Genomic DNA, 144,179 nt, shown 5'->3' with positions numbered 1-144,179 from the left:
ATCCCATCATTCTAAGTTACTACAATCATTATCTCCACTCTTCAGAGTTGACTTTACCAATCCCTTAAGACTAGTAAGAGGGAGCTGAGACTCTAATGCCTGTGTTCTCAAACCATCCATTCACAGCATCAATAAGGCAATTTACTTCCTGATCATAACATCTATCATAGGTTAGAGGTGGTTTTATTTTTTTAAAAAAATTGGTATTGACTGATCAACACTTATATGTACATATAGTAGAAACATTAATAGCATGTCTGGCAGGTGGGAGGGGAGAGGATAGGATGGGTATATTCACACCTAATGGGTGGGTGCACACCTTAGGGGGATGTACACTCTTAAAGGTCTGACTCAGGTGGAGCAAAGGCAATATATGTAACCTAACCATTTTTACCACTCTAATATGGTGAAATTAAAAAGTAAAAATAAAATTATATAAAATTTTGCTGTGGCTATTTGTATCATATTTTTATCCTAAAACAGATATATAGCTCTATGAGGGCATTGGGCATTGTGTTATTTTATTTATTTATTTATTTTACTATTTTAATCTCAGTGACAAGAATAATACTTCCAATGTCCTAGATGCCTTAACAATTATTAAAATATTTTGAATAATTTTTACATCTTTGTAATTAATTTTGTTGATTTTCACAAATATCTATGATTCTGAGATGAAGGAGACATTTGTTTTAATTGGCTTTTTGGGTAAGCAGAGTAAAAGTCTTTGTGAGTTGCACAATTTCTCTGATATCTGATCTCTAAATATCCCTGATCTCTAAACATTGTTCTGTGAGTCATTTCACTCATTTATCTCAGGCTTGGTGCTGGAGCTATATACCCTATGGTTAGGTGAAAACAAGTGGATTGCTTAACTATTTGCTTGTGCTACAAATCTTTGAAAAGACAGGTTCCCAGTGCCTAAGACTTTTCTTTATATTTTCCCCCCTTTTTTGCCCTTTAGCCTAGGCAGCTTTGAGCTGGACAGCTTCATATTGAAAATACTCATAACACGGGAGTCAGTTGTACAGCCATGAGGAGACATGCCCATTTCAAGAAATGAGTTTCATTATAAGACATCAATCAGCAAATCCCATTGTTTCCCGATAGTCACTCATAGGTTACGACGATCTCTAAAATTTCCTACAACACACTGCCAAGATAGAAGGTGCTATTGTATTCCCAAGAATATAAATTCAGTTTGTTTTGCCAAGAACACAGAAGGCAAATAGGTGGACTGCAGGTCCCGGGTAACCCACACACATCTTTGCTAAATATGCTCAGTATTTTAAAACAATGGTGAACTCGTTGAAGATAGCTTTAAATGAAAGAAATACTACACACAAAATGAAAGAGAAAACTGGATCTTCGCTCTCTTTGGCAAAAACTGCTGGATTTGAGGATCCTTGCTCCTTTAGAGAGAACTACTGCTACTAGGTAGGTACAGACATCTCCACCCCAGCTTCCCTTGGTCTCTATGTATTCCTAAGTTCATGAGAACTTGAACTGTGGCATCTGTCCCAGATTTTAAATATATCTCAAATTATATCATCAGGGGAGGCAGTTTACCTTACCTTAGATTCTTGGTGTGCTCTTGGCCGCAGACTGACCGGACACACCAAAATATCAAGTCCAAACTGGTATCCTGGTCTTTTGGCAGTTCCTTGAAAAAATCACCAGAGGGGACAATGCAAAGGTCTTACCTTAGGCAGAAAGCAGTTTCACACAAGCAGCTCTTTGTTGTAGAACAAAACTGGTCTGTCTCCATGGGCAGAGAAATACACACACTATCTGACTCTGATTCTCTCTCTCTCTCTCTGATACTTTCTCTGTCTCTCTCTTCTCAGATTGTTCCCTTTTATTTGCCCATTGTGGAGGTGGCTCTCAGGAGGTGTGGGATGTTATTAAATGATCAACAGGTGTCTTCAAAATTCCATCTGCCTATATATGAACTCCCCTTAAGAAAGCCCTCCTGAAACAGTGACCCACAATATGCTGATTCAAGCTAATGGCATAATAATTACTCTCAGATTATTCTAGGTCCCTTCCTAAATGCTATATGCCTGGGCAGGGGATTTTCCAGATAGATAAGCTTTCCCTCCTTCACCAGGTGTAGGAGTTGTTCAGGATAGGATTCAGGGTGGGGCAACACCAAAATGGAGTGTCTGCCCTTATCTTTCTATCCAGATGGAGCAATTGGTCAAGACAGCAACAAAGCAGAGAACCCTTGTTTTAAAAAGAGCCATAGATCCTAACTATCTACCTAATATTATCACATGCATCAGCTAATACAAGGATATTAGTGACAAACATAATTTCTCAAATCTGAGAATATTTTTTAACTGCTAAAGAATTCTTAATATAAGCTATTTTTTATGTGTTTAATGAGTATAGGTATCTCTTCCACGATAATACAAGTCCTAATAGAACAGGAAATTTTGTCTGTTTTCTCATTTCTATATCCCTATCATCTAGAGTAGCATCTGTCACAGACAGTTGATCCTCAGTAAATAACTCTCTTAAGTGTTTATATTGAATAAATTGATGAGATGAATTAGGGTTGTTACATGGAAACATGTAATAATAGTTACTGAGGTTAACTTCCTTTGTTAACAACTTGTATGATTCATTAATTACTAACAATAACACTATAAGGTAGAAATGATCAGCAACCCTATTTGGCAGATGGCGAAACTGAAGCACAGTTAAGTTCCTTGCATGAGACCAGCAGTTAAAATGTTAACCATCCTGACCTCAGAATCTATGCCCTTAATCTCTGTAATACAGTGTTTCTTAAAATGAAGCCATGTAAAGAGAAAGAGACTTAGGTAAAAAACATTTTCATTCCAAAATCCAAAAGTGCTTCATAGGAATACATACATTTCCTGTGTTTGAAGACATTTCGGAGTTTGGGTGAAGCGAAGTGGAAAAGAGCTAAGCAGCCTTAGTTAGTCTCATACCCATTACAACGGCCACTATCAAAAGAATAAAAAATAACAAGTATTGGTGAGGATGCGAGGAAATTGGAACTCTTGTGCATTGTATATGATAATGTCAAATGGTGCAGCTGCTATGGAAAACAATATAGTGCTTCCATGCGAAATTAAAAATAAAATTACCCTACTACCTGGCAATTCAATTTCTGGGTATATATCTAAAATAATGGAAAGCACAGTCTCAAAGCCATATTTGTACACCCACATTCATAGTAGCATTATTCACAAGCCAAAAGGTGGGAGCAACCTGTGTTCAATGTTAGATGAATGGGTAAACAAAATGTTGTATATACATAAAATAGAATATTATTAAGCCTTAAAAACAAAGGAATTGTGATCCATGCTACAACATAGATGAGCCTCGTGGACATTATACTAAGTGAAATACTTCAGTCACTGAAGAGCAAACACTGTGTGATTCAACTTATATGAGTTATCTAGAGTAGTCAAATTCATGGAGACAGAAATTTGAATGCTGGTTTCCACGACGTACTAGAAGGCAAAAATGAGAAACTATTTTATAACGGATATGTAATTTTAGTCTTTCAAAATGAAGGATTTTGTAGAGACGAATGGTGGTGACTAATATTTCTTAATTATAAAATGTGTAGGTGCAATCATTATTTCTCAATCTGTAAACTCATCCTGCTTAAAAACATAGGGCCGCCTTGCCTGCTGTTTCACTTGTACACCCAACACCAGCGTGAGAAGCCATGGCCGGTGAGTCTTTTTCCACTCTAAAGGAAGAGGTCTTGAGAGGAATTAGTTTGGGAAAGGATTGCCTTTCTCATTAGGCTTGGTGAAGATTTATGTGAACAGCTTTGAGGTAGAGGGGAGAAGGATGAAGGGAAGAAGCTCAGCCAGGCTTTCACTGCATTTTTGAAGGAAAAATAAGGCCAGAAATACCCTGGGACTCTATTGGTTTCTGCTATGGTTTTCCTAGTCTCATTTGAATTTGAAGAGGTATGAGTCAGGTGAGGGTGAGAATGGGTACAAGATGGGTTCTGGCAGCTATTACTCTCAAATGGAACAGGCTGTCAACCCTGGTTCAGACTTCAAGAAGTTAGGGTGTGTTACAAGAGAATGAATTCTGATTTTCAGGAGGTTCACAGAAAAATCATGAAATCAAATGTGCTATGTCACTCAGTGACCACATGTAGGCAATGCTAGGATCAGAAAGAATTATGTCAAGTAGATACCTCAAGATCCAAAGGTATGATATCATTTCTTGAGACTAATGTACCCTGTGAAGAAGAAAGTTTGGCTGGGAAAAATTAAAATGATTACTTCTCTGCTGGGGAATTGCTCTGTTCATTACTTGAGGAATCTTTGTGTTTCCAATAGAAAACATCCTATGGAACAAGAGGAATTTGTTTATCCATTCAGTGGGCGAGGGTACAATAAATGCCTTGTTGGATGACTATTAGAGGATGGAGTCATTAGCCAGGAGGAGATGTACAAAGTGAGATATGAAAACTCCACAGTCATGGACAAGGCTCAAGTCTTGATTGACTGCATTATTGGGAAAGGACTCGGAGCTTCCCACAAATTCATCAAGCATCTCTGTGAAGAAGACCCTGAACTTGCATGCAAGTTGACTTTGCACTTAGGTAAGATTGGATCTTTCAATCTAATATCCAGGTAGTCCCTGAATCTTGAGCTCAGTTACTATTGACTTCATTTATCTTGTGAGTTCAGAAGAGGCTTCCTATCACCTCAGCCTCAGACCTCATTCCTCCAATATGTGTGATCTTAGTGTATGTCTCTTTTCTCTGCTATCCTTTGTCCCTGGTTACTTTTCTCTTGGTACCCTCCGGTGACCACAGGTCATCTCCAGTTCTATGCTGATAGAAGCTCATTATTGTGGTTTATCTGAAGAGTCTAGATGTCTTCATTGTGAATCCTCTGATATCTCTAGAGAGCAGTGTACAACATCACTCTTCCTGGAGCCTGAGAAGCCCATGTATTTTTTGAAAGAGAAGACATAAGCTCCTTTCTTGCCCACCTCTCTGCTCTTACCCTGTCTCCCTATTAAGTCCTTTTCCAAATATATAGTGATGGTGGAATTGTCAGAGTACAAATTGAATAAGTACATAAAATTAAATGGGCACTAAATAATTATATTAGCTTTAAATTATACATGGATTTTATATGCTAGTCAACTCCTTTGCTTTTTCTTTTGTGTAATATGCTCAATTAATAACTGCATGGTGCCAGTCTGCAGGCCATTCTCTGCCATTCATCCAACTTTATTTCCAGTGTTCTCAAGAGTCAGATTCAAATAATGATAATGGAGCTGACCCATTCCTCTAACCCTTTGCTCCCACCACAGAGTGAAGATGAGCTCTCTGGTGGACTAAGAACATATCCCAAGGGTGCTTCAGAAGAGAGAAAAAAATTAAAACATTGATTCCATCAAATCTGATTAATGTCATCAAATGTCTCTCACTTTGTTACATTTCTTGTTTTTTGTCCTTCCCCTCCTCATCCAAATAAGACTAATCAAATACCACTGAAGGCCATGATGATGGTAATATAATTGAGAAAGTCCTTCCCCTTTTCCTTTGCTTTTGGTTTATTTCCCTTGCAATCTTATAGACACACATAGAGCCCAGATTTTTCCTTTATGCACCTGGAGTTTTCTACGATAGAAACAAAATAAAGTCCTCCTACAGAGATTTAAACACCACTGCTTCATTGTAGTCCTTTAATGTAGTTTTTTGAAATCAGGTGTATGACAATTCCCAATATAGTGAACAAATCTTCCTTGCTGAGAAAGCAATAGAGAAAACCCATTGACAGATAGACAAATACTCCATTGCCAGAAATCAATTGACACACCTTTGGCTAGACTAACGAAAAGCAGAAAAGAAAAATCTCTAATAAGTTATATCAGGAACAAAAAAAGGAGATATCACAACTGATCCCAAGGAGATACATGATATAATTTACGAATACTACAAAAAACCTTTATGCACACAAACTAGAAAATGTGGAAGAAATGGACAAATTTCTAGAAGGCTCAACCAGGAAGAAATAGAATTCCTGAACAGACCAATATCAAGAGCAGAAATAGAAACAGCAATTAAAATCTTCCTAAAAAGAAAAGTCCTGTCCCATATGGTTTCACAACAGAACTTTACCACACTTACAAAGAAGAACTGGTGCCTATCTTGCAGAAATTATTCCACAACATCGAGAATGATGGAATCCTCCCCAATATATTTTATGAAGCCAACATAACCCTGACACCTAAACCAGGAAAGGATGCAACAAAAAAGAAAACTACAGACCAATATCCATTATGGATATAAATGCAAAAATTCTCAACAAAATCCTAGCCAATCGAATGCAGGTGCTTGTCAAGAAAATAATCCATCACAACCAAGTGGGCTTCATCTCAGGGATGCAGGGATGGTTTAACATATGCAAATCTATAAATGTAATTCACCATATAAACAGAAGCAAACACAAAGACCATATGATCTTCTCAATAGATGCAGAAAAAGCATTTGACAAAATTCAACACTGTTTTATGCTAAGAACACTCAACAAAATAGGCATAGATGGGGCTTACCTAAAAATGATACAAGCCATATATGACAAACCCACAGCCAACATCATACTGAGTGGGGAAAAATTGAAAGCATTCCCACTTAGAACTGGAACAAGGCAAGGTTGCCCACTATCTCCACTTCTATTAATCATACTGCTGAAAGTCCTTACTATAGCAATCATACAAGAGAGCAGAATTAAGGGTGTCCAAATGGGAGCAGAAGGGATCAAACTCTCACAATTTGCTGAGGACATGATATTATACCTAGAAAACCCAGAAGACTCAGCCAAGAGATTCCTTGAATTATAAATGAATGCAGTAAAGTCTCAGGATACAAAATCAATACACAGAAATCAGAGGCATTCATATATGCCAACAAAAGTCAAAATGAGAACCAAATCAAAGACTGAATTCCCTTCAAAACAGCAACAAGGAACATAAAGTACCTAGGAATATATTTAACCAAGGAGATAAAAGACCTCTACAGGGAGAACTATGAAACACTGAAGAAGAAATAGCAGAGGATGTAAACAGGTGGAACACCACACTATACTCATGGGTTGACAGAATCAACATTGTTAAAATGTCTATACTACCCAAAGTGATCTACAGAGTCAATGCAATACCTATCAAAATACCATCATCATTTCTCACAGATACATAAAAAATAATTTTCCGCTTCGTATAGAACCAGAGAAGACCCTGTATAGCAAAAGCAATCCTAGGCAATAAAAACAAAATGGGAGGTATCAATTTATCAGACTTCAAACTATACTACAAGGCTACAGTAATTAACATAGCTTTGGATTGGCACAAGAACAGGGACATTGACCAGTGGAACAGAACAGAGAACCCAGATATAAAACAATCTTTGTATAGTCATCTAATCTTTGACAAAGCAGACAAAAACATACACTAGGGAAAAGAATCCTTATTCAATAAATGGTGCTTGGAAAACTGGATAGCCACATATAGAAGAGTGAAACAAGACCCACACCTTTCACCTCTCACAAAAATCAACTCACGCTGGGTAACAGAGTTAAATCTAAGGTTTGAAACCATTAGAATTCTAGAGGAAATCATTGGAAACACTCTCCTAGACATTGGCCTAGGCAAAGAATTTATGAAGAAGACCCCAAAGGCAATCACAGCAGTAATGAAAATAAATAAATGTGACCTGATCAAATTAAAAAGCTTCTGCACAGCCAAAGAAACTGTCACTAGAGTAATCAGACAACCCACAGAATGGGAGAAAATTTTTGCAAGCTACATATCCAATAAAAGGCTGATAACTAGAATCTATTTAGAACTCAGGAAAATCAGCAAGGAAAAAAATCAAACAACCCTATCAAAAAGTGGGCATGGACATGAACAGAAACTTGGCAAAAGAAGACAGAACAATGGCCAACAAACATATGAATAAATGCTCAACATCTCTAATCATCAGGAAAATGCAAATCAAAACCACAATGAAATATCACTTATCTCCAGTGAGAATGGCCCTTATTAAAAAAATCCCCAAACAATGAATGTTGGCCTGGATGTGGAGAGATAGGAACACTCCTACATTGCTGGTAGGACTGCAAACTAGTTCAGCCTCTGTGGAAAGAAATACGGAGATACCTTAAAGCAATACAAGTCGATCTACCATTTGATCTAGCAATCCAATTACTGGGCATCTACCCAAAAGAACAAAAGTCACTCTATGTAAAAGACACCTGCACTCGAATGTTTATAGCAGCACAATTCACAATTGCAACGATGTGGAAAAAACCAAAGTGCTCATCAATATATGAGTGGATTAATAAAATGTGGTATATGTATACCATGGAGTATTATTCAGCTATAAGAAACAATGGTGATATAGCACCTCTTGTATTTTCCTGGCTAGTGTTGGAACCCATTCTATTAAGTGAAGTATCCCAAGAATGGAAAAATAAGTTCCACATGTACTCACCAGAAAATTGGTATTAACTGATCAACACCTAAGAGGACATATAGGAATAACATTTATCAGGTGCCAGGCAGATGGGGGAGGGATGGGTATATATATACATAATGAATGTGATGCACACCAACTAGGGGATAGACACACTAGAAGCTCTGATTGAGGGGGTGGAGGGCAAGGGCAAAATACATAAACATAACATTTGTACCCACACAATATACTGGGAAAAAAGTAGAGCATGATGGCACACCCAGACTTTGTACCCTTTAGAGCAGGATAATGGTAATTATTTCTGCTTACATTATCTTTTTCTTGTGTGTGTAGTATTAAATAATGGTGTATGATCTTCTAGAAGCCTCAGGAGGATTTCTAATTTGTTAGCTTTTACCACTTTTTAAAATTTCTAGCGTATGTTGTAGCAAAGGATGGCGTGTCTGGAACTAAGACTAAAACTTTTGCTGGACTTTTCAAGATTGCTCACTTTGATGACATCTTTATAAAGCTAAAATAAAACTTAATTTGGGTCCCTTTTAAAAAATTTGTCAGTCATAAATTGTGGACAAAATTATTGTAGGTTGACACTAAATACAGTAAATGAGGATTTTCAATGTTTTTCTCCAGAGAGGAGGTATGTGCCACTGACAGGAAGTTTTCTTGGAGATACCAGACATGGGTGGTCAAGGGTCCTTTCATGTGTAATCACATGTTTTCCTTGAACAAACATGCTTTGAGGGAATCATAACTGGAGTGTAGTTTGGCTGTATGCTCACTGTTCACAGATTCAAGGTCTAGAAATGTCTGTTACAACCTCTGTAATTGTTTGGAGAATATCTTAACCCTTCTGAGGCACAATTTCCTCATATGTAATAGGGAATTAAAAACACTATCCACATAGAGGCCTTGAAAGAATTCAATCAGCTTGTAAAGGGCTAAGCCCAAAGCTTGCCAATAAGTTAGCAAGCAATAAATGTTGCCAGCAAGTATGATGATTTCATTGCTACCTTTTGTTGGCCTTTAATATGGCCAACAAAAGTTCCTCTGCATGGCCTGCTTATCTACTTAGCCTCTTCAAAGAGCTCACTAACTCTTGTGCTAAGTCCTCTATCTACACTCTTCCCTCATTTCCATTCCTGCACTTCCCCCATCACACTCTGTCTTCTCTTATCAGAATGCTCTTCTCCCCTGCTCATCCCTAACATTTACATTCCATTCAGGTATCTCTGTTCCATGGAAGCATTCAGGGACACTGATCAGCTCACATTCCTTGATAACCTGCTCTTCCAATAGCTGGTAGTTTTCAGGGGGGTCTTCACTGTGTGTCAGCATTCAGTATCCTCTCATTTCATCATCACAGCACCCTAAGTTACTACAATCATTATCTCCATGCTTCAGAGCTGACTTTGCCAATCCCTTAAGACTAATAAGAGGGAGCTGAGACTCTAATGCCTGTGTTCTCAAAACATCCATTCGCAGCATCAATAAGGCAATTTACCTCCTGATCATAATATCTATCATAGGTTGGAGGAGGTCTTAATTTAAAAAAAAATTGTTATTAACTGATCACAACTAATATGCATATATAGTAGAAACATTCATGTGGTGTTGGGCAGGTGGGAGGGGAGAGGATGGGATGATTATATTCACACCTAATGGGTGGGTGCACACTGTGGGGGGATGTACACTCTTAAAGGTCTGACTCAGGTGGAGCAAAGGCAATATATGTAACCTAAACATTTTTGCCACTCTAATATGATAAAATAAAAAAGTAAAAATAAAATTAAATTAAATTTTGCTGTGGTTATTTGTATAATATTTTTATCCTAAAACAGATATATAGCTCCATGAGGGTATTGGGCATTATGTTATTTTATTTTATTTTTTTACTATTTTAATCTCAGTGACAAGAAAAATACCTCCAATGTCCTAGACACCTTACCAATTATTTACTAAAATATTTTGAATAATTTTTACATCTTTGTAATTAATTTTGTTGATTTTCATAAATATCTATGATTCTGAGATGAAGGAGACATTTGTATTAACTGCCTTTTTGGGTAAGCAGAGTAAAAGTCCTTGTGAGTTGCACAATTTCTCTGATATCTGATGTCTAAATATCCCTGATCTCTAAACATTGTTCTGTGAGTCATTTTACTCATTTATGATCTCAGGCTCGGTGCTGGAGGTATATACCCTATGGTTAGGTGAAAACAAGTAGATTGCTTAACTATTTACTTGTGTAATAAATCTTTGAAAAGCCGGGTTCCCAGTGACTAAGCCTTTTCTTTATAATTTTCCCCCTTTTTTGCCCTTTAGCCTAGGCAGCTCTGAGTTAGACTGCTTCATATTGAAAATACTCATAACACGGGAGTCAGTTGTACAGCCACGAAGAGACATACCCATTTCAAGAAATGAGTTTCATTATAAGACATCAATCAGCAAATCCCATTGTTTCCTGATAGCTGCTCATAGGTTACGACGATCTCTAAAATTTCCTACAACACACTGCCAAGATAGAAGGTGCTATTCCCAAGAAAATGAATTCAATTTGTTTTGCCAAGAACACAGAAGGCAAACAGGTGGACTGCAGGTCCCAGGTAACCCACACACAAGCTTTGCTTAATATGCTCAGTATTTTAAAACAATGGTGAACCCACTGAAGATAGCTTTAAATGAAAGAAATACTACACACAAAATGAAAGAGTAAACTGGATCTTCACTCTCTTTGGCAAAAACTGCTGGATTTGAGGATCCTTGCTTCTTCAGAGAGAACTACTGCTACAGGGTAGGCACAGACCTCCTCACCCCAACATCTCTTGGCCTCTATGTATTCCTAAGTTCATGAGAATTTGAACTGTGGCATCTGTCCCAGATTTTAAATATATCTCAAATTACATCGTCAGGGGTGGCAGTCTACCTTAGGTTCTTGGTGTGCTCTTGGCCACAGACTGACCAGACACACCAAAGTGTCAAGTCCAGACTTTTATCCTGGTCCTCTGGTTCCTCCATGGAAAAACCACCAGAAAGGCAAATGCAAAGGATTTACCTTAGGCAGAAAGCAGTTTCACTTTGTTGTAGACAAAACTGATCTGTCTCCATGATCAGAGAAACATACACACTCACTGACTTTCCCTCTCTCTTTTCAGATTGGTTCCTTTTATTAGCTCAATCTAGAGATGGGCTCTGGAGAAGTTTAGGAGGTTATCACATGATCAACAGGTATTCTCAAAATTCCACTGGCATATATAGGAGCTCCCTTTAAGAATGCCCAGCTTGGAGGGTGTTTGGCTGGTTGAAGCTATGGCATAATAATTACTCTCGGGCTCCTCTAGGTCACTTTCTAAATCCTATCATGCCTGGGCTGGAAATTTCCAATTGATAAACATGCCCTCCTTCACCAGGTATAGGAATTGCTTGAGATAGGATTGAGAGTGGGGCAACACCAAAATGGAGTGTCCGAGTTTATCTTTCTACCCAGAGGGAGCAAGTGCTCTAGACACCACCAAAGCAGGGAACCCTTGTTCTGAAAAGAGCCAGAGATCCTAACTATCTACCTAATATTATCACATGTACAAGTTAATACAATTATATTAGTGAATAATATAATTTTTCAAATTTTCTGAGAATATGTTTAACTGCTAAAGAATTCTTAAAATTTTGTATGCATTTAATGAGTATAGGTGTCTCTCCCACGATGATCTAAATTCTAACAGGACAAGGCATTTTGTCTGTTTTGGTCATTCCCCTATCCCTAGCATCTAGAGTAGTATCTGGCCACCGGGTGGATCCTTAGTAAATAACTCTGTTGAATGTTTATGTTGAATGAATTGATGAGATGAATTAGGGCTGTTACATAGAAACATGCAACAATAGTTATTGAGGTACTTTCTTTGTGCCAGATATGATTAATATGTTAAACACTAGTATGATTCATTAATTACTAACAATAACACTATAAGGTAGAAATCACCATCAACCCTATTTGGCAGATGGCAAAACTGAGGCATAGTTAAGTTCCTTGCATGAGATCAGCAGTTAAAATGTTAACTATTCTGATCTCAGAGTCTATGCCCTTAAACTATGACACACTTTTCTTAAAAATCAAGCCATCTAAAGAGAAAGAGACTTAGATAAAAACCATTTTCATTCCAAAATGCAAAAGTACTTCACAGGAGTACATACCTTCCCTGTGTTTCGAGACGGCCCGAGTTTGGGTGAAGCACAGTGGAAAAGAGTTAAACAGTCTTAGTTTGTCTCATATACATTAGGCTGGCCACTATCAAGAGAATAAAAAATAACCAGTACTGGTGAGGATGTGAAGAAATTGGAACTCTTGTGCATTGTATGTGATAATGTAAAATGACGCAACTGCTAGGGAAAACAATATAGTGCTTCCACACAAAATTAAAAATAAAATTATCCTATTACCCGGCAATTCAATTTCTGGGTATATATCCAAAATAATTGAGAGCACAATCTCAAAGCCCATATTGGTACACCCACATTCATAGCAGCATTATTCACAATAGCCAAAAGTTGGGAGTAACCTATGTTCATTGTTAGATGAATGTGTAAACAAAATGTTATACATACATAAAATAGAATATTATGAAACCTTCAAAAGAAAGGAATTGTGGCCCATGCTACAACATAGATGAACTTTGAGGACAGTATACTAAGTGAAATACTTCAGTCACTAAAGGACAAACATAGTATGATTCCACTCATATGAGTTACCTAGAGTAGTCAAATTCATAGAGACAGAAAGTTGAATCCGTTGGGTTTCAGGGTCTGGTAGAAGGCAAAGATGAGAAAGTATTGTCTAATGGATACATTGTTTCAACGTACCAAGACAAGGGAGTTGTAGAGATGAATGGTCGTGACTAATATTTCTTTATGATAAAATGTGTAGATAATAATCATTATTTTTCAATCTGTGCACACACCCTGTGTGTGCTGGTTTATAAACCAGCTATAAACAAAGGGCCACCTTGCCTGCAGTTTCACTTGTATACCCAGCACCAGCGTGAGGAGCCATGGCCCGTGAGTCTTTTTCAAGTCTAAGGAGAGAGGTCTTGGGGAGGAATTAGTTTGGGAAAGGATTGCCTTTCTCATTAGGCTTGGTGAAGATTTATGTGAGCAGCTTTGAGGTGGAGGGGGAAAGGGAAGGAGAGAAAAAGGAATGGAAGAAGCTCAGCCAGCCTTTTGCTGCACTTTTGAAGGAAAAATAAGGCCAGGGATACCCTGGAACTCTCTTGGTTTCTGCTATTATTTTGCTATTCTTATCTGAATTTGAAGAGGTATGAGTCAGCTGAGGGTGAGAATGGGCACAGGATGGGTCTTGGCAGCTATTGTTTCCAAAGGGAACAAACAGCCTGTCAACCCCCTTCAGAGTTCAAGAAATTGGGGTGTGTTACAGCAGAATCAATTCTGATTTTCAGGAGGTTCACAGATAAATCATGAAATCAAGTGTCCTAAGTCATTCAGTGACCCCATGTAGGTAATGCTAGGATCAGAAAGAATTATGTCAAGTAGATACCTTAAGAGCCAAAGGTATGATATCATTTCTTGAGACTAAGGTACCCTGTGAAGAAGAAAGTTTGGCTGGGAAAAATTAAAATGATTACTTCTCTGCTGGGGAATTGCTATGTTCATTACTTGAGGAATCTTTTTGTTTCCAATAGAAAACATCCTGTGGAACAAGAGGAATTTGTTTATCCATTCAGTGGGCGAGGGTACAATAAATGCCTTGCGGGACGATCTGTTACAGAATAGAGTAATTAGCCAGGAGGTGATGCACAAAGTGAGATATGAAAATTCCACAGTCATGGATAAGGCTCGAGTCTTGATTGACTTTGTTATTGGGAAAGGATGCGGAGCTTCCCAAAAATTTATCAAGCATCTCTGTGAAGAAGACCCTGAACTTGCATGCAAGTTGCCTTTGCACTTAGGTAAGATTGGATCATTCAATCTAGTGTCCAGGTGTCCCCTGTATCTTGAGTTCAGTGACTGTTATCTTCATTTATCCTGTCAGTTTAGAAGAGGCTTCCTGTCATGTCAGCCTCAGACCCCATTCCTATATGTGTGGTCCTAGTGCATGTCTCTTATCTACTCCTCTGTGTCTCTTGCTCTTTTTCTCTCAATACCCTCTCCTGACAAAAGGTCATCTCCAGTTCTGTGTCAATAGTGGCTTATTATTGTAGTTTATCTGAAGAATCTAGATGTCTTCATTGTGAATCTTCTGATGTTCTTAGGGAGTAGTGTGCAACATCCCTCTTCTTGGAGCCCGAAAAGCCCATGTATTTTTTGGAAGAGAAGACATAAGCTCCTTTGTTGCCTACCACTCTGCTCTTACCCTGTCTCCCTATTAAGTGCTTTTCCAAATATATAGTGATGGTGGAATTGTCAGAGAACAAATTGAATATGTATATAAAATTAAATGGGCACTAAATAATTACATTTGCATTAAATTATACATGGCTTCTAAGTGCTAGTCAACTCCTTTGCCTTTTCTTTTGTGTAAGATGCTCTATTAACAGTTGGGTGGCACCAGTCTGCAGGCCATTCTCTGCCACTTATCCCACTTTATTTCCAGTCCTCCTAAGAGCCAAATTCAACTGATGATATCTGAGCTGACCCATTCTTCTAACCCTTTGCTCTCTCCACAGTGTGTACATGAGCTCTTCTGTGGACTACGGACACATCCCAACAGTGCTTCAGAAAGAGAGAGAAAGAAAAAAGAACACAATAAATTGATTCCATCAAATCTGATTAATGTCATCAAGTGTCTCTCATTTTGTTACATTGCTTGTTTGTTGTCCTTCCATTTCTCATCCCAACCAAGGCTAATCACATAACAATGAAGGCCATGATGATTGTTATATAATTGAGAAAGTCCCTCCCCTTTTCCTTTGCTGTTTGTTTAATTCTCTTGCAATCCTGTAGGCACACATATAGCTCACATTTTTCCTTTACCAAATCTGTAGTTTGCTATGATGGCAACAATATAAAGTCCTCCTACAGAAGTATAAACACCACTGTTTCATTTTAATGCTGTCATGTAGTTTCTCAGAGCCAGGTCTATGACAATTACCAATATAATAAACAAATCTTCCTTGCTGAGAATGCAATAGAGAAAACCCACGGACAGATGGACAGATACTCCATTGCCAGAATGAAGCTTCTCCCTAATGGGAATTTCATGAAGTTCATGAAATAAATGTAACCCTTCAAGGCCAAATGGTCAAGGGGCAACAAGATATGGCTTGCTGCCTGAGGAATGAAAATCTGTGGGCTCAATAGAGCATGACGGCACACCCTGGCTTTGTACCCTTCAGAAGAGGGCAATGGTAATTATTTCTACTAACATTGTCTTTTTCTTGTGTATGTAGTATTAAATAATGGTGCATGATCTTCTAGAAGCCTCAGGAAGGTTTCTAATTTGTTAGCTTTTACCACTTTTTAAAATTTCTAGCATATGTTGTAGCAAAAGATGGCATATCTGGAACTAAGACTAAAACATTCACTGGACTTTTCAGGCTTGTGCACTTTTGATGACATCTTTATGAAGCTAAAATAAAACCTAATATGGTTCCCTTTGTAAAAATTTGTCAGTCATAAATTCTGGGAAAAAATCATTATAGGTTGAAACCAAATACAGAGAGTGAGGATTTTCAATGTTTTTCTCTGTAGAGGAGGTATGTGCCACTGACAGGAAGTTTTCTTGGAGATACCAGAGACTGGGGTCAGGGGTCCTTTCATATGTAATCTGATGTTTCTTTGAAGATACTTGCTTTGAGGGAATCAAACTTGGAGGGTAGTTTGGCAGTATGCTCAGCTTTCACAGGTTTAAGGTCTAGACATTTCTGTTACAAGCTCTATAATCGTTTAGAGAATATCTCAACCTTTCTGAGGCACAATTTCCTCATTATGTAAAGGGAATTAAAAACACTATCTCCACAGAGTCCTTGAAAGATCTCAATCAGCTTGTAAAGGGTTAGGCCAAAGCTTGCCAATAAGTTAGCAAGCAGTAAATTTTGCTGGCAAGTATAATGATTTTATTGCTACCTTTATTTGCAGAGACACAGAATCATGATACTAGTGAAGGATAAGAAGTCTAAGGAGTGGGAATCATAACTCATGTTACAGAGATCACAAATAATTTTTCTTTAACACCATGAAGAATACAAAATATATAAATAGTCAAATCAAGATGGTGAAAACCTGCCCAGTCCATGTAAATTATGTGAGGATTACAGTGGCACGAGAGTCTCCTTGCCTTCAGAGAAATTATTAGAGCCAATGAGCAGCTCTGGGCATTGGCAATGCCTGTTGGGCAATGCCTGTTGGGCAGCAGCAAGTTAGCAGTGATAGCTGTGAAGGTCCCTGAAAAGAAGAACATAAAGGAGTCCCTCATTCCAAGTGGCCCCTTTACTACCTAGCCTGACTTGTTCCTCGTAGCCCAGAAGGAACTCAACACAGACTGCTCTCAATCTACCCTGGCTAACATAAATATGAATCAAATAATAGAATCTAAGAAAACACAGTTCAAAATAATTCCTTTACCTCTACTGACTTTCTTCAACCAGGTGATCATCCAAGCCCCTCTTGCAAAAATATTTTGGAGCCACTATTGTTGTAGTTTGATATTTTGCAGGAAGTATTTGTCACACACCCACCTATAACATAACTATAGCTTTCATGTCTTTGCCTTTACCATAGCCAACAAAAGTTCGTCTCCATGGCCTGCTTATCTACTTACTTCCACAAAGAGCTCATTAACCCTTGTGCTAAGTCCTCTATCTACACTCTTCTCTCATTTCCATTCCTGCACTTCCACCATCACACTTTGTCTTCTCTTATCAGAGTGCTCTTCTCCTAGGCTCATCCCTAACATTTACTTTCCATTCAGGTATCTCTGCTCCATGGAAGCATTCAGCAACAGTGATCATCTTACATTCCTTGATCACCTGCTCTTCCTATAGCTGCTAGCTTTCAGGGGGTTAATTACTGTGTGCCAGCATTCAGTATCTTCTCATTTCATCATCACATCAACCTTAATTTACTACAATCATTATCTTCACTCTTCAAAGCTGACTTTCCCAATCCCTTAAGACTGGTAAGAGGGAGATGAGACTCTAATGCTTGTGTTCTCGAAACATCCATACACAGCATCAATAAGGCCATTTACTTCTGAACATAGCATCTATCATAAGTTGGAGGAGGTTTTAATTTTTTTAAAAAACTGTCATGAGCTGGTCAACACTTAAGTGCATGTACATGGGTAACATTCATCGATGTCAGGCAGGTGGGAGTGGGGAGGAGGGGATGGGTATATTCACACCTAATGGGAGGGTGCACACCCTTCAGGCGTTGGACACACTTAAAACTCTGACTCGGGTGGTGCAAAAGCCATATATGTAGCCTAAAGATTTGTACCACTGTAATATGGTGAAATAAAAAGTAAAAGTTAAATTAAAAAAATTTTGTTGTGGTTATTTGTTTAATATTTTTATCCTAAGCCAGATATACAGCTCCATGAGGGTATTGGGCATTATGTCAATTTTTTTTTTTTTTACTATTTTAATCTCAGTGAGAAGCATAGTACCTGGAATATTCTAGACACCTTAATGGATAGTTATTAAAATATTTTGAATATTTTTTTATATCTTTGTAATTAAGTATGTTGATTTTCACATATACCTATGATTCTAAAATGAAGGAGACATTTGTATTAACTACCTTTTTCAGAAAGCAGAGTAAAAGTCTTTGTGAGTTGCACAATTTCTCTGTTCTCCAAACATCCCTTATCTGTAAACATGGTACTCAGAGTCATTTCATTCATTTAGCTCAGGCATGGTGCTACAGCTATATACCCTATGGTAAGCTGAAAACAAGAGGATTGCTTAACTACTTGCTTGTCAAATAAATCATTGAAAGGATGAGTTCCCAGTGGCAAAGTCTTTTCTTTATATATTTTTTTCCCTTTTTTGCCTTAGGCAGCTGTTAGCTGGACAGCTTCATGTTGAAAATACTCATAACGTGGTAGAAAGTTGTGTAGCCATGAAGAAACATGCCCATTTCAAGAAATGAGTTTCATTTTAAGACATCAATCAGCAAATCCCATTGTTTCCGAATAGTCACACCTTAAAAAGGATGATCCACCAGGTTATGAAAAGAATTGACAGTGACAAATCCCCAGTGTATTTGGGGAAATAATCTTCAGGATTGCCAAGTGACTATTTTAATGAGTTTATCTTTCCTCAGAACCCCATTCTAGAAAGGATCATAGTACACAAAGCTTTCCAGCAATGACTCCTCCTTTACCAGTAATGATTGGTGTTTCCAGAGCAAGTACATCCTTGGAGCCCATCTTTCTTTGGTATTAACCATGGATCCATGAAGTTAATTCAATGGCAAGAGGACAATCAAGATTACTCAGAGTTTTGATTCTAAGCCTTACTCAGAGACTCTCTTTCAACTGTCTCATCTATTTCCATGGCTTTAAGTTTCATCTATAGACTACTTTTCCCTACATAAAATTCTCAAACCCAAACCACTCTTCTGAGTTCCCAACATATCTCTTTAGCTGCCTATTATTGAACATTTTTTTGTTGGTTTTTAGAGATGGGGTCTTGATATATTACCCAGGCTAGTCTCTACTCCTGGCCTCAAGGGATCCTCCCACCTCAGCCTTCTGAGTAGCTAGGACAAGTGTGAGCCACCAGACCTATCCCTATGGGACATCTGTAGTCACCTCAAACTGATCACGCTCAAAGCTAACCTCATCATCTTCCCCAAAGCTGTTCCTCTTCCAATTTACCCTCCTACAAATGGCACCACAATCTACTTAGCATTGCAAATAAGAGCTTTCAATTACTCCTAGACTTACCCTTTTCTTCCAACCCCAACATACAAGAAGTGGTAAATTTTTGTATTCTTTAATCAAATGTATCCAAGTTTTTCCATCCCCTTGGCATCATCCTCTTTTAGACTCCTTCTCCTACAGTATCAGAATTTCCTCTGCCATAGTTTCATTGCATTTTTATTTTCTAAATCCATCACTTCTTCTCAGTAGACTCTAAATTTCATTGCAAACAATGAATATGCATGTCTCATTGCAACTGTATCCCCATGTAGCAGAAGGTCTGACTCACAGTAGGCATATATTTATTAACTATGTATTAGTCTTAAACTATTTATTCATTAACTATTTATTAATAGTTATTGAACACATGATTCAATGAATTACCCTGTCAAAAGAGCAATATTTATTTATTCAATAGATAAACATTTATTGCACACCTACTATCTTCAAAGCACAGTTCCATTGGCTGAGAATACTAGGATGAGCAAGACAAATAAGGTCCTTGCTCACTTGGACCTTACATGAATAGGTTATTCAAAACTGAATGAATAACTTATGCACTGAAGATGGAAGCATCTTTAAAAATTTCTCTGTATGATGTAATAAATAAACTCAAAAATGTATAATAGCTTAAACATGATAGACACGTATTTCTTGTTCAAGGCTGTTCCAAAAAGAATGTTTCAATACACTGACTGTCTCTCCTCCAAGAGGTGATTCAAGAACCAAAGAACCTTCCATGTTTGGATTTAGAATCTTTACTATATAGCTGCCAAATTCAAAGTTATCTTTCATCCAGTTTATGCAAAAGGATATAGCATGAAGTGTCAAGTGTGAGAGGTAAAATAGCATGAATCATTTAATGACATATCTCTTAAAGCATTTCCAGGAGTCCATGGTGGACCAAAAATCTAGATATCAACACAATTCACAGAAACATTCAATTTTGGTCCTCAAGAAAAATTCCAGAAACTAAAGCAAAGAGATTACTAGACATATGGTATAATCAAAGCATGAAATTGGGGGGGATGAGAAGAAATGGACAGAGAAACTTCTCCTTAACACATGTAGTTCTGAGGCCCCAAAGCAAAACTTTTTCTAGAATTTCCATGAGATAGTATGAGGTCATGTTCATCATCCTATATTTATATCACCTTCCACCCTAGGATGAAATACAGATCTAATTTCCATCTTATTTATTCATTTATTCTTATGTTTATTTAATATTTATTTTATGACTGGATAACATGGAAGACCAAAAAATAATTGTAAGCTACAATTCATGGCTATAGTTGTCTATAGTTGTAGGTAATCTAATTGGGAATATTACCTATGTAATCATGAAATAACTAATAATCCTATGAGATTATTTATATATGGATATGTTTAAAATGTAATTTAAACAATACTGCTTTAGTTGACAAGAAAGTCTTGAGTGTGATAGGTTGAAAGTAGAAAATGTCTTTTAGTCTTATGGAATATTTTCTAGTTTTATGAAATTTCAAATAAAATGTGAATATTGGGTAAGAATTAGATAGAAGGAAAGATAAAGAAATGGAACAAATTTACTCAAGTTTTGTTTTAATATTTCAGAATAATCCCCAGATCTATTAATTTTTTACCAGGGTAAAAAAAAGCATATAATGAAATTTACTGTCTTTACCAATTTGAAGTGTATTGTACAATAGTATTAACTATATGTACATTGTTGTGCAACAGTCTCTAGAATTTTTCTTTGTACAAAAGTGAAACTCTATATCCATTGAACAACAACTTCCTTTCTCTTCCTAGTTCATCCCCTGGCAACCACCATTCTACTTTGTTTCTACAAGTTTTTCTACGTTAGAGACTTCATATATGTGAAATCACACCATATTTACCTCCTTGTGTCTGGCTTATTTCACTTATTATGATGTCCTCAAAGTTCATCCAAGTTAAAGCTTGTGACAAGATTTACTTTTTTAAAAAGCTGATTAATATACCATTATCTGTATATATCATATTTTCATTATTTATTCACACATCAATGGACATTTAGTTTATTTCAATTTCTTTGCTATTGCTAATAATGGTTCAATGAATGTGGGTGTGCAAATATCTGCTCAATATTCCAATTTTAATTATTTTGAATATATACTCAGAAGTGGTATTGCTGGATTATATGGTAAGTCTATTTAAAAAATTATTTTAAGAAACTACCATGCTGTTTTCTATAGTGACCGCACCATTTTATATTCCCAGCAACAGTGTATAAGTGTTCCAATTTCTCCTCATTCTTGCCATTACTTGTTACAGTCTGCTTTTTAATAATGGTCATCCTAATGGGTATGATGTGATATCTCATAGTGGTTTTAATTTATATTTCCATGATGATTAGTGATGTTGAGGATCTTTTATATGATTGCTGTTCATTTATATAAACTCCTTAGAAAAGTGCCTATTCGTTCCATTTTTAAATTGATTTTTTAGTTTTTTGTTGTTAAGTTGTAGAAGTTCTTTATAGGTTCTGGATATTAGCCCCTTATAATATATACTTTTTAATTTTTTCTCCAATTCAATAGGTTACCATTACACTCTGTTGATTGTGTCTTTTGCTGTACAGATGTTTTTAAGTTTAATGTAATCCTATTTTTCTATTTTTGTTTTTGTTATTGTTGCTGTTGTTGTTTTAAGCCTGTGCATTTGGTGTCATGTCCAAGAAATCATTGCCAATTTCAAAGTCATGTAGGTTTTCCCCTATGATTTCTTCCAAGATTTTTATAGTTTCAGGTCTATGCTTAAGTCTTCAATCCATTTTGAGTTAATTTCTTACACAATATAAGGTAAGGGTCCAACTTCATCCTTTATAATGTATATATCCAGTTTTCCCATCATTTGTTGAAAAATCTGCATTTTCCCAACTGTGTAGTCTTTGTATTTTCATTGAAGATCATTTGACCATAGACTTGAAGGTTTATTTCTGGGCTCTTTATTCTGTTCCATTCGTCTGTATGTTTGTCTTTATGCCAGTACCATGCTATCTTGATTACTGTAGCTTTGTAATATATTTTGAGATCATTAAGAGTCCTTCAAATTTGTTTTTTCTCAAGATTATTTTGGTATGTGTGGTTCTTTGTGCTTTCGCATAAATTTGAGGATTATAAAAATATTTCTGAAAAAATATCATTGGGGTTTTGATAGAGATTGCATTGAAACTCCAGATCACTTTGGATAGTACAGACACTTTAACAATATTTAGTCTTTCAATCTGTGAGTACAGGATGTCTTTTGATTTATGTGTCCCTTTAATTTCTTTTAGCAATGCTTTACAGTTTTCTGTCTGTAAATATTTAGTAGTCTTCTTGGTAAGTTTATCACTAAGTATTTTATCATTTTGATGCTATTATAAATATGAACATTCTCTTCATTTTCTTTTTCTTTCTTTCTTTTTTTTTTTTTTGTTGTCCAGGCTAGAGTGAGTGCCGTGGCGTCAGCCTAGCTCACAGCAAGCTCAAACTCCTGGGCTCGAGCGATCCTTCTGCCTCAGCCTCCCGAGTAGCTGGGACTACAGGCATGTGCCACCATGCCCGGCTAATTTTTTTTTTTTTTATATACATATCAGTTGACCAATTAATTTCTTTCTATTTATAGTAGAGACGGGGTCTCGCTCTTGCTCAGGCTGATTTTGAACTCCTGGCCTTGAGCAATCCGCCCGCCTCGGCCTCCCAGAGAGCTAGGATTACAGGCGTGAGCCACCACGCCTGGCCTCATTTTCTTTTTGGATTGTTTATTGTTAGCATGTAGAAATGCAAGTTATGTCTGCATTTTGACTTTGTATGTTTTGCTAAATTTATATTTTAGTTCTAATTGTTTGTGTGTGTATAATCTTTAGAGTTTTCTATGTATAAGATTATATCATGTGAATAGATCTAATTTTACTTCTTCTTTTCTAATTTGTATGTCTTTTATTTATTTTTCTTTCCTAGTTGCACTGGCTAGGATTACCACTATTGTGTTGAATAAAAGCAGTAGAGTGGACATTCTTACCTTGTTCCTGATCTTAAAGGAAAAGCTTTTAGTTTTTCACCATTGAGTATGATGTAGCTGTGAAAATATATGAGGTTTTCATATATTGCCTGTACTATTCCTTCTATTCCTAGATTTTCATGGTTTGTATGTTGTCAAATGCTTTTGTACATCAGTTGAGATGATTGTGTGTTCTTCTTCATTTTGTTAATGTGATATATTACATTGATTGATTTCATATGTCAAACTATCATTGTCTGTCAGGAATATACCCCACAAGGTAATGCTCTATAATCCTTTCAATGTGCTGTAGAATTTGGTTGTTAGTATTTTTTTTTTTTACCAAAAATGGTTTTATTTTTCTCATTAAACAAGTAATTTAGGAAACCACTGGCACATTTTTAGAACTTGATAATATTTTGGCTTCACCAAGGAAGAAATATGAATAGCAAATAAGCACATGAAAAACTCATAACTAATACATGCAATGAGCATTGTGGCAGGAGGAGGGAAGAGCTTGTCTCAAATCATGGTTGGGATATGGAAAAGTCATAACATGTAACTGAAATGTTTGTGCCCCTATAATTTCCTGGAATAAAAAAATTTTTTTAATTAAAAAAAGAACTGCTCAAAATCATTAACCATCAGAAAAATGCAAATCAAAATGATAGTAAACTACTACTGTGCATATATTAGAATGACTAAAATTCAAAAATCTAATAATATCAAGTACTAGCAAAGAAATGGAAAAATTGACACTCTTAAACATTTCCAGTGGGAATACCAAACAATACAGCCATTTTGGAAAATAGATTGGCAGCTTGTTATAAAGTCTTACAAAGTTTGTATTTACCATATGACCCAGCAATCGCACCTTTAGGCATCTATGCAAGAGTATGTTTTCACATAAACAAGTATATGAATGCTTATAGCATCTTTATTCATAATCACTAAAAATTGGAAACAATCCAATATCCATCAGCTAGTGAGAAGATAAATGCTTATACATCCCTATAATGGAATATTATTCAGCAATTACAAGGAATAAAATACTGAATACAATATGTATTCATTAAGCTAACTGAAAAATGACAGAAACAACCATATGAATAATTTCATTTACATGATATTCTTGAAAAGGCAAAACTAAAAGGACTATAATTATAACAGTGATAGGCATGGGTTGGGGAGAGTAGATTGACTACAAAAAGGAATAAGAGAATTTTATGGGATAATGGAAATGTTCAAAAGACTGATTGTGTTGGTAGTTATGTTCCTGTATATATTTATCAAAACTCATGGAACTATACAACTAAAAAAGTGAATTTTAACAGAAAGTCAAATACTACATATTTTCACCTATAAGTGGGAGATAAAAAATGTGTATACATGGAGATAGAATGTGGAATAATAGTCACTGGAGACTAAGAAGGTGAGAAGGTGGGAGGAGCTGAGGGATGAAAAATGACTTAATGGTTTCAATGTACACAATGGGAGTGATAGTTACACTAAAAGTCCACAGTTAACCACTGTGCAATATATCCACTCTTCTAGCTATTTGATAATTTTATCTTTTAAATTATATACTAGTATTAAAAATGATTTATTCACCACCAGTACATGACTTTGGATTTGGCACAGATTCTTAGATATTACATCAGAAGCAAGAGTAGAAAGGAAAAAAATACATAAACAAATTGTATTTCATCAAATCTCAAAAATTTTGTGTGTCAAAACACATTATCAAGTAATAAAAAAGAAAACCTATATAATTGAAGAAAATATTTTCAAATCATATATATGATAAGGGCTTAATATCTATATTATGTAAAGAAATCCTAGAACTTAACAACAAAATTATAAACAACCATATTTAAAAATGGCCAAAGAATTTAAATAGACTTTTCTGAAAGATGATATACGAATGCACAATCAGCACATGAAAAGATGCTCAACATCATTAGTCATAAGGCAGACACAAATGAAACCTATAATGGGATGTTATTACACATTTAATAGGATGATTATAATAATAATTTGAAAAATACAAAATAAGTTTAGGTAAAAGTGCAGAGATATTGGAACTCTTTCACAGTGCTGATGAGAATGTAAAATGTTTTGGCCACTTCCTCAAAAAGCTAAGCATAGAGTTACCTTGTCATCCAGCAATTTCACTTCTGAGTATATTCCCAAAAGAATTGAAAACCGAAACTGAAACAGATATTTATGCCAATTTTCATTGCAGCAGCATTATGCACAATAGGCAAAAGGTAGAAACTGCCCAAGTGTTCATTGATGGATGAATGGTTAAACAAAATGTAACATATACATACAATGGAATATTATTAGTCATAAAAAGGAATGACATTTATTTATTTATTTATTTATTTATTTATTTATTTATTTATTTTTGGAGACAGAATCTTGTTGTGTTAGCAGGCTAGAGTGTTGTGGCATCAGCCCCAGCAACCTCAAACTCCTGGTTCAGCTTCCCAAGTAGCTGGGACTACAGGCACATGCCACCGCGCCTGGCTAATTTTTTCTATTTTTAGTAGAGACAGGGTCTCTCTCTTGCTCAGGCTGGTCTCAAACTCCTGACATCAAGTGATTCTCTCACTTTGACCTCTCAGAGTGCTAGGATTACAGGTGTGAGCCACTGCACTCGGCCAGGATAAAGTTCTGATATATGCCACAACAGGGACAAAGCTTAAAAACATCATGCTAAGTGAAGTAAGTCATATATAAAAGGACAAGTATTGTATGATTTTATTTATATTAGATATTTAGAATGGGCAATATCATAGAAGACAGAAAGTAGATTAGAAGTCACCAGGGCTGGGGACAGAGAAAATAGGGAGTTATTGATTAAGCTTACAGAATTTCTTTTTGGCGTGATAAAAATCTTTTGAAACTGTAAAGTGGTAGTGATGGTAATAAAAATCTTTTGAAACTGTAAAGTGGTAGTGATGGTATAGCATTATGAATGCAATTAATATGACTAAATTGTGCAATTACTGGTTAAAAAAACTGGTTAAAATGGTAAATTTTTTGCCATAATATTATACAGCAATATAAACTATTAAAAAAGAGAATGAGTTGAAAGATCAGGTCTTTAATCATAAATTTAAAACATCACTGATTACTGACTAACACAAAGCAAAGATCACTTGAAAAACAAAATATTTTTTTTTTGTAAAAATTATCATTAAGTAAATATTCATAGAAAGCTTGTGATGTACAAGGATTGTGCTAGATGGTACAGATACAGTGCTAACCATGGAAGAAATAGCATTGCCTTCATAGAGCTAATATTCAGTAGGATAACTAGATGATAAAACAAACAAGTCAATCTGTCCATCCATCAGTATCTATCTATCTATCCATCCATTCACCTATCTATTATCTATCCATTTTTATAATATATGATAAGTGCTATAAAGGAAAGGACCAAGTCTCATGAAAGAAAATTAAGGAGAGGTTCTCCTTTAGATAGGGTCAGTTTAGGATATTGGATTTTGAAGGAGGATGTCATTTCCAATAATAAAGGCATGGAGAATTTCGAGTGAGAGAAACGAAGCCAAGTACCTGGTTTCACATATGGTATAGAAAATATATGCTGTTTGTTGACAAAAAAAAAAAATAGTGATTCTGGCTACCAGGATATCAAAGTTGGGCTATGGCAAGGAGACTTGAAATCAACTTAGAGATAGGTTATGAGATCAAGATCTATGGCAATGGGTACCTTAGTGGTCAAATAAATGAGAGGGCTTTAGAGGCCAAATCTTTAGAGCTTTAGATTTAAGCTTTGAGGGACTTAAATTTTGAGAGTATCAGCCATTGGTAAAGATTGAGAGTGGGGAGCTCCATGATCAAAATCTCCAATGAGTCAACTCTGAAAGATGATGCAGAGTCCTGATCTGTGATCAGAGAAAGAGATCACATGAGGTAATGAATATTGAAGGAGCTTGGGTTTGCAGGGCTTATTTCAAAGTAAAGATCAAGCTGTGGCTTAGAGGTCACAGTAAAGACATGGTGTGGCCTGGCTGTTGCTCAGAATGTCTCAGGGCTAGATCACATTTGGAGTTAGTAAAGCTCTTCTTCCCTCACAACTCCACCAACCTTCTCAATTCAGATTATCTTTGCCTTGACCCATGAGTGAAATAGGCCCTCAAATACCCATTGTATTTTCAAGCACAATAATTTGAAGAACTAGGTATATATAAAGGCCCAGATGCACAAAATCGTAATGTTATTCATAACCGGATATGTTAATCATTTCAGAGGCAACTAAACATGGCATCAATAGCTGTTTTGGCAACTTACATAAATGACCAGAGTGAGCAATGCAATTTGTGATAAATTGGGTCCTAATGGACCACCAGTGGTATGGTGATTATGGCATTTAACTGCTGTTTTTTCCTGTATTCTCCTGACATCAGTTAAAAAATGAAAGCAAGCAAGCATATTTTCTGTAATGAAAAGTGCATTACTTTCAAATATTCATCAATTTATACATACCCATGTGACAAACTTGTACACACTGTTATCTATCAGTAGCAATAATAAGAACCTGATTCAGGAGAGATGATCGAGTACAGAGAAACTAGGTGTTTAATCAACTGTATGCACAAGTATCTTTATGTGACCCTGATCTCAAATTACTGTGAGGTATCCTTGGATATATTTAACATTGGTCTGATTGTTGTCCTATTTAAATATGTTTTCACAGTGCAGACACCTAAATCCTTACTTTAAGCACCTACTCACTGTTCAGATACATCTCTAATTTCTCATGCCAACAGTCAGAACTCTCTGTGGTCCAAACCTTTTTCAAATGTGTACATTGATGTTAGTCAACAATTCATTCATACAAATCAATAGTCATCATTGTATCTAGTAAATATACATACATTTTAAGAGACTTTTTATTAGTAGTACACTTAATGTTTATGTTCTAAAATAAACTCAGTACGATAATTAAGCCATAGAATGCTGACATCTAGTATTTGTCATCAATCACCCAGTCAAGAAATTCTACCAGAACACCCATCACCACTTATGTCAAGATATGTTGAACATTTCCAGTTATTTTGGGGTAATGTTGTTGCTAGCTACTACGAACATCTCTTAGCCATTCCTTAGCATTCTTTAAAAGATAAGGGCATATTTCATGATTGAGAACTAATAGTGTACATAATGAGGCTGTTGTTATTTCAAGAATGGCTTAAGGTAGCTTTTTATCAAACTTTCTTTTCTCCTTCATTTCTGCAGTAAGTGATAATCCAGCCTATGTGGATTAGAAGCAAATTTGCTGGTCCTCCAAGTTTATGCTATTTTGTGCTGTATTCCAAGAAAATATAAAATAAATTAATGCTTTGTCTTTTGAGTTCTATAATGGGAAATACAATGGTCCATGAGGAAGTAGGTAAGTGGAACCTTGAGATTCAGGGAGAAGATTTGTTAATGTAACACTCACTGTTTCTTCAATTTGCTGTAATGAGTAAGCTATACTTCAACTGGATCCAAATTCATTATCTCTGGAATCTTTTCATGATGTGACTTCAACATTAAATCATTTGCTGTCTTCCAGAACCTTGAATTGCTATTGGTAACTTTTCTTCTGTTTATAACATATAATATCTCACAGGATATGAGTGGGAAGAAGTATTTAGATCAGTGTTCTCAAAGTTAAATGTATACATAAACCACCTGGCAATCTTGTTAAAATGCCAACTCAGAATGAGCATGTCTGGGGAAGACCTGAGATTCTGCATTTCCAGTTGCTACAGGCAGTTCCATTGCAGCTGCAGTAAAGACTAACTTTGAGTATCAGGAATCTAGTGGGTACTGCAAATTTGCTGCAACACCACTTTCCAAATATAGGACACATGGTTATCAGGACAGACTCCTGATTTTAAGGACAGGCTGAAGGGCATCATTATCCAGGAATACTATCAGGTGAGTGTTGTGTTGCTCTAGTGCAGGAGCTGTAATTGATTTGCAAGTATTTTGTTGTCATGGGGTGCTTTTCACTGGATCCAGTGGTTACTGCTGAACGATGACTTCTTTTACTTTTCTTTTGTGTCTTAAGTGCACATATAGCAATAACAATCATCGGATGTCAGACATATGGGAGGGGGAAGGAGGGGATGGGTATATATACACACATAATGACTTATTTTTATAGATTTTCGAAGTCTATTGTGTGCAATTAGCTTTTTTTTTTTTCATGAAAGACACAATATAGCCTTTGCTATTTGTGGGAAGGTGGGACAGCAGACTCTGAGTTAGTGTCTGTCTGTGTGTGTGTCTGTGTGTGTGTGTGTGTGAGAGAGAGAGAGAGTGAGAGAGACAGATAGACAGACAGAGAGGAAGAGTAGGGGATGTGATGGGGAAGAAAGGAGACTATGAGAGAAATAAGAAAAATATGAGGATAATTATACCAACATTTTTTTCTTTTCAATGACTAGTAGCAATATAAACAATCTAGTCTGTGAACAAAGAATATGGTATGTGTGAAAAACTCACTCGAGAAGCTGGTACACTTCTCAGAGAAGAAGCACACTTCTGTACTGGCCTATATCATTAATAAAGCCTGCAGGAGGAAGATTTTTTCTTTTTCTTTTTTTGCTTTCTACCCTTCAATCCCAAGGAAGCAATTTCTAGAAAGTGTTTATGATTTGAGGTTATCAGCACCCAGACATCAATAAATTCAAAAATGGAAGGAAAAGGAAGCCATGTGATATGCAGAACAAAAGAAGTTTAAACAGCTTGAGTGAGGATCTTCATGTTTACAGTGATTTTTGCACATTGTTTTATGTGTTCCCCCCTCATGCCATCTCACATTCCACTATGTAGAGAAAACAGTACTATATGAACTGTTCCTGTGACATGCAGTGTACCTATCATTTAATGTTCTCTTCAAAGAGTAGTAGGAAAATCACAGAGGATTATCTAGAGTTCCCTAAGACAAATCTAAGACACAGTGAAATCCCCAAATCAAAAATCTTATAGTGTGACCAGGCAGACAAGATGGATGTTTAGGGATCATTCGGTGTCTTGGTTGCCTCAAGGTAGTGAATGGCCATTGTGGAGGGTGCTGAGACATAAGTCTGATATGTCATCCAAGGAGCACAGTTTCAAGGCTTTAAAGGTGAAGGTAAGAGGGCTGTGCTGAGAAGCAGGAGCTATTAAATGTATAAGAATCGGCCAGGTGCTGTGGCTCACACCTGTAATCCTAGCACTCTGGGAGGTGGAGGTAGGTAGATCATTCAAGGTCAGGAGTTCGAAAGCAGTGTAAGCAAGAGCGAGACCCCATCTCAACTATAAATGGAAACAAATTAATTGGCCAACTAAAAATATGATTTAAAAAAATTAGCCAGGCATGGTGTCTCGTGCCTGTAGTCGCAGCTACTGGAGAGGCTGAGGCAGGATTCCTTGAGCCAGGAGTGTGAAGTTGTTGTGAGCTAAGCTAATGCCACAGCACTCTAGCTTGGGCAAAAGAGTGAGACTGTCGTAAAAAAAAAATGTATAAGAATCTAGTCCTCTGCTTAGACTGGATTTGGGGAGTTACACTAGTCTGGATATGTATCCAAATCCACCTCTTTCCCATACTTGTTATTAGATGTGTGATTTGCTGTGTAATTCATCTTAGCTACAGATTTTTGTCTGTGAGGAGAGCTAAGAGTAGCAAGAATCACAGACATGGGATATGTAGGAAATTAGCACAGTGCTTTCCTTGGGGAGAGTGCTCAGTAAAGATGATGAGGGTGATGATGATGATGGTGGTGATAATGATGATTATACTGTCTCGATTCGGATGCTCCTGAATGCAGAGACAGAGTCAGGAACCTGAGTGCAAGTAGCCTATTTGGACAGTGTTCCCCATACACACAAGAGAGGGAGTGAGGAAAGGAAGATAATTCCCCAAAGTGTTGCATTAAGGAATTCATTAGTGTTCCATTAATGAATTCATTAGTGTTCCAAGTAACTGGGTTTTAATCTCTCTGGGAATCCTCCGGAATCATCAAGAACCTATTTTACCAGAAGATGGGGAATTGGGGACATTCATCAACTGACTACTGCCATCCATTGGTTGAAATTTTCCGCCAGGGGGAGGCCTTCCCTTCTCCCAAATTTCTTTCCACATATATGCACAGTAAAGCAGGTCTTAATCCTTTGATGAACATCTCCAAGCAGCAAAGCAAAAAGAACCTGAGACACAATGGCTTGATGTGTGATACTGTCCACATGGGAATAACTCTCCACCATGGCAGCACTAAAATCAGGGGGACTGAAGAGGTGTGGCATGTGAGGATGACAATTTTCTCAGATTCATAGAGCAAATTAACATTACATGCTACATTGCTTGTGAAACTTATGCTATATTCTTTATCCAGTAAATTTTTTTTCTATTGTTAATCAATATAATTCTATGTCATTTTGCCCTCACCTCACCCTTGTAATGGATGCCTTTGCTCACCCTTTGAACTCCTTGTGGGAATATGCTGTTATTCTCTTCTGCAAAGTTTTCTCTCATGATATTTCTCATATTGTTCTAGCATTATAGACACTTGGAGAATTTTATTAAGTTAATAAATGACATTCCTAGATATCTGTTGTTTAACAGGTGGTAATGGTTTTTAGTCATTAAATTTAATTCAACAACTTCTTAAAGGCCAGTGGTTTACAGATAGGGAAATTGAGACTTCAAGTGGGTAATTATCATGCCAGTCATTACAACAGTGGAAATGATTGAGATTAATAATTATAACTATATTAGTAGCAATCTTAATAAGATTGCCTGAGTCCAAAGTCTGGCCTCTAGTCTCCGAAGCAGAGGCTACAATTACAACAACCCCATAGGCTTGGCAGGGAACATTTACTAAGTTAATCAAGTTGGGGGGGGGGCAGAAAAAAACAGGAGAGCAAAAGAATGCAGGAATGCAGCATCATGGACTCAGTTCCACATAATTAATTATTTCCATGTGGAAGTTCAAGCAAGAGAGGCCTGAAATCTAAAATTTTATTTGAAATCTTACAATTTTTAAACTTATGATAAATAATTCAATGTTAACAGAAATCACATCTCTGAGGGTCAAAGAAAGTATACATGTGCTCATGATGGCATCTGTGGGTCACGGATCTGTTCTAAACCATATGCTCTCTGCTCTACTATTAGATTGTATGAGGTAAGATTGCTCCTTACTCGCGTGACTAAGTAGTTAATCTCTCAGACTCTGTTTTCTCATTTGTAAAATGGAACAAGTAATGCCTGTATTCATTTTCTAGGGCTTCCATAACAAGTTACTATAAACTGGGTGGCTTAATATGGCCATTCATTCTGTCACAGTTCTGCAGACTAGAAGTCTGATATCAAGGTGTTGGTGGTACCATGTCTTCCTTGTTTCTGGTTGCCCCGGGCAATCCTTGTTTCTTGATGGCAGCTGCATTACTCTATTCTCTGCTTTTGTCATCATATTGCTGCTGTCCCACTGTATGTCTGTGTCTTCACATGTTATCCCACTGTCTCTGTTTGTCCCTGAGCCTCTTCTTTTTTAATAAGGACATTACCCATACGGGATGAAGGGCCCACCTTGATTTAATATGACCTCAGCTTAACTAATTTCATCTACAAGGACCCTATTTCCTATAAGGGCACATTCTTAGTTACTGGGGGTTAAGATTTTAATATATTTTTATGGGATGCTATTCACAGGGCTGCTATAAAGCATTTATTCTTGAAACTTATTCTATTTAAGATATATTTGCCCAGTTTTTAAAGGGGATGCTTGATTTTTTCTTGCTGGTTTGCTTGAGTTCTTTATAGATTCTGGTTTTTAGCTCTTTATCAGATGTATAGCATACAAATATTTTCTCTCATTCTGTAGGTTGTCTATTCACTATTGATTATCTTTGGCTGTGCAGAAGCTTTTTAACTTGGTCAGGTCCAATTATTTATTTTTGTTCTTGCTATGATTGCTTTTGCAATCTTCTTCATTAATTCTTTGCCTAGGCTGATATCTATAAAAGTTTTCCAACATTTTATTCTAGAATTCTCATAGTTCCATGGCTTAGATTTCAGTCTATTATCCATTGTTAATTAATTTTTGTGAGTGGTGAAAGGTGCAGATCCTGTTTCAGTCTTCTTATGCAGCTATCCAATTTTCCCAGCATCATTTATTGAATAAGAATTCTTTACCTCAGTGTAGTTTTTGCCTGTTTTGTCAAAGATAAGATGGAAATATGAGGATGGTTTTATATCTGGGTTCTCTATTCTGATCCATAGATCAATGTGCCTGTTTTTGTGCCAGTCCCATGCTGTTTTGGTTACCATAGCCCTATAGTGTAGCTTGAAGTCTGGTAAGTGATGTCTCTTGATTTGTTCTTATTACATAAAGTTGCACTGGCTATTTGGGGTCTTTTCTGGTTCCATACAAAGAAGAGAACTATTTTTCCTAGATCTGAAAAAAATGACATTGGTATTTTAATGGAGATTGTATTGAATCTGTAAATGATTTTGGATATTATAGACATTTTAACAATGTTGGTTCTGCTAATCCATGAGCATGATACATTTTTTCAATTTGTTTACATCCTCTACAATTTATTTCTTCAGTGTTTTATAGTTGTCCTTATAGAAATCTTTTACCTCCTTAGCTAAATATATTCCTAGGTATTTTATTTTCTTTGTTGCTATTGTGAAAAGTATTACATTTTTTATTAAATTCTCAGTTTGACTGTTGTTGGTGTTGAAAGTTACTGATTCGTGTACATCAATTTTTTAACCTGAGACTTTGCTGAATTTAATTATCTCATCCAGGGTCTCTAGGTTTAACCTTTAGGATTTTCTAGATATAAGATCATATTGTCAGCGAAGAGTGACAGTTTTACCTCTTCTTTCCCCATTTGGATACCCTTGATTTCCTTCTTTTCTTTGAACACTTTGGCTAGGGCTTCCAATGCTATATTGAATGGAAGTGGTGATAGTGGGCAGCTTTTTCTGGTTCCAGTTCTAAGCAGGGATGCTTTGCATTTTTCCACATTCAACCACCCACACTGGCTGTGGGTGTGTCATATATGGCTTTTATAATTTTGAGGTATGTTTATGTTTATGTTCAAATTTATAATATTTATAAATTTGAGCCATCTATGGCTATTTTGTTAAGCATTCTCATCATGAAATGGTGCTGAATTTTGTCAAATGCTTTTTCTGCATCTATTGAGAGGATCATATGGTCTTTGTTTTTGCTTCTATTTATGTGGTGAATTACATTTATAGATTAGTGTCTATTGAACCACCCTTGTATCTCTGGAATGAAGCCCATTTGTCATGGTGGATTATTATTATTTTTTTGACATGCAGCTGAATTCAGTTTGCTAAGATTTTATTGAGAATTTTTGTATTTATATTTATAAGGGATATTGGTCTGTAGTTTTCTTTTTGTTTTGTCCTTTCCTGGCTTTGGTATCAAGCTGATATTGACTTTGTAGAATGAGTTGAGAATGATTCCTTCCTTCTAGATGTTGTGGAATAATTTCTGCACCGTTGGCACCAGTTCTTTGTAGGTTTGGTAAAATTTGGGTGTGAAACAGCCTGGACCAGGCCTTTTCTATGTTGGAAGATTTTTTTATTGCTGCTTCAATCTCAGGTGCTTATATTGTTCATATTGTGCTTATACCGTCTGTTCAGGAGTTCTATTTCTTCCTGATCGAACCTAGGGAGGTGTGCATTTCAAAGAATTTATCATGAACAGAAACTTTTAAAATTACAAGAGACTAGCAAAACATGAAAAAAATGCTCAACATCTCTAATCAGGGAAATGCAAATCAAAACTACAATGAGATATCACCTAACCACAGTGCAAATGGCTCTTATCAAAAAGTCTCAGACAACAGATGCTTACATGTGTGCAGAGTGAAGAGAACACTTATACACTGTTGGTAGGACTGCAAACTATTACAACTTCTATGGAAAGTATTATGAAGATACCTTAAAGAACTAAAAGGAGACCTACCATTTAATCCAGTAATCCCACTACTAGATATTTACCCAAAGGAAAAAAGGATATATAAAAAGACACACTTTAATGTTTATAGCAGCATGATTCACAATTGTAAAGATGTGAAAACAATCTAAGTGCCCATTAATGCCGTGTTTCCCCAAAAATAAGACCTACTCATAAAATAAACAAACACTAGCAGGATTTCTAAGCATTTGCTCAATATAAGCCCTACCCCGAAAAAAAGACCTAGTGATGGGCGTGGCTATGCAGCGTATCTGCACAACCCATGCATTTCATTATGGAGCCATAAAGAAGACAAGCAGCCCTTCTCATCTGCCCCATTGTGACAGCTACGATCCCAGAGGTGACCAGAAAATGCGGGCAGCCCCACCAACAAGGTCAGCTCCCCCTGTCAGGTTCCGGCCATCCTGTGCATGCTGTAAGCGGAGCCTTTGAGGGGAAAATAACATATCCCTTGAAAATAAGCCCTAGGGTGTCTTCTTGAAAAAAAATAAATATAAGACCCTGTCTTATTTGGGGGGAAACACGGTATATGAGTGGATTAACAAAATGAAGTTTATGTATACCATGGAGTACTACTTAGGCAAAAAAGAAATAAATGGTGATCTAGTATCTTTTGTAACAACCTGGATAGAACTGGAGATCACTCGTCTGTCTAAGTGAAGTATCACAAGAATGGAAAATACCACATGTACTCAATACTAAACTGGAACTAATTGATCAATGCTTACATGCATATATGGAAGTAAAACTTAATGGAAATCAAGTAGGTGGGAGTGGGGAGAAGGGGGATGGGTAAACCTAACAGGTACAGTGCACAGTATCTGGGTTAAGGGCAACTTGTAACTTTGATTCAAACTGTACAAAAGCAAATTATGTAACCAAAATGTGTGTACCCCTGTAATACTCTGAAAAAAAAGATATATTGTGCTTCCTTATTTAGTGGAATCATACTTATCCTCAGTTATGAAAATTTTTATTTAAATTTTGTCCCTTTTCTTTTCTCTCAATTTTTTCTTTCTGGAATTTTGATCAAGTATATGTTAGAATTTCTGATTTCATCCTTCGTATCTCTGAATTGTTCTTTCAAATTATCCAGCTTCTCTTATTGGTTTGCTGCATTCTAGATAAATTACAGTTTACCCTTTAGCAACATGGATTTGAGCTGCTTGGATCCATTTATACATTATTTTTTAAAATAAATATATTGAAAACTTTTTGCAGATTAGCAATGACTTGAAAAAACTTGCAGACAAACCATGCAGCCCAGATATATCAAAAAATTAAGAAAAATGTATGTCATGAATGCATGAAATATATGTAGATACTGGAATATTTTATCATTTACTACCATAAAATATATACAAATATATTATAAAATGCAAAAATGCATCAACATTTACATGCATATTTACAAACTATAGACAGTGCCACTCTCAGTCTGGAATAAATGTAAACAAACATAAAGATGCAATATTAAATCATAATTATGGTACATGCTATATTATTGTAATAATTTCATAGCCACTTCTTGTTGCTATTGCAGTGAGTTGGAGTGTTTTGAGTATACACTTAGAATGCAATATGACATCTCTACATACACAATTCTTCTCTCCCATTAATTGTATATTGCATCAAAAAGAGATCTCTCTCAAGTCTTCTGTATTTTTCATTGTTTAGTACAATACTGTAATCCTTAAATGACACCAGGGGCCCCATACCAAGTGCTACTAGTGATGCTGGAAGTGCTCCTAAGAAGTAGAGAAAAATTATGACATTATGAGAAAAAGTTGAATTGTTTGATATATAACAGACTGAGGTATGCAGCTGTGACTGCTTACTATTTCAAGATAAATGAATTCAACATAAAGACTATTTTAAAAAGAAGAAGAAGAAGGAGGAGGAGGAGGAGGAGAAAGAGAAGGAGGAGAAAAGAAGAAGAAGAAGAAGAAGAAGAAGAAGAAGAAGAAGAAGAAGAAGAAGAAGAAGAAGAAGAAGAAAGAAGAAGAAGAAGAAGAAGAAGAAAAGAAATGATCAAAACTATCATAGCAGCTACATCAGCAGACAAGAAAACCTTGCACTTTTTTCTGAAATATCTGTTTATCTCATGTAGAAAATGCAACTTTTATGTGGTTTCAGGAGTGCTATAAGAAAGGCATACCTATAGACTGTAATAAGACATTACATGACAACTTCAAGCAAAAGGAAACCGAAGAGTCTAAAGCTGCAGAATTTCATACTGGTAAAGGATGGTTTGATAATTTTAGAAAGAGGTTTGGCATAAAATACGTCAAGATACAGGAGAAGTAGCTTCCCCCTAATAAGAGACAGCAGACAAGATTAAACTAAGAAGTTTCTGCACAACAAAGAAAGTAATCAACAGAGTAAATAGATAATCTATAGAATGGAAGAAAATATTGACAAACTATACATCTGACAAAGGCCTAATATCCAGAATCTAAGAAGAACTCAAACAAATCAGCAAGAAAAAAGTAAATGACCACATCAAAAAGTAGGCAAAAGACATAAACAGATTTTTCTCAGAAGATAGACAAATGCACCAAAAACATATGGAAAAAAAGCTCAACATCACTAATCATCAGGGAAATGCAAATTAAGACCACAATGAGATTCCACCTTACCCTGTCAGAATGACCATTATTAAAAAGTCAAAAAATAATAGATGTTGGCATGGATGCTGTGAAAAGGGAACACTTATGCTGTTATATTGTTGGTGGAAATGTAAACTTGGACAAACACTATGAAAAGGAGTATGGAGATTCCTCAAATAATTAAAAATAGACCTACCATTTGATCAGCGATCACAGTACTGAATATCTACCCAAAAGAAAAGTCATTTTATCAAAAAGATACTTGTAGTCAAATGTTTATCACAACACAATTTACAATTATAAAGATATGGAACCCATCTAAGTGCCCTTTAACTGATGAATGGATAAAGAAAATATGATATATATATCCACACACCAGGGAGTCCTACTCAGCCATAAAAATGAATGGAACTGAAGGCAATAATGCCTTTTGCAGTGACTTGGATGGAACTGAAGACCATTCTCTTATGTGAAGTATCTCAGGAATAGAAAAACAAATACCACATATTCTCACTTGTAAGTGGAAGTTTATTGCTGCTTCAATCTCACATACTTATATAAGCATATATATCTCCCACTTGAAATAGATGATTATAAAATTGTGTAATAGACACTTAAAACTAAAAATAGGGGAGGTTAGGAGAGGCTGAAGGACAAAATTCTACCTATCAAGTATAATGTACACTATTCTGGTGATGGCACATTGAAAGCCCTGACTTTAGCATGGTACAATTCATTCACGTAACAAAAATCGTTTGTACCTCCTAAATTTTTTTAAATAAAAGTAAATAAATAAAAGAATAAACAAATAAAGAAAAGAAAAAAGAAAATCATTGAGGAGAAAGGATATCTGCCTGAGTAGATTTTTAATGTAGACAAAAATGTCCCATTCTGGAAAAAAAAAATTCCATAAATGGCATTTATTAGTAAGGAAAAGAAGTTAGCACCAGGACTTAAGTAAGGTATGGAGGGATAGGCTAACTCTACTATCTTGTGCACATTTCGAAGAAATTAAAAAGATAATAGACATCACAACATAGAAATTAATAGAGGAGGTCTCAATGGAGATGAGTGATTCTGAACCAGTACAAGAGGATGAAGAAGAAGATGTAGAAGAAGCAGTGCCAGAAAACAAATTGGCATTGGACTATCTAGCAGAAGGGTTCTGATTATTCAAAATTGCTTTTGCATTCTTTTATGAAATGGGCCTTTCTATGATATGGGAACCGAAAGTAAAGCAAACAATAGAAGAGTAACTACTATCATGTGGAAACAATTTTAGAGAAATGAAAGAACAAAAAGTCAGACAGAATTTGCTATATATTTCTGAAAAGATATACAGAGTGTGCCTGCCTCTCCTGCCTTCCCTTCTACCTCCTCTACCTTTTCTACTTTTGCCAACCCTGAGACAGCAAGACCAACCTCTCCTCCTCCTCTGTCTACTCATGAAGACCATGAAGATGTAGACATTTATGATGATCCACTTTCACTGAATGAATAGTAAATACATTTTCTCTTCCTTACGATTTTCTTAATAACATTTTCTTTTCTCCAGCTTGCCTTATTGTAAGAATACAGTAGATAACACATATAACATACAAAATATGTGCTAATCAATGGTTAATGTTATTGGTAAGGCTTCAATTCCCCAGTACGCTATTAGTATTAATAGTTATGGGAGATTCAAAATACTTTTGGGGGATTCAAAAGTTGTATGCTGATTTTTGACTGTGTGTGAGGTCATGATATCTAAATGTTATGTAGTTCTAAGATTAACTGTATTTGGATATATCTTCCAGGTGTCTTATGCTTTCACAAACTTTGTGTGTCTCCCTTTTAATCTGTCTATTAATAATCAAAATGATTTTTTTCTTTATGCATGTTCCATTTTCATGAAATTACTCTGATTATTGCTTATTATAAAATAATTGATCTTTGCTTTTTAAAATTTAAACTCCTAATACACTGCCGTTCTATAATTCATACTGATTGGTCCAACAGGTGCATATTTTTTGCGGATCTAAATTTGTGGTTTTTTGCTTCTGTTTCTGCTTCTTGTTTCTTGTAGTGATTTGCTTTCTAGTGTGTCTATAGACTTCATCTGTCAGTACAGCTTATCTTTTGAGTGGAAGACCCATGGGCTGAATGTGAGGAAGCTTTGCTTCTGCTTCTGCTTCTGCTGCCAGGCAATACACCTTATTCAAGACCACGTTCATCTCTCTTCATGGATTAGATCAAATTCAATTCCAAGATCAGCCTTTCCACCTTGCAAAGGTCCCAGGGGTCAGTACTTTCTGTACTGTTGGTAGCTAAATCTGACAAAGGGGACCACTCACCCCTGCTGGCTGCCTGCCAGTCCAGGCAAGATCTTTGCTGCTCCCCTCCCCCTCAGGTCCCCTCCTTTAGTGCAGCTGCTTTTGGAAGTCAGCCCCAATTCCCAGGCACTCCTCCCTCTTCTCCTGACCTGAACACCCTGGCCACTCAGGACCCATTAATTCCAACCAAATTTCTTTTTTTTTGTTTCATCATATTATGGGGGTACAAATGTTGTTAAGGTTACATATATTGCCCTTGCCACCCCTCTCCTCTGGAGTCAGAGCTTCAAGTGGGTCCATCCTCCAGGTGGTGGGCATCGCACTCATTATATAAGTACACACCCATCCCCTCCTCCCACCTCCCACCTGCCGGACACCCAATAAATGTTTTTTTCTAATTTTTTTGACATTTTAGTTACATTTTATATCTTTGCCTCTCCCTAGGAAGGTTTAGAGGTATACCCTTCCCCTCCATAATGCTCTTTAGACCTAAACAAAATTGTTTTTATTTTTTTCTCTCCCTCTTATGACTCTTGGCCTCTTCATTGTGTCCATATTATTTTCTCTCGTTGGATGGCACTGGTCTCACATCTCTATTCTCTATAAATTAGAAAACAAAACAAACAAAAGAATTACACGTTGCACTCACAGACCCCACTATTGAGAAAGACACATTCATTCAGAGCCTCAATTTGCTGATTTTTAAAATTGGAATACTAGACATAATTTCCCAACATTGTCGAGTGGGTCAGAGGACCTGTCATCATACCTATAGTGCAGAAATAACTCAATAAATTGGTTACCTTCTCTCTCCTCCCACTACCAGAAACCCTCTGTCCTTTAGCTGCAGGAATGTGTCTTGACTGCCTGGAGCACCCCTCCCTGCTTGCTGCAGGTCATATGTAACTGACTCTCCTGTGATATTTCACAGCACTATTTTATCTAGGTTGTCTTTTAATGTCACTACAAATCTTTCATGCTTATATTCTGTTTCCCTCAAATTATCTTCAAGTCCATAAAAGCAGGTGCATAGTTCAATCCTCTGCTTATATACTCCAGATTTCCCAGTGTAGAGCCACGTTGAAGAGTAGCATATCACCTAGAACAAGTTTCAGGGAGTGAGTGGGCACATGTCTCACCCACTTCTGCAACTTGTGCTTGCCAAGACCAACTTTTTACCTCTTCTTATTATTCATAACATATAATTAATGCTTATTTGACTTGTCTAACTTACAAAGTCATTGGTAGCAGGCCATGAAATAAAGAATAAGAACAATTTAGAAGCATTTTGCAAAGCAGTATTTTTCGAGATGACATTGCTACAGGGCTCATGACTACTGGGCATGGGAGACACCGTGGCATGGTCTACACACCTGTCATTGCATCCTAGAAAGTATGATTATGAATTCCCTCATACACATGAGAAATTGGAGGCTTTAAGATGTTAAATAACTAGTCCAAGGTCTATATAGCTAATAAATGAAAGTCAATCTCAGGATTATTTGAGCTCAAATTCCATGTTGATAAGCTGTACAAAAGGGAGGAAAGTTTTGACAAAGGATAATAAAATTGCATGTTACACTTGACCAGTGCTCTTACTAAGTTATATTAATCAAAGTGTCCCAATAGTCCAAAAATATAAAGATGAATATGAGCTGAATAAACTGGAAAGGTAATTGACATCCTAAAGGTTGGAAGTGGCACAAGAAAAACTCAAGCACGGGAGTCATCTTCCTTCTGTCAGAAATTTTTATAATATCTACTCTGTTACTTAAAATGATATTATTTCACATAATTAACACAGGCAATTATGACATGAGGACTTTTAAATTATTATGCTTCATTTAAAATACTTGTATTTGAGCTGCTATATTCATTCCTTTTAGATGATTTATCTACGTAATGGTATTTTCCAGTGCATATCTTAATTGACATACTAATTCTTATAAAATATCCCCATGCTGTCTACAAATCCCCATGCAATTCAGGTGGTGGGTAATTCCATGTCAGTGATGATAAGAACCTGTTCCTCTTGCCAGAGTTTGACTACTTTGTGGAGGCTTGAATGTGACCTGAAATCGAGAGAAGAAAATATTCTCCAATTCAGTTTGTTATTACAACTATTGATCTTTTGAGTTTTTAAATTTTAATGTTTAAAATAAAGTAAAATAAAATTTAATGTTATAGTAGTGTCATTTTTATCAAATAAAATGTACCCCTTTTAAGAATATAATGTAATTATCAATGATACATGTATGTTCTGGTGTAATGCCATCCCAATCAAGATGTAGAGCATTTCTATCACCCCACAAAGTTCATTGACGCTCTTTGTACTCAATTTCCCGCCACTGCCTCCTTGGGCAATTCATTGTCTGATTTTTATTGCAATACATTAGTTGTTCTTATTCTGCAAACTTGATTAGAATTATTGGGTACGTATTCTTTTTTATATGGCTTCTTTCACTCCTAATAAAAGCATAATGTTTTCATCTATGTTATTGCATATACTAATTTTTTTTTCCTTTTTTGACTGAGTAGTATTTCAATGTACGTATATAACACATTTTTTTTTTTTTTACTCACACACCTGTATTGGATATTTAGGTTGTTTCCACTTTTTGCATCTTCATTTCTGAAGAAATAGTGGGCTCCTTCCATCTAGTAGTTCTCTGCTTACCTACCTAGGACATAAAAATCAGTGTTTATGGTTATTAACCCCCAGACATATGGCCTGGCATTCCTTTCTGTGTCTTGGATGCCCTTTTGTTGTGCTTAAACTCAGTAGTGCATGGTCTCGGCTGGTGGAGAAACCCTCATGTAAATTTCTTAATGTATTTGAGAAAATAAATGAATGAATGGAAGAGAAGCAATGCATATGAAATTACTGCTTCTTTCCTTGCCACAAGTATCCCCTGTGGTAAGATGCAAAGGAATTGGGTAAGTGGCAAAGTAAAGATGAAAACACCTTGAGAAGCCACTTAAATTAAAATCCATGTCGTTGCCTAGTACACGGTGAATTGTATTCTAACTAAAATACATTTAATTCTTAGGCTAGACCACAGGCAGAAAAACTGGTGGCCCACATGTCAAAAGGCGAGTTTGTTTTGAATTGCATAGACTTTTAAAGCAATTGTAATCCAGCCATCAATATTTAATTTAGGTATGCCCTGTGTATTCACATACATTCATGAGTGTGCATGCAACTGGAAACACACATACACACACAAACAAAATCTGAAGTTTGAATAACTCTAGGTCCTTATTACCTTAAGGTAATGACTTAATAATCTCAGAGTATTTTTGGTAAAGAAATTGATAACTGTGAAGGAATATCTGCATTTTATTATTAGGTAATCATCTATTAAATATACACATAAAATAAATTGTTCGCATTGAATTTATTTCTGGAATAATCAATTGAATACAGGCTTACAAAAAGCAGTGACCTCTTTGGGCCTTCCCTGGCTTCTCTGTCTACAGTTTTAATGAATCCTCCAATATTTCATTACCCATGTTCATAATGTTGTTCTTCTTAGCACTTATCACATGCTAACACTCTGAATATTCCAGTTAATATGGGGTTACTTGTTTTTTTCCCATCCTGAAAATGAGGTTACAGGGGAAGGTACCATGTCTCTTTTGACTGAACCTCCAATGCCTAGAACAGTGTCTGGTATGGATTAGTCTTCCTTATATATATGCTAAATGACTGACTTCATATGATGCCTGAGGATTTTCTCAAAAGATAAACTTAACTAGGTAATCTATAAATCATTTACCTTGATTACTTTTCTAGTAGGAAATATTTACATTAAAATAATTATATCATTTATTATTGTTTACAATGTTCCAGGCAATGTTCTATACAATTTCCACATTTTCACTCACTTCATGCTCAGAACTATGTAGGTATGTACTATTAATAAAATTATTTTATAGACAGAGGAATCAATGCATAGAAAAGTTTACTATCTTGCCCAGGAAGAAAAAGCTAAAATGCTAAGTTCCACATTTTGGGTGCAGCACCTCCGCTTTTTCTTTCAATGATGCGATTTCCCTCAAAAGCAAGACATCTGAAAAGCAAGAGCAGCAGATAGGAAAATATTGGATGTTAGTAAAAATTGTTTCCATTCCTAAAAGCAAAGCTGCTTCACAGGGACATACAGTTCCTGGGACTCTCCCCAGGGTTGTAGGACATAGCAGGGGGAACAGGGGCTCAATTAATACACAAAGAAGGAGTTACTTTCCCTGATTCCACGTCCTGAAAAATGGAAGACTGTTTATTGTGTGGACTTAGTTGTATATCTATTTTATCATTCCTGTCTTACTTTCAAAGTCCTAATGTCCTCCTGCCATGACCTGTTCCAAGTGAAGAAAATTTTCCAAGGATATACTCCCTGATGCAGTCTGCATTTCAGTTTAGCAATCTGGTTACTCCTCTGGGAAAAAAAAAATATATATGTATAAAGGCATGCATATGCATGTGCAGCGGGTATTTCTCAATATGTGCTCCCGCCCTGCTGAAAAGGAAGCAAGAACACTTTCAATTTCACTCCAGAGAAGGGTAGGAGAAAACAGCCATGGCCGGTGAGTGCTTTACTCTTAAAAGGACAGGTCAGTGGGAAGAAACAGTTTTGGAAGGAGCTGGTTCTTCTAGAAACCATAACTAGGTTCTGTGGAGGTTTAGGTGAGCAAAATTGAGGGAGAGGAACGAGAGGGCGGAGGAAAGAGGCTCAGAGGACTTTCGCAGGGGTGGAAATGCCAGGGCAAAAATTAACTGGGGCTGCGCTCATATCCTGCTGTCATTTTGCAATCTTAACTGAAGTCTCCAACCTTGTAAATCTGACGGAGCTTGCAGAATCAGCACAGGATGAAGACCAGCTCCTGCTGTCCGCAAAGGAAGGGGGCAAACACAGTTTCATTATTTTATTATTCAGAGTTGAATAAGCACAAGGCACAAAAGGATGATCTCTGCTTTTCAAGTACTAACTTGGGGATAGCAATTCTGTCTTCAGGCCACTCCATGAGCATACATGGGTAACTAGGGGGAAAAGTGGGACGGTGATAGAATAAGAGAAGGGATTTCCCAGCTGGCTGGAGAGGGATGTTTAATTGATGGGATCTCAAGGAGGCCATTCCCTGTTGATGACATGGGAGGAAAATGAGGCTGTTTTCATGACTTGAGATGTCCTTGTTCTCGGAACAGACAAGGTCCTGAAGGAGAAGAGGAGGCAGTTTATCCGCTCAGTGGGCACAGGTACCATAAATGGCTTGCTGGATGAACTATTAGAGAAAAGGGTGCTGAACCAAGAAGAGATGGAGAAAGTAAGAGATGAAAATGCTACAGCTATGGACAAAGCCCGAGCTTTGATTGATGCTGTCATTCGGAAAGGGCCCCAGGCAAGCAACATTTTCATCATGTACGTTTGTACCGATGACTTCCACCTTGCCCAGACGCTGGAGCTCTCCCCAGGTAAGGGTCAATGGCTCAGACTAGAGTTCACGCATTCCCTGTGTCTCTGTGCCCAACATTTTATTTCTTTATTAGTCACATTACTTTGAAGACAATTTTCTTATCTTCAGCTTAATGGGCCCCATTTCTGTCCCAGGGCCTACTGCATGTCCCATGACTCTTCTTGTTCCTCTTCCTTCTCCCTCAGTGGCCTTCCTGTGATTGAAGCTCATTTCTTGTTCTATGTGGTAGATCATTTGTTAAAGTTCATGAGAGCCACTGGAAAATCTTCATACTCCATCCATGTTCCAGTTCTCCTGGCAAGGCACATCATTATTATTTCCAATACTATTAATTTCTTTAGTTTTGTTAAATTTGGGGTGTTTCTAGGTGTGTATGTAGTTTTCTCACATGAAGATTTAAGGTATGTAATTAAAGACTTTTTAATAACTTGCATATAAATTTTTGCTGTCTAGGAAGAATAAATTATATTTTGGCGATGGGGAAACACTCAGAGAATAAGTTGAATGATTCTAGAAAAGTGAGGATTTCAAGTGGACTCTTTCTTCCAATTGCCTCCTTGCATTTTCTTTTGAGGAAGCTTGCCCAGTGGTATGGTACCCACTTGCACAACATCTGTGAGTCCTAAGCTCTAGCTCCAATCTCCCTGAGGACCTGATATGGGGCTGGGGCTTCCTTCTGAGCTGGCCTGAGCCTATCACCCATAGACCTTCCACATGGGGAAGACGGGAGCTCTGGGGACTCCCAGCCATTCATCTCTGCTGTACCTCCCAGAGCCAATTCAGAGAGAGGTATTCTTTGAAAGTAAGAAACCTTTTTTTCCTAATGGTTAGGAGAAGCCTATGCCTGTCTGAGCTGACATTGCAGATATTTTCTGTGTTCATCTGTGTGTAATAAATTTCTTATTTTTTTTCAATACACATTTTACATTTTATCTCCCTCCCCATGCCCCCCATACTCTCTAAAGTAAAGACAACCAATCAATAACAATAAGGGTTAAGATTAAATGTAGAATAGCCATAATTTCTTCTTCCTTGCACCATTCAACCCTTAGACCTTGAATCCTAGAGACACTTACACAACCCACTGTGATAATTCTAACTCCTGGGGTTTGCCTCTCTAGTTATCAAATAGTATTTCCTCATTCAATGTTGTTTTCATGGCCATGGGCTATCATAATTAGATATAATATTTGAAGGTACTCTAATGGGAGAGAACTTTCTAGATAAAAGTCCTTGACATGTACACTACAACTGTAACAGTGTCTCTTTCAGTTAATATTCTTGATTGTATTGGTAGTAATTGTAGCCCAGCAGGCTAGATGGGCTAGATATGACAAACCCCATCATGCTGCCTGGACTTAGTTTAGTAGGACATCCTATGACATTAACAGCAATAAATGGACAGTATTTTCTCTGCATAAATCTTATCTTCAATTGGTTCTATAAAATAAAGGCAAAGTATTCATTTGCTAGTTTGTGTCAATTTTTAAAGTGTTTAGAATAAATTTTTCAAATAGATGTTTTTATATTGAGATCCTTACGACACTGTAAATAGAATTAACTTAAATTCTTATTCTTGAAATTGACAGTCTTCCAAGAGTCTGGTAGAAATACTAACAGTTTTGAATGATTTTATACATAGTTTAACTGAGGGCCACCAGCACTTTCCTTTTCAGAGTAGGGTTCAAGGTATTGACAGGCAGATTGAATTTACCTGGAAGATTGTCTAGAGATTGTGGCCAGAGCTCCTGTTACATACATTGACGTGTGGCAGCCTTGTGGGCCATCTGGCAGAGTGGCTTAGTGATGAAGAGCCCAGGATTGATAGTCAGGACAGATTTGTGCTCATATCCAGGCTCCAGTACTTTTCTGCTCTTGGACATTTAGGAAATTCGCTAAACCATTTTGACATAATGCATTGCAGAGCTGAATGAGTTCATGCCTTTAAAGGATCAGACATTATTATTATTAATTTTATTCCTCCTATGGTTCATGGTGACAAAGTAGAGAAAATACCATTATAGTATAGAGAATAGAGAGTGGTGTGGGATAGAAGTCATATAGTAATATTTACAGAATAATTTCCTGTAACTTTCATATATAGCATACCATTAAACTTATAAAATAGTCTAACACATGTGTTAGGAGTCACTCTGGACCACAGAAATTTCACTAGCTCACAAGAGGGGAAAATCATTAACATCACTGAGTAATAAATTCGAAAATTTTTTTAGAAATTTGTAAGGGGATAATAATATTTTTTAGGGACTTTGCACAAATATCTGTAATTTTAAAATGGAGAAGGCATTACTATTAACTTCTCTTCCTAAAAGCAGATATAAAAAGCCCTTGCAAGTCCCCTCATTTCTCTGAACTCTATACCTCCCAGGATCTAAATAGAGTCCTTTGAGAACTTCACCACTTCATCTCAGGCTTGGAACTAGGGTTTGTTTCCCTCTGATGTGGCCAATGTTCACCTCACCGTTTTCTGCTGTGATAAATATCTTAGCAAGCTTAAGTGTCCAAACACAGATGCCTTTTCTTTATAGTTTTCTCCAAAGCCAGAGTCAGCTCGGGGTTAGGCAACTCTCCTTTGTATACACCTGTTACATAGTGAGGTTACCTCAGGACCCCCCTTGGCATACATGTGTCAGTAGAATTATTGATTCTATACCTAATTTCTCAATTCTGATTTCATCATAGAAATCAGAGATCCAGGAAGTCACTCACAGACACTCTTTAATTTTGCCTTAGCTGTTACATAACTGTCTAGTCATTCATAGGTAGAGGCTACCTGCTTCCCAGTGATGAGTGTGGTTCCAGGTAAGTCACAGCTTGAATAGGATTTATTATGATTAATCCGTCAGGCCTGTGAAAACAATTTTCAGTGGGAGTGTTCAATACATTGGGGTAAAATTCTTCATAGCTGGTAAGAAACTATTTTAATATTCTTCATTTTTCTTCAGGTCCACAACCTGAAAATGACTTGCCTTTGCAGGATGCCCAAGCAGTGTTTCCTTCCTTCTCAGGTAAGGGTGTTTTTAAAGAAAGAGAGTTCTTTGAACCCCATCTTCCTTGATGTTAATGTCACAGGGTGAACTTCAGGTGAGAACACCATGGATAATTCTCAAGAATTGAACATAGACTTTTTCCTCTTCTTAATCTATTTTCCATTATCAGGAGCTGTTGCCAAAGCTTCACTACCCATGTTTATACTAACAAATTCTGAATCTGTGTGTCAAATCTCATTTATCCACTTAAGTGCCAAACTTGACTATTGAAGTGCCTACTGAACATATTCACTGACATCTCCAACAGACACTTCTATCTAAACATTCCCAGAGCTGAACTTGTCATTTTTCCCTACCCTGATTCTCTTCCAGTTTCTCCTGTCTTCATTAATCTGTTGTTCAAACCCCAAACCTGAAATTCATCCTGGGCTCTTCCTTCTCCCTCACCTCCAACATTCGAACAGTGGCCAAGTTGTATGGATTCTTCTCTCGAGTCCAGCTCTGTCCCTTCATTTCTACTTCTACTACTATATTTCAGAGATCCTCTTCTTAAAGGGCCCTGTAATTCTCCAGCCATAATTCTTACAATATTTTTCTTATAATTTGAAGAAATAAATTCATTATTTCCTTTCTTTAAGCTTTATGACAAAGATAAACACATCTACCTTACTCATAGGTACTCTCCAATCTCACAGTGGTGGGCTCATAGTTTGCATGCAATCAGTATTTGTTAAGAGAACATTTCATTAAATAATTGCATCAGAATTACTATTATTATATTTACTAAACCATTAGGAAAATATTAATCATATGCCAACTATGTTCCACAGCCTGTTCTATGGACTGCGTAGGGAATACTGAATAAGACAAACAATGCTCTCACTGTTATTGAGCTTGCATGAGTACATGAATCATGAATGATTATATGTTTAAGAATCTCTACCATCAAAATAAACCAATCCAAAAATGTAGAGATAGAACTGAACAACACACACCTGTATTACTTAAGATACCACAGGATGCTTTAACAAAGTCAAACATTCATGATGGCTCAGATATGATAGAAACTTATTCAACATTTACAAAAATTCTAAACTGGCCACTGGTAGACAGTCCTTCTCCAAATGCTAACCCAAAAACCAAGACCTCTTCCCTTCTACGACTCTGATAGCTGCAACATATGATGCTAAAATAACTGTTGTCATAACCTTCCAGTTAGCGGCATTGGAAAGAATATGTGGAATCATTCATAGCAGCCTTTTCTGGGCTCAGTCAAGTTGTGTCATCTCTTACTTGTGTTTGCATTCCTTTAGCTAGAACCCAGCCATATGGTAATATTTAACTGCTAGGGTGGTTGGCAGCGTAGATTAGATGAGTGCTAAGGAACAAGAGAAGAGGGTCTTTTTGGCTCTCCTTGTAAACATTGAGAGTGTCTACCATGTCTCTGCCATAAAAATTTAAGCACAAAAATTTTTATTCCATACTATATTAGAGGTAGCACAGGAAATATCTGTGACTGAGATGACAAGGAAGCTCTTAAAAATGTTTCAATGCTCTACCCTGAAAAATAATGGTCTCGGTTTTATTGTGCCCTGACATGACCAACATATACTAAAATTTTGGTTAGCCAATTTTATTTTTGTATGAGTTAAGTCTGTTGCTTATTAGATAATTAATCTTTTTCCTGTAACAGTATTTCACCCACAATTCTATTATAATTTTATCCAAAAGTGACTTTTTTTCTCCTAAAACTAAAGGACCTTATATTTAAGATAAGTTTAGAGGCCAATAAAACAAATACTTCATAAAGTTTAGAAATTACTGAATCTATTAAAGTGTGATTATACCCTGAATGTTTTTTTAGATATTTCATGGGATGGCAAACTCAATATGCCAAATACCCTATCCCTAAGTAAAATTAGCTCAAATACAATTCAAATACTTCTATTTATTTTTTTCTGTTGTTCCCTAGAAGAAACACATTTCTTCCACCTAATGATTATTTTTATAGTTTTGTCCAAAATACCTATTCTAATTAGCTCTTATCTTCTCCACAGTCAACACATTTCATGCTGCCTTGGTTTCCCTAACTGATTATACAACAATTTCTCAAATAATTTTCAAAATTGAATATAATTTTCTCACTTTAATAGTTCATTTTCTCAGAGATTCTCCCATCCAAATACTAACCAGGCCCAGCCCTGCTTAACTTTTAAGAGATTGGGTGTGTTTAGGGTGGTATAGCCAACATCTAGAAAACTTATTTCTATTTTTACACAGACAAATGTTACATTAATTTCTTCGGCAAATACATCCCGTTGTCAGATGGTGTTGAACTTGTGATCAAATAAAAGCCTCAGGGATTTTCTCACATAAACTGTTGTGAAAACTCTTTCTTATATATTTTTACAATCAATGTTTAGTGATATGAATCCATCTGGAGTTCACCTTGATTCTAGCATTTATCACTCTACTTCACATTCATTCTAGCTCAAATATTCAATATTCTTCCTCTTCTTCTCCATATGTACACATACTAGAAAAAGACCTTGAAGGACAGAACAAAGGCTCATTTTTCAAAAATTGTATTTAATGCTTATCATCATGTCTATTAAGCAAATAAATAGATAAATTATATATCTTTTTAAAAACATTTAAAAATAGTAACTTAAGACCTGCTCCCATAAAACTTTACCTTAGACTATGAATCTCTTTAAATAACATTACCTTTAAACAATTATCTAAAATGCTGATTGTTTTCTGAGTGTTTTATTATTCATGGCTTTGAAAAGCTTATTTTCTATGTTTTTATCTAAAATATTTGTAAAAGTGCTGATTCTCAGGTATGAAGGTAGATGCTTGTGTTACTCCACTGGAAATGTCCCCTGGCTTAGACTGTGTTCCATTAGGAGCCATTCACTCACTGAACGATGTTAATGATTTCATCGGGATCATCCTCCCAAGAATGCGTTTCCTCATCTGTGGCTTCATACACAGATGATGCTGTGAGGAACATACAGCGGGACACACACGGACACCATTTTCCATGATGTTCCTCATCTCTTGCAGCTCCTCAGCCAGCGCAGGACAACCCAGCTATGCTCGCATCCTCAGGCCCAGGAAGGAGCCTCAAGCTTTGTCCCCTTGAAAAAGCCCTAAGGATCCGGGAAGCACAGTCAGCAGAGGTGCCGTGCTCAGAACACAAAGATGGGGGGGGGAGTGAAAGATGCACTGGAGACCATTCTGAATGGTCTCCATCAGTGCAGTGGCTTTTCCTTAGAGCCAAGTTCATTGAGAGGTTCTGGAGAATCACCCTGTCCTTCCTTTACATAAAAGATTCCTATGTCCTAGAATCCCAAGTTTGTATAGAGAGCTTCAGGTTGGGTCTCATTCCTTGAGTAGGTAATAATTCTCATAAGGATAGCAACAATGACAGTTACTGAATGCCTAGTATGAGTCAGACATTGTTCTAAGCATTTTGCAAATAATGATGCCTTTAATACTAAAAGTGACCATTTTTAGATCCATTTCATAGATCAAGAAACTGAGGCATGGGAGGGTGAAATATTTTGCCCAAAGTTAAGCAATCAGAAATTGGAGGAGTCAGTCTTATTCTTGCTTCAAGGCTTATGCATCTTCCAATGTCCTACCTGTCAAGAATAATTAAATCAGTAGCTCACCTGCCATTTGGGCATTTGCAAACTCCATTCCTACTCCTATTGTAACACTCAATCCCCATCCCTGTTTTTAATGCATAGTTATGGGATTTGGTTTCTTGACAGGGCTAGCAAGGGAAAGCAGTTATAAACTCACAAGATGAATATTTAATTGGAGAGGACAAGGCTGTTCATCCAATCTGCATTTTTCTACAGATTTATCCAATAATGGAAAAGTGGAGGAACCGCACACGTCTTGCTCTCATTATCTGTAACACAGAGTTTGACAATCTTCCCAGAAGGTCTGGAGCTCATGTTGATATCAGAGATATGAAGAAGCTGCTAGAAGATCTGGGGTACAGTGTGGATGTCAAAGAAAATCTCACTGCTTCGGTAAGGACTACCATACTGTAGAGACAATGGCCATGCCCTTCATAACCATAAGTAATGTTAGAAAGCTTGGTGGTTGTACTGGGAAATGTACTCTCTTGATAGTTTAAAAATCTAATTTTCCCATTGAAGAGTACTTGAGGCTACATATTTCCCTTTTACATAAGAGTCTTCTAGCAACAGCCTGGGGTAACATCTAACTGGGAAGTGTTCTGTTAACTCAGTAATGTCACCTTCTCTGTTGTACTAGAAATCACTGGATGGCATCGTATAATACTTTTTTTCACCTCTTTCAGTTTAAGGCTTAAATTTTTCTTCCCACTCCGTTAATTTTTATGGAATTATTTAAAATTTTCCTTATGTGTTTTTTATTGGAATTCCAAGATACCATGATAGTCAATGACATAGTCCAAAATCAGTGATATGGTCTCTTTCAGGAAATGACTACAGAGTTGAGGGCATTTGCTGCCCGCCCAGAGCACCGAACCTCTGACAGCACTTTCCTGGTGTTCATGTCTCATGGGATTCAGAAAGGCATCTGTGGGAAGAGATATTCTGAACAAGATCCAGATGTATTAGGAATCAATGAAATATTTAGAATGTTGAATACCTGTAACTGTCCAAATTTGACCGATAAACCCAAGGTGATCATCATCCAGGCCTGCCGTGGTGGTGAGTGATGATGTCTATGATACTCAAGCCATTCAAATAGTGACCTCATCATCTGTATGCATCTGATATTTTTATATTTTGTGTGTGTGTGTTTCTTAAAGTCTAAAAACAAGTACTGTCACTAGTCAGGATTGTGGCTTCCCTGAATTGTATAGATGGTTAGTAGTTCCATGTTCAAGCTTTGAGGTCTGGATGTTGTTAGAATTCATTTGAGATTTAGGAGAGCTAAGGATAATTGAAAAGATAATTCCTGAGACATATGTATGTATGTGCATGTGAATGAAAGATAGAGACAAATAAATTAATATACATGATTGAACAGAGGTTTAGAGGAGAAAGTAGATCTCTTAGAAATTGCTATAATTGGAAACAAAATCTTGTCTTTCCAGAGAACTATGGGGTGGTGTGGTTAAAAGATTCAGTAGGATCCTCTGGAAACTTAACCTTACAGACTTCAGAAGATTTTGAGGATGATGCCATTAGAAAAGCCCATATAGAGAAGGATTTTATTGCTTTCTGCTCTTCGACACCAGGTAATGGGTCTCTGTACAGAATATCTCTGTGGGGGTTATCAATACAGGATCCTGCTCCCACCCTTTAGAGCACAGATACCTCTGTTGAACTTTCCATAAAATTTTGGAAGACCAACTCAAGGCTTTCTCCCAGTTATACATTCAATTCCCTTTATCCACAAAGACCAAATTTACAAATATTTTCACTAAATTAAGAATTAGTGAACTCCTCTATATGGTACAAAATATTGTCCTGGAACTGTGAGGAATAATAGAGTATTAAAAGAAAAACTGTCCACATTGTTACAAAATATATTAGTAAAACTCAATGGAAACCAAGTAGGTGGGAGGAGGGAGGAGGGAACAGCTGAATTTACATTTAATGGGTACAGTTCACACTACCTTGGTGAAGGGCACACTTATAACTTTGACTCAAACTTCACAAATGCAAATCGTGTAATCAAAATCTCTGTACTCCTATAATATTCTGAAATTAAAAAAAATAAGTAATATTCCAAATAATTAAATCAATAATTAAATGAAAGGAAGTCTATCTTACACCTAAATGAATTAGAATCTGACTTTACGTAGAAAAGGTCTGCAATGCTGGGATCACTCATCAGGCCAATTTGCAAACGCATCAAGTATTTATAGGAGAATAGTGAGGACAGGAGGTACAGAAACAGAAAAGCAGGCCAAGCATACTGGAGCCCTAAATTAATGTGGGTTTTAACTAGACATGTGGAGTGTATGAAGCAGAATACATCTCTTTAAATATAAGTCCTGGTGTAAGAATCTTGCTATTATATCCTCACCCTACCTTTTAGTACTTTGTAAACTAGTTCCAGGTATTTAGCCTCTCTGGGCTTTTTATGAATTCTTCACAAATACATATAAATATAAATATCATTGTTCTAAAGATTGAATGAGATAATGTAGGGAAATATTGAGCCTGACTGAATAGAGCACACATGAAATGAATACTGTTATTAAAAATGTTTGCATTTTGTAACTTAACTCAGTTATTTTCCTTACCAAGGTTTAAACGAAAGTCATTTGAGTCCTTTCATTCAGTAGGTTTTGTGAGTTCCTGAGGACTCACATCCTCTTGGTCACCTCTGGCCCAGAGGCCCTACGTCTGCTTCAGTAGTTTACCTTCCAGATTTTCGGTAATGGAATCCCTGCTCAGGAGAGAGAGCCTGGTTCTACATTGTGTTGTCCATGTCCTGACTTTTCCAATGATCAAAACAGTGACCGCCCCCCCCCAAAAAAAAAAACCTATGGTTTTTCATATTTAGCAGACTTTAATATTATACACATGTGTTCTTTAAAATCGTTTGGTCCCAGCCTTCCACAGGACACTCTCCTATGTCTGTGTAGTCCTTTGTAGGTCCCCAGCTTCTCAAGATCGATCTTGCTGGTTTCTGTCTCCTTCTTTTCTATCAGTTTCCTCATCCCTCCTTTCCAGGTGACTCTTAGAGACTCCGATTTAGTTATCTTCAACCCCCAATACCAACCCTAGCTCCACATTCCCAACCGCATCATAGTGCTCTCCTGACAAAAATGACCACCATCTCCCTTAATTTCACAAAGCATTTGTAGAGACACCTGTCTCCTCCATCTCTTTTACCCAGTTCATTTAACTGGAGCCAGTCTTTTAAGACAGCTGTGGTTCTACATAGAATGGTAATTTATTATTGCTCTCTCTCTTTCTTTCTCTCTCTCTCTCTCTATGTATATATATATATATAAAAAATGTATTGTATTTTATATTTTATATATAATATATATATAAAATATATAAATTTTAAAATATAAATATAAATTTAAAATATAAATATATATTTTATAATATAAAAAACAATAAATTATTATTAATAAATATAATTTTAAAATATAAATATATATTTTATATATAAAATATATAAAGTGGCTAAAAAATGTGTCCATGATTCACTACACAGCAATTGCTACTGCTTTTCTCTTACACATTTTGTGTGATTTTTATGTCTTCGTTACTTCTGTGTGTCAACTATGTAAAAAAGTAATATATTTCTTCTTTAATATTTCTCTTCTTTATGAAAATATTTTGTCCTCCAATAGGATGTGACCATTCCCTCATGAACCCTTCCTAGATTTGAACTTTTGTTCTGTTTGTGCTATTTTTATATTTAGTTAACATTTTCTTTGTATAAATATCTTATGGTCAATATTATTTAATTTTCATTAAAATTATTCATGAAGTAGATAAATTGAAAAGTTTTTTTTATATAATTACCCTGCATATAGGGTATTATATATGCTTTAGTATCCAGAAACCTGTGGTGCCTTATATCCAATCCTCAGAAATCTTTACCTTCCCCTGTATAGTTGAGGCCCTTGTATTTCAGAGTGAATTAACTTTAATCATAGTAAGTACCACCCATAGTTGTAAATTAGATATTTTTTCCTCAAGGCTCAATCATTCCCCTTAATCCATTCTGCCTTGCTCTTACTCTCTACTAAATCTACAGCTTCTTGAACTCAAGGACTATGTTGGTAAAAACATACTCATTGAACTTTGAACACATTCACTGAAAAATGGCATACAGTGTATAGAAAATGGAGTACATTCAATAGCATGCCTCAGATAGAGTGAAAATATTTATACTGTGGCTTCCTCTCCACATCCAAGCAAGAGCCTATCTTCAAATTTGAAGTGTGCTTTATTCACAGATAATGTTTCCTGGCGACATCCTACACGGGGCTCTCTTTTTATTATGAAGCTCATCGAGAATTTCCAAGAACATGCCTGGTACTGTCACCTGGCGGAAATTTTTCGAAAGGTAGGGCTCTAGATGCTTCTTCCACTCTTCCTCCCTAGATGCTTGTCTATTCCAGTTGGTAACTCAGAAAACATCTGGACCTGTTTATCTTCCAATTATACACTTCTTCCCAAAGGAGTTTTTAAGTTCTTTGAGAGATGACACACCTGGAAGCCAGATTCAGTCTCTTATGACCCACAACCTCTATAAAACAATTGTGTGCTTAACTCCCCTCCTGCCCTGAAAAGACAAATGAGTGGACTCTAACTTGCCTGTGTTCATCATGGCTATCAGATCTAGTAGCAGATTTAAAAAGTGGTGAGGAGGGTCATTCAATGCTAAGATACACATATTGCATACTTTCCTTAGATCCAAATACCTTTTGTGTTTAACATTTATGTTGCTGTATTTGTTGCAGTATTTCTGGCTTAAGTGAAGATTCTCCAAACAGAAAAAAAAAAAAAAAAAAAAAAAAAACCAAAAAACTACAGGCTTTCCTTTCTGTTTTAGGTCCAATTTGCATTTGACCAGCCAGATGGTAGGGCACAGATGCCCACCACTGAAAGGACCACTCTGACAAGACTTTTCTACCTCTTCCCAGGACATTAAAATAAGTAAGTTGTATGAATGTCTTGGGCAGGTTCATGGTGCTGGGAGAAGAGAGGTTGAGAAAAGAGTACTGAAACTCCATCCTGGTCAAGGTCTCCAGGTATACAGGTTGAGCATCCATAATCCAAAAATTCAAAATCTGAAATCCATCAAAATCTAAAACTTTTTGAGCACCAACGTGATGCTCAAATGAAATACTCATTGAAACATTTCAAAATTTAGATTTTTAAACTAGGAATGCTCAACCAGTAAGTATAATGCAGATATTCTAAAATCTGAAAAAATCTGAAGTGCAAAACATTCTGGTCCCAAGCATTCAGGTAAGGGACACTCAACCTGCAGTGGATACACGGGGGGTTCTGCAGGGTGCCTTTCTTCTGGCCAGTGCAGAGTATGTTGTTCTTCTCTCGCAGTTCTGCAGTTAGACTGCTCTCTCTAGGGTCAGCTGATACTGACCTAGAGGTGGCCATAAGATTAGGAAAGCTCAGTTTTGGATGCTTCTCCCCTTCACCTCAGCAGGGGGATATTTAGACATAGCATGGGCTCTTTGCTTTTATAAGTGCGTATGTTCCTATTGGTGGTGTGACCTTATAACTTGTGTGTCTTTTAATAGAACTTTTTTTTTTTTTTAATGTTTGTTTTATTTCTTTTTCCCATAGGAATCCAGGAGTGCCGCCATTCTGTACCTGTTTTAGGGATCAAACATGTAGGAAACAGACATTCTTTAAACATTTTAATAAACTTAGAAAAAAATTAAAAAGTTGTCCTGTTTTGTTTTGTTATTTCCCCCCATGCTGGGAAAAGAGGAAGTGGAGCTTGTAGTAGGTAATGGATTTAGTCTTTAGACCTGATCTGTAAGAGCTGAACTGCCTAAAAACACCATCTTTCCTTTGAAAAACCATTTGCTAGGCTTTCAGCTTTAGAGATACAGATGCCTGACATAAAAGAATTTAGAGCTCACCAGGAGAGATGTAGAGAAGACAAATAGTAATGACAGTTACTGCATAATGTGATAAGTTACTTTTTCCAAATTTCAGAATTACTAAGACAAAGCCGTGACCAGAACGTATATGTTTTTGCCCTTTGTCAAGGTATTTAGGGAATGCAAAGTAAATTTTGATTTCACCATAGAATCTTAGTAGCTCACAGTCCCATGGACAAGGCAAGACAGTCAAGAACCATGAAACTAAGCAGACAGTAAATGCTATTAATACTGTGAATAAAAGCTAGAGTGCGTTTGTATGCAAAATGATGTCAATATGTGGTACAGGGAAAATGAGTTTGGGAGGAAATCATTCACTTAGCAACAAGATTTAGGAAAGACTGTAATAGCCACTGTTTTATTTGCAATTATGAGCATTTTCTAATTCTAAACTTATTAAAAGTGAAAATAAATGTTGGACTTTTCAAAAACCTTCAATCTTGAACCCAGCACAGCTCCTCTGCCCCTCTTTCCCTTATCATTCTCACAGGCAGATCTGTTTTGTATAATCATGCGTTCATTCTACCACAGTCTAATTCTGCTTCCATGATGAGTCTTTGGTCAGAGGATAACAAAAAGCAGAGGTGAAGAGCCACCTTCACTAAAAATTTAATGTTAAGAACATTAAGGCAAGCTTGGGCAGTTAAAGAAAGCATGCTATCGGAGTGGAGAAGAGGGTTCTGGCAGAGCCATTTCTAATTAGAGATTAAGATGACAGTGAGACAATGAAGGAAATTTATCATCATGGTCAAGCCACACAATTTAAATAGGAAGTACAAACTATTTGGGTTGTTATTGTCTGGCAATGAAAGTAGATTTGTTAGATTAACTCTTCTAAGACTTGAGTTTTTAGGTGACTAGAGGTAGACATACTGAGAGATCAAAAGCAGAAGAGAAGGATAAATGGAAGAAGGTGTGGGGACCGTGGAGAGAGAAAAGGAAAAGGAGGAAACACCCAGTTGCCCACCTACACAATGAGTTGCCCACCTACACAATGATGTTTTGTCGTTTCCATTTTTTCTTCCATCCGAGAAGAAACTTGAGTTCAGGACCTGGAAGCCAATATATTGATCACAGGGGACTTCCTGACAATGAACCTAGAAGTTCTGAAAAGCAATTTTACAACGGGTAATTAGATGCCCATACCTCCTGCAAAAAGGAAAGACCGAGCAAATTTTAGTTTTGAATCTGAGGCTTTTTTAAACAATAAAGGAAGGGACAGAGACTGTTCCCCATATCTGGTGAGTTGGGGTCCTTTTCTAACTAAAAGCTAGGAATTCGGGTCTTAGAAAAAACTTTATTTATTGCTATGTGACAGGCAGAAATAACAAAAGGGAGGTGAGCCAATATTGTGCAAATTGAATCTTTCTCTTGTTGGTCCTGTAAGTTGAATTTCAGGACCTGGTGTTGGAGACGCTGAAGGAGACTATGGTCGCCAGATGTCCTCAAGCCAGAAAAGAAGTAATTAAATCCTTTCTTCCAGCTCCTGGGAATCAAACTCAGGAGAAACCCATAGTAAGCTGTTTGTGTGAGAGACAACCCTGGAAGTTCCTAAATGCACTCTGCAGTCCTCTCTGCTTCTTCTTGAATCCAAAGTTGTCACAGAAAATGTATGCTGTTTGTGGACAAAAAAAGAAAAAATTAGTGATTATGATTACCAGAATATCAAAGTTGGACTATGGCAAGGAGACTTGAAATCAACTTAGAGATAGGTTATGAGATCTATGGCAATGGGTATCTTAGTGGTCAGATAAATAAAAGGGCTTTATGGGCCAAATCTTTAGAGCTTGGGTTTTAAGCTTCAAGGGACTTAATTTTTCAGGGGATCAGCCATTGCTGAAGATTGACAGTGGGGAGCTGCATGATCAAAATCTCCAATGAGTCAACTATGAAAAATGATACAGAGTCCTGATCTGTGATCAGAGAAAGAGATCACATGAGGTAATGAATATTGAAGGAGCTTGGGTTTGCAGGGCTTATTTCAATGTAAAGTTCAAGCTGCGATTAGGAGGTCGCAGTAAAGACATGGTGTGGCCTGGCTGATGCTCAGAATGTCTCAGGGATAGATCACATTTGGTGTTAGTAAAGCTCTTTTTCCCTCATAACTCCACCAACCTTCTCAATTCAAATTATCTTTACCTTGACCCATGAGTGAAGTAGGTCCTCAAATACCCATTGTATTTTCAAGCACAATAATTTGAATAACTAGGTATATATAAAGGCCCAAGGGCCAGATGCACAAAATCATAATGTTATTCATAACCAGATATGTTAATCATTTCAGAGGCAACTAACATGGCATCAATAGCTGTTTTGGCAACTTACGTAAACGACCAGAGTGAGCAATGCAATTTGTGATAAATTGGGTCCTAATGGACCACCAGTGGTATGGTGATTATGGCATTTAACTGCTATTTTTCCCTGTATTCTCCTAACATCAGTTAAAAAAATTAAAGCAAGCAAGCATATTTTCTGTAATGAAAAGGGCATTATTTTCAAATATTCATCTATTTATACATACCCATGTGACAAACTTGTACACAATGTTATCCATCAGTAGGAATTATAAGAACCTGATTCAAGAGAGATGGTCAAGTACAGAGAAACCAGGTCTTTGATCAACTGTATGCACAAGCATCTTTATGTGACCCTGATCTAAAATTACTATGAGGTATCCTTAGATATATCTAATGTTGACATTGGTCTGATTGTCCCCCTATTTAAATATGTTTTCACAATGCAGACTACAGGTACCCAAAAACTTACTTCAAGCACCTACTCACTGTTCAGACAAATCTTCAATTTCTTATGCTAACAGTCGGACCTCTCCATAGTCCAAACTGTTTTCAAGCGTGTACATTGATGTCAGTCAGCAATTCATTTATACAAATGAATAGTCATCAATATATCTAGGAAATTTATATACATTTTAAGAGACTTTTTATTACTAGCACACTTATTGTTCTAAAATAAACTCAGTATGGTAATTAAGCCATAGAATGTTGACATCTAGTATTTGTCATCATTTTCCCTTCAAGAGACTCTACCAGAATGCTCATCAGCACTTATGTCAGATGTGTTGACCATTCCTAGTTATTTGGGGGTAATGTAGCTGCATGCCACTACAAACATCTCTTTGTAACTCTTTACCATTCTTTAACAGATAAAGACACATTTTATGATTGAGAATTAATAGCGTACATAATAAGGCCATTGTTATTTCAGAAAATGGCTTAAGGTAGTTTTTTATCAAACTTTCCTTTCTTATTCATTTAAAGTAAATAATAATCTAGCCTATCTGGACTAGAAGCAAATTTGCTAGTCCTCCAAGTTTATATTATTTCTTGCTGTATTCCAGGAAAATATAAAACAAATGAATGCTTTGTCTTTTAAGTTCTTTAATGGGAAATACAATGGTCCATGAGGAAGTAGGTAAGTGGAACCTTAAGATTCAGGGAGAGGATTTGCCAATGTAACACTCACTGTTTCAACTTGTTGTAATGAGTAAGCAGTATTTCAGTTGAATGCAAATTCGTTATCTCTGGAATCTTTTCATGATGTGACTTCAATATTAAAACATTTGCTGTCTTCCAGAACCTTGAATTGCTATTGGTAACTTTTCCTGTGTTTGTATCTTGTGATATCTCACAGGATATTAGTGGGAAGAAGTATTTAGGGCAGTGTTCTCAATCTTAAACATACAAATAAACCATGTGGTGATCTTGTTAAAACCCAACTAAGAATTAGCACGTCTGGGGAAAGCCCAAGATTCTGCATTTCCAGATGCTACAGGCAGTTCTACTACAGCTGCAGTAAAGACTAACTTTGAGTATCAGGAATCTAGCAGGTGCTGCAAACTTGCTGCAACACCACCTTCCAAATATGGGACACATGGTTATCAGGACAGACTTCTGATTTTAAGGATATACTGAAGGACATCATCATCCAGGAATACTATCAGGTGAGTGTTGTGTTGCTCTAGTGCAGGGGCCATAACAGATTTGCAAGTATTTTGTTGTCATGGAGTGCTTTTCACTGGATCCAGTGGTTACTACTGAACAATGACTTTTTTTTTTGTTTTAAGTGCACATACAGCAATAACAATCATTGGGTGTCAGGCATATGCGAGAGGAGGGGAGACGATGAGTATATACACACATAATGATTTCTTTTTATAGGTTTTCAAAGTCTATTGTGCTCAATTAGCATTTTTTTTTCAGGAAAGACAGAATATAGCCTTTGCTATTTGTGGGAAGGTGGGACAGCAGACTCTGAGTTAATGTGTGTGTGTGTGTGTGTGTGTGTGTGTGTGTGTGAGAGAGACAGAGACAGAGAGACAGAAAGAGGAAGAGTAGGGGATTTGATGGGGAAGAAAAGAGACTATGAGAGAAATAAGAAAATATGAGGATAATTGCACAAACATTTGTTTCTTTTCAGTGACTAGTAGCAATATAAACAATCCAGTCTGTGAATGAAGAATGTGGTATGTGTGAAAAACCCACTACAGAAGCTGGTACACTTCTCAGAGAAGAAGCACACTTCTGTACTGGCCAATATCATTAATAAAGCCCACAGGAGGAAGATTTTTTTCTTTTTTTTTCTTTTTTTGCTTTCTACCCTTCAATCCCAAGGAAGCAATTTCTAGAGAGTTTTTATGATTTGAAGTCACTAGCACCCAGACTAAATAAATTGAAAAATGGAAGGAGCAGGAAGCCATGTGATATGCAGAACTAGGAAAAGAAATTTAAACAGCTCAATTGAAGACCTTCGTGTTTACAGTGATTTTTGCACATTGTTTTATGTGTTCCCCCCTTATGCCATCTCACGTTCCACTATGCACAGAAAACAGTACTATATGAACTGTTCCTGTGACATGCAGTGTACCTGTCACTTAATGTTCTCTTCAATGAGTAGTAGAAAAATCACAGAGGATTATCTAGAGTTCCCTAAGACAAAACTAAGACACAGTGAAATCCCCAAAGCAAAAATACTGTAGTGTGACCAGGCAGACAAGATGAATATTTAGGGATCATTCAGCGTCTGGGTTGCCTCAAGCTAGTGAATGGCCATTGTGGAGGGTTCTGAGACATAAGTCTGGTAAGCCATTTGAGGAGCACAGATTCAAGGCTTTCAAGGTGAAAGTAAGAAGGCTGTGCTGAGAAGCAGGAGCTATTACAAGTATAAGAATTTAGTTCTCTGCTTAGATTGGATTTGGGAATTACACTAGTCTGGATATGTATCCAACTCCACCTCTTTCCCATACTTGTTATTAGATGTGTGATTTACTGTGTACTTAATCTTAGCTACAGATTCTTGTGTGTGAGGAGAGTTAATAGTAAGAATTACAGACCTGTAGGAAGTTAGCACAGTGCTTCCATAGGGAGAGTGCTCAGTAAAGAGGTAAACTCCCACTTATAAAAGAAATAGATGGTTATAAAATTGTCTAATAGACACTGAAAACTAAGAAGAGGGGAGGATAGGAAGGGCTGAGGGATAAAAATCTACCTGTTGAGTATAATGTACACTATTCTGGTGATGGGTATTCTAAAAGCCCTGACTTGAGCATAGTACAATTCTTCCATGTAACCAAAAACACTTGTACCTCCTAAATTTTTTGAAATAAAATAAATAAATAAACAAACAAAAGAAAATCATTAAGGAGAATGGATAGCTGCCTGAATAGATTTTTCTTTGATTTTTATTTTCTTTGATATTTATTTCTTTGATTTTTATTTTATTTTTTATTTCAGGATATTATAAGGGCACAAACATTTTGGTAACATTTTACGTCTTTGCCTCACCCAAGCAAAGGTTAGAGGCATGCCCTTCCCCTCTACAATGCTCCCCACATCCATTAGTTGTGAGTTTACCTCCCAACCCCCTAATTCCTGGAGGATATTACTACCATGTGAGCACCATCATGTTGATGAGTTAGTGCCAATTTGATGGCAAGTACATGTGGAGCCTCTTCTTCTGAACTTGTGATACCTCATTTCGGAAAATGGGCTCAAGCTGTATCCATGAAAATATAAGAGGTGCTAGATCACTGTCATTTCTTATAATTGAGTAATATTCCATTGTATACATATACCAAACTTTAATACTCCACTCATAAATTGATGAGCACTTGGGTTGTTTCCACATCCTTGCAATAGTGAATTGTGCTGTCATAAACATTTGGGTGCAGATGTATTTATTATAGAATGTCTTTTCCTTTTTGGGGTAGATGCCTAATAGTGCTATCCTTGCCAGCATTTGTGGTTTTGAGATTTTTTGATAGAGGCCAATCTCACTGGGGTTAGGTGATATCTCATTGTGGTTTTGATTTGCATTTCTCTAATGATTAGAGATGTTGAATATTTTTTTATGTGTTTGCTAGCCATTATTCTGTCTTCTTTTGAAATGTTTCTGTTCATGTCCTTTGCCCATTTATTGATGGGGTTGTTTGACTTTTTCTTGTTGATTTTTTTGAGTTCTAAATAGATTCTTGTTATCAGCCCTTTATCAGATTTGTAGAAGGCAAATATTTTCTCCCATTCTGTAGGCTGTCTATTCACTCTAAGGATAGTTTCCTTGGCTGTGCAGAAGTTTTTTAATTTGATCAGATCCCAGTTATTTATTTTTGTTGCTGTCGTGATTGTTTGGGGGTTCTTCTTCATAAATTCTTTGCCTAATCTGATGTCTGAAAGGCTCTTCCCAACATCTTCTTCTAGAATTCTTAAGGTTTCATGCCTTAGGTTTAAGTCTGTTATCCATCTTGATTTGATTTTTGTTAGAAGTGAGAGGTGGGGATCCAGTTTCATTCTTCTTCATGTAGCTATCCAGTTTTCCCAGCACCATTTATTAAATAAGGATTCTTTACCCCTAGTGTATATTTTTGTCTGCTTTGTCAAAGATTAGATTATCATATGTGAATGGTTTCATCTCTGGATTCTCAGTCTTGTTCTAAAAGTCTATGTCTCTGTTCTTGTGCCAATTCCAAGCTGTTTTTGTTATTATAGCCTTGTAGTACAGCTTGAAGTCTGGTAGACTGATACCTCCCAATTCGTTCTTTTTGCTTAAGATTGCTTTGGCTATACAAGACCTTCTCTGGTTCCATACAAAACATACAATTATTTTTTCTCCATCTTTAAAAAATAATGAAGGTACTTTGATAGGGATTGCATTAATTCTGTAGATCACTTTAGGTAGTATGGACATTTTTTTTCCTTTCATTTCATCATATTATGGGGGTACAAATATTGTGAGGGTTACATATATTGCCCCTGCCACCACCACCCCGCCACCGTGCCAGAGCTTCAAGCATGTCCAACCCCTAGGTGGTGCACACCACACCCATTATGTAAGTATGCACTCTTCCCCTCCTCCCCCCTCCCACCTGCCTACCACCTGATAAAAGTTTTTTTTTTTTTTTTGACATTTTGGTTACGTTGTATATCTTTGCCTCTCCCTAAGAAGGGTTAGAGGCATTCCTTCCCCCCCCCCACAATGCTCACCACATCCCTAAGATGTGGGTCACACCCCCCACCCCGAATCCCTGGTGTACACTACCACCCTTTGAGCACCATAGTTTCAGTCAGTCAATACCAACTTGATGCTGAGTGGATGTGGAGCCCATTTTCCAGCTCTTGTGATGCCTCACTTTGGATAACGGGCTTAAGCTTAATGCAGGATAGCATAAACGGTGCTACCTCACTGTCGTTTCTTTTTTTTTTTTTTTTTTTTTTTTGAGACAGAGTCTCACTTTGTTGCCCAGGCTAGAGTGAGTGCCATGGCGTCAGCCTGGCTCACTGCAACCTCAATCTCCGGGGCTCAGCGATCCTACTGCTTCAGCCTCCCGAGTAGCTGGGACTACAGGCATGCGCCACCATGCCCGGCTAATTTTTTGTATATATATTTTTAGTTGGTCAATTAATTTATTTCTATTTTTGGTAGAGACGGGGTCTCGCTCAGGCTGGTTTCGAACTCCTGACCTTGAGCAATCCACCCGCCTCAGCCTCCCAAAGTGCTAGGATTGCAGGCGTGATGAGTGCTTCTAAATCAGTACCAGATGATGAAGAAGAAGATGTAGAAGAAGCAGTGCCAGAAAACAAATTGGCATTAGACAATCTAGCAGAAGGGTTCTGATTATTCAAAATTGCTTTTGCATTCTTTTATGAAATGGGCCTTTCTATGATATGGGAACCGAAAGTAAAGCAAACAATAGAAGAGTAACTACTATCATGTGGAAACAATTTTAGAGAAATGAAAGAGCAAAAAGTCAGACAGAATTTACTATATATTTCTGAAAAGATATACAGAGTGTGCCTGCCTCTCCTGCCTTCCCTTCTACCTCCTCTACCTTTTCTGCTTTTGCCAACCCCAAGACAGCAAGACCAACCCCTCCTTCTCCTCTGCCTACTCAACATGAAGACCATGAAGATGTAGACCTTTATGATGATCCACTTTCACTGAATAAATAGTAAATAAATTTTCTCTTCCTTATGATTTTCTTAATAACATTTTCTTTTCTCCAGCTTGCTTTATTGTAAGAATACAGTAAATAACACATATAACGTACAAAATATGTGTTAATCAATGGTTTAAATATTGATAAGGTTTCAATTCACCAATACACTATTAGTATTAATAGTATGGGGCATTAAAAATAGTTTTGGGGGATTCAAAAGGTATATGCAAATTTTTGACTGTTTGTGAGGTCATCACCTCTGACTTTTACATAGTTCTAAGGTCAACTATATTTGGATATATCTGCCAGGTGACTTATGCTTTCACAAACTTTGTGTGTCTGCCTTTTATTTTGTCTACTATTAATTGCAAGAGATTTTTTTCTTTATGCATGTTCCATTTTCATGAAATTACTCTGATTATTCCTTATGATAAAATAATTGCTCTGCTTTTATTAATTTAAACCCCTAATACACTGCCATTCTATAATCCATATCTGAATCATCCAACAGCTGCATATTTTTGTGGATCTAAATTCGTTGTTTCTTGTTTCTGTTTCTGCTTCTTGTTTCTCATAGTGGTTTGCTTTTTTGTGTGTCTGTAGACTTCATCTGTCAGTACAGCTTATCTTTTGAGTGGAAGACCCGTGGGCTGAATGTGAGGAAGCTTTGCTTCCGCTTCTGCTTCTGCTGCCAGGCAACACACCAGATTCAAGACCACATTCATCTCTCTTCATGGATTAGGCCAAATTCAATTCCAAGATCAGCCTTTCCACCTTGCAAAGGTCCCAGGGGTCAGTACTTTCTGTACTGTTGGTAGCTAAATCTGACAAAGGGGACCACTCACCCCTGCTGGCTGCCTGCCAGTCCAGGCAAGATCTTTGCTGCTCCCCTCCCCCTCAGTTCCCTCCTCTAGTGCAGCTGCTTTGGGAAGTCAGCCCCAATTCCCAGGCACTCCTCCCTCTTCTCCTGACCCCAGTACCCTGGCCACTCAGGACCCAGCTCCTGGTTCATATGCGACAAGAAATACCTTAAAGAACATGTCCCATTAAGTTCCAGATTTCGTGGTGCATGGGCGCAGGGTCCTCAGAAAGTTCTTATTTTCATTCAGCTGTGATATTCAACAGAAAATGTACATCAAACACACCTCAGATTATTTTTACTTGTTCATAATACTGAGCCTTATTCTTGGAGGCTCAGGGTGAGATTCTGATTTGATAATTTGGGGTTAGCCTGGATATTCAAAAAGTTTGACAAGCAGAAACAACATAGATGAAGTACTTCTTCCAGAGCCTGGGTCTTGTTAAACACTCAATACAAAATAGCTACTTAGAGGCATGATAATATGATTCTGTTACTCAAGAAGCCACATTGGCTCCCTATGACTGTCACACCTGTTTAAATTCCATACTGAGGCTGACTGCCATAAATCATATTCCAGACCCAGTGTGTCTTTCAAGACTAATTCCCACTAAGGCCAACCAAATTTCTTTTGACCCAAACAAAATTACGTTTTTATTTTTTCCTCCCTCTTTTGACTCTTGGCCTCTTCATTGTGTCCATATTATTTTCTCTCATTGGATTACACTGGTCTCACATCTCTACTCTTTATAAATTAAAAAACAAAACAAAACAAAAAAATTACACATTGCACTCACAGATCCCACTATTGAGAAAGACACATTCATTCAGAGCCTCAGTTTGCTGATCTTTAAAATTGGAATACTGGTAAAATAATTTCCCAAACATTGTCAAGTGGGTCAAAGGACATAACATCATACCTAGAACACATAAATGATTTAATAAATTGGTTACCTTATTTCTCCTCCCATTACCAGAAACCCTCTGCCCTGTAGCTGCAGAGTGTGTTCTGCCTGCTTGGAGCAGCCCTCCCTCCTAGCTCCAGGTCATATGTTACTGACCCTGCTGTGATATTTCCCTATTTTATCTAGGTTCTCTTTTAATGTCATTACAAATCTTTCATGCTTATGCTCTATATCCCTCAAATTATCTTCAAGTCCATAAAAGCAGGTGCATGGTTCAATCTTCTGCTTTTATACTCTGGATTTCCCACCACAGAGCCAGGTTGAAGAGTAGCATATCACCTAGAACGAGTATCGTGGAGGGAGTGGGCTCACGTCTCACCCAATTCTGCAACTTGTGCTTGCCAAGACTTTGAACCAACTTTTTACCTCTTCTTCTTATTCATAACATATAATGAATGCTTATTTTACTTGTCTAACTGACAGGGTCATTGGTAACAGGCCATGAAATTAAAGAATATGAACACTGTAGAAGCACTTTGCAAGGCAAAGTTAAAGTTATTCCCTTAAGATATAAGTTAATAATCTCAAGAGAATTTTTGGTAGAGAAATTGATAACTTTGAAGGATTATCTGCATTTTATTATTAGGTAATCATCTATTAAATATATATATAAAAAATAAATTGGCCACATTGAGTTTATTTCTGGAATAATCAATTGAATATATGCTTCCAAAAACAGTGACCACTTTGGGCTTCTCTAGCTCCTCTGTCTACAGTTTTAATGAGTCCTCCAATATTTCATTGCCCACTTCCATAATTAATTTGTTGTTCTTCTCAGCACTTATCGCATGCTAACACTCTGAATATCCCAGTTAAATATTGGGCTACTTGTTTGTCTTCCCATCTTGAAACTGAGGTTATGGGGGCAGGTACTATGGTCTCTTTTAACTGAACCTCTGACACCTAGAACAGTGTCTGGTATGGAGTAGTTGTCCTTATATATATGTTAAACGAATGACTTTATAAGATGCCTGAGGATTTTCTCAAAAGATAAACTGCATTAGATAATCTACAAATGATTAACCTTGATTACTTTTCTAGTAGGAAATATTTACCTTAAAATAATAATATCATTTATTATGCGTTTACAATGTTCCAGGTAATGTTCTATGCAATTTCCACATTTTCACTTCACTTAATGCTCAGAATTATGCTGGTATGTACTATTAATAAAATTATTTTATAGACAGAGGAATCAATGCATAGAAAAGTTTAGTATCTTGCCCAAGAAGAAAAAGCTAAAATGCTAAGTTCCACATTTTGGGTACAGCACCTCGGCTTTTACTTTCGATGATGCGATTTCTCTCAAAAGAAAGACATCTGGAAAGCAAGAGCAGCAGATAGGAAAATATTGGATGTTAGTAAAAATTGTTTCCATTCCTAAAAGCGAAGCTGCTTCACAGGGACATACAGTTCCTGGTACTCTCCCCAGGACTGTACGACATAGCAGGGGGAACAGTGGTTCAACTAATACACAAAGAAGGAGTTACTTTCCCTGATTCCGCTTTCTAAATAATGGGAGACTGTTTATTGTGTGAGCTTAGTTGTATACCTATTTTATTATTCCTGTTTTACTTTCAAAGTCTCAATGTCCTCCTGCCCTGATCTGTTCCAAGTGAAGAAAATTTTCCAAGAATACACTCCCCGATGCAGTCTGCATTTCAGTTTAGCAATCTGGTTACTCCTCTGGGAAAAAAAAATATAAAGGCATGCATATGCATGTGCAGCGGGTATTTCTCAATATGTGCTCCCGCCCTGCTGAAAAGGAAACGAACACACTTACCCTCCACAGAAGGGTAGGAGAAAGCAGCCATGGCCGGTGAGTGCTTTACTATTAAAAAGACAGTTCCATGGGAAGAAACAGTTTTGGAAGGAGCTGGTTCTTCTAGAAACCATAACTAGGTTCTTTGGAGATTTAGGTGAGCAGAATTAAGGGAGAGGGAAGAGGGAAGAGGCTCAGAGGACTTTCGCAGGAGTGGAAATGCCAGGGCAAAAAGGAACTGGGGCTGCGCTCATATCCTGCTGTCATTTTGCAATCTTAACTGAAGTCTCCAACCTTGTAAATCTGACGGAGCTTGCAGAATCAGCACAGGATGAGGACCAGCACCTGCTGTCCGCAAAGGAAGGGGGCAAACACAGTTTCATTATTTTATTATTCAGAGTTGAATAAGCATAGGCCACAAAAGGATGATCTCTGCTTTTGAAGTACTAACTCGGGGATAGCAATTCTGTCTTCAGGCCTCTCCATGAGTATACATGGGTAACTAGGGGATAGTGAGATGGTGACAGAATAAGGAAAGGGATTTCCCAGCTGTGTAGAGGTACAGTTGACTGATGGAATCTCAAGGAGGCCGTTCCCTGTTGATGACATGGGAGGAAAATGAGGCTGTTTTCATGACTTGAGATGTCCTTGTGATCCGAACAGACAAGGTCCTGAAGGAGAAGAGGACACAGTTTGTCCACTCACTGGGCACAGGTACCATAAATGGCTTGCTGGATGAACTATTAGAGAAAAGGGTGCTGAACCAAGAAGAGATGGAGAAAGTAAGAGATGAAAATGCTACAGCTAGGGACAAAGCCCGAGCTTTGATTGATGCTGTCATTCGGAAAGGACCCCAGGCAAGCAACATTTTCATCATGTACATTTGTAACAATGACAGCTACCTTGCAGAGAAGCTGGAGCTCTCCCCAGGTAAGGGTCAATGGCTCAGACTAGAGTTCACACATTTCCCGTGTCTCTGTGCCCAAAATTTGATTTCTTTATTAGTCACATTACTTTGCAGACAACTTTCTTATCTTTAGCTTCAGGGCCCCATTTCTGTACCAGGGTCTACTGCATGTCCCATTTCTTGTCCCTCTTCCTTCTCCTTCAGTGGCCTTTCTCTGATTGAAGCTCATTTCTTGTTCTGACTATGTGGTAGATCATTTGTTAAAGTTCATGAGAGCCACTGGAAAATCTTCATACTCCATGTTCCAGTCCTCCTGGCAAGGCACATCATTATTATTTTCATTATTATTAATTTATTTCATTTTGTTAAATCCAGGATGTTTCTGGGCATATATGTAGTTTTCTCATATGAAGATTTAAGGTCTATAGTTAGATACTTTTTAATAACTTGCATGTAACTTTTTGCTGAATAAAATATATTTTAGGGATGGGGAAACACTCAGAGAATAAGTTGAATGATTCTAGTAAAGTGAGGATTTCAAGTGGGCTCTTTCCTCCAGTTGCCTCCTTGCATTTTCATTTGAGGAAGCTTGCCCACTAGCATGGTACCCGACTGCTCGTCATCTGTGAGTCCTAATGCTCCAGCTCCAATCTCCCTGAGGACCTGATATGGGGCTGGGGCTTCCTTCTGAACTGGCCTGAGCTTATGGCCCATAGACCTTCCACATGGGGAAGACGGGAGCTCTGGGGACTCCCAGCCACTCATCTCAACTGTACCTCCCAGAGCCAGTTCAGAGAGAGGTATTCTTTGAAAGTAAGAAACCTTTTTTCCTAATGGTTAGGAGAAGCCTATGCCTGTGTGAGCTGACATTGCAGATATTTTCTGTGTTCATCTACGTGTAATAAATTTCTTGTTTTTTTCATACTTCCTGACAATGAACCCAGAAGTTCTGGAAAGTAATTTTACAACATGTAATTAGATGTCCACATATTTTACATTTTATACCCCCCCTGTACTCTCTAAAGTGAAGACAACCAAGCAGTAACAACAATGGTTAAGATTAAATGTGCAATAACCAAAATTTCTTCTTCCTTGCCCCATTTCTTTCAACCCTTAGACGTTTAATCCTAGAGACATTTACACACCCCACTGTGATAATTCTAACTCGTGGGGTTTGCCTCTCTAGTTATCAAATGATACTTCCTAATTCAGGATTGTTTTCAGGGTCATGAGATATCATAATTAGATATAATATTTAAAGGTACTCTAATGGGAGAGAACTTTCTAGATAAAAGTCCTTGGCATGTACACTACAGTTATAAGGAGGTCTCCTCCAGAAAATGTTCTTGAAGTTATTGGTGGTAATTGTAGCCCAGCAGTTTAGATGGGCTAGATGTGACAAACCGCATCATGCTGCCTGGACTTAGTTTTGTAGGACATTCAATGACATTAACAGCAAGAAATGGACAATATTTTTTCCGCACGAATCTTGTCTTCAACAGGTTCTATAAAATGAAGGCAAACTTTTAATTTGTTAGTTTGTATCAAGTTTTAACCCTTTGCACTCGGATGTCGAGTGTGACTCCACACGCTAGCAAAAATTATAGAGATTAAAATTACTCTTTGAATGTATCAATAATTTGAAATATAAAAAAATCCAAATAAATAAATTTGTATGAAAAGAAATTCCAGTTTTTTATTCTACTGCCATGCTTTGTAAAATCTGGGGTATTTAAAAAATTAAATCCCCAGTAGAATAAAGGAATCGACAAAAAAGCAAGTGAGTGCAAAGGGTTAAAGTGTTCAGAATAAATTTCTCAAGTAGATGTTGTTATATTGAGATCCTGATAAAACTACAAATAGAAATAAATTCAAGTCATATACTTGAAATTCCTAGTCATCCAGACTCTGGTAGAAATATTAACAATAGTTTTGAGTGATTTTATACATTGTTCAATTGAGGGTTACCAGCACTTTCCTTTTCAGAGTAGCGTTCAAGGTACTGACAGGCAGATTGAATTTACCTGGAAGATTGTCTAGAGATTGTGGTCAGAGCTCCTGTTACATACATTGACGTGTGGCAGCCTTGTGGGCCATCTGGCAGAGTGGCTTAGTGATGAAGAGCCCAGGATTGATAGTCAGGATGGATTTGTGCTCATATCCAGGCTCCAGTACTTTTCTGCTCTTTGACATTTAGGAAATTTGCTAAACTATTCTGACATAATGCATTGCAGAGCTGAATGAGCTCATGCTTCTAAAGGGTCAGACATTATTATTATTAATTTTATTCCTCTTATAGTTTACAGTGACGAAGTATAGAAAATGCCATTATGGTATAGAGCAGGGGTCCTCAAACTTTTTAAACAGGGGGCCAGTTTACTGTCCCTCAGGCCGTTGGAGGGCCAGACTATAGTTTTTTAAAAAAACTATGAACAAATTCCTATGCACACTGCACATATCTTATTTTGAAGTAAAAAAACAAATGGGCAAAAACACCCGCATGTGGCCCGTGGCCGTAGTTTGAGGATGCCTGGTATAGAGAATAGAGAACACAGTATAGAGAATAGAGAGTAGTGGGGGATAGAAGTCATATAGTAAAGTTTACAGAATAATTTCCTGTAACTTTCACATATAGCATAGCATTAAACTTATAAAATAATCTAGCACATATGTCAGGAGTCCCTCTGGACCATAGAAATTTTACTGGTTCACCTGAGAGGAGATCATTAACATCACTGAGTAATAAATTTGAAAATGTTTTCTAGAAATTTGTGATGGAATATTATTGACTTTGCACGAATATCTGTAATTTTAAAATGAAGAAAGCATTAGTATTAACCTTTTCTTCCTAAAATCAGATTTAAAAAGACCTTGTGAGTCCTGTGACCCCATTCCTCCCGGGATCTAAACAGAGTCCTTTGAGAACTTCACTGATTAATCTCAGACATGACTATAGAGTTGAGAGCATTTGCTGCATGCCCAGAGCACCAAACCTCTTGATAGCACTTTCCTGGTGTTCATGTCTCATGGGATTCAAAAATGTATCTGTGGGAAGAGATACTCTGACCAAGACCCAGAATCAATGAAATATTTCGAATGTTGAATACCTGTAACTGTCCAAATTTGACCGATAAACCCAAGGTGATCATCCAGACCTGCTGTGGTGGTGATGTCTATGAGACACAAGCCATTCAAATATTGACCTCATCATCTGTATGCACCTGGTATTTTTCTATTTTTTGTGTGTGTGTTTCTTAAAGTCTAAAAACACGTACTGTCACTAGTCAGTATTGTGGCTTCTTTCAATTGTATAGATGGTTAGTAGATATTTGTTCCATGTTCAAGCTTGAAGCTTTGAGGTCTGGATGTTGTTAGAATTTGAGACTTAGGGGAGATAAGGATCACGTATATTAATTTATTTGCCTGTATCTTTCATACACATGTGCATAAACACATACATGTCAGGAATTATCTTTTCAATTATCCTTATTTCTGCTATGAAAGTGGAGAAGAGAGTTCTGGCAGAACTATCTCTAATTAGAGATTAAGATGACAGTGAGACATTGAAGGAAATACATCATCATGGTCGATCCACACAATTTAAATCGGAAGCACAAACTATTTGGGTTGTTATTTTCCTTATATTGGATGCCATTCTTCGTCTGTTTAAAGTGATTCCAATTTTCCCTCTTTCTCTCTAGGTCTGGTACTAACCTCTCTAACACAATAGTCCTTGGGTTGCTGTCACACTTTTTTAGCTGGCTTCCCTCTCTCCAGGCCTTCGCTCTCCAATCCATCCTGCACACTCCTTCTTGTCTTATGCACAGAAGCTGAAAAGATGTAAGAGATCAAGTCCTTAGCTATTTAGGCAGCTGGAATTTTAACCTGTCATATAATTTCTTTGGATTCATTCTCACTTGAAAAATAACAGGTTAGACTATACCACAGATTTGTAAACCTTATTACATATATGAATAATCTATAGTCGTATAAAAAATCAGATTACTGTCCCTCCCTGACCTGGCACAGCTCAATCTTGAATAGACTGCAGGCACTTCTAATCTTTAAAAGATCTGCAGATAATTCTTATGTAGCTGGCCTGGTATAGCTTTGTCTACAGATTAGAATTCATAGGAAAGATTATCAGTTAGTTAACTCTCAGTTCTCACATTAGGTATTTATTACTGTAAATTTCTTACTCAGGAACATAAAATGTCTCCATATTACTTTTTAAAAACTATTTGAATTTTCCAGACAGATTTTCTACTGTTCAACATGTATTGATGCATTTTTCCACTAATATATCCAAAGCATGATTTCTGCTTCATATAAAAGCAGATATTTACTGTATTTACCTCACTGATACTTTCTTGTTATTTGTGTTTTTTTATTCTTTTTATTCTTCCTGTAGTAGAGTTTTTTCCAGGGTTTATGTCTCACCTCACACATTTAACTTAAGCTCCTAAAATGCAGGGATTGATTGTTTTCTTTTCTTGTCAACTTCATGATACTAGTAAAGCATTTGGCTGGGGACAGAAGTTAAATGAATATTTATAGCTACCTCTTTGGCTAGACAGGCCCATTTTACTGATTGTTGGATTAGAGACAGAGGATCATCAGATAACATGTGAGAAATTGAAGATTCTAGACAAAAAAAAAAATAAAGTGGTTCAATAATTATAAACAATTGAATGTACTTACCTATTATTTACTGAGGAATAGTATCCTATTAGAGTATTACATTAATTTTTCTGGGAACAAATCTATGGTCTTGAGGAATTTTATCCTCCAAATTATTCCCTCCATTTTTATTATCACTGCAACTTCAATTCAGCATTAATTGTAACAACAAAAAATAACCCTGTTTTTTTAAATAATGACTGTTTTTTTAAACACCTACCACATGACAGTTAGATCATGCACTGTCTTTGATGGAATATTTAAAACTATCCAATTCAGTTTGTGCTATTATTGGTAGATGTCGAAGAAGATACTTTGAGAAGGAAAACATAATTTGTCTTGGGTCAAATGTCTACTGAGAGGAGTGATCCCAGGTTGGCCTGACTCTCAAACTCAAGGTCCTGCCCTTACTCCAATTCTGTGTAAAAATCTTCAAATAGCTGCTCTGTCTCTGATCACTCCCACTTCAGTCTGGACAGTCTTCTACCTATAGTAGTATTCTTTCTAAAGCCCAAATCTCCCAGCTTCCTGGTTACATCAGATGCCCTGGAGGCTTTGTGACTCTGCCCACATTGTTCCCTACCGAGAGTGCAGCCCCCCCCCCCCCCCCCCCCCCCCCCCCCCCCCCCCCCGCCTTCTCCAAGGGGCAGGCTCAGACCAATCCTTCAGGTTTCATTTCCCAGCCTTCCCTCCCTTGAGGCATGCTTCCTTGTGCTTTTCTTGTGCATAATACCCATTGTTTAAGCTGTTATGGTAGTTTGTATTTCAATTATTTCTGTATATGTCTTTCCACTCACTTGAAAACTTTTCTGTTTAGAAACGTCTTACCAAAATGGTACCCTCCTAAAAATAACAGAGTATCTTTCACAAACAGATACTCATTAAATATTACTGAATGGATTTGAGAATGAACACACCTTCCCTCCGCTTGAAAACTCTCCATGTGAACTTAATGGCCTGTTAAATAAAACCAAACTTACTTGGCTTGCTATGAAGTAGTCTTTAAGAGTTGGGCCACACCTAAATTTTATCCATTTGTTCTTATGATCTTTTGACTGATGATTTGGTAGATAATTATTGATAGATAATTATTTGACTAATGATTTGGTAAATAATTACTGAATGTTAGAAGTAGTGCAGGCCTAGTTCATGGCCCTTGGCCTCATAGAGCATAGAATCTAATGGTGGATGCTGATAATTAGGCTGAGAATCACAATTACATGGAATAAAATGCTGGCCTAGGGAGAAACACGGTGCCCTAGCAGCACAAACTTCTGAGACTCTATCTAGCCTGGAAGTGTCAGGGAGGATTCCCAGACAAAAGTGCCATCTAATCTGATACTTGAGGATAAACTCAGAGCAGTGGGAAGACAGGAGGCAATGAGGGTTGGGGGACTGGTACACAGAGATCCCTAAGTAGGGGCTTTATAGAAACTGAAAGAAGAGCATAATGATTAAAATGTAATGAGCAAGGTGGAGACAGTATCTGAAGATGAGGCTGAATGAGAAGCCCGATTAAGCTGAGAGGTTCCCTGATCAAATTTCCATATTGGAACACTCACTCTGCTTTGTTGTTAAGAAGAGATTAGAAGGGCAAGAATAGATTTATGAGGTTCTTAGTATAATTAAGAAAATAAAGATGTTGGCCTGAATAGAAGTAATGAACAAGCAGAATTGAGAGAAGTAGTCAGATTTTGTAAATATTTAGGAAATAAAATCAGTAAGTTTTGAATTGAGATGGAAAATATGACATAAAGAATGCAGAAGGCATTTAATGTCACCAGGGTATGCTGCTTTCTTGTACTTGGAGGTTAGATTTTATTTATTAGTATGTGGAGGAGGGAACAAAGGAGTGGAACAAAAAAATGAGCAGTTCAGCTTAAAAAGTTGAGTTTAATGAGTTTTTGGGATATGGAGAAAAGATGTCTGGTTGCCTGTTGGATGTGTAAGTCTCAATACTGTGATCTACATCTGGGCTGAATCTATAAATTTGAGAGTCATTTATTTACTTTTTACGGCATGTAATTGATGCCCTGAAAATGTATATATTATGGGGAGGAAAAAAAACCTCAGGCCAGCCTCTTTGGCTTTTTTGTTGTTGTTACAATTTATTTATTTAATTGACAAATAAAATTGTATGTATTAATTATAATGTGATATTTTACAATATGTACATGTTGTAGAATGCCTAAATTTAGCTAATTATCATAAGCATTACCTCATATGCTTATCATTTTTTGTGGTTAGCACACTTAAAATTCAGTCTCAAGCAATTGTCAAGAATACAATACATCATTATTCACTATATTTACCATGTTGTACAACAGATCCCTTATTCCTCCTATCCAATTAAAATTTTGTTTCCTTTGACTAACGTATCCCAAACTCCCCATCTGATCCCCTTTCTGATCCTTGGTAACCATCTTGGTAACCAAACTCTTCTTTTATGAGTTTAACTCTGTAGAGTCTACATATAGGTGAGATCATGTGGTATTTTTCTTTTGGTGAATGGCCTAGCTTATTTCACTTAAAATAATGTCCTCTTTGTTCTTCCATGTTGTCACAAATGACAAGATCTCCTTCTCTCTTGAAGCTGAATAGTATTCCCTTATGTATATAACCCACATTTTCGTTATTCATTTATCTGTCCACAGACACTTAGCTTGATTATGTATCTTGGCTACTGTAAATAATGCTGCAATGCAAATGGAAGTGCAGATATCTCTTTGACATACTGATTTCATCTGTTTTGGATATTAACACTTAGTAGGATTGGTGGATCATCTTTGAGTTCTATTTCTAATTCTTTAAGGAGCCTCCATATAGTATTTCACTATGGCTGTACTAATTTACATTCCCATCTGTAGAAGGGTTCCTTTTATCCACATCCTCTCCAACACTTTTTGTCTTCTGTCTTTCTGATAATAGCCATTCTAATAGGTCTGAATTGATAGCTTATTGACGCTTTAATTTTCCTGATGATTAGAGATGTTGACCACTTTTTAATATATCTGTTGCCCATTTGTATGTCTTCTTTTGAAAAATGTCTATTCTGGCCCTTGCTCATTTTGTGATCAGTTTGTTTTCTTCCTATTGAGTTGCTTAAATTCATTATATGTTTTAGATATTAACCCCTTATGAGATGTATGATTGGCAAATATTTTCTGTTATACTATAGGTTATCTCTTCACTCCATTGATTTTTTTTCTTTGCTGTACAAAAGCTTTTTAGTTTAATACAATCCCATTTATTTAATTCTGCTTTTGTTGCCCATGCTTTTAGTGTCGTATCTAAAAAAATATTCCAATGTCATGGAGCTTTCCTCCTATGTTTTCTTCAAATAGTTTGACATTTTCACTTCTAATATCTGTCTGTAGCCCATTTTAGTTGATTTTATATATAGTAAGTGATAATAGTCTAATTTCATTTCTCTGCATGTGGCTATCAAATATTCCCAATATCGATTATTTAAGATACTGTTCTTTCTCCATTGTGTGTTCTTAGATCCTCTGTTGCAAACCAATTTACTGTAAATAACTGGAATTATTTCTGGGCTTTATTTCCTGTTCATTGTTCTATATGTCTGTTTTTATGCCAGGATTGTACTATTTTTATTACTATCATTTTGTAGTACATTTTGAATTCAGGTAGTGTGATGCCTCCGGGTCTGTTCTCTTGACTCAATATAACTTTAGCTATTTAGGTTTTGTTGTGACTCCATATAAATTTTAGGATTTTTTTCTATTTCTGTAAAAATGCCATTGGAATTTTGATAAGGATTGCATTGAATCTATAGATCACTTTGGGTATTATAGATATTTTAACAATATTGATTTTTCTAATCCCTTAAAACAAGGTATCTTTCTATTTATTTGTGTCTTCTTCAGTTTCTTCCACCAGCATTTAATAGTTTTGAGTGTATTGGTTTTTTCCACCTTGGTTAAATTTATTCATAAGTATTTTGGGACTTTTTTAGCTATTTTAAATGGGATTGGTTTTTTTCTTATTAGTTCTAACAAATTTTTGGTGTAGTCATTAGGGTTTTCAATATATAAGATCATGTTATCTGTAAAGAGGTGCAATTTATCTTTTTTCCTTCTAATTTCAATGCCCTTTTTTTCTCTTGACTAATTACTCTGGCTAAAATATCTAGTATATTCAATAGAAGTGGTGAAATTCAACACTTTTCTCTTGTTCCTAATCTTAGTGAAACAGCTTTCAACTTTTCACTATGATCATGACATTAGCTATTGGTTTGTCATATGTGACATTTGTTGCATTTTAAACCTCCTTAGTTTTATTGCTTGCCATATTTCTCCATATTATTCATTCAGTCAACACTCTACAAGTTCACTGAGCACATAAATAAATAAAACAGAAGTCCAAAACTTAGGCAAAGTGTGTATTTCACATACTAACTTGGGTGCTGTTTGCAAATCTTCAAACTCTTTGTTCCAATATTTTCACAGTATTTCAAAACTAGCATTTTTGCTACCTCTTCCAAAATGCCTTTGTGATCTCCCCTGCTGGAATTTACTTACCTTTTCTGAGACCCTTAATTATCTTGTTTGAATTCTCTTAAGTAGATCTCCACCAAGTATTACATAATGTAGTTTGATGATTTAAGAGTGGAGGCTCTGGTTTTTAAACCCCTGAATTTCAATTCCTGCCTCCCTGTTACTATACATTCTATTCTTTTTACACAACTTGGATCAACTACTTAACTAATTGACTAGTGTACTAGTGACTAGTGTACACTAGTACTAGTGTACTAGTACTAAATGTATTAGTTAGCGCGTTTCCTTTTCTATGTAAAAAGCATTAATGTACTTTTACATGGCATTTTCATGAAATTTCAGTAAAGCACTTGGCATGATGAGGGCTCAGTGAATATTAACTATTACTACTGAAGCTGAGTCATGGTTAACTATATAGAATATGGTGTAAGAATAGGATTATAATCCTAATTTGTGTGGTTTGGGGCAAGTTATTACTTAAGTGACTATTAGAATAGGTAAAGGTTCTAGCCAAGTCTTTGGTCGTGGGTGTAATTCTGAAGTTTTCCAGCATAATGTTGAGCATATGGAATGGAGGATAGGAAGAACCCAAGCTATTTCTTTATTTCTTAGTTTCAATGAACACACACACACACTCACATATAATGTGTGTGAATCACTGTTATTTAATCAGAAAGATAACTACTTGGATCCCTACTTGCCATGGGAGATGGCTTCGAATTACCATGTACTAGTCCCTTCCCTTTTGTATCAATTAATTGGGATTTCAAGCATTTAATTACATAACAGATTAGAACCAGAAATTAAAATTTTTATCTAAACTCTTAATTTTCTCACTTTTTTCTCTTGCATTGACAGGCTAATTGGAACTCCCTTTTGTCAGTGGACTGAACCATACCATATACTATTTTGTGATGCAATAATCTGCTGTAATGCTAATTTTACTGTTGGATGTAAGACAGAGATTCTATCTAATTTCTCATTTTACTTGAAAACAGTATATGTATACATAGACACATAATGGTCATTAGGAGATGACTGTTACACTAGAAAGTAATCCAAACTTATAAATAAACTAGAAAAAGAAAACTTTTGATGAAAAGACATACCCTTTGACCAGGAAATATCCTAGGACCCTGGATGTCTTCATGTTGGCAGAATTTTCTGGAATAGGAGGGAAAAGCATGTGTCACTCCTTAATCTATGAAAAAAAATGCTCAGAAGTTTTGTATCCTTACACACTCTTATAACTTGGTGCATCCCAGGACCTTGGGCTTTCATCATACTTTTTAGAAGGACATTTTTTCAAAAGTATTATTAAAACATAATGAAAACAAGAGATGAAATAGAAAAAATTATAAAATAAAAAAATCTGAAAATTTTATATCAGATAATATTACTTTCTCATTTAAATGAAATTAACCAAAAAATGTCTAAGTTGTCCCATGTAACTGAACAGAAATAACATGACTATCCATTCCGATCATGGCAAGAAACCACAATAGTTTAAATCTTGCTAAGCTTCTCTTCTAATTTCTGTTTATAAATTCCTTTTCCTTTCCTGTTCTACAAAAGGCTCTGGAATTTCTCAGTCTCTTGCATAATCTCAGTCATATAAGGATAAGCAATGCTAGATAATATTTACATTTCTCTAGGAGGCAGATGAGAAATACTCAGAAACAAACTTCTCCAAAACAGATGTATTATTTTCTTGCATTATAAAACATGGGATGAAAAATTTATTGTTAGTTGTTCAGTACTTTGGAGGCAAGATATCCAGAGTTAATCAAAGTATCTAACAACAACAACAAAAAAATTGTCCCTTTGATCTTGGATAAAACACTATCATTACTATTCAGCATTTTTCCTTTAAATAGCTGACTTTCTATATGGTGAGGTATGATTGAAGCCCATTTCCTCTAGAAAGGTTAAGAATTCAGTTTAAGATTCTGAAAAAATAATAACTGGATTGTATAAGATTCAAGAGTCTGATAAATGTTACGGTGTATGAATGTATCTGCATGTGCTGTTTGGATCAAGAGGGGATTATCACTCCAAAATGGTACTTGTACCATCTAATATCCTATCCATATGTGGCTATTAAATCCTTGAATCTTGGCTAGTAACACATGTTGAAATGGTAATATTTTAGATATAGTGTGTTAAATATAATGGGTTATTAAAACTCATTTCACCTATTTATTTTTAATATTTTAATGTGGATATTAGAACATTTAATGTTGCTAATGGAACACACATTATATTTCTAATAGATAGTACTCTGATAAATATTTACGCAGTATACTCTTGCTTAGAGTATATAGAAGGTCCATATAGATGAGTGAGTACCCTAGAATGGTATTATTGGAAAAGTCAAACTGTTTTTCCTCAATATAGATTTGACCCCAAGTTATCAAGGTGTTTTCCCCAGAATTATCAGAATCTATTATAGCATTTCTGGTTGGATCTGCTTTCTCTGTCAGGTACTTCTCTGTTTTCTCCCAGTAACGATGTATCTACTTATACGAGAGGGAGAGGTTAGATACAACTATAAGCCCTATGTGCAAAAAGTCTTCTTCCCAGGACTTCCCACTCTCTCAATCTTCTGAGGTGATGAATTGGGTCACCAAGGCAGAAACCACAATAAGTATAATGTTATATATCCTGCAGCTCCTCCGGAAATCAAGGCTGGACCAGCTGAGTCAGCAGAATCTACAGATACCCTCAAGCTTTGCCCTCGTGAAGACTTCCTGAGATTGAGTAAAGAACGGGCTGGAAAGGTACCGTGCTCTATGCATGAGACAGAGATGTGGCAAGAGACAATTGCTATCGCTTAAATGCACAGTTTCTTAAAGCACTAAATAATTGGTGGTGAAGACTGTGGAAACTTTTTTCATATATCTGAGGAGAACAATTTATGTATTCACACACCTATTTGGGATTTATGGGAATTTCAACTATAAGCATAGAATCAAAATATGTGTAAGATAACATGGCTGAGTAGAAACTGTTTCTACCCTAGTTGAAAGACCTGGATATGAAACATATCTTAAAAATATAATTAAAGCTTGAAAAACATTATGAGTTGATATGTTAAAAATAGTACGAAAACAATAATTCTACCACAGCCAAATAATCTTTGGTGTATTCATTATTACTGGAGTCAATGAAAAATGTCTCTGGTTTTTATGAAATTTGATCTGAAGCTTAGATGCTAAGCAAGACCTGACTAGGTGGAGAAGAAAGGAGAGGATGGGTAGGAATTATTCTATTTATAGTTTGTAAAGATTCTTGAGTTACCTTTCCAAATATATCCCTGTCCTTGCTCTGGGCTCCTGAGAGAGAGGACGGCAGGGTCTCCTGGTAGAGGTTGGGGGAGAGGGTAGCTGTACGAGGCTTTAATAAAGCAACACTGCTGGGTGTATGGGGTTTCAAAATAGACTCGGGCAGAATCCAACTCACTGCATATCCATCTCCTGCAGATCTACCCCATAAAGGAGAAAAAGGATCGCACTCGCCTGGCTCTCATCATATGCAACACAGAGTTTGACCATCTTGAGCGGAGAAATGGGGCTGACCATGACATTGTGGGGATGAAGGGGCTGCTTGAGGGCCTGGGCTACAGTGTGGATGTAAAAGAGGAACTCACAGCCAGGGTAAGGGCCCCTTGCCCACCCCAAACTCACACGTATTCAACACTCACCCTTCCACTAACTAGGCAGCTTTAGAAAACCTCAAATGCTTTAACATCCTCAGGCTGTATTTGTAGGTGCAAAATGAAGATATTGTATAGGTAAAATCTGTGTTTCTTTTGAATTCCAACCATCACAATTCCATGAAACTGGACAAAATGTGATTGACATGTGTTTTCACCATTCTTGTTGAATTCCAAAGTGAGGTGACTGTGAGTCAGCCCCATGATTCCCCAGACAACCTGAGTGGTGACTGTCAAGCAGAAGTGCACTCATGAAACAAATACTGAGTCCTGAACTCAGTGTCAGGAGCTTTTCCTGCCACCTGGGATGGGCCTTTCAGTGAGACGGGAAGCTTCCAGCTCACACTGACCTAGGTTAGAGTGCAGAGGGACAATGAAAATATAAGCAAAACAAACAATTTCAGAGATTGTGTGTGTGCATGTGTCTACATAAGCTTGATCACAAAGTCAAAATAAGTGAACAGAAAAGGAAAAAGGAAGAGAGAATTGGGGTTGGGGGGCACCTTTGATGGGGTGGTCCAGAGAAGCCCCTGTGAGGAGATGGCGTGGAAGTTGAGTCGTGACTACCAGAAGCAGGTGGCTCTGGAAAGATGTGAGTGAAAGGCCTTCCAAGTAGGGGGAGCTACATGTGAAAGGGCTAAATTGGAAAGGTAGTGGCACAGGAGAGGCATAAAAAGACCAGTGTGGCCAACCTGAGGATGGAGCAGGGTCAGGCCAGAGGTTTGACTTTATTCTAAGCACAGTGGGATGGGTTTGAAAAGGAAAGTGGCATGATGATGCTTTTATTACACATGATCTGTGTTAGGTAATAAGAGAAAAGATGGAAATGGACAGGAAAAGGTAATATATGTCACATATAACAAAAGACAGTATATTGAGAAGACAGTTTCTGGTATATCAGCAGCAGGAGAAGGTTGGAACCCACTGTCCCATTAAGAAGGAAAAAGACAACAGTTGTCATCACTGAGTCAGGACTGTGTGAAGGCCCCATGACAGAATGTCACATGCGTTTCTTGTGCTGCTCGTGGTAAATCTAGGAGGTCAGATAGTTGTGACACTTGCTCTACTGAAGTGAGACATTGGTCTTCTCCAGGATATGGAGTCTGTGCTGCGGGAATTTGCTGCCCGACCAGAGCACAAGTCCTCAGACAGCACCTTCGTGGTGCTCATGTCTCATGGCATCCTGGATGCAATCTGTGGAACGAAGCACAGTGAGGGAACATCGGATGTGCTGCCTTATGACACCGTCTTCCGGATACTCAACAACCGCAACTGCCCTATTCTAAAGGACAAACCCAAGGTCATCATTGTCCAGGCCTGCAGAGGTGGTGAGTTCTCAGATGGAAAATCCAAAAGATACAAAGGAGTTTGCAGAGACCTTTGATGCATGGCTTATATCTAAGGGAAACTATCTTAACCCACCCAGTGCAAATCCACTGCACTGAATGATGAGGAAACTCTGTCTAGGGGGCTGGTGTCATTATGATTGCCTGATCAGCTGAGAAGTTTCTATACAATTTAGTCCAGGGGAAGTGGTGAAGGAGATCATCAGAATCCCTAAATTGAAGGTAAATGAAATATTCACAACTTCGAATGGAAGCATTTTAGTGGTAGCTTGTCTTGTAAATGTTTTACAGACATTTTGAAATTATATTGTTTGAGAAGATTTACTTTTGAATGTTGGGCCATAATATAATAGCAGCACCCTTTTTTTCTTCACAAATATTGAAGGGGAGTGAGTATGAAGTTCAGGGGGCTGGGGGGGCACTGCTATCAAAGTTTTCTTTCTTTTTCTTTTTTTTCTTGACATCCAAAATATCATGGCTACTGGAAGCTCTCTTTAAATAAAAAGCAGAAATAATTCAGCTAAAAGCTGGTAACTACAAGATGATGTCACTATAATTGGCACATTACTCAATGGCATTAGACAGAAGGTAAAGTGGTCTGAGTGTGTGTATGAAACTATTAATAGTCAGAATGAATATTCGAAATGAACAAGGTAGACAACTGTGATAGTCACTCTGAGGGAGGCTCAGCGGTGTGTAGCAAGTTCATGTCTCCACAGCAAACCGTGGGGAAGTGTGGGTCAATGACTCTCCAAAAGCCTCGGCAGACAGCTTCTCACAGTCCCCTGAGAACCTGGAGGAAGATGCTGTTCACAAGACCCATGTGGAAAAGGACTTCATTGCTTTCTGCTCCTCCACCCCACGTATGTAACTTTTAGAGGCATTCAACGATTTGTAGGCTTGAAGCTACCTTTGAATGGTTCTAGAAAAATCAACATAGGCTCTGGGCAAAAATGATCTGAGAAAAAGGTTGAGTTTTGTCAATATATTTTACATTATCTTATCTGTGCTGTAAGAACAGATTCTACTCTTCCCACACACACTGTTAAAAATTATACTTTTTTTTCTTGGGAGATATGAGCTGGCAGGTGGCCTCTAGTCTGCCATTTTTTTTTATAACTTTTGTATTTTACAGTCAATGGTACACCAAATAAAAAAGCAACCCAATACAAGGAACCCCATTCACTAAACTTCATTTATACATCAATGATTGATTCATTTTTTTATTAACTCCATTTAATATTTTAAGTATTGATTTTGTGGATCCCAGGACTGGCTGGCCTTTCTCAAATTACCAACTCCAAGCCTTTTTCCTCATATTTTCCATCTGACTCTACATAGAGTGATGCCATTTCATGCCCCAGTAGGAATGTGGATGTGCTTTGAAAGAAATAGACAATAATAGAGTAGGACTGATTAGGTCCAGTACAGGGAACAGTGGTTAGCTTTTTACCTCTAGTTAATCATCTTAAGGACCTTCACATTTGACTGTTTCAAATGTGCAAAATTTGAAGTCTTATTCTTTTAAACCACTTTATTGAAGTATAGCAAAACTGTACATATTTAGTGTATACTACTTAATAGATTTGTAGATAACAATCCACCAGTGAAACCATCACCACAATTTATACCTTCAACATATCCCTCCCACCAAAAGATTCCTGCAGCTCTCTATTAATTATCATCATGCTTTTATGTTTGTGTATGATGAGAACACACATATAAGATCTACCCCCTTAGGATGTATAAATATTTATACATGTATAAATATGTATACATGTATACATATTACACACATATATACATATACATACACATTATACATACATATCACATATATACATATATATATACATTTACACACACATATACATACATATTGTACATACATGTGTGCATATACATGTACATATATACATACATATTATACATATACATGTATAATATATGTATTACATATATACATATATATATGTAATATATGTATTACATATATACATGTACATTTAAATATATAATACAGTATTGCTAACTATTGACACTATACTGTACAGTATATTTCTATGACTTACTTATTATCTTCTATAACTGAAACTTCGGTTCTGTTCATCTATTTTGTTTTTTATGTTGTTAAAGACAGCATGATGTAACTTGCAAACTGCGTTGGACCCAGGTGGCCATTTTTGGTCGCTTACTCACTGTGTGAACATGGGGAATTTCCTTTACCCTTCAAAACTTCTATTCTTTCTTCTGTAAAGTGGGATAATCCCATTTATGTCAAAGCTGAGTGAATGAACATAAGACACATAGTAGAATTTCAGCTCCAAGTGTCCAAATGTAATCACTCTGTAATTTCTTGCAGCTCTGACAGGCCGACCCTTTAATTCAACCTCTGCCAGCTTTTTTGTTTTCTCTATGTGGAAAATGAGTTAATTTCAGGTTATAAGTTCTTCTATTAAGAATAATTCCTGAGCTATGCTTTTCTTTTTACAAATGGCCAAAAAACAAAAATGTAAACAGAAAATAGTGAAAATCAACATCCAAGGCATAACAGTTTCTATCGTTGTAGATAACATGTCCTGGAGAGACAAAACAAAGGGCTCCTTCTTCATCACACAGCTCATCACATGCTTCCAGAAATACTCTTGGTACTGTCACCTACTGGAAGTATTTCAGAAGGTAAGCTTCTCTTTCCACTACTCGTCATTCATTTATTTGTTCAGGAAGAATTTATCATTATTCACATTTCAAGGGACTTTGTCAGGCAAGCAAAAGTAGAGTGGTAGCTCTACCATGGGTATATGTCATCTAGGGGTTGAAATCTGGTTTACAAAAAGATGTCAATATATCCCAGGAGGAGACCAAAGTAGGACAAAATGATATAAACCATAAACTTATATGTTATAGGCTATAAATTCTTAAAATTCAAAACACAGAAAGTTTTTTTCATTGCTTAATGTATTAAATACATATTGGGTAGTCTGCTATGTAATGGGCTCTATCCTGGTGCCAGGGGGTAAATGGGGGACGAGTACATAAGCCTACTGAGGACTCACACTTTTGTAATATGAACACTAAAAAAGTGGATCAATAAACAAATGTGTGATCACAATTTGTGATAGGATCCATAAAGACATGTAAAAGAAAATTAAAATAATACATTCTTTGAGTGGAATGGTCCAGAAGGGAAGACTTCATACTCCTTCCCCAATGTGCTACACTCCTTAGTCCTCCTCCTTCTCCTTGTATATTTTTCTTCATAGTTCTTACCAGCACCCAGTTATTTTTATTTTATTTATTTGTCTGATTTTTTTACCTGTATTACTCACTAAATTGCAAGCTTTATGAAGGCAGGGATTTGCTCAACACCTCAACATGCCTGGCACATAGCAGACTTCAATTAATATCCACTGAATAAAAAGATACATGAATGAGTACATACATGCTCCCCACTTTTTTTTAGAGGAATAGGACTGATATTAAGAACATGGGAAACAATTATGCAATTGTTTTTAAATTCAAAATCATAGAGAACAGTTACACTATGTTGGGGAAAGAGAAATACACCTTTGGTAGATTAGAGAAGATTCCTTGGTAGCATGAGTCAGGTTTCCTATGAATAAGGATCTAAAATGTTAAGTTCTTCAGATGAATAGGAATTGGATGTTATAGTTTCAAGGGTGTTTCTAGACAAAGACTAGAAACACCGGATTTAGGGTAAGTGGGATCTCATTGATCAGTCTATGCAAAAGACTTCAGAGATCAGCTTGGTGGTGAATATATGAAAGTTTCAGTGTTCAGGCCTTAAAGACAAGATCCTGGGAATTAGGTCTCCTTAAATTGAGGAGTCAGCCTTGATGAGGGTTGAAAATGGGGGATTTTCCTTATGTATTTCTCATCAACAGATCCAAGGGATACTTGATTGTTAGATCTGTAGGTCAGAAATGAAAAATAGAGAAAATAGAGGTTGAAAGGCCTTGGATTAAGCATGAGATATTTATTTTGAGTTAAAAAATACATTCTGGCATAAAGTATCCTTTCAAAGAAGCATGGTTGGAATTCTAACTCCGGTAAGTGACATAGAATATCCACGGGATTGTCCCATCAACCCCAGGAGCTCTTCTCATTCTTGGCATTTCCTGGTTCATGGGACAAGATATTTTCTGAGATTTCAAAAGAGTTATATGTCATCTAGAGCAATGGTCCCCAACCTTTTTGGCACCAGGGACCATTTTAATGAAAGACGATTTTTCCACAGACCAGGAAAGGGAGAAGGTTTTGGTATGATTCAAGTACATTACAATTTATTGCACACTTTATTTCTATTATTATTACATTTTACATTTACATATTATTACATTTCATTACATATATAATGAAATAATTATCTAACTCACCATAGGTTGGGGAACCTTGATCTAGAGCCTCTTTTTCTTTTTAGGTACAACAATCATTTGAAACACCAAGTGTTCGAGCCCAGATGCCCACCATCGAACGACTATCCATGACAAGAGACTTCTACCTCTTTCCTGGAAATTGAACATAGTAAGTATGGAGAGTTGCTGTGCATAGGTAAAATATATGGGAGAGTATTGCTGGTGGTGAGGTCCAATGACCAATGGCAGCTGACTGCTTGGATGGTCAAATTAGTGCTCTTTGTTGACATAGTTTGGTGATTCTTTGCTATTTTTTTTTTTATTCTACCTTTGTGCATTTGCATTCTTCCCATCTCTACAATCAACCAATTAATCAGTCAAAGAGGTAAGGAAAACCAAGGCAAGATATGGTAAATAATGAGAGACCCAGGATAGCAATTATTAAAATTGCAATGTACTCATTATTACTTATATTCATTGATCTCCCATACTCTCTTTCTCTCTCACAGACCTACACACACACACACACACACACACACACACACACTGAGTTACCAAACATTGCATGTGAGCCTGGAAAAAAACAGAGGAACTAACTATGGAGGAAGCAAGACTTTACTTCTCTAATGCAGATATCACATTACTGACATTAAGCTGCCATTGCCAGACAGTAAAAAATATATCCTGGATTGTAACATTTGTGTGGATGCACCCTCTGGTTCTCAGACTGTTCTCAGATTGTTCTCACAGTGCAAATCACAGGTCACTCAGAGTCTACTTTCAGACCTTCAGTTACTTCTGAGAAACTCCTTCAAGCTCCCATGTTAATACTTAAGCTTTTTTGGTTTTGATCAAAATATTTTAGAATGGGTATATCAAGTTTAGACCCAATGATTACTTTTCACCAACAACAGCTTTATATCATACTATATTAAACACATGTTATTAATCTCTCTCTCACAAACATACTTTAAATGACATTTTTAGAAAAGTTTGCCTCAATAATTCAAATATTTACCACATAGGCATTTACTCTTGATTTCTGATACCCCAGTTGCAAAATACATAAATATTTTACTCAACAGCTTCCAGTGCCTAATTCATTTAAGAGGACCACATCTGAACTTTGGACTGTCTATTTAATATTTTTCCACACTTACCATGCACCAGGTTCTATTCTGGATGCTTGGTATAATACCAGTGAACAAAATAAAAGATTCCTTACCCTCAGAAAGCTGATATTCGAGTGAGTAGAGACAGACTCTGTCTGAATACATAAACAGGTAAATATATCATAGGTCAGAGAGTGATAAGAACTAAGAAGAAAGCTAAAGGTTAAGAGAAATACAAAGTGATGGATGTTGTACTGCTGTAAATAGATTATTCAAGAAAGCCTTATTTGAAATGATGAAATGCAAACGAAGAACGAAGAACAGTGGGGGAGTAAGCTATGTGGTTCTTATACAGTAAAAGTGTCCCAGCACAGAATAAAGCAAGTGCAAATGCCCTGGGGCAGAAATACACTAAACTTACTTAAAGAACTGCAAAGACAGTGTGAGTGAATGAGAACTGCAGTGGGGGAAATGGCAGAGACAAATTCAGTGAAATAGAGAGAGAGCTGATCCCATGGACCTTGGTGATCACGTGGTACATACATCTTTTAAAATTTTTATACTGAGTGAGATGAGAAACTCTTGAAGTCCTTTTGATCAGAGAAAAAATAAACTCTAACTTAAGCTTTGCAAAGATCACCCTGAGTGCTTTATGGTGAATAGCCTACATAGGTCACAGATGGAAGTCAAGGTAAGAGACAAGAGCTCACGGAAGTGGACAGAAGAAGAATCACGAGGAATGGGATGAAAGCTGTAATGGATAACCATCTTGACTTGTTTTTTCTGTCTCCTTCAGGAAACCACAGGCAGCCCAGCCTTCCTTTATCAACGCCAAGAAGCACCTTTACCAGTACTGCGCAAGCATTTAACCTTTTGTATTTCAATAAAAGTGAAAACAAATGAAGCTGGGTGCAGGTTGTGCTTCTTACTCCAGCTACTTGGGAGGCTGATGCAGGAGGATTTCTTGAGGCCAGGAGTTTGAGACTAGCCTGGGCAAGTCTCATCTCTTGAAAGAAAAAAAAAACTGAACTGTGTCTTTTTAGGTTCTCTAACAGAGAACAGAATTGCAATTAAAATGACGGGTGAATGAAAATGAAGAAGAAGCTAATGGTATTGTCTAGCTTTATGGCTCATATAATATCTGCACTTCACTGAGTGAAGAGAATTGGCTGCGATTTACTTTCAACAATAGGGCGAAAGGATATTGTGCCTAAAACTACAATGAGATACCACCTTACACACATTAGAACAGCTACTATAGAAAACAAAAACAAACAGAAAATAACAAGTGTTGGCAAAGACGTAGAATAATTGGAATCCTGTGCACTCTTAGTGGGAATGTAAAATGATACAGCCCCTGTGGAAAACGGTAAGGCAGCTCTTCAGAAACTTAAAAGTGGAATTATCATACGATCCAGAAACTCCACTTCTGGGTATAGACCCCAAATAATTGATAGCAGGGCCTAAAGGTATATTTGTACATCCGCGTTCATAGCTGTATTACTCACACTATCTAAAATGTGGAGGAAACCCAAGTATCCATCAACTGGTGAATAGATAAGCAAAATATGATATATACATACTCATGACAACCCAAAATAAAAGATGGAGGCAAAGTTCTCAATCAAAGGAGGTTTATTAAGCCAAAGTTTGAGGACATGCCCCAGGAAAAATACAAACCATGGAAGTATCCATGGCTGTTTCTGAACGGGAATTTGGGAACTTCAGCATTTAAGGAGGAAGAGGGTGTACGGAAAGAAAAAAGAGTAGGGGAGTGGGCAGTGAGGCAACATGGTTACATTCTTGAGATGCCCAGGAAATCTACATTTTACATTAGATAAGGTGAATAATGTTAGAAAAGAAAAAGGAACTGAAGGGAGCATTAATTACGTAGATGTCCCTGGGCAGGTAGAAGGATGTTTGATATTATCTCTGTTCTGCACCTGGGAAGGTAAACTTGTAATTCATTATGAGGGTGGAATGGAAAAGACTTTAGTTTTAGAAGGTAGATGTAGCCTGGAGTCTTAAAGTTACAATTTATATGTCCTTGCTTATAAGAGGCCAGCAAGGAATTTTCTTGTGAATGATCAGTGGGGGCAGTCCTTGTAGTTGCCTGAGGTCTTTCACCTGTCATTAGGGATCTGGCTGATGGATAATGTTAGGAACAGCTATTCATTTGGGAGGGGGTGTTGCATAAGTCAACCTTCAAGCTTGACCTTCCTTTTTGCATAAGGAATAAGAGTGGTGGTCCTGAGATTTTTCTTTTCCTTTACATATATAATGGAATACTATTTAGGCTTAAAAAGAAAGAAAATTCTGACATATGCTATAATATGGATGAGCCTTGAAAACATTATGCTAGGTAAAATAAGCTAGTCATGAAAACAAACAAACATTGTATGATTCCACTTACCAGGTGCCTAGTGAAGTCAAATTCTTAGAGAGAGAAAGTAGAATGGTGGCTTTTAGGGGACTGGGAGAGGAGCGAATCAGAAGTTATTATTTAATGAGTATAGAGTTTCAGATTTATAAGATTAAAAGAATTCTGAAGGTAGATAGGGGTGATAGTTATGTTACAGGAAAGTAATTCCCAATTCTAGAGATCATGTGAATTCCAAGTGGGTCCTTGTCTTCACACAAGAAAAAATTCAAGAAGGAGCTGACAGTGTAAGGTGAAAGGGAGTTTTATTTAGGAAATATAGAAGAAGATCTACTCCACAGAGTAGAGGCTAATTCTCCCTGCTGAGGAGAACAGCACTTTTAGGTTTTTTGTTTGTTTGTTTTTTGTTTCTTTTAAGCAAAGTCTTGATCATAAGCTAAGCAGGAGAAGAATATTTGTTATTTCTTGAAAAGGGGTGGTGATTTGCTAAAACTGGGACCCCTCCATTTTTTTTACTTTATAATGTCCCTCCTGGAACTGTCATGGTGCCGATGGGGGTTTCTTTCAGCATGCTTTTATATTATAACTAGGGTATAATGAGCTGCAAGGTTAAGCAGCTGCCAATTTCCTTGCCATCTTGGTTTTGACTGGTCTTAACTTCTTCTGTCACTGCATCCTGTCTTTGATCAGAGTGGTTAGGGGATTTTGACTCTGTATTAAGCAGTGCCTGCCAGTTCCCTATCTCAGTTACAGGAAATTATGAATATATTTAATACCACTGGATTGTACACTTAGAAAGGACTAAATGGTACATTTTTTGTTATATTGATTTTGCCAAAATAAAAATTTAGAAAAATATGATAATATGGTCAAATGTGAGAAAGACAGAGAAAATTGCTTGACGGCAACTATTAATAATCAACTCACATAGAGGAGAAATAAGCTGCTGAGCCACATCGATGGAAAAAGAAAAGAAGCTTAAATATATTATTTAATGTTTAAAAATTAATCAACCAAAGAATTGAAAATCACATCATCATTAAATATTACGAAGAATTGGATAGAGATGTAGCAGCTACATTTCATTTATATGAGGTAGTCAGTGGCATTGTTTGTATTCTATATATCTGGAAATAGATAAAATAGGCATTATTGGGAATTCCAAATATCACCACCAGGAAGCAAAATAAGAAATAATTTATGGAAATTACATCTAGTATGGGATACTGAAGGTGGGGAGAGTTGTATTGGAGAATATGGTTTTTACTATATGCCTTTCGGTACTATTGGATTAGTTATATTGTGAATGTGTTAATTTGAAAATACATTTGACATCATTTGACAATTTGACAATACAATAGCATTGACTATTGTTCCCAAGGCAACCAGTCAGCTGGGTGTTTCTTCTTGTCTCTGCTGGAATCATTCCTGTGTCTAAGATCAGCTCCACATAGGGCAGACATCCCTACTGACCAGGCTGGAATCTCTCATATGTTTGGAAAGTATCAGGCTGGGATGGCCTTGGTTGAGACAACTGTGCTCTTCTCCATATGATGTTTCTTATCAGCTAGTGATCTAGCCCAGGTTTATTCGAGTGGAATTTCAGATGTCCAAGAGGAAGAAGTACACAGGCTTTGTAAACCCTGGGCAGGGAACTGCAGAAGGTCCCTCTACTGTATCATGTTGGCCAAAACCAAGCCATCAGGCCAGTTCAGAGTGAAGGCAAAGGGCATGGATACAAGCAGACCAATGATTAGGGCTACAGATAAAATCAGCATTGTATTAAATGTTTTACCAAAGTATAAGAAAGAAATTCACAAAGAATTCAAGCTAGGCATAAATTCACAAAGAAATTCACAAAGAATGCAAGCTAGACATATAATTGTGGTTACTTGTCCTGTGAAACGAAAGAAGCTGGATCATGATTTTCAACAACTATCCACACAAGCAAGCACCTTCAGAAGAACCAAAAATCAGTTAAAAATAGCAAATTAATGAACATTCTGGGAAGACAGCCGACCAGAGACACAGCTTGTTAGACTGTCCCAGCAGAAGACTAGAGGATTGGACTGGGGAGACTGGAGAACAACTACTGCTCTGGATGTGGACCAGGGGGAGATACAGCAGAGGAGTCCAGGGGCCCCACCAAGAGGAGCTGCAAAGCTGAGAGAGAGGAGGATAGAAAGAAATCGGTGGAAGGGACCAAATCCAGGAAGGCCCAGAGCCCAGTGAAAGGGTAAAGGGGGCTCCTCTCCCCCAGATGGGTGCCTCTAGCCAGCTGCAGGACCCAGGGCTCTCATCCCACGGAGTGTGCCATGAGGGAACAGAGAGCTGGCATTCTTGCATCGGGACACCACCCCGTGTGCACCTCCTCCATTCCTGGCATCCCAGAAAGTAATTTTGCCTCAAGTCAGCTTCTAGCCAGGGCCCCCATGCCCTGCAGAGCAATCACAAAAGTGCTCTGTGCTAAGAGACCTGTCACTTGGTGACCAGGACATATTCCCAGCTGAAGCTGCCTCGGAGAGCAGGGTCACTGTGGCAGAGCTGCACAGGCCACCTGCTGGCAGCTCCACCTGGCCATCAGGACCCGGTAACCCCCAGACACAAGAGCAGTGCTGGGACACTACAGCCCCTGCCCCCACCATAGTGGCCACTAGAGTGCTCTGTGCTGAGAGGCCTGCTTATCAGCCATGGGAGCGTGTTCCCAGCCAAGCCCACAGGACAGCTGCAGTCTGCAATTTTCCTGCCCACAGACGTTTGGCAAGATCGCCCGCTGGCGGCTCAAGACAGGGAGGCTGAACCTGGTGTTCCCCAGTCGTGAGGGTGGGGCGGGGAGACGTAAGGGAGAGGACGTGGTTCCAGGCTCAGGTGGTGACAGAGCCCTTGTAGCCATATTCAACAGAGGGTGCGGAGGGACACAGAGGAGCAGGGGTCTCAGAGCACGCCCCATCCCCCACCCCTGCTGGAGAAAGGCCACATTGGAGAAGGCACTGGGACTGAATTAGCTTCGCCCCTGGTTCCCATGGCAACTGAATGCCTCAGACACGTGGGACAAAAGGGAACAGGGACCCCTCCCACCACTCACTACAATAGGGAGTGCAGCTTGATCCAAGAGCCTCATGAGCTGCTGCTTCTCCTCTGGTGGGGACCTCTACAGATAGAGAGCCCTACCTACCTCTCCTTGGGATCTAGCGGTGGAACAGGGCTGCACAACTGGAGATCCCCCTACCTGCCAGCATCATGCAGAGACACATGCCAGCAGGTCAGAAACATGAACTGTGGAGTAGCTCAAGAGCTGGTCTTGGCCAGAAAGGGAACACATGTGGACTGATCAGAGGGGGGAGTGCTGTGGAGTTCCAGGTAGAAAAAAGGGAAGGCAAACACCCCACCCCACAGAGAAACTGGGCTGGTGGACAGGGATGGGAAAAGCCTGGTTTAGGGCCTTAGCAATCATGTGATTAGCCCCTCCCCTACCTCTTAGGAGCAGCTCCCTGGGCTTGGAGAGATCACCCTGAACTCCATACTAGCATCTCCCCTTAAAGCCAGGATAAGCAACCTCTGAGCCCCATTGGGGCTTAGCAAAACTCCTAAAGGCTTTTGCACTCCAGCCACGATCTGTCTTGTGCCTTCCCTATCTCAGGCGGAGTAGGGACCAAGTAAATCCTGGGAGCTACAGGGTTTCTCCTAAAGCTTGGAGTATTCATTTGCCCCACGTGGTGGTGATCTAGTATCTTTTGTAACATCCTGGGTGTAACTGGAGACCATTCTTCTACATGAAGTATCACAAGAATGGAGAAACAAACAACACATATACTCAGTACTGAAATGGTACTAATTAATCAACACTTACATGCACATAGGTAAGTAAAATTCAATGGAAATCAAAAAGGTGGGAGGGAAGAGGAGGGGTGGGTAAATTCCCATTGAATGGGTACAATGCACACTATCTTGCTGAAGGGCACAATTATAACTTCGACTCAAACTGAATATAAATTATAGCAAACTATGTAACCAAAATGTGTGCACCCCCATAATGTTCTGAAATATATTTTAAAAAAGGAAAAAGAAAAGAAGCTGGATGGTGCTTTTCCATTTTATAAACTTCTCTGTTGTTTAATATTAATTGCAAACACATATCTAGTATTAAGAAAGAATTTAAGTGGAAGAGTCTCTTATGTATTTATCAAGCAAAAATACATGCTGCAGTCTCTTGGATAAACTATACCCCAGTTGAGTAAGCATATCTGGAGAGGAAACAGGAAAGAGATTACTCATCTGGGTTTTTAAAGCAGTGATAGAAGGATCACCATTTGGCAGCCCTTAGCCAGCGGCTCTCCCTCCTTACCTTCCACATTCACACTTCTGAGACTGAGCAACAAGTGAAGCCTTTCTGCCATTAGAAGCTGGTGGTGACAACAGAGACAAATAGGGGTTACGTTGATTTGTAAACAGTTTTAAAAATAGACTGGAAGGCAATGCAAAGACTTGCATTTGAATGTGCATGCTTTGATTCTGATAACTTTGCTGTTATCAAAGAGAAAAGACACCTTTTGCTTCCTGTTTTCCAAAAGAACCTAGTTGCATATTAGGGTGGGGACTCTGACCCTATTTTGGCAAAGCACAAGAGAATTTGAATTGCTGGAGTTTCCCACATAGGCAGTGTCAACAAGTTGGTCCACTGAAGGGAGAGAAGGGCTGTGAAGACAGCTTTCACTTTCAGATCTTCTGCTCCAGGGAGTGAGAGCAGTCATGGCCGGTGAGTAGCTCCCGGTTTTTCCGTTTATCGCTGTATTTTGAGGGAGTTACAGTCCAGGAGAAAGGAGGTGTAGAGGGGCTTCTCAAGAGATAAAACTATTTTACTCTGGGAACAGAGGGAGATATGGGAGTACCGCAATGAGCATGCAAACAAAGTGTCTTAGTATACAGCAGAAAGACAAATGTAACAAGTATGAATCTATGTTCTTAAACTTTTCCTATGATTTTAGGCTTTTCCTTTAACCCATACTGAAATTTAACTCAGAAATTCTCACCCATTTGATGGACGTTCTGTTGTCAGAGTGAGGAGCTGTGCAGTTAGTTGAGCAGAGTAGCTTGCATTTCCATTGTATTTCTGCTCTCTGTATGACCTTTCATTTTCCGTAACAAATGAATCAGCTGCAATTTGTGCTCTAAGTCTCTGCGTCACTGAGCTGGCTTCCTACCCCAGACAAATAGAAACAAAAATGTATGTTTTACAAGTGCAATGTGTTTCTGTTTTACTGCTGTAGGTGTTGAATATGCCTTTTTAAACTAGTTATTGATAAAAAGGAAAACAGTGAAGGGATCCCAGGCGATGCAAGGACTAAACTAAGTCAGCTATCACTAAGTTCTTTAGTAAAATCATTTCATTTCTCTAAACTTTTTTTCTCCCATTCGTAAAAAAGAAGAGGGTTGGACAAGATAGGAGCTACACAAAGCACATGTGGTCTTTGAAACAGTGGTTTTGGCATCACCTGAGAAATTGGCAGAGTTCACAAAAGTTCATACACCCCATTCTGACCTAGCAGATCAGAATTTCAGGGAATAAGGTGCAGGAAGTTCTGCTTATCATTCCTTCTAGGTGATGCTAATACACACTAAAATTTGAGAACCACAAACCTAGAATGGGACATCAAAGGTTCTGTCCACATCTAAGATCCTGTCATTCTCACAGCTAAGGGACCGCCCAAAGAAGACCCAGTCAACAAGGTGAAATTGATGGCCAGGAATGTGCTTGATGGCATTTTTGATGACTTGATGGAAAACAGAGTGCTAAACAGAGATGAGTTACGAAAAATAGGAGATGGTGTGAACCTCATCATGAACAACGCCGAAAACCTGGTTGAGGATATCACCGGGAAAACTCAAATGGCAGGCAAAATATTTATGGAACGCCTCTTCAAGCCAAAGCAACTGAGTTTAAGTGAGTAGTGCTGGCTGGCCAAAGAGCTAATAACTCCCTCTTTCTCGACTGTCATTATGCAGTTTTCTTTCTTCTCCATTTCTTCTGTTTGCAAATGGAGAATAAACAATCCCCATCTCTAAGACCTTCATGACTATCTGTCTTATTTACCACCAAAATATGCCCTGATCTACCCCAATTACTTTTATACTGCTACATATTAATATTTTCTTTTTTCTTTAACAATTATTACCCTTAATCGCTTCATAAAATTTACTTTTTCATTATGTTGTTATGTCTCCCTTTGCTGAGATGTAAGCTCCATGAGGCAGGGATCTTTGTCTACTTTGTTCATGAATGTATCCCAGACATTTAGAAATCACATCTGAGACTTCATAGGTGCTCAGTAAATATTTGTTAAATGAATAATCGGTGCTGGAGCCTTATTAAATTAAAAGAGGGCATAGGTAATTTGAGAGTTAATGGAACATAAGTGGTTCTTTCTCTCTAGAGCACAGATTGGCACAATTTTTCTTTGAAAAGGAGTAAATATATCAAGCTTTGTGGACCATATGGTCTCTGTCATGACTCAAGCCTGCTATTGTTTCATGAAAGCAGCGATAGACAGTAAGTACACAATGAGTGTTGATGTACTTCAATAAAATTTCATTTACAAAAACAAGTGTCTAGCTGAATTTGGCCTGCAGGCCATAGTTTGCTGACCCCTACATTAGAGTGTAGTATATAAATAAGCATATTCCCAATCTTACAACATCCCTTTAGAATTATTTTTGTTGTGGAAAGACTATCTAACTTTTATACACAGATGTACTTTCCTTACTCAGAATGAAAAATGCAATTGGAGAAAAACCTTGATTAAACAATTTGATTATTCCTTGAATTATGTAAGCAGAAAGATAACAAGCTCTTTTTTGTTTCATAGAAACTCTGCTTCCCTTTTCATTTAGCAGAAGGCCTACAGGTCTCTAAAACAAACTTGGAGGTTAGAGAATTGGCCAAATCTCTGTGCTTCATAGAGTAGTCCCAAACTAAGCACGGTCATTTATTTAAACTCATCAGTACAAGGGGAAGAGCTTGAAGTGGGTATGTTCTAGAAACTTAGTTCTGTTAACAAATCTGTTTTTAATATTATTTCAGCATATCCTTCTGAAAGTGAGGATGATGAGTCTCAGGAAAACTCTGCATCATCTTCCTCTTCGACAGGTAACTGCCTCCCAACCCCAGATCACAATCAAAAATTCTTAGACCTCTGTTGACATATGAAGGTATCCCAGTAAAGATCTAGGAAACCTGTGTTCTCAGTCAGTCTTCACCTTTAGAAATGACCTTTAGAGTAGAGCACTGATTTTAACCTTTTGTTCATTCCACCTCAGAATCTGAAGAAGAAAGTGAAGAAAGTAGAGATGAAAAAAAATGTACATCAGCCAAGGCAATGGCTGTCTCTCCTACAGGTAAATTGCCAACAAACTGATTGGTTCTTAAGAATCCTCCAAACATCATTTGGGTTATGTAAGACAACCCTACTGGGGGTGGATGAGAGTGTGTTATAGTGGAAAGACCACCGCACTGAGGTTCAGACAGCATGGCAAGCTTATCTCTCCCTTCTGCTTCTACCAAAGTCCCTCAAAAGTAAGGTTAGCACTTATATCCTTGCCCTTCATTTCTCCTCAGAATCCAGAAATGAAGATGATGAAGATGAAGAAACTGAGCAGAGTGCTGGATTGGCTCAGGCATCAATTCTAGCACTGACAGGTAATTTCTATTTATGGACACATAATAATGACATAATGACATTATTTGAGCTAAGGCAGATTTTAAAAAGGTCCTATGCTGTGGAGTAGTAGAAAAAGAACTGGACTGAAGGCCAGGAAATCTATATATGTTGAGACCATCACTGCCACGGACTATGTGCTCCGATGTAAATACCCTCACTTTTCTCAGACTCATATTTTTAAATGGGATTATTGATATCTTTAAAATAATTTATAAAAGACAAAGATATAAGAAACTACCAACTGCACAAAACAGAATAAGGATGTGGTTAAGCAAAGCACACGCAAAAGAAAAAAGAAGAAAAAAAAAAAGAAAGAAAAAACCCAAACAACTCAGCCTGAGTCACACTTACTATGTGGTCACCAAGGAAACTGATGAATTATTGGGCTACATTAAACAACTGTAGTCGGTCTAGAAAGGGGGCTAGTGGTAACATTGTCTTCTAAGTGCCGTATTTTCAAGCTTTGAAAAAACATTACAAGGCATGAGAACCTTATAATCTTTTTTCATGGTTATATCCATTCAGCATATACTAATTGGAAACCTACTGTATGTTGTTTTAGTTACTGGGTTTATAGCAATAAGCAAGATTGATAAAGATCTTGCTCTCATGGAGTTCACAGTGTAGTTAGTGAGAGGATATATATATATATATATATATATATATATATATATACATGTTTATTATATATATAATAAACATGTAAAAAGTAAATGCTATAATTTCAGAGGATATATAAGAGAAAAGAGGATTAGACATAGAAAGGAACGTTGGGTAAGGTTGGGGTGGGGAGGGATTGATCAAGGGGAGGCATGTGAGTCAGGTTGCTTAGCTATGCCCTCTCCATGGAGGTGCTCTTTCAGGGCATACTCCAACTATGGGGAAGGAGTTGTGCCAAACTCTAAGGCAAAAGAGTTGCACAGAAAGGGGAAATGAGAGCAAGGACTCTCAGACGGAAATGGTTGGTCTTATTCTGTTTAAAGGGTCAAGGCCAATCTGACTGGAGAGTGGGAAATTAGAAGCAGTGTCATTGCAGGAGCTGTTTAAGAGTCAGACTCAGGCTACTTAGGACCTTTTAGTCAGTGGAAAAGAATTTGGATTGCAATTGTGATAGAGAGCCTTTGATTTTTTTTTTTAAGGCAACTGTGTTATTATCACTGGCAATCCTTACAAATTCCAGGCATTTCACACAGCCTCTGCTCAGCCCAGCCATCTACGTCAAGATCCGTCACTAAAACAAGTGCTTAAAGCTGGTGCTATAAATATTAAAGAATACTTTCGTGCAAGCTAAGTTTTCGATCTTAGCTCTAAAATAAATTGACATTACACAAACAAAAGCAATGCGAAAAATAAGAAATTACCCTCTCTGGTTATGAATTGGGCACTCCCATTTACCAAAATGTAAATGAAGTGGTTCCAGCTGAGAATCTTTTCAGTAACTGTTCATGCGAAAGGTAACTTTTAATCTCCCACTTTTCTTTCTCTGCCTCATTCTTTCTTTCCCTTTCTTCCCTTTTCTTACCATCTTTCCTATTTTCTTTGCCATTGACATCTATTTCTCCTTTCTCTGTTTTTTCCTCTTTCTTTCTTGTTTTTCTCCCTCCTTGCATTTACTTTTATCCCACCATACTCTCAATTCTCGCTTCTATCTCCCTGTCAATGTTGAAATCATTATGTGCCAATAGAACCAAGTAAATTGCAACTACAAGGACATGACCTGATGTCTGGAGCAATAATTTATAAATGATGAATTTTGCCTTCTTTTATACTACTTTAGAAGTTTTTAAGAAGAGGAGTGATAGGATAAGCATAGAATCAGAAAGGCCAGTTGAAAGCTGTTTAAATATTTCAGTTAGGAGAAAACAGCTTTTAAACTGGGGTTATGGCAATAGAGTTGATGATAAGTGGTTAAATTCGGGATCTATTTTGGAGGCAGAATCAGTGGAAACTAATTAATGGATTGAACATTGGATATGAAAAAGAGAAAGGAATCAAGGATGACACTAGGTTTCTGACTTGGAAAGTGGGTGAATGGTACCATCTACTAAGTTGGAGAAAACTGGTGTGCAGGAGAAACAGATTTCTAGGAGTGGACAAATATCAGGAATCCTGCTTTGTACATTTAGTTTGAAGTGTGTCACCTTCAAGGGTAGACACTGAATAGGCAGGTGGATATTCAACTGAAGAGCTCATAATCAGGGCTGGGAATAAATCTGGGGATTCATTAGCATGTAGATAGTATTTAAGATGATGATGCTAGAAGATGCCACCTAGGCAAAAGTGCTAATAGAGAATAACAGAGTATGCAGTACACTGTGTACAGAACAACCCAATTTTTGGAGAGTTGGCAGGAGAAGAAGAAGCAGCAATGAAGACAGAGGTATTTAGGAAGGATGGCTGGAAAATGCAACATCCCAGAAACCTAGAAAATGTCTTCAAGAGGGAGGATGTGTGCAACCGTGTGAAATGCCAAGAAAGCAACAGATGGTCAGTGGTAGCCTTGGTAACGCATATTTTATTTAAGTGGTGAGAATAACAGCCAGATTGGATTGCATGCAAGGAAAACAAGATGGAAATAGTGAAAATAGACAATGATTTTAAGGAATTGCATAGAGAAGTGAAGCAGAGAAATGTGATAGGAGCTAGAGAGGAAACAGGACCACAGGGAGGGATTTTTAAAGCATGATTGATATTAAGGAAGGCCGATATGCCAATGGGGATAACATGGTAGTGAGAGAGGGGAAAATTCACCATGTTGAACATGGAGACGAATAAATTCCTGAGTAAAATCCTGTAGGTGATAGGGAATGGGATTCAGAGCATAAGTAGAAGCATTTCACTTAGATGGACAGAAGGAAGGACACATCTTTCTTTGTATATTAGTAGGAGGGAGAGTAGGACAGGTGAGTAGAGGAGATGTGGATAAATTGAGGGATTTTGTTATCAAAAATATTAAATACTTCTTATGCAAAAAATATTATAAGAAAAAGAAGTTCATCTTGCCAGATGCCATTCTAGATAGTGGGAATACAAAGATGAAAGACATCTTCCCCATTCTAATTCAGCTTCCTGTAAAATAAACATAATTAATATACAACACAATAATTGTTTACATGGGGGTATTTACATATAAGAATAGAAACATAGGGAAAGTCATAATGAAGTCATGGAAGAATTCATGGGGGCTTTTATCAGGAAAGGTATTAGATGTTTTCTGTATGGTCTTGATGCAGGAAATACGTACCAATGCCTAGAATGTACATACTTTATGGTACACAGAATTGTCCAAGAATGCCTTCGAATGTGTAAGTTCCCAATAAATGGAGAGGATGGTAATAACAGAGATATTGTAAGTGGTGTTCAAATATCTGAGTAGTGATTTGACTAGGCTAGAGGAACATTAGGCTTCCTTCCAAATCTGAGGTTCTGTGTTTATGTTACTCTAATATGTTGGATCTGAATGATTAGTCAATGCTGTGAGCACTAACAAAAGCAGAAATTTATGGTAGGATCAGTAAGAAGCAGAAAGAAAAACGGGGCTATCCATTTTTCTGATATGAAACAATTTTCTAATTTAATTAAACTTTTCAATGGAATGGCACTATGCATTCCTCAGAAATAATAGCCCTGCCAAAAGATTTGCATGCTTGCAAACCAGCAGATATTACTGCCTTTTTTTTTTTTCTCTTTCAGCTCCTCAGGAAACCCAGTGTGTCCAACACAACAAGTTGAAGCTTTGCCCTCGTGACCATTTTCATAAACTGAAGACAAAAAAGGCAGATGAGGTGATATGCTTTGGCATAGGGGGGATACAAGATTGGCCATTTAGACAAGACATTGGGGACTTACTAGGACATTTTAGTTCTTGTCACAAATGCATTAAGATCAGGACAAAGGGCATAAGATGTTATCTAATCAAGTGGTCTTTACATTACCTTTCCTGTTTCTTCAATCCTGGAACACACACTAAACTCCTCTCCACCGCCTGACCAAAGCCAAGTTCCCATAGTGAACACTAAGACTTGGTCCATATTTCAGTCTAGGATTTTGTTTCTTTCCTCATGAAGGTGTATTTCTATTCCCAAGCTTTCTGTTCACCCACTTTGTAATTATGCCGACCTGTTTTGTGTGAACTTTGGAGGCATAAGGGAGGAGCCTAGGGCAAATCATTCTGTGTCTGTTAATTACAGATCTATCCAGTGATGGAGAAGGAAGGCCGAACACGCCTGGCCCTCATCATCTGCAACAAAGAATTCACGCATCTCCCTAATCGGTATGGTTCTGAAATTGACCTTTTGGGGATGCAAGACCTGCTTGGAAACCTTGGCTACTCAGTGATTGTAAAAGAGAATCTGACAGCTCAGGTAATGGCCCCAGAGAGAGGCAAACTTGTTTACCTTTTAAACAGTTTTCAACATCTTCCCTGGCAGCAGCAAGAACAAAATATATGATATTACAGGACTTAAATTTACTCCAGAGTAGAATCTCTTGTATTTCAGCCTTCTTCAATGCAAAGTCTCATAGCCAAGATTTAGAGAAATTCTATCTAGCTGTATTTTATTAACAATGTAGGGCCTTTCTAAAGTTCTCAATCTGGAAATGTCTATTACTTGATGGTCTGGGTGAGACGAAGGCTCTGGACACTAAAATTGCCTGATACCTACGGAATGAGCTTGTGAGACCTTTATAATGTCAATATCATGTGTCTAAGTGCAAAGGCAGATATATGGTAAAAAAAAAAATCACACATATACATATAAAGAAAAAATTTCAATTTTAGCTCTGCTCTAGGTGACTTTAGAAAAACCATTTTAAACCTAACTTTCTGCTGTTCAGGTGAAGGAATTTGGTGTTTCTAATTTTTGTAAATAGAAAAGTATCTGTTTCTCTCTCTCTCTCTCTCTCCCTTCTCTGTCTCTCATTCTTTCTCTCTCTCTCTCTTTTTAAAAAAATTGTACAGGAACCCCATTGTAAAACAGATTAAAGCAACTTGGTCTGATTGGCATCTTGCCATCTCACTCACCCTTCATTTTATTCCATCTCTCTGCATCTTCAGAAATCTGAGGCTCTGTTGAAAACCACTGGGCTAGATGCTATATAAAAATCCTACTAACTTTCATGTTCTATACATCTAAATGTTCTGGTTTTATGTCACAACACTTTTTTCTCTTATAATTCTATTCAGTCCAAATCACCTGATTCCTCAGTGCCGGTTCATTTTTGTGAACTCCGTCTGCTATTTGAGCACAAACTATGCATGGCGAGACCCTCGATAGTGACTCTAGATTAATCTCTTTCAGCAAATGGAAACAGAACTGAAGGAGTTTGCTGCCCGCCAAGAGCACCAGTCCTCAGACAGCACATTCCTGGTATTTATGTCCCACGGCATCCTGGACGGGATCTGTGGGACAAAGCACAGAGTCCATGAGCCAGATGTTCTTCCGGATGACACCATCTTCACGATCTTCAACAATCGCAACTGCCGGAGTCTGAAAGACAAACCCAAGATCATCATCATGCAGGCCTGCCGAGGCAGTGAGTCTCGCATTACAAAGTTATAAATCTCGATTTGGGGATCCAAAGGAAATGGGGTTCCATCTACATTTGTCCCAGGCTTGTCCCTTTTGCCTCCAAAGTTCATCCAAAACAGGCCAACATCATTATAAAGTGGGTGAACAGAAAGCTTGGGAATAGAAATACACCCTCATGCACTTATTCTGCTGCTGGCCTGTTGTTTAGCCTTCATTTTCCCAGGGATGGCTGAGGGAAACAACATTTCAGTATCACTTTTAGGTCCAGCCCAGAAAAAAAAAAAATGTATTATCTACATCATTTCTTTTAAAAAATGAAAAGTAGCCTAGAATAATGAGAAATGTCCCAAACAATTGGGGCTATGTTGGCAACATGGTTATTCTAAACTTAGGTGCTCTCTGTATTGTTCCCTGTCAGTGAGGCAGTTTTTCTAATAGTAAGATACTTGCATTTTTAATGGATGCCATTAAATGTACTACAGCAGTCCCCAACCGTTTTTTTTTTTGGCACCAAGGATGGGTTTCTCAGAAGACAGTTTTTCCACAGACGGGGAGGTGGGTGGGGGTGGGGCAGAGCTCGGGGGGTGATGGCAGCAATGGGGAGCGGCTGTAAATACAGATGCAACTTCGCGCCCTGGCCCGCCCCTCGCCTCCTGCTCTGCCACCCGTTCCTAATAGGCTACTGACTGGTACTGGTTGGTCACCCACAGGTTGGGGACCGCAGTACTATAAAGTAAAGCTGTAATGGTAAAAGACACATGCTGTATGTATGTGTGCATGTGTGCCCGTGTGTGTAAATATCACATCATGCATCGAATGTCACACACGTCTCTCCCAGGAGGTATCGGGATGGTTTGGGTGGCCGCAGACTCGGGAGAAACCCCTGCAGACACGCACGGCCGGCTCCTGCAGCAGCGCTGCGTCTGGAACGATGCCATTACAAAGGCCCACGTGGAGAAGGACTTCATTGCTTTCAAATCTTCAACACCACGTAAGTGACTTCAGAGAGGAAAATGTCTAAATCATCTATTAGTCTCTGGATAACAGGCTTGGCTATGGTCATGTCACTGATAGGAGCGTTTCTTCCCTAGTGGTATATTTTAGGTGGAGGGCAGATTTAAAATAGTGAGATTTTCATGATTAGAAAACTATAAATCTTGATTTGGGAGAGGCTTTCAAAGTGAGCAGGAATTTGTCTAACTACAAAAAATGAAGAATTTTTTGTTTTGTTTTGTTTTTAAAACATAGCACAGAAATGCATTATTTTTTCACTATTCGGCCCCCAGATCACCTACCTACTAGCAATGAAACAAGCCGACCAGTGAAACTGTCATGCTTGCTCCATGTAACCTAGAGCCTTTCGGTCTGTTTTTTGAATCTAGTATTGGGAAATTTGTTAACATTTAAATGCCTACCTTCAGCATAGTGCATGCAATGATTCCGGCCTTCTTTGGCCAGAAACTCATAGTAGCAGGTAGAAATAGAGAATATTCTTATTCATTCATGGTCAATCTGGTAAAAAAATCTCTTTAACAGTCATCCACAATATTGTTCTATCAATGGTTTAGATAACAAGGGAAATTTTTAAAACCTGGTTTATACAATTCCCAGTTGTAAGTGTTCTTGTATAGTAAATACAAAGGTTAATGTGTATAGAAATCACTGTGGCGGGGAGGGGGTGTTAAAATATAGACTTCTTATTCAGTAGTCTGGGAGGGGGGGTCCTGAGATTCTGCCTTTCTGAAAAGCTCCGTGGTGATGGCAGTGCTGCTGGCTGGGACATGGCTGCCTGTGAGTTCTAGGGACCAGAGGACTCTCCGAGTCTAGCCTAGGGAAGAGGAATCAGGCTATGCAGGCAATTCCCACCCCACAACTGGTATAACTCTACTTCTATTCATTTTATCTATTGGAGTTTTAATAAAATTTTATTTGAAAGAACAGCTCTATACTTTTAGCTATGAATGGGTGTTAAAAAGGCATATAAGGCCTGATTTGATTATTTAATTTAGTTGAGGAAATATAGTCTATGCAAAATTCTTGCTTTCACTTTTTTTTTTTTTTTTTTTAGTATACGTAATTGTATGCTAGGTGCAGGGCTAGCTTCAGGGCATATTGTGCACAATTAAAGCAGACATGGTTACTGAACCTTATGGAGTTTATAGTCAGGCCAGTAAGGCAGAAGTTAACTGGGTGGAAAAACACAGGCATGATATAACAGAAATAAATAACAATTGTCAATTGTGATAAAAGCTTTTTTAAAGAAAAATTTGTACTCACACTTCAAAAACAAAGGAGTTAACCATGTCAAGGGAAGGAGAGGAACATTCTAGGCAGGAAAAGCAGTGTGCATGCAGGACCTGAAGGCAGAAAGGAGTATAGAAGAGAGGGCCAGGTGGCTGGAGCACAGAGCCAGGAAGGATCCCACGAGGGGGATAGAGGGCCAGGCAGGGGCCAAAACTTCTGAAGCCTCTTCTGGTCCTTCATACTAATAGTACTAGGCAATTCTGGTAAGATTTAAACAATGAAATGACAATATTTTCATTTCTAAATGATCACTCTAAGGAATGGATTATAGTATGCCAAAAGCAGATATAGGCAGACAGGTTAGGGTACCTTTGCAATATAAGCCGTAGGTGATAAAGATAGTCTTGGGATGAGGTTAGTTGTTGAATCCAAGAAATAATTAGTATATAAAATTAATATGACCTGGTGGTTTGGTAGATATGGTGGGTGAACCAGAAGGGATGACAAAGGTGACTTTAGTGTACAAGTAGGGGATTGTTCTATAGTCATTAAAATGGGTGTCCCATGGGCAGGTTTGAGATGCCGTTGGTGCATTTCAAGATGAAATGAAGAGTAGAGAGTTGCACAGTTGTATTTTTCAGAGGAAAGATCTGCATTAAAGATAGAATTTTGGGAGATTCTGACCAAGAATGGTATTTAATATGCTAAAAATGTATGCAACCACCTAGGAATTAAGATTAGTGTGAGAAAGTGTGCTAAAGCCAAAGTTGGAGGAACTGCAGAGTTCAACGTCAGGCATAGAAACATTAGCTACCAGATATGACACACACAGAAGGGTCAGAGAATAAGAAAGAGAACTGGGAGTATGTGTTATCAGAATTACCAACAAAGAGTCTGTTGGACTTTCAAGCAATTTCTGATGGGAATGAGAGACCACATGAAGGTGAGGCCTGATGAATGATCATGAGTTGTAGTGACTTGGAGGACATGGCAACCTTGGGGAGAACCATTTGGTAAAGTTGGTGTCAGAGATAGGAGGAAGAAACCAGACAGGAGTGAGCAGGATAGAAGGAAGTGGGATAGTGAGAACAGACAAATTTGAACATTCTGAGTGTGAAAAGAAAGGAGAATTACAAACCCAGCTACAGATAAAGTGAGAATGAGAATAACATTACTCATTTTTTTTTTTAATGATGGAACAGACTTGATCACATTGACATGGTAAAGAGAAGTAGTCATTCAAAAATATTTTATATAACATAACAGTAAATGAAAATTTTGGTATGAAACAAGTTTGCATAAGAGGAGGCGTAGAATAAAGGAATGTCATGAGGCAGATTCTTTCTTTCTTTCTTTTTTTTTTTTTTCCTATTATGTAATTAGTGGTGAAGGACTTTTCTCTTTCCTACCACTTGAGATCCTAGAAGCCATAACTTTAGTCTTGCCCACTAAAACTGTCAAGGGAATTTATGATTGAGGGTCCCTGATGATTTTCTCTGGGCCTGTAATGGAAACCTGAGTTACTATCTTTCTTCAGCTTTGGGTTTTGGCTCTTCCCCAAAAGCCCTAAGACCAGAATTTGTCCCAACAATATGGCTCTGGGAATCCTCCACACTTACACAAAGGCCACATGTGTTAATATTTTGATACCTCTTATTTGCAGATAATATTTCTTGGAGGCTTGACCTAAATGGATCACTCTTCATTTCCCAACTTATCTACTACTTCAAAGAGTATTCTTGGTGCAATCATTTAGAGGAAATTTTTCGAAAGGTAGTGATATCCTTTTCTTTTCAATTTTATGCTCCAGAAAGCTTTGTAGAGCCATTAGCAAACTTCTGTAGGGAATCCTCAGGCTCTTAAGTCATTTTGATGTACCTTCCTATACTCCAAGTGTATTTTAAGGGAAACTGTTCAGAAATACTACATAGAACCTGTGTGGATTTTCCAAAGAACCTGATTCCAATAGCTTTGCTCACCCAGTGAATTCTTTTTAGGGTGCTAACTCATTTGTATATGCACTATACCCAATGAAAAACTAAAAATATCTTCTGTTTATGCTACGTAGCTACAGCCTTAGTACACACTATGAATTTTCTCCCCCCTGAGAAAATAGTCCAGATTTTCCTTTTAGAAAATCTCTAAAGGCTTTCTTTACTACTTTAGGTTCAACATTCATTTGAGACGCCAAATATACTAACCCAGATGCCCACCATTGAAAGAGTATCCATGACACGATATTTCTACCTCTTCCCTGGGAATTAAAACTCACTAGAAGGACTACAGGTAAATGCATCTATCCTAGAAGTGGGTGTGGGTATTCCCTGCTCAGAGACTATACAGAGAGTATGGATAGAATGGAGGATGATGATGGAGTGCTGGCTGCCCATTAGTTACTGAGGCTCATGTTACTGCCTTTTCTTAGTGGCCCTTAGTGTAACCCTGGTCTAATTTGACTTCAGCCAGAGTATAATGGGTGTATAAAAAATGGCAAGTTCAGTGGCAGCCAGTTGAAGAAAGCTTTAGTTCTAATTTCCTTCAAGGACCTTCTCAGTGAGTGGAGAATATTTGCTTCTGGTGCATGCACAATATAAAATAATTGGAAATGTTATGTATATCAGGTATTTTTCCTCCTCACCAAAAAGTCAGTTTGGCTGAGTCACATCCTTCCCTGTTTATGATGAGGCTTGCCTATACCACAATGTCAGCTAACCACCTGCTGAATCTATGCTGAGGCAATGAAGCCTTAATACAGATCTTCCCATTTGGGGATGACAGGTCCATAGCCCTTGTATAAAGGTATTTCTCACAATAGAGATTAGTTCTATTTATATCTTACCTCTAATAGCCCAATTATTCATATTCTCTTATCTCTACTTTTTCTAGGATAATGGAGGCATCATGGTCTCTATGAATCTACTATTTTTAAAAAGTTAATTTTTGATCAAGAGCATTTTTATACCAAACTTCTCAACTGCCCATCCTCCACAAACACCAGACTAAAATAACTCCCATATTGTTACTGAAGTAATGCTTAATAAATTCTTTTAAAAATATGCTTGTTTGCTCATTTTTTCCTAAAAGTAAGTCATGCTCATTGAAGAAAAATAATTTAAGTATAAAAGGCATAGAAAGAAAGAACTTTTAGTGAATAGTTATTGTTAACTCTTTTGAAACTCTATTTGTAAAAAACTCATTTTTATATAGCTTATTCATTTTGTATATGCAATTTTGTCTATATCTTTTATTATTTTATGATAACCATTACTACTAGTAATAAAAATGTCCTAAATATAATTTGTTATTTTATAATAACAGGCATATATAGTACATACTATTTGACTTTTACTCTACTTTTAAATGTTATTTTCAATGCTTTTTTCCTGTGTACCATGTGATGATGGATATATTTATGCTTTGTCTTTTGTCTAGGCTTAGGTGTATTTTCTTAGAATGTGTTCCTAAAAGGGAAATTACTAGATGCAAGTATAAATGCTTTACATCTTTTGATAAATTATTGTCAATATTCTATGCCAAATTATATGCATATAAGAAATTTAAAATAATGACTGATAGGTAGAGAATGTCTCCTTTTAAAACTGTTACTAATTTAATTGGTAAAAGTAGTCAATGTCATTGGCATAATTGATTGAACTTTCTAACATCTTTTTTAGCTAGTTTTTTTGTGTGAATTATTATTTTTCTATTATATTTCAAGTTTTATATGTTTTCCTAACCAATTGTATAAATTTTTATATATAAAAATCATATTTGGTCATGACCGTATGACATTTTTTAGTCGTTCGATACTAAATTTTGTGTATGATATTCTGTGACATGTAGAATGTTCAGATTTTCAGTAATGAAATCTGTTTACGTTTCCTTCTATGTTTGCTTCTAATTTTTTAAGTTTAAATATTATATTACCACCTTTAATTTCTTACAATTATTTTTAAGGTGTTTTAAAATACCTTATCCTTCTATACATTGTATGGATTTACCTTTCTCTAAAGGATATAAATTTGTCATGAACTGTGAAATGAGGATATTACTGATTTTTTTCAATGGATTATCAATTTTCAAAGATATACCATTTGAATGATACTTCTTTTTCTTACTGATTGTCACATTGCCTTTAACATTAATTTGGGATGTGGTATGGGCTGTTTTTGGAGAATATATAAGAAAGATACTAAACTCTTGTATCTACTTTAAAAAATTTTTTTGCTACAACGGGTTGAAACCCACTCAAAGTAGCTTCACAAAAAATTGACATAAGCATACAACAGGGAATCTGATATTCCTCCATGGTAGAAAACAAAAAATTACTGGAAATCTGACCTAAACAATGAAAAATCAGGTAATCATTTTCTCTGAATAGCATCTTCATTATGTAATGACTCCTGTTAAACCCTACCTTTAAAAATTACTAATTATGATGCTTTCATTAAATTAGTTAACTTCTCTGATACTAGTTTCCAGGTATGAAGTGTGTACACTAAACCTGACTCATATTGAGCAGGTGCAATATTATGTGCATGTAGTGCCTCCCTTTTTCACAGCCTGTCACATACTGGGCAACTGTTTGTGGTAGAAATTATTACTGTTACTTACATACATTGCTTTATCCAAAATGGCTTATGCTGTATCGCATTGTTAACTATCGCTTGATAATCTTCATTAGTCCTCTCTTGTTCACTCTTTCCTTGTTTTCTCTCATACAGTACATGCTTTCAGGTGAATTGTATTAATAGAATGATTTTATAAGTGTTCTGATAATTAAAGTATGACCTTAATAGGAATTAAATAAGTACATTTGATCATCTAGAACCATGTTTTATCAATTCATTAAGTCATATATTATTTTATATCTTTAAACGAAGATTCTTTTTCATAACTTCCTCAACTTTTTGGATAAGGGTATTCCTAGACATATATTTGTTACTATTTGATTTGAGAATATTTTTCCTCTATAGTTTCTGATTATTGCTGTAAGAGTACAGAAAATTAAAATGACAGGTTCCCTTAATTCTTAAATATGTATAAAACTTGTGTTTAGCAGCTTTATTGAACATTCAGTGATCTGGAGAACTTTGACTTGTTTTATCTCTTAAAAATTTTATATGTAAAATTTAATATCTGCAAATTATAGATTTGTTTCTTCCTCACCAATATTCACAGTATTTGTTTTATATTCATGATGTTTTATATTTATCATATCTCTAGATAAAATAGCCAATTAAAAGAATGATAATGGTCACTCTAATTTATTATTTTAATATAAATGCCTCTAGTATTTCATCATTAAATATATTTCCTGTTGATTTAAGCTATTTTTTTAATAATAATAATACAATATATATTTACATTGCTATTTTTCAAATGGTTTGTCTTCCTCTCAGGGATGAATGTTATTTAAAGCCCCCATGTAAAACATAATAGAAGAAATGGAAAGTATAATCTTTATATTTAGACTATTGATATGTTTATATTAATAAACGGTCTAATATAAAGCAGTGATTACATTCTTAGTATGACATCATTTTCATGTAGATTATTTATTTAGTCTATACTTGAAATAATTGTGCTAAAATTTGACTTAGAAATCCCATATTTATATTTATAGATGAGATTCTCATCTATCTTGATTTATTTTTTTAACAAATAGTTATAAATTATTTAATGCTTGATGAATGAAGGAAAATAAATCACAAAACCAAATAGTATGAACTCACTTGAGGAAAATAAAGAATAATGACCCCACAATTTTGTTGTCTGTTTTAGTAATGAAACTTGTTCATAGAATATTTGTAATAGTAGTTTTCAGTGAATTACAAGTAGTGTTTTTTATGAACCTTAAAATCTATTAAAATGTTTTATAAAACCTTAAAATCTCTTAAAATGTTTTATACCTGAGTTCACTTATAATTTCAGTTATATATACATATAAAAGCCAGTCTAAATGTATACCTAGGTAGTAACTTTTAAAAACTATCAAAATGCTTGTTTTTTAAATTACCAATATATGTCTGCATATGTATATAAACTTTCAATCTAGATGAAGGCCTACTTATGCAAAAACTAAAACCTCTTTATTTTGTTTTAATCTTGAGAGCATTAGCAGTTATGTAAAAATATCCAATTAGAACTGAAAGTTATAAAGAGGGAAGTGAAAATCACCCAGGTTCCTCAAGATGATTTATGTTCTCTAATTTCCATCTTGCTGTCTCTCTCTTTCTCCCCATATACAAACTTGCAGATATATTTAGAAACATACTGTACAAACTGTGTTATGACCTGCGTTATAATTTTTCTTAAAAATAATCCCCTTAGGATTAAAGTGAATAAAAGATATGTAAAGAATCAGTGATATAAACAGTGTAAATTCAAAAGCTTTGGGAAAGATGGTCTATGGCAGAGTTGGGGGTTTCCTGATGTCTGCACCCAAGGCTGTCATTCTGTGAGTGTGTGAGTATCTTCCTTTCAAAGGTTACCTCTTGGTCCCAGATGGCTGCTGGAGCTCCAGCCATTACCATCATTAAAAGCACACTAGCCAGCAAGAAGAAAGAAGAGAGGAAAAAAGCACATCTCCCACCATTTTAGGGAACCATTAATGCTTATAAGCCAGTTAGCCAGAATTTAGTCACAGCACAACTCTCAGGTATAATGAGGGTGAGAAATAAAATGTTTACTGCATGTTGCCACATGCCTAGCTAAAAATTGTCAATTCTGTTAGGAACAGGAAAGAACAATATTGGATCTCAATTGACTGTCTCTGCTGTACATTGCTTCCATATTATTATAATAATTGTTGCTTAGTATTCCTTGAAAAGAACATACCAGATTGATTTTACTAATTTAGGTAATTTCCAACTTTATTTTCTTAAGAATTGTTATTTAATATAATAAAAATTCCCTGTACATATATCTTCAAATTTGTGTCTGAAAATATTATTGGAATAAACTCTCAGATCTGACATGACACTGTCAAAAGCATTATAATTTAAATTTTCTATGTAAGGTATTGTTCAGCAAATTGTCCAAATGGGCATTCCCCGTGAGCAGAATATGATAAGGCTTATTCTCTTACATTTTTACCAATGTGATGTATAATCAATCTTGTTAATTTGTCAAGCCAAAACCAAAATCACTTTAAATCATATTTCTTTGCTTTGTAAATTGGTTAAGCATCCTTCCATATGCTCATTGGTGACTGTATGCCAGTTAAATATTAGCCGGGGTCTCCGCTTGCCCACAGGTTCTACATAAGGTTGCCTTAGACTTAGAGGAACTGATTCCTGGGCTACCTCTCTGGCTTCAAATTCCATCAAATCCCATCAGTCTGTTCCTCTTACCTGATAAGCACATTCTCATGTCAGAATTTGTTGCCCTGTCTCCCTAAAATGATGCCCCTTCTCATTGCCATCCTCACGTGACTTGCTACTGTACTTATTTCAGCCTTTATTGGCAAAATCTAACATGAAATTAGTTGACCAAGGAAAAAATAGGATTTGCAGAATTCCAGCCCCAACATCCAAGACTGGAGCGTAGGAAAGGTGAAACTGAAGGTGATAAATAATAGTTTAATAACTTGTAGAGTGCACTGCTGTGTCCCGTGTAGCTTGTCAAATCATTCTGCTTAGTGCCACGGTAGCATTACCACAAAACCAAAATCAGGTTGTTCATACCTGCAGGATTTTATCAGAAAAAGAGAACCACCTGGAAGCTGGTTAAATGGCCAAGTGAGGCTGATGTTTCTGTGTCTATGGCCGGAGCCTGACAGTCACACGGTAAGCTAAAGGTAAGTGAAGAGGCACTTGATGTGAAGGAAGCAAGACAAGCTGAAACCTGTGAGAATCAGCTAGAAACCAAGAAAATGGACCAAACTCTTGCCAGTCTCTCATTGTTTCCACGCCTCCAACTTTGGAGATGGATGTGTCCCTCAAGAGAAGCTAATGCTCAACTCATAACTGGAGTTTTAAATATTCATCTGACTCAGGAATCAAAGAAGCTGAAGGACAAACTCTGCTGGGCCAGGAGCAGCTTTGGGCCTGGCTGTTTCCCTAGGCCAGTCAGGTGAGGAGCAACGCACCTGAGCTGCAAAGTGGCTCATGTCCTTCTCCAGCCCTCCATGTCTAAAAAGAACATGGCTGCCGCTTCACTACCATCTTCCAAATCTCATGAAAACATCTCTCTTGTGGCCCAAGCTAAACCTGGAACTGCAGGCAAGGTGAATCTGAGAAAGCTACTTCCAGCTTAGTTAAGTTGACATAATAGAAAACCAAAATAGTGGCCTGCATATACTATACTATAAATACCTATATCTATATACTCAAATATATTGATTCATGGACTTCACTTATCCCTTCTGCATTCTCTTTCTAGATTAAACCATGCAATTTTATGGTATTTAATGCAATTTATCTATATATGTTGATATATTCCCAACTTTGCAAATATTTGATAGATTTGTCTTCTAAGTTTCACATTAATATTTAACTAATTGCCAGCTGGATTTCTTTTGGGGGGCATAACTCCAAAATTGAATTTGCATTTATTATGCTTCTCCACTCCCAAATTACTCCTCTTTCATTCTTCCCACACTTTCTTAGTAAGTGATAGCTATATAGCACTAGAAACCTGGGAGTTATCCTTGATATCTTTCTCTCCTGCAAACCCTACATAAAGGTTTGTATGGCTAGGTGTGTTAATTTTTTCTCAATTTCATGCATTTATCCACATCCTGTATTGTCAGCCCAGGCCAAGGCATTGTTATCTCTTACTTAGCCAATGACAAACTTCTCTTAATTCCTTTAAAAAATGCAAATTCTCCTTTCTTTGTAGGGGGAAATATTGGGGAATAGAAAGAATAAATTTTGTGATATGACACTGATCAAATTAGATGGATCAGCTAACAATATTCTGCAATGGGCATTTGCTGTAGTGCTGAGAATATTCAATTCTGCTGTAGAAGACAAGAAAACAGGATGGATGAAATTGGTAAGAAGAGCCAGACATAGATAATAATATGCTAGAAAGTAAGCATATGTGATATAGGCAAAGCTCATAGGATAGGTTCTGTATATATAATGAATAAGAAGTAAATTATGAATTCATGTAATTTGGTAAGTGTAGATAGTAAGTTGGCAACCTGTAAGACAGCCGAAGATAGAATAAAGATAAAATGTGATGGGATAAAAATATGCTGCTTATAGATGCAAACGATGAAAAGACATCATAATGATGCCACCTCTAGACTGAGAATTTTATCACAACTCAATTGGCTACCACTTGTTGACACCCAGTATGGTCCCATTCTGGTCCTACATCTGCTCTACCCAAGAAATGCAAATAAAATCAAAGGCTGTTAAACAAGTGAATTGACAGCTACTCTTGCAGCAAGCACACTTCCCCTGCATCTGTCTGAAAGAACAGATTTTCGTCCTTGGCTCAGGATATCTTCCCTGCCCCTCCTTTGCTCAGACCTTAACTCTGGTCCTCATCACTGAACCATCGGCTGTGAAGGCTGATGCAGGAAGAGAGAAGCAGGATTTGTGAACATTGTGAACCCCAGGACTCAAGGAGTGTGGTCCTTTCCTCCTGCTTGCACTCATCTAAGTGTATTATCTTATCCTATTTCATTCTGTTTATTTCTTGGTCGGTGTTTTAATCAATTTCGTAAGCCATGTGATTTGACCATTTTAATTTAGTCTGAGGTCTTTTTAGCACAGCACAAACTATCATGCGGAATATGAGTGCCGGCTGTGGGAAAGGGTTTGTGGCCGATGAGCGCCGTACCGAAGTGTACTTGACCTCTGGGATAGCTCACCAGTTAGTGCTTCTAACTAAATCAAGGTATTTCTTACATTACACATTCTCAGCTAATGCAGCAGCCTTTTTGTCTTTAACCACTTCGGGACCAGCCTCAACTGTAGTCGATAGCCACAGATGAACGTGCACAGCTACTTTAGCCGACAGCCGTGATATGAATTTTCTAATTTTTCATTTATCAAAATAAAATCGTGAACATTTAAAATAATGTAATGAAAACATACGTGTATAGGTTACTTGTTCTGATTTACATTACAAGTAAAGCTGCCTGTAAAGTAAAACAAGCTTTCGGTGCTTTAAAGCTTTCCTCATCACACAAGAGCAAAACGGATTCCTCGTCAAAGCACAGCACAAACTATCATGCGGCATATGAGTGCCGGCTGTGGGCAAGGGTTCGTGGCCCATGAGCGCCGTACCGAAGTGTTTAAAGAAGACTTGGGAAGGAGGGAGATACTTCTCAGCGTCATAATACCAAGGCTATTATATTTCAAGTCAGGTCAAAGTCTAATTAATAGCATAAACTTACATTCCTTAATGAGACTAAAATATGTGTCCTTTTGAGGAAATATAATGTACTTGGAGCTGGTGTGTTTGCCCTTAATTTGGGAAGAAATTCACCTTTAGTCTTTACTGGTGGAGAGAAGAAGGAAAACTCTCCCACGCAAGGGAATAGAACCTCAGGCTTTTATCAGAGTTACCAAGTCTGGGCAGAAGAAAGCCTCCACTGCCATCCAACCCAAGTCTAAGGAACCAGACTTTGAAAGGTTCAAGAAGGAAAAGAGAGACTGGAACGCTTATGGGAGTTTAAGTTTCTGGAGAAAGGCAAGTAGGAGAAATGCTTTTGTTAAAGGCTGGCCTTCAGAAGAGGACTTGGGTTTTGGAAATAAAGATAAATTATATAAGTAACTGAAATGTACATAGAACACACAGGCTATTCTTAAACCAGTGTGCACATGTGCTTGCACACGCAGACACACACATACACAGCGGTCGGTATAAGAGCACTAAGGCCCACCTCTCTTCTCTCTTGCTTTTTTTTATTTCAGCATATTATAGGGGTACAGATTTGAAGGTTTCAATAAATGCCCATTTCCTCCCCTCCCCCGACAAGTCTGAGTCTTCTCTTGCTTTTTTATATACTTTCATAACTCTGATTCTCAAAACTGTTTAATCCTTCACTGAAATGGTGTGACTTTGGTCTGACATGCCAATCTCAGGAAAATAACACCCCGTTTTCTGATTATTTCAGAATTAGAAAGGGAAAGTATTGACCTTCTGAGATAGAGGAAAAACCAAAGTGTTCTACTCTTACACACTCAACCAGTCATTCCACGCACTTACCACACCACCATGTGTGGGGTTCTTTCCCCACACTCCAAGAGATTCTCCGGTGAACACCAGCTAGGTGTCCTAGAATTCAGTTTAATTCTGACACTATCCCTCTGGATAGTGCCAGATTCTACAGTTTAAGGGCTCATTCCCAAAAGACTGCCCCCCTGCTGCAGAGACCAATCACAAGTAGTAGGTTGTCATGGATACTTCTGACCAACTGCCTGTAAATCAGCGCCCACACTACTCCATTCTTGGATTCAATTAATTTGCTAGAGTGGCTGACAGAACTCAGAGAAACACTTTACCTAGGTTTACCAGTTTACTAACAATGGGTATAATAAAGTACACGGGTAAACAGCATGACGAAGAGATACACAGGGTGAGATCTAGAAGGGTCTCGAACACAGGAACTTTTGTCCCTGTGGAGTTAGGGTGTGCCATCCACCCAGAACTCAGATGTGTTCACCAACTTGGAGGCTCCTGAACCTGTAGTCCAAGGATTTTTATGGAAGTTTCATTACGTAGACATGATTGATTATTAACTCCGTTTCCAGCCCCTCTCTGCTCTCTGGAGAACAAGGGTGGGGATAAAAGCTCCAAGCTTATGTAATAATCATGGTTTGGTCTTTCTGTTGACAAGCCCCCATCCAAAAGCCCACCAAGTCACCTCATTGGGACAAAAGACATTCCTATCATTCAGGAAATTCCAAGGTATTTAGGAGCTCTGTGTCAGGAACCAGGATCAAACACCAAATACTATTAATAGAACAAAAGATGCACCTAACAATCTCTATCAAGAAGGCAATTAGGATCTCTAACTTGGGAATGAGGGCAGAGAACTTAGGAACTCTGTGCCAGGGACGGAGGTCAGAGACCAAAATGTATGTTTCTTATTATTCCACAGACAATTTCCCTATCTGAAGAAAATGATAGAAGAGAAGATGTCCCCTGAGCATGAGAAAGCAGGAAACCAAATTATGTCATTTTTTTCTCCATTTGGCAACAAGTGATATCTTCAAAGAATAGCAACTGACAGAAAGGAGAAAGTCTGCTAAAGTCATTAATATCAGACACCCCCATCTCTTTTGCATTTCCCCATCCCCATCCTTGCCTCTAATTCATTCTTCCAACAACAGCCTGAGTAATCTTAGACTAGAATATAAAGTCCTTAACAAGCCCTGCTGACCTCTTTAACTTCATTTTACACCATGTATGTTCTCTGAACCACATTCAGCCTAGCGATTTCTCACCTTAGGGCCTCCACATGCTCACAGGTAGTTTTCTCTGCTTGAAATGCAGTAATCTTCATTTCCCTGTCCATTGGCCTAACTCATATGCCTCCTTTATCCAACATCTTAAAAGATACTTTCTCACAGACTTCTCTGACCCCCAATCTAAACTGAATGCCCTGTTATTTACTTCCATGAAAGTGAAATATTTTCTCGTTCAGTGCACTTTTCACAATTTGTAATTATATATTTACCTATGTAGTTTTTTGATTAATGTCTGTTCTTCCCTAAAACTATAAGCTCCACTGGGATATGGGCCATGCCTATTTTATTTTCATAGGCACAGCACCTACCAGAGTATATGAAACAAAAATGGTATTCAGAAATATCTGTGGAATGGGAAAAGTTCCCAGCTATGGTGTATGTTCTCAAAAAGTATGTGGATCCATCATGCTCAATATACTAAGATTAGGTTAGGTGGAAAAGAAATCAAATCATTTATAGATAAGAATTTAAACATCTTTTTTGATTCAAGTTCAAAGTGTTTTATCTTCATGCCAAAGTATTAGATGCACATCATTAGATGCATATTTACCATGATGCTTTTGAGAGTGTTAAATATTGATCAGAACATCTAGAATAATAAAAAAGTTGTGATCTGAAGGATTTATTCCATGTCTCTTCAAGCCTATTTGAACCCACACAAAAAATCTTTTGATAATGAGATACACCCCCCAGAATGAAGTTCCAAAAGCAGAACTTGAAACATTCTTTTCCATTCAAATCATTAGATGATCCTTCAGATCAATTCTGCACTGGCAGGGAGAGATGCCGATGACATGCAGAAAATTTTCAGACTCTTGTCTTATACAATGACTTGATATGAGCTATGCCTATCTTTGAAGGTGTTTAAAACCTGTTATGTTAGACATGATAGCTATAAAACCTTATGAAAGACTCAGAAATATTTTCAAATTTTACTTTCTTTTAGAGTACAGTAGAACCTGTAATAATTATCTCAACTTTATTCTAACACACCTAGCTTCAGAAATAGAAGATCCACCTATGACCTAAGACCATAATTCATTACCCTCAAGACAAAAGATGCCCTGTGCATAAAGTGGGTGTTATTTATATCCTTTAGCTACATTTTCTTTTGTCAATTTCCAACCTAACAAAGTGAGATGATGCATATTTAAGGTTTTTAATTTCTATTTATCTACTATCAAAGTATAGATCTACCTAAGGGATAAATTTAGGTAAGGCACGTTGTCTACTGTTGGATTTGTGGCTAGTAATTATGTTCCTCTCCCATTGAATTTTGAATCAACTGCAAAGTTCACACACTATTCAGATAGATAGAAATAAAAATAGTGCTTTAATACTGATTAAATCAGTGACCTAATAGGATTTTAAATACCTTTTTCCTTAAAGTGAGACACCCTCCCACGATGGCACCCTCCTCCCTGCTGCATTCATAGACCTTAATGTGGCAAAATTATTTCATGAGGGAGAAGAGAATAAATGCAGTAGTTCTCACTTATCTGCAGTTTCTTTTATTTTTTTATTTTGGAGACTGAGTGTCTCTCTGTTGCCCAGGCTAGAGTGCTGTGGCATCAGCCTAGCTCACAGCAACCTCAAACTCCCGAGATTAAGTGATCCTTCTGCCTCAGCCTCCCAAGTAGCTGGGACTACAGGCACCCACCACCATGTGTGGCTATGTTTTTCTGTATATTTTTAGTTGTCCAGCTAATTTCTTTCTATCTTTTTTTTTTTTTTTTTTTTTTTTTAGTAGAGATGGGGTCTTGCTCTTGCTCAGGCTGGTCTCGAACTCCTGAGCTCAAGCAATCCTCCTGCCTCAGCCTCCCAGGGTGCTAGGATTACAGGCATGCACCACCGCTCCCAGCCCTTACCTGTGGTTTTGCCCTTTATAGTTTCATTTACCCATAGTCAACCACAGTCTGAAACTATTACAGTACTTTAAGAGCGAGACTAAATTCACATACATTTTATATCATTATAATTGTTCTACTTTATTATTAACTATTACTGTTAATCTCTTACTGTGCCTAATTATTAAATTAAACTTTATCATACATATGTATGTATAGAAAAAACCATTGTACATTTAGGGTTTGGCACTACCATGGCTTCAAGAATCCACTGGGGATTATGGAACTTAACCCCAGAGCCCAGAAGAGGACAAGGGAACTCGTGTACTTTCTAAGCACACGCCACTCCAAAACAGAGGTGAGGAAGAGGCCAAAATGATTATATACGGTATGTTCTAATCTTACAAATTAGATAAATTACTTTGTCTCCCATTGTGAAGGGCAACTGAAGGACAGAAGAAAGGGAAGAAGCCCCCTTCTAGTGTTGTGTCTTCCTGGTTAGTGGAACAGGGACTTCCTTTTAGGCCAGGGTAGAAATTCAGGGAGAAGAAGCCCTTGGTTCTAGTAAACAACATTTTCCTCTTTTCCTAGCTATCTCTTTCTCCTCAGCTTACAGTTTAAACACCTCTTTCTAGTATAAGCTTCCCTGATCACACAGGTAAGTCTATGTCACTTCCTCTAAGTCCATGGATTGCTACCTGCTGGTGTTTTAAAAGAAAGCAAATGGGGGGAAAAGTAACTTTTAAAATTTAAAGGAGTGCAAATTATATGAAGAAGAAAAAAAATTGTATAGCACCCTATACACATAGCAAAAAACGTTAAATAATGGTATTTAAATAATTTTTAACTTTTATGGTATCAAAGGAAAATATAAAGGAGCAAAAAAGCAATATAAGTAATCTTTGTTATATACAAGAATGTAATATACATATTTATTTTTTATATTAATATGTATATAAAGAAAGATTTCCTGACTATAGTGTATATTAAGCAAAGCAATTTAGTCTCTCATACTGTTTTAAACAATATGATCTATAATTATAATAATTCTTGCTTTTCATCACAGTTATCAATGGTTTGAAAGTATCTGTGTTTGGTCCTGGAACATTACTAGGCTTTTTGTGTTTATATTCGTACCTACATCTGGTTAGACAGATGGATGTCCAGTTGAGGGATCAAGCTATCATAGAAAAAAGAGAAGTGTACTAATTGATTAAAAAGTTAAAATAATTAAGACTAAAAGATTCAGGTATATCATATTTATGTGATATATATTATATATAATATACCCTATATAATTATGTATTATATTGCATATAATTATATATTATGCATAATATATTACATATGCTTTAGTTCTATAATATATAGTTATAAATAATATATTTATATGAAATATACTTGAATCTTATATACCATACAATATTTATATGTAGTATAGTATATAAAACTCAGAGATCCAGGTAAGAGCTGATATAGCCACATCTTGGGTGAGAAAGGGGTTGAAAGTGAGGGAAATATCAAAAACTAGAGGCACATGGGGCCTAATCGTCCCAGCTTCTGAAGATGTTTGTTTTCTGCCCAAGAACATGCCCCAACAGGAGTCAATTGTCTTTCATTAGTCAAACTCTATTCTAATACCACTAACAAATCCCATTTCTCGATGGTTTACCAAGGTATTAGGTATCAGTGCTCAATTACATACTGTATCAAGAGCAGCAGGCAAGTTACAGGAAAGAACTTTATAGGGGAACTGGGAGGGGCTCAGTCCCAGTGTCCCCACTAAGCCTAGAATAGAGCAGGGAAGTCATGGCCTGAACAGCCTGCACTTCCACTCATGGCCCAGTGCCACTTAGTGTGTCTGTGTGCATGTGTTTTAAAATTTACATAACAAAAAATTCATGCTTTATCAATTTTAAAGTGCACAATTCGGTGGCTTTTATTAATAGTTTATTTGCAATATTGGACAATCATTACCATTATCCGATTTCAGAATATTTTCATCACATGAAAAGGAAGCCCTTTTCCCATTAAGCAGTTACAAACTATTTTTCCCTCCCCCTAGTTCCTGACCAATAATCTTTTGGTCTATAGGGATTTTCCTATTCTGGACATTTCTTGTAAATGGAACCACACAATATGTGGCCTTTTGTGTCTAGCTTCTTTCATTTAGTGTAAGATTTCCAAGGTTGATCCATTTTGTCGCATGTATCAGTACTTCATCCCTTTTTTTAATGACCAAATAATATTCCATTGTATGGACATAACACGATTTGTTTATCTGTCGATCAATTAATGGCCATTGGGATTGTTTCACTCTCTGGCTATTGTGAGCAATGCTACTGTGAGCATCCATGTGCAAATGTTTGTTTCATTTAAATTTATGTTTTCAAATTGAACACACTTATTCAATTCTCTTGGAAGTGCCTAGAAGTAGAAAATGTTGGGGTCATATGATAATTCTCTGTTTAATTTTTTAATTAGTCTATTGCTTGCACCAACTGTGGTCACTTACCCCCGGCAGCAGAAACCAATGCATTCATCTTAAAAGTTTTTAGTAAATACCACAAGGTAGCCTCTTCACCCCTGAGAGAATTCTGAGTTAGGCAAAATAAAGACAAGCTCCTTGAGCCAGGTTTCAAGGAGCCAAGAACAGGTCAAAATAAACAATCACAATTCTTCGAAAGTAAGATCTACTCTGCACCTTCTGGTCCTACATACCTGTACCAGGAATGCAGGCTGGTGTCTTCAAGGCCACCACCATGGAGGGGAGCAGGAATGGGGCTGAGGTAGGTTATTAATAAAATTCTACAGAGCTCTCTTGCTGAGATTCAGCTGTTTTCTTCTCAATGCAGCATTTCTCTAGTTGCAGGAGGATTTCGATTCGTTTCTAGAATTCCAAAAAAGTTGATTCTGAGAGTCTCTGCCAGTTTATTCCTTGCCTTGTTCAAGGGACAGAATTTTGAAGTTCCCTACTCTGTCATTTTCAGTAACATTAATTTCCTGTACATATTTTTGAATATGAATCTATAATTGTATTAAAATGAAAAGTAAAAATAAATTGGATCTTCTTTATATATGATGAATTATTGAATCAATAAGGGATAAAAGGAATAAAATGCTAACAACTAAAAAATAACTACTATTTAAAAATTACTTATTTCCGTATCCTTCCAACAATCAAAATAATAAACTAGAAGTATTGTGTCCCTTTTCTTAAAAATTTTGGTATATAGTATGGTAACACAAATACATTGTTAATAATTTTTGTTAATTTAATGTGGATTTATTTTACTCTTTCCTCACTATTATAAGACATGAAATGTTAGTTGCTATCTTCAAAGTTATGTAAGCAAGGCTTCAATCCAAGTGCAAAAAATATAGTTTTGTGTGTGTCTTTTTTAAAAATCTCTAGAGATGGTAATTAAAAAAAAATAGGGCATACTTTTTTAAAGGTAAAAATAGGTAAAACAATTTTAACAATTAACTCAGTTGCTTGTCAGTATGTTTTTCTTTTCTTTTCTTTTGAGACCGTGTTGTTTTCTATATTTGTATGAGAAATATTTAAATTGTAGTTTCTCTAAAGAGGCATTTATTTCAAGTATGTACTAAGTGCTGATTCTGCAATTGTTGCTAATTGGAGATTTTCCAAATTGCCTGAAGTGTTGAGAGCCTCATGATTTTGTCATTATTCCTTTCTCCTTTACACTTCAAATTTGCAGAATGCTAAACTAAAATTAAACTTTCAAATACATAATACTATTGCTAAACTTTCTATGCTTTGCAGTACAGCCACTATAAACTTAACAGTAAGATCTTGCATTTCAGTGACTCCTCTAGGCAAGTTTGTTGGAATCATGTAAAGGTTATTTGTGTATTAAGTTTTCCTGTCCCCAAAACAAACAAACAAAAACCAATTTTCACTTAAAGTTTGATTTTAAAATATACATCTGAAAATCAAATCACAGTATCTGATTTTCAGATACATCTGAAAATCAAATCCATCTAATTTCATGGAGCATCATATGAGAAGAAATGATACTAATGAAAGTAAACTTATCTGATAAGTTACATGGTAAATGCTTCCCTTGAAATTTCTAAGAATAGCAAAGATAAGTCAAAATGGTTGCAGCAAAGATGGAAACTTGGTAAAGATTACTGGCTTTTCGTTTACCTAGAGAATCTTTGAGATTTTCTCTTTATTATCACAAGTTGGCCCAGCCCTACTTATATAAAATATAGCCAGATGATATAGCTACCTCAAATTCAAAAGCAATTTATTATCTTATATTAGTAAATATCTTTAATTATTTAATCCTCAATCTTTTTGCAGGAGTAAATGTAGTAATAATTAGGCTATTTCAATATTAATTCTATGTATTAAGAGAACGGTATGAGATATTAAATGATAGGGAAAAGAATAACAAATGGTATGTCTCATCACATAATCTGGAATTTAATAGAATATTTATATATGAAAACATAAAATTTAAGGTAAAATAAAATTTCATAAGTGAGGGGTATGTTAACTCCATGAGGCAGGACTTTTTTGTTTGCTTGTTTGTTTTGCTTTTTAAAAAATATTTCATTCCCTTCTATATTACCAGTGGCTGGCATTTATTGAGTAGACACTCAACACATGAGTGTTTAATGAATGAGGTGCCATGGTGGAAATAGTCATTTGGTAAAGGTTTTATTTCCTCATTGTTTTGTAAAATTAGATTTTACTCCCAAATGAAGTGTGAAGGCTAGTCAAAAATAAGGGGAAAGGAGCCATACTCCTACAATTATAAATAACAGGGCAATAAGCATTAGTGAAGATGAGTGCAATGTGCTTTGTTCATGGGGACTATAAAAAGCAACAGGAGTTTTTTAATAGCATGTCATCCTTCCACATTTATCTTATTTTCTGCTTGATTACAGCCAGATGGCCTTTGTATAACCCTTCTGTAGGTATCTTGTGTAACTGAAGCTTCTCTTCTTCTGCTGATGTCATCTGACTGTGGTCACATTTCTTCTACTTAAAAATGTAAAGCTCTTGCCAATAGCACCATTCAATAGCTTGTTGCAATTTATATCCTTCATTTTCTAATTTCTCACGCATTTCTAAAGCTACTGTAGTCTGACTCCTGTCACAACTACTTCATGAAAATGCTCTTGCCAGATCACCAATTATTCATAAACAAAACTTTGTTTTTGTTTATTTAATTTCTCTCAAGAAAATACCATTGCAGATGTTTCTCTTCCATATTCTTGGGATTCTGAGGCCTTCGTTAATGGATTCCCCAAAGGCAGGTTTTTTGTGCAATTCACTTTACATTTGGCATTCTCAATTCCTCACTTCTTGGCTCACTTATCTGGATTTATTCTAAGGAATCGGTGTCCATGTATATATGGCTATGACTCCCAAATCTCTATTTCCTGAGTTCTAAAACCATAAATCTAACCCCTCATTCAACCTCACCAGGATATATATTACAAAAATGAGTTAAAACGTGATGTCAGTCCATTCCTGTGTAGCTAATCTGCAATGCATCTTAATTTCTCTTTGCAGTCAATGGTACCAGTTCATCGTCAAAGCCAGAAACAAGGAAACCTCCTTGACTTCTCTCTCTTTTTCCATGTCAAGTCAATCTTTAAATCCTACATTTCATATAACTGTCCATTATTTCCACTTTCTTTTTTAAAATTTTCCAGCTTCATCCAGTATAACTGACAAGTAAAAATTGTATATATTTAAGGTGTACAATGTAATATTTTCATGTAAGTATACATCATGAAAAGATTACCAGAATCAAGTAATTAACATATCTACCACCTCACATACTTTACTGAGTATATATGTGTTTAGGGATGAGAACATTTAATATCTACTCTCTTAGCAAATTTCAAATACATAATATAGTGTTATTAACTATAAACATCATGTTGATTTTCTCTACATAAAATCATGTTATATACAAACAGAAACAATTTTACTTCTTCTTTTCCATTTTGAATGACTTTTATTTCTTTTTCTTACCTATTCTTCTGGGTAGGACTTCCAGAATTATTTGAATAGAAGTAGCAAGTGTGAACATTCTTATCTTGTTCCTAATCTTAGAAGATAAGCTTTCAACTTTCACCATTGAGTATGATATGAGCTATGAGTTTGCTGTGTTGAGATATGCTTCTCCTATATCAATTTGTTGAGAATTTTTATCATGAAAATATGTTGAATTTTGTCAAATGGTTTTTCTACTTCTACTGAAACAATTATATGATTTTTGTTCTTCATTTGGTTAATGTGTTGTATCACAACACATTATTATTGATTTGTATATATTGAACTGTCTTTGCATTCCAAAAATAAATCTCTGGCACACAAAAATGCATAAACATTTGATTACCGTGTATGAGCCTTTTACTATGTTGTTGAATTTAGTTTGCTAATATTCTGTTGGAAAATGTTGCATCTATGTTCATCAGGAATACTGGTCTGTCATTTTCTTTTCTTATAGTGACTCTGTTCTTCTTCTATTTTTTTTTTTTTAAGATTTTGAAGAAGATTAATGTTAATTCTTCATTAAATGTTTGGTAGAATTCATCAGTGAAACCATCAAATCCTAAAGAAAAAGCCCTCAGCTTGGTGGCTGGGCATAGCAAGGAAGCAGGAAGCGGGGAGACACACAGTTCTGCTTACCTATCTAGGATTAAACTGCTTTTTGTTTTTACATTCAATGTTAATATTAATAGCTTCCTCTCCTGGCCAAGTTTATTATCCATTTCTGACTTTATTTATTTGTGCCTTCTCTCTTTTTTCTTAGTCTAACTAAAAGTTTGTCAAATTTGTTTATCTTTTTAAAAAAACAGCTCTTAATTTTATTAATCTTTTCTATTGTTTTTTCCCATTTCTATTTCATTTATTTCGCCGTGATCCATGTTATTTAATTTCTTTTGCCTGCTTAGGCTTAGATTGTTCTTTGTGTAGTTCCTTGAGGTGTAAAGTTAGGTTGTTTATTTGAGTTTTTTTTTATATATAATGTAGGCATTTATTGCTATAAGTTTTCTTCTTATAACTGCTTTTGCTTCATACCATAACTTTTGGTATGTTATGCTTCCACTTTTATTTGTCTCAATGTGCTTTTGTATTTCCCTTTGATTTCTTGTCTAATACATTAATTGTTCAAGAATGTTCCATTTAATTGCTACATATTGGTGAATTTTTCGGTTTTCCATTTTCCATGAATTTTCCATTCAGTCTGTATTATTTCTCACAAGGATAATTTATCACATGTCCTTACCAGACTCCCTGGTGCTATGATATTTTTTCTGCTGACATACTCTAGAATTTTTGCACTGTCTTTAGGGTAAAATCTATACTTCCGGACTTGATCAGGTCTGTCATAATCAAGCCTAGATTTACCTGGTTTCTACCCAGGTTCTACCTCATACCCTATGATCCAGTCACAACCAAACCCCTCTATCCCTTCATTGTCCTTTCTTTCCCATATACACCCACCACACCTCTGCATGGAATGGCCATATGATGTACTTCTCTGCTCCCTTTTAGGTTGGATAGCTTCTTATTATCATTTCAGTCTTAATACTAGCTTATTATTTCCTAGTAGAAGCATTTTGATACTCCTAATTCTCCTATAGGACATTTGGGTGCCATCACCTTCATGTCCTCTATCATAGCATTTATCACTCTGTATTTTAATTGTTGCTTAATGGTATATCTCACTGTTAGACTAAAAGCACAAGGAAGACAATCTCCATCCATCCCTGAATTGATTACTAGTATGACTCCTAAAACAGAATGTAGGCTCAATAAACATTTGTTGAACAGATACATACATTAGTGAGAAATAAATGAATAAATGGATAAAATATTTTATATTCCCTAATTTGTACAGAAGACATAAAATATACCTATATGTGTAATTAGTATAAAAAGTACAGATATATTTATTTATTTGTTAAAATAAAATTGGAAACCTTATATTTCTGAGGTATTCTGCTATGTGCTGCATATAAAATGACCAAAAAAGAGGTTAATTCTTTTTTTCTTAAAACATAAAGATTAATTATTAAATACTGGTCCACAATGTGCTTATGAAACAATGCCTTTCACTGTTTTACGTATGTTAGGGAAATCTACTCTCTACTGTGAGCAATATCTTTTTTTTTTACTTAAAGCCATCATTGAAACAGGAAAAAGCCCTCCTTGGCATGACCCCCTCCCCCAAAATATATACACCATGAATATTAGTGTGGAAGAAACAACAAATACTTTTTTTTTTCCTTTTAGGACACATAGAAGAAAAGTTTATTTCACACATCACAAAGCATTATGTTCCAAACATTACCACTGGATGTTTCTTAACTAATCAATCTTTTAGACTTGATTTTTTTCTTTGGGCGTTTAATATTCTTCCTGTCCTTTCTTAACAGAACAATTTGTCTCTGTATCAGTTCATTCAGGGCCAGATTCCTGGATTTTCTGAGCATGTCTATTAAATGTGTTAACAAGAAAATGCTTATGAAATATTCATAAAGGGTGATATATCTACTGCCACTGTCTAATGTCCAATCTGTCAGGGACAGAGACCATTGCTGAGCTCTAATACAGCACTATCTCCAGAGGAGAACATGAATGTTGGCTACATAGATCCCTTCTACCCTGGAAGGGACACGGAGTCATCATGACTGGAATCAACATATTTTTGGTTAAGTTTGCTTTTCCTACCCACATTACCTTAGGATTTACTGCATTGAGTTTCACCTTCTTCCTTAGCTCAGCCCTGTTTTCCTTGTCCCTTACATCTCTTATTTCCAAAGAATATTCCTGCATAAACTTCCTACAATTCAGTTTACATATCAGAGTGTTATTTCCACATAACCCAAACTATGTTAGTCTACAGATATGTATAGACTATAGGCACCATGTTATTAATGAAAAAAATGAATCATAAAATATGGAAATGCCTGGAATATAATTATTATTATATATAAGAAAGAGACAATATGAATAAAATTCTAGAGAAAATTGTCCTTCCTACAATGGGGGTGATGGGAAAGGTAGAGGAACAAACAAAACACAAGCCAAATTGAAAATGTATAGATTTGGAATAATCTATTGGGCTAAGAATTACCACTTTTAAGACAAATGATATTGTAATATTAGAGATAAATAAGGGAAAGTTGATACATGTATTATAGTTAGTATCTTTAGGTTTTTCATTTTTTTATAAATTAAACTATGTCACAAATTGCTCTATAAGATATATTGAGCAATTATCTATTTTAGAATTTTAAAAATTTAGACTCTTTATGATGTATTTTAATCTGACTGCATTGTAGATTGAAGGTCCAAGATAGAATTTTGAATAAAATAAAATCAAGACATTTAGTTAATATCAATTAAAAAAACCTTTAAAGATATCTTAAATCACTAATATTTTATTACCCACTGCTTAATCTGAAAGTTCAGCTATATTTTTTAGTCAAAAGTGAGCTAAAATAGCTATATGTAAATATATATTTCTAGGTATGTGTATATATATATAGAGAGAGAAAAATACTTCATTCATCCAATCATTAAACAAATGCTTACCTAGTGTTTGGGTGAACATAGTTACTATATAATATTTATTAAGTGTATTTTCTGTTCCAGGCAAATTGCTAATAGACTTGTATACATTATCATAGTTCATAGAATGCACTATTCTATATTGCAAAGTAAGTCTCTCTCTGTTTCAAATAAAGAAACCAAGGTTTAGAAAGTATATGGAACTTTTTCAATGTCACAGAGCTGAAAAGGTTTGAGCTGGGATTGAAATCCTGCCTCCAGAGCCTAACCTAAAATAAATGTCAATAAGGCATGTAATCACCTAATTAAGTGAGCAAAATAGAATGTGATAGGCATATAAAGAACAGACACAGGGTCAAGGAAGTTTGGAAGACAGAGACCAATTTTGTTTTCCTAAACTGGTAGTTGAAGGGTATGCTCACTGAAAAATTTAAAAAAAATTTAATTGAGTACTTAAGAAATTTATCATACAGAAGAAGGCCTATGAATATGGATGCTCACACATAGATAAAATATACTATCTGAACCCAGTCTAATATAAAGCCTGTTTTTACATTAATATCAGCTTTGGCTGGTTGAACTACATTCAAGTCCGAAAAGTCAAATGAGTTGATTGACTTGATTTCGGGAGCAGTTGGGGGACTGATTAACGCATTGCAGATAGATTAAAACTAATACAGTCCCAAAATAAAATTCTGTATTCGAAAGTGTTCCAAGATAACATTGAACCTATTTTCTTTTTCATTGTTTTTGTCCCATTCCTCCCATTCAATAAAATAGGCAGGCACCTTGCTTTCTAGTTGCTAAGGTTTGTGGCAAGATTTCTTATCTTTGGCTTCCAAAAGCTAGAGAAAATATATAAAGAGAGAGAGAGAGAGTTTTTAGACATTAAAATATCCCCCATGGCTGAGAGAATATAAATAGATCAGGAGAACAGTGAGCATCAATCAGAGAGTTGAAGACTGCTCCTTCTAGAGGCTGCAGGATGTGGAAGACCACAAAGAAAATGTTCTGGTTGCTGGGACATGTAGTTGCTGCCTGGAACTCCCTGTCTCATCAGAGATCCCGTGTCTCTATGGGACACAGTAGCAGAAGTCAGATCAGAGTGGCAGCTCTGATCTGATGCTGGGCAGGTTGGGGTGAAGGGATTACTGGCAACAATCAATGCTAACAGAGAACAATTGCCAGGATATCCCCAACACCCTGGCTCCAAATAAGGCCACAGAACTTGATCATACCCTAAAGGCTGGAATGGAGGGGTACAGTCCAAACAGTAAGTTTAATTTTCACCTAATTTTGTGGAATCGTGTTTAATGTAAAAAAATATTAATTTACAAGAAACCAAAAATATTTGTGTAAATAAGAAAGTTGTGTCTGCTACAGATACATGACAGTAACTCAATAATGATTCATGCATTTGTTTCTAAACCAAAGAAATTAAGACTAAAAGTCCCTGTATAATTATCACATTTTATATTTCCAACTACATTTTATATAATATTTATAAGATTCACTTGCTTGTGTGTTTCTGCTCTGGTAAGTTGTGATTTTCTTCATCCATCTGTCTGTCTCTCCAATTTTGGGGGTCAGTAGTTTGCCCTATGACCTCACTTCTCTGACAGATCTGAGAAGAGTTGTTGATGTATCAGTTTGTTCAGTTTTTTACCTATTGTTAGAATAAAGACTTCCAAATTCCTTACATGCTAGACTGGAAACTAAAGGTCCATATTGTTATTTGAAAGAAAACAAAAATGCTTATGTTCAAGTAGGACAGTAGAACCTCTTCGAAATCAATTCTGTTCTATAGTATGCAATTAGAGACTCTCAGTTCAGACCAGAACCTTTTTATTTCTCTGATGTTCTCTTCCTTTTCTATGACTTCCACCTTGGGTTCTGTTGCCGGTCATTGCCTCTTGGCTTCCAAAGCAAAGACAGCAGACATGATTGGCCTGCTTAAATATTAATTTTTCTAATCTTTGAGCCAGGTCAGATTTTGATGCATCTTGCTCTTTCTGCCATTTTACAAGATATCTGGAATTGCTCTGAGCTTACTGATAATTTTAGCTTCAAAGAGTTTTTCTTTAACAATAGCCATTTTTTTGCTGTGTAAGAACAAGACAGCATGAATCTTTGAAATTGAAGAAGATGACATATATACTTTATAGTGTTTTGGCAAAACTCTCTAACTCATCTTCATTGTGTCTACATGACAGGGTTTTACCTTGAAAAGATCTCCACAAACTTACATGTTCATTTTGCTCTGTTTATTCATTAAAATTCACTAACATCTTGGAATCAAGTTTATTTCTTTGTATAAGCACATATCTCCAAAAGGGGTGCCTACAAAAGGCATTAACCTACATATTACCAGATCTCCTTTAAACTGGATTATCTTTATTTCCTTTCAGTTAATGACACCACTATTCTATTTTGATATGTACTGCATATCCTAACATCAAGCAAAAAAGTGCTTGTTCTCTCCTGCTTTGTTTTGGCTGCTCCAACAGGACCTCTGAATGATTTGCTTGTATTTGTTTACATGCCTTTCTCTTTAAATAAATTTTGAATGGCAGAAAGAACAACAGACATCACTTCTTATTTATTTTGTCTTCATGATCTCTGGCATATTGTTATTGAACAAATGATTTGAATAACACTTAGTTTTGTGACTTTGGGAAAGATATTTAACAATATTAGCCCTCATATTCCTCATTGTAAACTAAGACAAAAATGCCTTCTCAGCTTACCTCATAGACTTTAAAGATTAAATAAAATAAATTAGGGGAAAATACTTTGTGAATTGTAAAATGTCATACAGATGTGAGTGGTATAAGAATTAAAGAAACATGCAAATCAATTGAAATTACCTGTGTTGCAACTTTTCTTTGCCAGAAAGAAATTTTATCAACTAAGCTACCAAAAAGAAAAAAAGGAAAGGGAAAAAGAAAAAGTTTAACTAGTGAGATTTACTAAATTAAGTTACATACCTAATAGTACATAGATATATATGATGGTTACATTATTTTAAATTGTGTGCATTTAGAGAAATATATGGAAAAATATTCAATAAGTGCCAGTGCATTTTGCACTTTCAGGTGAGGTTTGCAGTCATTTTTGTTTTACATTTTTATATTATTTATTTTTTGATAGCGCAAATTTATCATTTTAAAGATACATAAAAATAATTTTTAAAAGAAAAAAAAACTTAGGGAAAAAAGCTGTCTTCCTTTGACATATTCCTTTCTCACCTCTTGTTCATTCCTCAGAACTCTGCATTATACTTCATAGCACTTTATGAAATACTCTTGTAAAGATACCAATGGTTATTTAGTTGCCAAATGTAGTAGACTTTTTTAACCTCTTTCAAATTATCAAACACCCCTGAGCTATGTAACTGCTCCCTATCTCTAAAACCATTTTTTACCATTGGTCTCAGGAACATATTGTTCTCCTTGTGTTCTTTTGCTTATCCAAATGATCATTCAACTGCCCTCTCTTTAGTTGACTTTCCTTCCTTAGTGTTGTTAAAATATAATTGTCAGAAGGGGATAAAATCACAACTCTCATACAAACATAAAAATAAACATTTTACAATCCACTCATTTAGTGTGTTTACCAGACACATGGCATAACTGGTTCAAAAGAGAATTTAAAAACAGGCATATTTATAGATCAGGGATGTTGAAATAAATATGTAAATAGAGGCAAAACTGGTTTTAACTCAGAGTGGAAGTGAAGATTATTGAATCTTTACTAGACAAGACAATTTGCATGTCTATTAGTGACCTACAATTTATAAAGTGTTGTAAACTATCTCGGTCTATGAAAGACTTGAATTAAGTAGATGCGCTATTGTAGACAATGTATAGTTTTCTGTTGAAACATATGTTTTTCCTATAGTCTCCCTTTAAATATCATTGTTTCCCTAAATTCTGATCTTTTCTCTTCTCATTCTACAAACATCCTCTGCTTGTACATGCTTAGTTTATATATGTTAACAAATTATCCAGATTTCCTTTTTTTAGAAGAACAAAGGAGCTGGTTTGATGGCCATTCAACTTTTTTTATATGAATTTTAATTACAATAATAAGGCTTTACACTAATAAGGCTTTGCAAACTGGGTTAATATATTTGATCAAAATACTATGTGACTTACCCAAAGTAACAATGGTATATTGAGACTTAGAAGTCAGATCTTCGGATGCTAGAAAATGGCGGATTAGTGGTGACCTCCGGGCTCTCTGCTCCCAGAGTTGGAGGTGAAGAACCTGGACACCTACACACAAGTGGATCACTTTCCTACAAGAACAGCATTGTGAATCTGCGGAGAAGCAGCACCGGACAAGCAGCACTGGAAAACAAAAATGTGAATTGGAGAATGGACCATAAGGTCTGGAGAGTGCTCAATACACATTAGAGAATAGAGCCTGGGACGGACGGCCCATAGGCCAGCCAAGGCAGTGTGATTTGACCCACAAGAGGATGACTCTTCCTCCACTGAACTCCACATCCACTCAGGAAGGGAAGCACCTGAAGTCAGTGCCAAGTTGTGGTAGGGGATGACAGACTGTATGGAGAGACAATAGTGGGAAACATTTTGAACTCTCCAGTACTCTGTGCTAGGTTTTCACTGGGCAGGGAAAACACTGGTTTGAGTGGACACTTCCCAGGTCCACAGGAGGAAGTTTGGAGACAGGCATCTTGCCTCTGGTGGTTACTGGGACCAGAACAAAGGAGGTAAATGCCTAAAGGGAGGCTCTTTCCCTGGAAATCTTCAACCATTCAGCACTCACAGGCTGGCACGGAGAGTGCAGGACCCTCTACTGGACTGACTTGAGACTGTGGGTCAGGAAAGCAGTGGGGAAAGCCGGAGCCTCATTGAAGTTGAGACAGCCTGCCAAACCTGCTGCCCTCCCCCCCCCCCCAGCAGTTGCCCCCAGTCATGTTGGGGGTCCATAGCTTAGAAATGCTGTGGTGCATTGAAGTTCTGGGCACCATCCCTTTCCCAGGTTCAGGCAATGGTCTCAATCAAGGCCCTGTCCCTGCCTGACAGAGCAGGCCCCCACCCTTGGAAGCAGGGCGTAAGGAGAGAAGCCACGTTCTGAGCATTCCTCTCCCAACCCGACTGCTTGACTTTTCATGCTGGCAGGACAAACTCCTCCCTTAGAGATGAATAGTAAGTAGAGAAGCTGCTTTCTGGGCTGAGACCCACTGTGGCCTCAGCAGAGCCCCTCCCTCTGACCCAGCCACTTCTCTTTCAGGCTAGCAAGACAGGCCCCTCTACTGGAGGTGTGAGTGATGAAAGGGGCAGCTTTCTGGGCCAAGTAGCACTGTGGCCTCAGGTGGCACTCCTCCCCAGTCTGGCTACTTTATTTCCCGCCAACAAGACACACCCCACATTCAGAGAGGTGGAGTAGTGAGAGAAGTTGCTTCCTGGGCTGAAACGCATGGTGGCCTCAGGCAGTGTACCTCCCCAGCCTGGTGGCATGACTTTCTCTCCAGCTGGGCAGATACTGCCCTTGGAGGAGAGGGGAGAGGAGAGAAGACATTTACTGGGCTGAGACTCACAGTAGTCTCAGCCAATGCCCCTCCTCCTGCCCCACAGGACAGACTCCACTCTTGGAGGCAGGGAGGACAGAGAAAAAGTCACTTTCTCTGTTTGCCTGGCCTGAATCTGTGGGACCTTAGAAGTAAGCAAAAGGAGGCAGACTGTTGATTCAGTCCAGCATGTTGGTTTTGATCATCTGATGAGAACATAACACTAGGGCTCGCCCTTGGTGCCCAGGCCACTGCTAGCCTAGGGGCTTGTGGACTGAGAAGGAAAATCCTGAACAGAGTCCTCAGCAATTGCACCAATTGACACACCTGACCTGGGGCTGCCTTGCAAGTGTGGCAAAAGAGCCTGAATAACATATTAGCAGCTCTCCTCTAGCAGCAGATCAAGCCAACACAGAAGTATACACTCTCAGGCTTGCAAGTACCTGTTGCCCTTGCAGGTACAACACAGCCAACACAAAGGCATTGGAATACATTGATCAACTCCTCCACACAAACTACAAGCAACAACAGAAAGTGTAACCCCATAACTCAAAACAGTGCCTCTGACCTCAAATTAATGAAGGGCAGCAGAGTCACACAAAGGGGAAATCACCACCTGGGAGCTTAAGCTGGGGGCCAAACTCACTGATCAACTTTGGCAAGAGGTGAACACAGCAAGTCAGAGATAACAAAAAAGGCGAAAACACCTCTAAGGCAATACAAGACCAGAGCACATCTCCACAGCACTGTCAGGGAATGTCCTTTTGGCAACTTGGAGATATGGCCATAAATCAGCCCCAGCACCTCCCATTTTCAACAAAGTAGTCTGATGAGAAAGAATTAGCAAAAGAATACAGGAAACATGAAAGATCAGAGTGAAAAGTAACTCCCAAAGGAAAACATTCAATGTCCATCAATAGATACCAACTTACATGATATGATTAAACTGACAGAGGAAGAATTCCAAATATGGATTGTAAGAAAATTAAATAGAATTGAATAGAAAAATAGAAACCCAACATAAAGAAACCACACACACATACACACACACAAAAAAAGTACAGGAAATGAATGAAAAATTCTCTAAAGAAAATGAAATATTATGAAAAAACAAACAGAAATTCTGGAAATGAAAGACACATTTAGGGAACTACAAAACATAGTGGAAAACCTCAAGAACACAATGGATCATGCAGAGGAAAGAATCTCAGAGATTGAAGATAATGTCTATGTCATAAACAAATTGGATGAAGAAAAAGAACAGAGAAACAAGAGACAAGACTAAAACATACAAGAGATGTGGGATTTTGTAAAGAAGCCAAATATGAGAATCATAGACCTCCTAGAGAGAGAAGAAAATACACAAGGGCAGGAAAACTTATTTCATAGACTACTGAAGGAAAACATGCCTGGTCTGGCCAGAAATCTAGATCTCCAGATACAAGAAGCACACAACCTCCTAGGAGACTCAAAGTGAAAAGGCAATCACTGTGCCACGTAATTATTAGGCTGACCAAAGTAAACATGAAAGAAGCAATACTTTGAGCATTGAGGTGAAAACAGGAGATAGCCTACCAAGGAAAACCTATCAGACTAACTGTAGACTTCTCAAATGAAACTTTATAAGCCAGTGGGGACTGGGTGCCTATCCTTAATCTTATAAAATAGAATAATGGCCAATCTAGAATTGTCTGCCCAGCAAAACTAAGCTTTATCTATGAGGAAGAAATAAAAATCTTCCCAGACAAACAATCACTGATGGAATTTGTGAAGACTAGACCTGCCCTACAGAAAGTACTCAAATCTGAGTTACACACTGAACAGTGCAATAGGCACTCTCCAAAGTAAAATCACTCAAAAGTTAAAGTCTAGAACCTGATTCCACGATGGCTCAAGGGGTAAAACAAAACAATAGGAATTCACCCAACAATATGAATGGAAATCTACCCCAAATATCAACTCTCTCAATAAATGTGAATGGCTTTAATTGTCCTCTGAAGAGACATAGACTGGCATAGTGGATAAAACTCCATAAGCCCATTATCTGTTTTCTATAGGAAACACATCTAACTCACAAAGATGCTTTCAGGCTCAAGGTCAAGGGATAGAAAACAATCCTCCAGGCACATGGAAGCCAATAGAAAGCAGGGGTAACTATACTTATTTCAGATAACATAATATTTAAAATAGAAAAAGTAAGAAAGGACAAAGTTGGCCACTATATAATGGTGAAAGGGAAGATTCAACAAGAAGACTTAACAATTCTTTATATTTGTTCACCTAACTCAGGAGCACCCAGATACATAAAGCATACCCTGTCTGATCTAAATAGCATGATAAACAATGACACCATAGTAGCCAGTGATTTCTACACCCCACTGACTGAACTAGACAGACCTTCCTAACAGAAAATAAGCAAAGAAATAATGGATGTAAATAGAGCTCCAAAACAAAAAATGTCTAACAGACATCTACAGAACATTCCACCCAAATAAAGCCAAATATACATTCTACTCATCAGCTCCTGGAACTTTCTCCAAAATTGATCACATACCAGGCCACAAATCAGACTTAAAAAAATTTAAAAAAATTAGAAATAATACCATGTACCTTTGCATATCACAGTGATATAAAATTAGAGTTCAATTCAAACAGAAATACCGCTTCACAATGTCATGGAAATTAAACAATCTATGTTTGAATAATTATTGGGTCAAGGAGGAAATACTTAGGGAAATCAAAAGATTCTTCAAACAAAATGATAATGGGGACAGAAGTTATAAAAATATGTGGGATATAGCAAAAGCATTTCTGAGAGGAAAATTGATAGCATTAAATGCTCACATCCAAAAAACAAAAAGCTCAAAAAACAACAAACTAATAAATAATGTCAAGGTACTGGAAAAGGAAGAACAAATCAAGTCCAAACCTAGCAGAAGATAAGAAATAACCAAGATCAGAGCAGAACTAAATGACATTGAGAAGAAAAGAACTACACAGATCAAGAAAACCAAAAGTTTGTTTTTTGAAAAGATAAACAAAATTGACAGCCCTCTTGCTTGATTGACAAGAACTAGAAGGAAAAGTACTCTAATAAACTCAATTAGAAATGAAAAAGGAGAGGTCACAACAGACACCATGGAAATATAAAACATATCTTTGAATATTATAAAAACCTATATGCCTAAAAACTACATAATGTGGAGGGAATGATAAAATTCCTGGAAATATACAACCTCCCTAAATTCACTCAAGAGGAAATAGAATTCCTAAACAGACCAATAAAAAGCACAGAAATTGGGGCAGCATTTAAAAATCTTCCAAAAAGGAAAAGTCCTGGAACAGATGGGTTCACTTCCGAGTTTTACCAAACATACAAAGAAGAACTCATATCTATATTATAGAAATTATTCCACAACATTGAGAAAGACGGTATCCTCCCCAACTCATTCTATGAAGTCAATATCATCTTGATACCAAAGCCAAGAAAGGATGCAGCAAATAAAGAAAACTACAGACCAATATCCCTCGTGAATTTACCTGCAAAAATCCTCAACAAAATTTTAGCAAGTCAAATCCAACAGCATATCAAAAAAATAACTCACCATGACCAGGTGGGCTTTATCCCAGAGATGCAAGGCTGTTTCAACATATGTAAATCTATAAGTGCAATACACCTCATAAATAAAAGCCAGACAAAGACCATATGATTCTCTCAATAGGTTCAGAAAAAGCATTTGACAAAGTCCAGCATACTTTTATGATAAAAAACTCTTAACAAAATAGGCATAGATGTGGCATACTTCAAAATTATTAAGGCATATATGATAAACCCACAGTCAATATCATACTGAATGGGGAAAAATTGAAGCCACTTAGAATGGGAACCAGACAAAGTTGCCTACTATCTCCACTTCTATTCAACACAGTGCTGAAAGTCCTTGCTAGAGCAATTAGACAAGAGATGGAATGAAGGGTGTCCAAATGGGGGGATAATAGGTCAAATTATCACTCTTTGCTAATGATATGATATTATATCTAGAAGCTCTAAGGATTCAACCAAGAGACTCCTGGAATTGCTAAATTTATTGAGTATAATATCAGGGTACAAAATCAATACACAAAAATCAGAGTCATTCATATATGCTAATAACAGTCAAGCCGAAAATCACATAAAAATGCAGTACATTTACAATAGCCTAGGAATATATTTAATAAAAGAGGTGAGAGACATATGCAGGGAAAACTATGAAACGCTAAGAAAAGGAATTTTAGAAGATGTAAACAGACGGAAAAATCTATCTTGCTCATGCATTGGCAGAATCAACATTGTTAAAATGTCCATACTACACAAAGTGATCTACAGAATTAATTCAATCCCTATCAAAGTACCATCATCATTCTTTACAGATCTGGAAAAAATAATTCTACGCTTTGTATGGAACCAGAGAAGGCCTCGTATAGCCAAAGCAATCTTAAGCAAAAAGAACAAATTGAAAGATATCAGTCTACTAGACTTCAAGCTCTACTTTTAAGGCTATAGTAACTAAAAAATCATGAATTGGCATAAGAACAGAGATATGGAGCTTGTAACAGGACTGAGAATCCAGAGATGAAACCATCTGCATATTATCATCTAATTTTTGAGAAAGCAGACAAAAATATACACTGGGGAAAAGAATCTCTTTTCAATAAATGGTGCTGGGAAAACTATATAACTACATGCAGAAGATCGAAACTGGGTCCCCACCTCTCACCTCTTAAAAAAGTAGATTCAAGATGGGTAACAGACTTAAATGTAAGACATGAAACCTTCAAAATCCTGGAAGATAATGTAGGGAATACTTTTTTCAGATATCAGCCTTGGCAAAGAATTTATGAAGAAAATCCCCAAAGCAATCATCACAGCAACAAAAATAAATAAATTGGACATCATCAAATTAAAATATTTTTGCACAGCCAAGAAACTATCATTAGAGAGAATAGACAGCCTAGAGAATGGGAGAAAATATTTGCTGTCTACACATTCGATAAAGGACTGATAACAATAATTTATCTAGAACTCAAAAAAATCAATAAGAAAGAATCAACAAGAAATAATCAAGCATCCCCATCAATAAATAGCCAAAGGACATGAACAGAGGCTTTTCAAAAGAAAACATAATAATGGCCAGAAAACATAAAAACACATGCTCAACATCTCTAAAAATTAGGGAAATGCGAATCAAAACCACAATGAGATATCACCTAAATCCAGTGAGATTGGCCTTTATCAAAAAACTCTAAAACAACAAATGCTGGCAAGGATGTGAAGAGATAGGAACACGCTTGCACTGCTGGTGGGACTGCAAATTGGTGCAACCACTGCGGAAAAGAATTTGGAGATACCTCAAAGAGCTAAAAATAGAAATACCATTCAATCCAGCAATATCACTATTAGTCTACTCAAAGGAACAAAAGACATTTTATAATAAAGACTTCTGCACTTGAATGTTTATGGCAGCACAATTCACTGCTGCAAGGATGTGGAAACAACCCAAGTGCCTGTCAATTCATGAGTGGATTAATAAAATATGGTATATGTATACAGTGGAATACTACTCAATTACAAAAATGACGGTGATCTAGCACCTCTTTTATTTTCCTGGATAGAGCTTGAGCCCATCCTCCGAAGTAGGGTATCACAAGAATGGAAGAATAAGCACCACATGTACTCGCCATCAAACTGGCACTAACTGATCAACGCTAGGGTGCTTATACCACGGTAGTAATATTCATTGTGGGTTGGTGG

General features: G+C 36.9%; 4 protein-coding genes across 5 annotated transcripts in view; all 4 read left to right on the top strand.

The window, feature by feature from the left end:
• The window catches only part of LOC105862460 (caspase recruitment domain-containing protein 18-like), a 4,662-nt gene extending 3,625 nt beyond the window's left edge, over positions 1-1,037 (top strand). The window contains exon 4 of the mRNA XM_076001412.1: positions 965-1,037. Coding sequence (XP_075857527.1) covers positions 965-1,037 — 73 coding nt within the window. The remainder of the gene's footprint in view (positions 1-964) is intronic.
• A 43,797-nt stretch (positions 1,038-44,834) lies between these two features.
• CASP1 (caspase 1) lies at positions 44,835-58,211 on the top strand. The gene is made up of 10 exons (XM_012748763.2): positions 44,835-44,909; positions 45,529-45,795; positions 48,764-48,826; positions 51,878-51,993; positions 52,681-52,857; positions 53,292-53,526; positions 53,916-54,059; positions 56,754-56,863; positions 57,353-57,456; positions 58,111-58,211. Exons 1-9 carry the CDS (start codon positions 44,903-44,905, stop codon positions 57,449-57,451), a joined length of 1,218 nt encoding a protein of 405 aa, XP_012604217.2. The 5' UTR covers positions 44,835-44,902; the 3' UTR covers positions 57,452-57,456; positions 58,111-58,211.
• A 12,255-nt stretch (positions 58,212-70,466) lies between these two features.
• Positions 70,467-92,017, top strand: LOC105862461 (caspase-1-like). Of its 2 annotated transcripts, none has more exons than XM_020286672.2 (9): positions 70,467-70,525; positions 71,132-71,398; positions 83,243-83,352; positions 84,055-84,228; positions 85,381-85,615; positions 86,353-86,496; positions 88,203-88,312; positions 90,075-90,178; positions 91,918-92,017. In XM_020286672.2, the coding sequence occupies exons 1-8, from the start codon at positions 70,519-70,521 to the stop codon at positions 90,171-90,173; spliced, it is 1,146 nt and encodes a 381-aa protein (XP_020142261.2). In that variant the 5' UTR covers positions 70,467-70,518; the 3' UTR covers positions 90,174-90,178; positions 91,918-92,017. The 2 variants fall into 2 exon arrangements, with proteins under 2 accessions (XP_020142261.2, XP_075858586.1); XM_076002471.1 differs by lacking the exon at positions 91,918-92,017 and adding an exon at positions 90,387-90,423.
• A 6,112-nt stretch (positions 92,018-98,129) lies between these two features.
• On the top strand, positions 98,130-112,047 carry LOC105862473 (caspase-12-like). Its single transcript, XM_012748761.2, has 12 exons — positions 98,130-98,257; positions 99,194-99,442; positions 100,580-100,645; positions 100,816-100,893; positions 101,114-101,194; positions 104,910-105,001; positions 105,407-105,580; positions 106,517-106,751; positions 107,586-107,738; positions 110,655-110,764; positions 111,158-111,277; positions 111,878-112,047. The coding sequence occupies exons 1-11, from the start codon at positions 98,251-98,253 to the stop codon at positions 111,254-111,256; spliced, it is 1,344 nt and encodes a 447-aa protein (XP_012604215.2). The 5' UTR covers positions 98,130-98,250; the 3' UTR covers positions 111,257-111,277; positions 111,878-112,047.
• Positions 112,048-144,179: the final 32,132 nt, after the last annotated feature.

This window comes from Microcebus murinus, chromosome 4, assembly GCF_040939455.1.
Source record: "Microcebus murinus isolate Inina chromosome 4, M.murinus_Inina_mat1.0, whole genome shotgun sequence".
Taxonomy (NCBI): Eukaryota; Metazoa; Chordata; class Mammalia; order Primates; family Cheirogaleidae; genus Microcebus; species Microcebus murinus.
This window is presented reverse-complemented; position numbering and strand designations above follow the sequence as displayed.

Coding starts and splice junctions, on each gene's coding strand:
- CASP1 (XM_012748763.2), top strand. Junction 45,796..48,763: donor GACGCTGGAGCTCTCCCCAG/GTAAGGGTCAAT, acceptor ATTTTTCTTCAG/GTCCACAACCTGAAAATGAC. Junction 48,827..51,877: donor AGTGTTTCCTTCCTTCTCAG/GTAAGGGTGTTT, acceptor CATCTCTTGCAG/CTCCTCAGCCAGCGCAGGAC.
- LOC105862461 (XM_020286672.2), top strand. Junction 85,616..86,352: donor TGTCCAGGCCTGCAGAGGTG/GTGAGTTCTCAG, acceptor ATGTCTCCACAG/CAAACCGTGGGGAAGTGTGG. Junction 88,313..90,074: donor TACTGGAAGTATTTCAGAAG/GTAAGCTTCTCT, acceptor TTTTCTTTTTAG/GTACAACAATCATTTGAAAC.
- LOC105862473 (XM_012748761.2), top strand. Junction 100,894..101,113: donor AATGGCTGTCTCTCCTACAG/GTAAATTGCCAA, acceptor ATTTCTCCTCAG/AATCCAGAAATGAAGATGAT. Junction 107,739..110,654: donor TTTCAAATCTTCAACACCAC/GTAAGTGACTTC, acceptor TCTTATTTGCAG/ATAATATTTCTTGGAGGCTT.